The following is a 131,202-nucleotide window of genomic DNA, read 5'->3' as shown; positions in this document are numbered from 1 at the left end:
AATTTAAGATTAACAAAAGTAGAAGGTAGGATAGTTTTAAATTGATTCAATTACAACATCTCTTTAGGAATTATTTTACAGATATTTTCCAATAAAAATAATGGATAGTTAATTTTTAGATTAAATTTTATTTTGATCTTTCTACATTTAACTTTCGTTTATTTTAGCTCTTTTGCTTTCAAAACGTCTATTTTGGTTCCCGTACTTTCAACTTTGTTCATTTTGGTCCTTATACTTTTAAAACATTTATTTTCGTCTTTTCATTTTAATTTTCATCTAACTTATTTAGACCATGAGACTTTACTTACTAAATTTCTTAAAATGTAGTTATAAATTTGTTTTAAAGAGTTTCCATTGTGTATAAATTTTTTTTTTTAAATTTTACAAATAGGAACTAAATTGATCATCTTTTTTTAAAGTAAAAAGACCAAAATAGTTATTTTGAAAATAAATAAATAAAATGTAAAAATAGAATGACAAGAATAAACATAAATCAAAATAAACCAAATTCGGAAGTAGAGCGAGGAAAATAAGAATTGAACCTTAATTTTCCAAAGGAGAAAGTAATCCAAAATTATGTATGTGCAATTTAATTTAAATTTAGGATTATTTTGAAATTCATCCATTTTTATGATTTTCTTAAAAAAATTAAATTATGTCAGTAAGGAAGAAAAAGAAAAATCCCCCCATTCCACTGATTACTTCGATAGAAAACAAAGCATACGCTATACATATCTTGAAAGGATATAAAGCTTAATTTTTTACAAAAAACTTTTGAGTAAAGGGAAAATATCATATAAAAATTAATTAAAAAAACCCACTTATTTTAAATATTAAAAATAAATAGCTATATTTCAACCAACTTGCAGGTTATATATAAGAGAACACTTTATTGAGTGAGTCAACACACACTAACCTTTTGAAACCAAATGCACCACTCCAATTCAACTTATCTATTTGTTTTCTCACAAATTATATTAAAAGATATAAAGTAAAAAAAAAAAAAACAAAGAATTAAATCAGAATGATTATTTACATATGAGTTGTGACAGTGAACCTAAACATGGTAATGGATTAAGACATATATTCATACTTTTTAGTTTTAATTAATTTAATCCCTATACTTTTAAAATATGACCTTTTTTTCAATTTATTTTAATTTTTATATACTTTATTTCGATAATAATTTTAACCTAATACTTCATTAATTTTTTTAAATATAACTGTTTGTGTGTTAAAATTTTGTAATTAAGAACTAAATTGGTCCCTTCTTTTTTAAAATTACAGAAAGCAAAAATAAGTATTTTAAAACTACAGAGAGTAAAAGTTGAAATTCTCTTGACCAAGGTAAAAATTTAGGTATATATCAAAATGGACCAAACCAGAATTACTGATGGCAAAATTTATATGTATTATTTTGTTTCTTTCATCCACACACTTCATGGTGATTTCACACTGACATTATTTATCCTTTTCAAACTCACCTTTTAACTACCACCACCTACATAGGTTAAAATGACTCAATTAAATAAATAAAACCCTTGGATAAATAATAAATACCTAGAAGAAATTAATTTTCAGAATCTTCAAAATTAAAGAGCTTAAAGGGATAATACAGTTTAATATTAATTCAAAAAAAATATATATATATATATTTTAAGTCAGTTTGATACCCTTAATTTAAATTAAGCTTACAACCACTCCTTTTACCTTTATATTTCTTTATCTTCTTATCAACTTTTTAAAAAGATTTAAAAGGATTTTCAATATCTAAATCAAAATTTAGAAACTAAAACCAATAATTTTCAAAAACTTATTTTTGTTTCTTAAATTTAGTTCAAAATTCAAGACCGAGCTAAAACATGCATGTAAAAGAAAGTTGAATACAAACTACAAAGATCAAAACAGAACCAACAAAATTCTAAAAAATAGGAATACTTTTTTTTCCCCAAAGGTAAACTGTGTTTTCCTTTGGTCATAAAACTAAAATGTAGTGTTCAAAATTCAGAGAGAGATTGGGAGAGAAAAGAGAGAAAAAATTGAAGAGAGGAGAGAGAGAGAGAGAGAGGAGAGAGAGAGAGAGAGAGAGAGAGAGAGAGAGGGGGGGGGGGGGGGTAGGTGTAAGATTTGACCGAGCCTACCACAGAGAGAAGAACAAGAAGAAAAAAGGCAGCCAATTCCATCCATTCTCTGAAACTTCCTAACACTTCACCCTCAATTCTCCAATTCCCAACATATATACCCACCCACCCCCTCCTTCCCATTTCAGCTCCAAGCTCCAATTCTACAGACAAACAATCGCCGCCGCCACCTACCACCGGCAGCCGTCGCCACAACCACCGCCACCCGAAACATCAGTCACCACAATCCCAACCATGCAGTCCCTCACGCCCCCTGCTTCTGCTCCGGCCAATTACCTCAACTCCCACAAATTCCCCACTCGCCCTCCCTCCGCCGCCCGCCTCCCCCACTCCCGAGGCTTCTCCGTTCAATGTGCTTACCGGTATGACCCTGTTAGCTTCCCCAACGGCGTTGGCTCCAGCCGTGCTGACTGGCAGAGCTCCTGCGCCATCCTCTCCAGCCAGGTCGTCTCCCAAGAACAGCCCACCGAGCAATCCAGCGCCGATCATATAGCCTCTGTCAACGGTCACAACACCAGCGTTGAGAATCTGAACCTTGTCCCCATCGGAAACCTCGCCGACAGCAACGGGTTGAAGCCGCAACCCAAGCCGCTCACGATTACTGACCTGGCTCCGGCTCCGATGCACGGCTCCAAGCTCCGCGTCGCCTACCAAGGCGTTCCCGGAGCGTATTCTGAGGCGGCGGCCGGAAAAGCGTACCCTAACTGTGAGGCGATCCCCTGCGACCAATTCGAGGTGGCTTTCCAATCGGTGGAGCTCTGGATCGCGGATCGAGCGGTTCTTCCTGTTGAGAACTCTCTCGGCGGTTCGATCCACAGGAACTACGATCTCTTGCTCCGCCATAGGCTTCACATCGTCGGAGAGGTCCAATTACCAGTCCACCACTGTTTATTGGCGTTGCCAGGGGTGCGAAAAGAGTACCTGACTCGCGTAATTTCCCATCCCCAAGCCCTAGCTCAGTGCGAACACACTCTCACCAAACTCGGCCTAAACGTCACACGCGAGGCCGTCGACGACACCGCCGGCGCCGCCGAGTTCGTGGCGATGAACAACCTCCGCGACACGGCCGCAATCGCCAGCGCGCGGGCGGCGGATCTATACGGCCTCGACATCGTGGCGAACGGAATCCAGGACGATTCCGGGAACGTAACGCGATTCGTGATGCTGGCGAGAGAGCCGATCATTCCACGCACAGATCGGCCGTTCAAAACCAGCATCGTGTTCGCTCACGAGAAAGGAACGTCGGTTCTGTTCAAGGTGCTGTCGGCGTTCGCGTTCAGAAACATCAGCCTGACGAAGATCGAGTCGCGGCCGCACCGGAGCCACCCGATCAGAGTGGTGGACGGCGCCGACGCCGGCACGGCGAAGCATTTCGAGTACCTGTTCTACGTCGATTTCGAGGCGTCCATGGCGGAGCCTAGGGCTCAGAACGCCTTGGCGGAGGTTCAAGAATTCACTTCCTTCCTCAGGGTATTGGGCAGTTATCCTATGGACATGACCCCATGGAGTCCTTCCCGTGAGGATTAGCAATTTTTATTTTTCCTTTTTTTTCTTCTTTAAGATTGTTTAATCATCCGCCGTTGATTCCCCTTCTTATTTTTTGGACCACCAAAACAAGATTGATAAAATTGTAATAATTCAATTTCCATAATTTTTCTTTCCTTCTCATAATTTATTATTATTGTTTGTTATCTACTATTTTAATTTTCACCCACCGCTCGTGACGTTGTCGAATCCATGAAAATATAGATATGTGGATGAAAATGTCGACATGTCGACCGTTATTTAGAACCATGGGCATAATACTATTATTTGAATAACCTGAGGACAAATAAATGTTTCTCCTGTGAAATCTTGTCACTTTTTTTTTAATATAAAATGGGAACGAATAAAATAGGTGGGAACGAAATCTAATCTCTGTAAAATTGTGTGGTTTAGGTTTGAACTTGAAGTGAGATCTTTTTAAGTAAAGTTTTGAATTAAAATCGTGTTGGTTCGCGTCTTGCTAAAGAAGAGATAAAGTTGAGTGTGGCTTTCATGATCTCAATTTAATTAATTATTTCCATAAATATAGAAAGAGACTTCAACTTTTGTTAAAAATTATAAATTAATCTTTAGGAATATTTTGAGTAATATTTTAAAGTGACACTCTTGTATATGCTCCTCTATATTTGAACTTGTTAAAAGCATTGTATTAAACATTCCGACACGTTGATATTTCCACCAACATGTCCATGTATTTATAGATTTGGTATTGACACAAGGAGTAAATCGACATTTATAAAAAAAAATCGACAAAATAAGAAGATATCAGCAAAATGTCACTAATATATACCTAATCTTAATATTAATAATTTTTAACTTATTTAGAAATGGAAAAATATTTATTTGTTAATTTAATATCTTTTACGATTTTTTTTTATTTCTCTAACTCTTATAGAAATATTCATCGATATCGATATTTCAATCAATAATTTTATGAAATTGTGACCTCGATATCAACATTTAAAACTTGGTTTAAAAGAATGGATCACAACAACAAAAAAAACTTTGCAGGTAAAAAATAGGTTTGTGACGTAAAAATAACTATAAACATGGGAGGATTGTTTTGTAATTAATAAAAAATATAAATTATAGTAAGTAAAGTTAAAAATAAAATTAATAATGATTTGTAATAAAGAGATATTTGATGGGATGATAACAAATCACCTTCATAGAACCCACAAATATATGATTATAATCTTTATAATTGTTCTTTAATATTATTTATGTATAAATATATTTTCTTTTAAAAAGTGGAAAATGACTAGATTTCTCAAACAGGCTCTCTTACCAATCAAATCCTAAAATCATAATTTCTGTTTGGGAAAATGGAAATGAAAGCAGACAGAAAATTTTCCTTTTTTTTTGAAAAAATTTTACTAACATTTGAAAACTACTTTTAGATGGTAAATAAAATAAAAATTATTATAAACAAATAAATTAAATTAAAAAAGAAACTTTTATACCAATTTAGTTCACATCACAATCTTCCAACAATAATTTATGATTTGGTTTTAAAATTAGGTTTGGGGGCAGTGTTTGGTGAATTGATTGATTTCCTATTTTGTGGGTTTCAATATAATTTCAAAACTTTAATATTAGCCATATGAATGGACATAAAATGTCTACCAACTTGTATGTCATTTTGAAACCAAATTGAATAGAAACCTTGCTACTAATATTTGAGAATTTATTTTAAATTTATTGTACGATGGCGAGATGAAAGATTTTGAATACAATATAGAAAATACGATATTGCTTTCGTAATATAAGTAAAAGTCGTAAGATTTCTTGATACTCTAAGAGAAGTCAAAAATCAAAATTGATCCTAATTTTTTTTATATGAAGAAAAAGACGAAGTTGATTCTTTTATTGTTAAATTAGCAATTCAAATATATGCAGATATAAATTTGAACATATAAAACCTTTAAAGAGTTACATTCATGTCACGATGAATATTAGTTAAGAGAGGTAATGATAAGTTAGATATACATTTTAATGGTGAGTTAAGTATACATTCTAATTTAAATAAATTTTTAAATAAAAAATAGTTTTAATTAAAATTCTTGTATATTTGGTTATATTTATTTAAATGTGTTTTTAGTTGCTTTGTAATTCTACAAATACCATTTTTAATTCATTAAATCAACTTTAAAGTAATTCTTCAAAAAATGATTTTAACTCATTTGATTAATTTCAAAAGCGAGTTTTATTTATCACAAAAAGATATTAATTAGTTTTAAAAAGAATACTATACGTTCTTTAAAATTAATAATTGAGAGATGAAATTTATGATAGTAAAATTAAGCATCTATTAAATTTTGGTAAATTATACTTTTCTTTCTACTTTTGTGTCAGTATTTTGAGAACATCCCATGTAAATCCAAGTTTTGTGAAATAGTTCTATTAAGTCTATTCCTTATTTTACCATTAGTTTATGAAGATAAAAAAAAAAAAAAAAAAAGCATTAGATAGATACTTTGGGCCCTTGGTAATGTTATCAATTTTTTTGTGTTTTCTTCTTTTAATAAATAAAAAATGGAGTGTATAGCCTCCAATACCGCATGAATTAAAAAAATGATAAAACAATATTTCTATTATATTTTGAAACAAATTGGAAACGAGAATAAGAAATTAGAAACTTGGGACGCATCTACTAACGTTCTCATTTCCTGCTTTTTGTTTATGATTGTTTTAGAAAAAGAAATAGAAATACATTTTGTGTTTATTGTTTCTTGAAAAGAAAAAGAAAACAATTATTTGATAGTACAACTTATTGACAATGAAATCTACAACTATTGATCAAGAATATAGTATTATTTTTTTTAGTTAAAATAAAAGTAAGTAAATATAGTACAAAAAGATATAATACATGTGCTCGAATAATATAATTTATTAAAAAAAATATATATTTACTATATAAATTTATTTCATAAAAAATGTAAACTATTAGCTTTAAATAAAGAATATACTTCTATGTGTATATATATATTTTTAAAATGAATTTTCAAAATATTTTTTATTTAAAAAATAAAAGATTTTATTAAAAGTAGGAAATAAATTAAATGAAAAAAAAAAAGATACGCTGTTTTACTATTAAAAAGACTTAATCAGTTAATTGCAAGACTGAAGATTGATTATTATGACGCAAATAATTGTAACTATTCTAAAGCCAATAAATAGAAACAGAAAAAAAAAAAAAAAAGAAAAGTAAAACTATTTTGGTAGTTTCCTAATTTAGTCACTTTTCTTGACACGTTTCTCAGAAATATAAAATTAAAATTTTAATACAAAATCAGCTCTGTTAATATTTAAACTACTTCAGTTTTAAACGTGGATGTCATGTCCCAATTTTGTGGAAATAGATGAATATTTATAAAAAAATTAAAGAAATTAATAAATAAATATTCATCTATTTCTAAGTAAGTTAAAATAAATAAATATTAATATTAGGTATAATTTTGTTGATATTTTTCATATTTTGTCTATTTTTTTTGTAATATGATGATATGTCGATTGATCTCTCATATCGATGTTGAACTATGAATACTTGAAAATGCAAATAGAAATGTTATTGACGTGTCGATGAGTATTATTATTACTATTATTATTATTTAGTACAACATGTGGGGGATGGGGGATCGACAACCTCTTGATTGAAGATATATGTCAATTACTGTTAAGCTTTTGACATGTCGATAAAATATTTAATATCATTGAAAATTCAGAAGATGAAAACAAAAGGTAAAAGTAATTAAGAACCTATAGTATTAATTTTCATGTTTTCTTCTTATATCCAATAGAGATACAATTGTTGGATTTAGTCTGGCCACCATTTAGTAATAGGTCCCTTGCAATTTAAACATACTAATAATCCTACCTACTCTTTTTTTTTTTTTAAGAATAATCGTACCTACTTTAATATACTTATATAATATTCTACTAGTATATTATAACTATATAACATTTAATATTCATCTACCGTAGCTGTGTTATTAGTCATGTGCTATTTTATTTTTATTTTTTTATCACTTAAAATGGGAATAATTGGCCTTTTTTTAGTACAATAAAGGTAAGGACGGGAGATTGAATCTCCAACTTACAAGTAAAAAGCATATGTCCTAACCATTGAACTATGCTCGCTTTGGTCGAGAATAACTGGCTTTTTTATGTAAATTCTCTTCTCCCTATGTAATATATCTGTGTCTCATATCTGTATTGAGACGATAAAACTAATATATATATAGAAACATATATTTTAGTTGTCCAAGGCATATGTCCTCGGTGAGATCATTTAGCACTTTGATTGATGTTGGATTTGAGGTTATGATGACTCCAAGGTAATGACTTGCACAGAGACCTCTCGCATGTGGAATGCGTTTGGTTCTACATGTGGTGGAGAATATATCTTATCTTCACCCACCCGCAACGTGACTCATTCACTTTAGAGCGACCTACCATATAAGTGATTAAGATTTGTTTGTTTATACTTAAAATATAATATTTTTAAAATTTTTATTTTTAAAGAGACTTAAGATTTTATCTGTTGTTTAATTGGAAGCGTGAATTTACTATAATATTTGAGTGATTTGGTGAGGAGGTTAAGAGAAAAGTAACTAACTTTTATTATTTTTTTGTGAGTAAAACAAAACAAATAAGGAGGATGATTTGAAATGTGTCCACTTTTCCAAACTTTTTAAGTTTTCTATATTTTTCTTATGTCATCCATATGTGAAATTACGCTTCCCTCCTCCGCTCATCCGTAGAGGACGTCAGAGAGGCGTTTGACTAAAGCGAGATCGAGATTGAGGGAGGGAGAGAGAGAGACTGAGAACTAGATTTTTTTTTATTATCTATTTTTTTTATAAAAGAAAACAGAGAAAAGAAACACGAATAGAGTTCCAAATGAAGAAGGTTTAACAACCACGATGGTGGATCTCCTTCTTCACCATGCTTCCATCGAACAAAATCGTCTCCATCTCTGGCTCTCTTTGCAAGCTCATGAGCTACCAGATTCAAAATCTCTCGATACATGTTGGATCGAAACAATATTACAGTCGAAGGCAACTGAACTCCTTCTTCAATGATCCAATTTATCTCCGTAAAGTCAGACTCTTTATCATTCAGAAGATTTATGATTTGAAAGCAATCATATCCCACATAAATCGATAAATTCTTCTTCTTTCATTGATATTGCTCTTAATCCTTCGCAAATAGCCATGGCTTCATGGATTTTGATTATTTGATTACATTTAAAAATGAGATATTATTATTATCTGGTTACGTTTTATCCCATCTCATTTGAATCTTCTGATTTTTTTTAAATAATGCAATTTTAATAGAAATATTAAAAAATACATAACAAGTTATCCAACCCATTATTGCAAACAAATTCTAATTCTTTAAATAAAAAATAAATATAGTTGTAGACTTATTTTTTTTTTTAATTAAATTTAATCAGACTCATATAACAATGAAACGAGAAAATAATAACAAAATAAAAAAAAAGATTTGAGAAGAGAAACATTAATAGAGAGTAAAAAAGATTTAGAAACACATAGTCATCCAGATTCCATAATAAGAGTTTATAATAGACATCAACTACTCCTCCTGTTGTTAATTGGTTTTGAGATGGAAATTATAATCTCAATTATCATTAGAATTTATAAAAGAGATATATATAATATCATATTTTTTAAAATATAATTCGTTATTTAAAATATAATTCATTATTATTCATTATTATAATAATAAAATTTAATAATAATATTATTAAATATATTATAATAAAATTAAAAAATTTAACATTAAATGATGATGGTTCTAATAAAATAGTATTTTGGTGGATGCAAATATATTTTAATTATTTATTATTTATAATATTAATATTAATAAATTATTATGTACTATCAATAATATAGTAATAAAATAAATTAAAATATATTATTATCGTAATTAAAAAAATTAGTGTCATAAATTTGTAATGAATTGGAAAGAAGAAATGAGAAATATGTGGAAGAGAAATTGTCAGGAGCGGATTAATTTTCAATACTATCGCCATTATTGCACCATATTTTGTTTATGATGGATAGCATATAAACTCGGAATTTTTTTTAATATTGTTTAAAATTAAACTTATTTTAAAAATAATGCTGATTTATTAGAAAAAACAGAAAAATGCAGTTTGGAAACTTATTAAAAAAAATATAGCAGTTTGAAAAAAACGGGGCTTGGTCTGACGACCATGTTGTAGAGAGAGAAAAAAAATATTCTTCTTCCTCAAACTCGTCGGAGCTTTCTTTTTCCGTTGAGTTCTGATGCTTTGTCCATCAGAAATTGATAGTGCAAAGACAATTTGAATTCCCATATGAAATCCGCCGACGCGGTGCTCCGAAATAGTTGGTTGACTCCGGCCAATCTGCAAATCTCCGGCGAGTCCAAATGCATCAGAACTAGAGCCACAAAAATCTCTTTTCTTACATTATTTGGAACTTCTTTTGCCCCCAATTAGCCTCTAGGTTCTTAAATTATCAGGAACTTCTTCAGTTCTCTCTCTCGATTTTTGGGTCATGTAGTTCTTGGTGGCTTGAAAGTGGTGTTCATCTCGAAAACGTTTTCGGGAGTTCCATATTCTCGAATTTTTGCTTCTGGGAAATAAATGAGTTTGGCTTTGGTTTGGGGTGGGGTGTTGTCCTCTTCGCGTTCCTCCTCTTGAATCTCGTGGATCTTCTGCTCTGGTTCTGATGCATTTGGACCCGTCGGAGATTTGCAAATTGGCCGGAGTCAACGGCTGTTTCGCGGCGTCGAGTCGGTGGATTTCATATGGGTATCCAAATTGTCTTTGAACTATTAATTTCTGATGGACAAAGCATCGGAGTCCGACGGAAAAAGAAAGCTCTGGCGAGTTTGAGAGAGAAGGATATTTTTTTTCTCTCTCTACTATATGTCGTCTCTTGAGATGACTAAGCCCGATTTTTTCAAACTCCTATATTTTTGGAATAAGTTTCCAAAACTATATTTTTTCTGTTTTTTCTAATAAATCAGTATTTTTAAAATAAGTTTAATTTTAAACCATATTAAAAAAATCCTATTAAACTCAATTAACTTTTGAATGCCACGAAATATGAAGAGAATAATATTTAGGTGTCAGATTAGTACTATCGATCATTATTATATTTTTGACAATCAATAAGGCTGGAGTGCATAAAAGAAGATAAGAGAGATTTTGGTAACTATTTTTATTGTTTCTCGTCCCAAAAAATCAAATTAAATAAGGTAAAAAATTTATATGAAATTAATTTTAAAAAGTATTTTTTTAAAATATTTTAATTTTTTATGTTATATTATTTTAGATATATTTATTATGCATTTATAAGTGAATGATGACAAAATAAATAATGCTTTTATTTACATTTTGAGAAAGAAAACGGAATCATGACAAAAAAATAAAAAAAAAAAACTTGATTTTATTGTTTCTAAATTTGTAGACAATTTGAAAAAAAAAATTTAATAATGAGAAACAAAAATAGGAACAAGTATGAATACTTATGATTTTCAAAAATAAAAACTAAGAAACAAAAATGGTGAGATTATCGAATAGAATGAGCTGGCATAAAAAATAATAATAATAATAACGACAAAGTCTAAAATAATCTTTTATGCAAGTATTAAGATGTCAAAACTCTCAATAGAATAGGTCATGGAGTTAACATATATATAAAAATTGAATTTAACTCTAAAATGTAAAAATAAAAGCAAAAAAAAAAACCATTTTGAAATAAGGGCAAGTTTTTTCTTCTAGACTAGAGGTTGTTAGATAATATTATTTGAATTAGATTTAATTTTTATTATATATTTGAATTAGATTTTCTATTCCTAGATTAGGAATTGTAGTATTATAAATAGGTAGCTTTGTATGAAACAATTCAAAATTGTATGAAATTACATTCTCTCTAAGAGTTTTCTCTCTCCTCCAAACCTAAAAGTAAAAATATATTATACTTGATATACACGATCCAAAACAAGCTTAAATTAAAATACATACATAATAATATATACATACATACACACATATATTAATTATATCTAATATTTTGTTTTTTTATTTAATTTGGTCCCTAATCTTTAAAACATTTAAATTTAATCTCTAATATATTAATTATCAATTAAGTACTTACCATCACTAAATGTTAAAAGAAAGACAATACATAAATTAAAATATACTAACACTTTAATCAGCCAATTTGGTACCTGAAGAAAAACAATCAATTTTGCAAAAAAAAAAAAAAAAAAAAAACCGGGTCAAGTAAATTTACTACGACCTAATAATATAGAGTGAGTATATATATTTTTAATATGGGAGTAATATGTCATTTTATCAAATTAAAACATAGAATGTAATTTCAACCAAATCAAACAGAGTACATTTGACATTTTATCAAATATTTTTAACGTTTTGTGATAATAATAACTTATTGAAAATGAAATATTTGAAAGACTAAGAATCAGGTATTTTAAAAAAAAAAAACTTACAAAATTATGATTTTGTAAAAACTCAACGAGGTCGGATCAAGCTATTCACTTTTAAAATGGTAAAATCACTTATTCATCGTTTCATATTTGAATAAGCCAAACATTAAGAACCAAAAATATATTTCACAGTGAAAATAGCTCAAACTAATCCAAATATATATTTGGACAAAAAAAATATCGCTAATCTTCCCACATAGTGCTATAAATAAAGGAAGAAAAATAAAAAAAAAGACATAGTTTGTAATTTGTATGTAATTATCGGTTAAATTAATTTTAAAAATGGTCAAATATGGATGACCGGATCAGCCGCACTATGAGTCAGTCACCGCCGCCCACTAGTGGCGGCGGTGTTAAGAATTTCGCACTAAAACTTTGACGCTCTCTTAAGTAGGTGTAGTCTTTTTCTTTTTATTATTATTTTTATTCATTTTATTTTATGAACGTTTAATTTTATTTTTAACTCATTTCATAACGTGTTTGGTTTTATGGTTATTATATTCCAACTTTTAAAGACTTTTTAATAATCAAATTAATATTATACTTTTGACTTGACTTGACGTATTAATTATTTAAAGAAAATATACACAGAAAAAAAAACATTCTTAGTTTCCTATTTTTTATTTGCTAAGATTTAAAGAAATGCGGATAATTAGTTCAAATGATTTATTCTCTCATTAGTAGAAGATATTTTTCCAAGGTTTTGAAGACATGAAAAGTGATCAATATAGTGTTTTTTTAGTATTTTTTAATTACTCCGGGCGACCCTTTGGCTGTTATACTCCTATACCTTGGGTATGTACATTATCTCCGCTTCAACCAAAACTTCAAGGTTACATCGAGCTAAAATACGATGTTTGATGTCAAATTGAGACCATTTATTTATAGGTTGACGATCCAACAGGACTTCCTGACTGTAATTACGTTTGTCGGAGAGCCCGTTATTGAAGGTCAACCTATCGGGTGCCTGAGGTCGAAGTCAACGACACCTTCTACTAAGTGGGGGTTTATCGAATGTGGGTTGTGGTTAAGTACGAAAGTCATCCACTCCCTCCAAACTTATGGGGAAGACCTGGCTTTTCAAGTTTTTGTTGTTCTCCATGTTGCCAGACTTGTTTTTCAACTCCCAACATCTCAATTACAATGACTCTTAACTATTCAACCATTATATTTTTCAAAATATAACAAACTAAATTATTTTATATATAATATTAGGACAAAAATATACAAATCAAAATATAGGGACTAAAAATGATATAGTTGACCGACTCTTAAATATATACCAGGCAAAACATTAAGTATATATAAAAATGAAAAAGAAGGATAACTTATTGACGATCCTCTTGTGCATGATCTCAATAAAAAGAGTAAATTATTACGATCATGGAGAGTCAATCATAATACATGGTGGATGTACCGTATAAATTTCTACATCAATAAGTCGTTGTGAAAAGAGCTGCAACCGATCTAAAATAACTATACTACCATCCGCAATTAAAAATAATTACAGATTGTCAACCTTGAGCATAATTAAATTGATGAAGATATTAGTGACTTCTTTTAGGTTCAAAACCGGACTTCTATACCTTTTTTTTTTTAATTCAACAAAGGAGGGGAAGGATTTGGAGCTTTGACCATATATATGGACTAACAGAACTTACTTACATCCAATACATTTGTAAGGTTATTACTCTAAAAGAATTTAATTATAAATTGTAAATGAGAGTTTTGAAAACCTTCTCCATCTTAAACAATGCATTATTTTCAAACCATGGCTATGTTGAATTGAATAGTTATATATTAATTAAAATTTCAACATATAGTTATTAAGTTAAATAAAATAATAAAAAATCAATTTCAAATGTAAACTTGAACCATTCAAATTAAAATTGAAATTACTAATAAAAAAAAATATTTATGAAGCATGGTCATTGCAAGATTATCAGCTCACCAACCCATCATTGAAACAAATATTAGTTTGGTTTCAACCAATTCCTTTGCCTGACAAGTGTGAACTCTAAATTCAAATCCTTTTCCCTTTCCTCTTTTACTTCTCCTAATTTCCTAACTAATATTATTTTTAATTTTGTAAGAAAATTTAGAGGTCAAAGTTCAAACAACCCATGATGTTTATTTTCTCCCACCTACTTTTACAAAACGAATAAAAAAATAAGAAAAGTAAAATATTTCTTTCCGTCTAACTATTTGAAAAATACTTGATATACGATAAATCATCAATATTTATAATGATAAATTATACGTGTCTTATCAGTCACTAGAACTATGATCATATTAACTACGACATGCTGCTTTTTATTAGTTATTTGGTATGTATATTTTTTAAGATATGTCTTTATCTCGAGTCAGTATCAAATTTCACTTATACACGACGATAAACATATTTATATCTTATTACCGACATTTCTTTACTCGAATCATACAACGTCTTATTGAAAAGTTCGAGAGTGTAATGGAAATAAGTGATTTTTTATGTTTTCTTTTCGTTAATTTCAATTATGATATCACTTGGTCTAAATTTAAATCATTTTTTAGAGGAGCATTAAAATAATAATAGGGCGTGGCGGCAGAGGGAGTTTGGTGAAGGAAATGGAGGAGGTATTGCCGAAGGTTGGGTAAATGTGTCTTTTTTCATCCCCTATTTTATTTTTTTATTTTTATTATTATTTTATTAAAGGTTGTGGTTTAGATTTGACACGTCACTGTTTCATCTGGCTTTTTTGTGCTGACGTATTTCACACGTGTGTCTGTTGAGTGGCCGTTTTGTCTTTTCCATACGTGGGTAACTTTGATAAAGGGGACGAAAAGTATCGGTTGTTGTTCAATTCATTTTTAGAATTGTTGATTAAAAAATAATTATTTTTCAACTTTTAAGTATTTTAGGAAAAAATCAATTTTTAATCCCTAAACTTAGTTAGTTGTATTAATTTTCCTCCGAAATTTTCAATTTGATTTAGATCAAATTGAATTCATAAAAGTTCAATTTTTATTCTTTTTTATTTAATTTCCACTAATTTTGATTAAAAAAATTTATCTAAAACACTCTAAAAACTCATTAATTTAATTAAAAATTAAATTTTGATCCAGACACAAAATCTGCTCTTGAACACTCTACCAAAACTTACCAAGTTTAACCATTCTAATGTCTTTTTTTTTCCTATATTATTTTATTATATATATATGTATTTTTTTTAGAATTATTCTATGAATTTCAAACCAAATATAATTCACGACACACGTGAGAATACTTTTTTTAACAATTATTCAAATGAAAATTTATTGGAATGTAAATTGCAACACTTTTTAAAGTTTAAGTGAATTTTACAACACTTATGAAAGATTAAGGTGCAATTTGATAAAATTGAAGCCAACGTGAGCTTAGCTCAACGGTAATTAACACCAATTTTTGACTAAAATGTTATGAGTTCGAATCTTTACACCACCACTTGTTGTACTAAAAGAAATGATAAAATTGGAAATTTAGGGTAGACCAGTAACTTTCCACTCAATTGCGGCGTCTATATTAATAATTTAAATTTAATACCAAAGCGAACATGGTTGGTAATTTACATATATCTTCACCCCACATATACTCAGAAAGGAAAAAAAATTCTAATCTAGCGAGGGTCTACTTCTCGGAGATTGAACCAATCCAATCCAAATATAATCCGCTTTTTAAATCCCTTAAACTTGAATTTGAATATGTATCTTTTAAGATTGAGAGAATGGATGAGAATGAAATTTGTACTTGTTGGTATTTATCAAACAATACCTATACATACTTATTTATTTGTACCATCACTCATGTATACTCCAATTTGTTTTAAGTTAATTTCTTCAAGGAACACCAATCGGTGTGTGTATATATATATATATATATATATATATATATATATATATATATATATATATATAACTTAGCATAGTTCCATTAGTTAAGAGATACATTATCAATAAAAAAAAATTGGAGGTTCGAATTCCCACCCCCTATATTGCTGAATTCAGGAAAATATTTATTCATTTTTTAACCACAAAAAGAAAGGGAAAAAGAAAGAAGAATCTAATGGTTATCATGTTTATATTTAAATTGTATAACAGAGACAAATAGATTACAATGTGTAACCATGTAAACGAAATTCCATATAGATCAGACAGATGACCTTTACTCCTGGCAAGAAATGATCTATTTAACAAAGGAATGAGTGGCTTTCTCCCATCTAACAGATCAACGACACCGAGCATGGGATACACAAGCAAGAGAGCTGATTTGACCGAACAAACTAGATGAGCGGGATTGATTTAAAGCAAAAGCATTATGCCAACTTGCGTACAAGATTGATATATGGATTTAATACTCTAGTTAACTCCTATTCAACAGTTTTTTCATATAGAATGTTCAAGATCTATTGGTTTCTAGTTTCTTGTTAACTAGCTCCAAACAATTACAACAATACAAATCTAACTAAATATGTGTATATGTCAGCAGAAATACATAGAATTAAAATGAACTAGTGGAGAAATACAGAAGTGGAAACGACCGTGGATAATGGAATGACAGCAACAATGAAGCGATGATAACATCAAATTGAACTCGATAAACTTTGCCTTTTTTTTTTTTTGCTCATTTTTTTTTCACCATTTTTCTTCTTTTCAACTTTCAACCACCTTTTTTGCTTTTAGGTTTGCCCCATGTACTCAATATGAGCATCTCAGACTACCTAATCCTTTCCTTGCACATAAATGTCAAAGCAACAAAAAGGAAAATGTTACATCTAAGTTTATTCAAAGTTTTTAGATTGAATTGTAAACTTATTGAAACCTTAAAAATTAAAATATAATTTTTTTTTTAACTTTACCAACCCAAACAAACACAAAAATTTAAAGACAAGAATTACATTTTAAACTATTAAATATTTTATTGAGATGCTTAGGAAGATTAATGCACATTTTGTTTTACAAATTTCATTAATTAAGTATTTATGAATAACAAAAAAAAATTATACCAGCGCTATAAAAAAATTTATTTAATAGGCATGTCACGTCAATTTTTTTTATTTTTTTTGTTAAAACTAAATAAAAACATAATCTAAACGACTCTAAAGCCTCTCTGTTTCTTTCCTTCTTTTTTGTCAAACTTTTATTTAATCTTACCAACTTTCTTTCTAGGAAAACATCACTTTCTTTACTTAAAGAGGATCTTTGGAAAACTTGTGAATTCAAAAGAGGCAGAATTGGAAATGTCCCAATGTTTTCCCATTTGATTCTATTTCCCACTTGCTTCATAAAAAATTCCCAAGCTAACATGTTCTTTGAAAACAATAGAGAGATGTAAATTCTCCTACCTACCCCTTTTTCAAATCAAATAAATATAGCCTTCAAATTGAAAATTCCAAGAATTTTGCTGGTTTGCGAGTTGGGACTCATTTCATTCTTTGAATAGCATCAAGAAATTTCTCAAATAAAATATATTTTTTTCATTTTCTCTTAAAATAAAGAATTAATTGTTAATATAGCTCAACGAATCTTGTCACTCCTCCTCCGTGTTGTATTAAAAAAATAATGAATAAACAACTAATTCTATTGAATTTTCCAAAACATTAATAGTTATATAATTAATTTAAAAACCTCAATTTTCCAAGATTGCTTTTATTATAACTTCCTTTTTAGGCTATATATGTACGTATACATATATATTTACTATTATATATAAATATCATTTTTGTTAAACTTTACTACTATATATTTTTACCATATTTTCTTTTATGGATAGGCATAAACTCTGTATTTTGTGACTCGATAAGTCATATTTACTTTAAAGAATTATGTTTATAAAGTATCTATAATATTAAAGAAGAATGAAATCTAATATACTATTATATTTTTTAATTAGTAAATTTTAATTTATCTCAACTGTAATTGACATAATTGACATATCTAAGGTTACGAGTTGGATCCATGTATTAAAAATTTATAGTTACTTAGCTCAGCTGGGCAGATTAATTTTTAAAATGTATAGTTTTAATCGTAACAACCATCTCAGATAATGAATGTGATTTAGCCATAAAAAATAATAATAAATTAACCGTATTAAACAAAATTTTACCTTAAATTAAATGGTTCGGTAATTTCCCTGAATAAAAAGAGCCATCTCTGTGACTGTTCTTCCCTGCCAAACCAGGTTGTATCCCAAGAGCAGCAAATCGAGCGCTCCGCCGTCGCCTCCGTCGTCATTTTCTGGCCGCCGCCGTGAACAGAAACCCTCGCACACAGAGCTTGACCACTCTCCCGCTCCAATGGACGGTCCGAAGCCTCACGTCGCTTACCAAGGCGTTCCCGGCGCCTATTCCGAAGCCGCCGCCGGCAAAGCCTATCCTAACTGCGAAACCGTCCCCTGCGCTGAATTCGAGGCGGCGTTTGAATCGGTGGAGGATCACATCGCCGATCGAGCAGTTCTCCCCGTCGAAAACTCCCTCGGCGGATCGATTCATCGGAACTACGATCTCCTCCTCCGCCATAACCTCCACATAATCGGCGAGGTGCAAATACCGGTTCACCATTGCCTCTTGGCCTTACCAGGCGTCCGCCAAGAATCGGTAACCCGAGTCATCTCTCATCCCCAAGCCCTAGCTCAGTGCGAGCAATCGCTCACCAAACTCGGCCTCAACGCCGCGCGTGAGGCCGTCAGCGACACCGCCGGCGCGGCGGAGCAAATAGCCCTCAACAAGCTCCGCGACACGGCCGCGATCGCGAGCGCACGCGCCGCCGAGCTCTACGGCCTCGAGATCCTCGCGGACGAATCCAGGACGATTCGAGAAACGTGACGCGATTCGTGGTGCTGGCGCGAGATCCATATCCAGATCTGGTCGATCCAGATCGGGCGTTCAAGACGAGCATCGCGTTCGCGCTGGAGAAAGGCACGACGGCGCTGTTCGAGGTGCTGGCGGCGTTCGCGGCGAGGAACATTAGGTTGACGAAGATCGAGACGAGGCCGCACCGGAGCTGTCCGATCCGTCTGGTGGCGGCGGTGAAGCGGTTTGAGTACATGTTCTACGCGGACTTCGAGGCGTCAATGGCGGATTTGAGAGCTCAAGAGGCCATGGCGGAGTTGCAGGAATGCACTTCCTTTTTCAGGGTTTTGGGCAGCTATCCTATGGACATTCCGCCATCCTCTCCAAACTAAAACCATAACTTATTTTTTTAATAAATGTTGTGTGGATTTGAATTACGATCTCATATGATTTGAATGGCTTCCTTCTTGTTCAAATTCATTGAATTACAAATATTTTCACATGTAAAATACTTTGTCCTTAAATGTTTGATAAATTTGTAGTATTTTTTTAAGATTAATTTGTCTTTAATAAATTTCAAAAAATACTTAAACTCTTTTAAGTGTAAGGACCAACCTTATTATAATGAGTTGTAAAATTGATAAGGGATAAAGCTTATAAATTTAACCATCCATTATTTTATAAAAGATATTTTTGTTTTTGCATTTCTCTCTTATGGTAAGGATAATGTTCCTTCTTGCTAGCGAGGAACCAAGTTTTATCCATTTTCAAAGGTGATGAGGACAAAATTTGGTTTCACATCGAGGAATTAGTCTTTCCTTATTTTTTGAAAAAATATTTATTTTTTCATTTATTTATCTTATTGTTAAATATTTAATGGTGATGGGTACGAGATGCTTATTATAGTTAATGAGTCTAAGTATTTTTTTTTTATTTGATATCTAATAGGTCATTCCTTTAAAAAGCTTTGTTGATTTTGTCTAATAGAAAGTAATTCTACATCAATTATTTCTTCGTTCAACTTGCTATATCTTTTCTTCTTCTTTCTTTTCTTTTTTTTCTTCCGTTCAAAGTGAAGGTGGGAGATTTGAACTCATGACCTTTTGTTCAAAAGCAAGTACTAATTATCGTAGTTAACTGTTAATTCATGTTGGCGATCAACCCCTATCGATTAACTTGATGTAGCCTTCTTTGTTTGACAAGAATCATTCCTCCCACGGAGTAATTTAACGGGCAATGAGAAAATTTTCATTTTCCCTTGGATTGTAATCCAAAACTGAAAAACGGCTATTTTTGTGAAAGTAGGTATGTAGCATCAAATGTACTAAAAAAAACGTATGTAGCATAAAATGTGACTTATAGGCATAAATTTGTATAATATGAGTTTACGTCTTGATGTTCATACAAATTTAGATATTAAAGTTTGTAAAAGTAGGCAAATAAATAATATTAATAAAAACGAACATAGTTTAGTAATTAAGATATTTCTATTCTAATGATAGGTTATAATTTCCAATCCCTAAACAACCCCTCCAATTATTCTCGGAAAGCCCAGTAATATTCTCTATATATATTCCATAAAATTATAAAAAGTAACTTAGATTTATTGTTTTAAAATGAAATAAAATACCCAAGTGTTTTTTTTAATGTAGAACCGATTAGGGTTATTTCTCAAAATTTAAAACTAAAGAAAAATGTTCATCTCATTAAAAATGTTAAAATATTTTAGCTTTGTTTGTCCTACTTTTAAAATGTTCATTTTAGTTCATTTGTTTTCAATTTTTGTTCATTTTAATTATTTCATTTGTTTTCAATTTTTATCTATTTTAATTAGTCCCTATAATTTTTAAATATTCATTTCGGTCCTTGTACTTTAAAAAAGTAGCTATTGTAGTCTTTATTTTCAAACTTTTCACACAAATTATACACAACAAAAATCACTTAAATATAGAGTCATGATTACATTTCAATAAATACACTCATTATTGAGGTAGTATACGTTGAAATTGTTAGAGGGATCAAAACAAATATTTTAAAAATACAGAGACTAAAATCAACTAAAATTCAAAATATAGAGACCAAGATTAATCTTTTAAAAATAAATAGATCAAAATAAACTAAAAATACATCAACCAAAATAGTTTTAACCTTTGAAAAAACATAATCATTAGCTTGGGTCCTTGGTTTACAGTGCGTGGAAAATTATTTGAGAAAATATATATTTATCTCTGAAAATATACAAATCAATTATTTCCGTTTCAATTTCTTATTTTTTAAGTAAAATTAAAAATGTGTTTAACAACTTTTTCTTGCTTCTTAAATTTTTTTAAGAAACATAAACATAATTAATAATTATTTCTTGTTTTTCAGTCTCTAAAATTCTAAGTTAAAATGTAAATTTTTTATATGAAAATTTATTCTTTTAAGTTAAATATTCAAATTTTTTTATGTTATATTTATTTTTTATATTTATTATGAGTTTGATAAGTCAACAATGGTAAGATAATATTTTTATGTTTTCAAAAAAAAAAATTGAAAATTAGAACAAGAAATATAAAACTTTGATCCGCTGTTATAAAAATTTCTACACAATTTTAAAAATACAAAATGGGAAGGTCTCCCTTGGAAATTTCCTTGAGCTTTTAGGACAACCTTCCAAAGAGGTTTGGTTTACATTTTTTTAAGTCATATCTTCTACTAATCAATGGTTGTAAAATAATAATAATAATAATAAATATCAAAATAGTTACTTTTCGAAAGTTGAATAATCGAAATAGATTTTAAAATTTATGAATCATAATAAAATTATTTTAAATATTGAGAGACCAAAATAAAACATCTTTACCAGTTAAGAGATCAAAATGAGATTTTAAATTAAAAAAATAATTATAAATATAATAAAAAGTAAAATGCTCAGGTTTCAGTTTTCCTACCTTAATAATACTAGTTTTAATTTAATCTTTATTCTTTTAAAATCTTAATTATCGTCCTTATCCTTCGTTTTCTTTTTTTTTCCGATCATTTTCGTTCCTAATTTAATTAGAGTTTATAGACATCCATGCCGTTAGTAAAGTGTAACAATAATTCAAAAAATTTATTTATAACAGTGACATATCAACTCAACATTTTATTCCAGTAACATCTGAATTTCGATCAGGTGAGACTTGAGAGGAGGGTTACAGTATGAGAAGTGCAATTCTGATGCTCAAGTGAGTAAATGTTTGAGCTATTTGTGTGATGACGAACAATCAAATTCGCGTTCATGTGCATGCAATTTATCTCTTAATTTATAGGCATAGATAGGTTAGTCCCATTTGTTGACCACTTACCACAACCGCAAGATTCAAGGCATCATACATTATGAATTATATATATATATATATATATATCATTTACAGAACAATGAATAAATCCAATAATAGTTTTTGTGGGAAAACAAACATAGTGATTCTTTCCGGAAAAAAGGTATATAAAATATAGAATCCAAAAAGAATGATATTTGTCCACAAACTAAATGGAAAGAAAATGGGTTAATAGAGAGAAATTCATGGCATCAATTCTTTATTTTATTAAGAAAATATATTATCTTAATTAAAAAAATTTTGAAATTTGAAGTTACAAAAAAAAATTATTTGAAACTTTTAAATTTTAATTATTAATAATATATTTACCTTAATGAAAATCAAATTATTAAGAAAGTATAAACTAAAATCTCAATAAATAGGGTAGGAGAATCATAAATGATGATATTTGGTAATAAAAATTCCTTTTAAAACTTGAAATCTAAAAGTATAAATAATGTCTGTTAAAAAAAAATTATAAATAATGACAAATTTAGACATTTATGAAACATGAATTCTAAAAAAAATACTCTTTTAAGGAGAATTTTTGTAAGAGAGTTTTAATCAATATCTCTCGTATTTAAATTGCAATCTTGATAAATAAAATTTCAAAAGAAAAATTTTATCTTGATAAATAAAATTTGAAAATAAAAAATTTTTTTTTTCGAAGATTTAAACTCACAACCTTTAAATCGAAACATTGTAAACAATATTAATCAGATGGGCTATACTCAAATTGATATAAAAAAAAAGTAAAAATTAAATAACAAGGATCATATAATGATATCTTGAATATGATAAATAGTAAGGGTTTTACGCCACATATTTTATTTACATTATTAACTAGCCCTCTATTCTTATTTTGTTAATATGGTTACAAATAATAACTATGAGTTTCAATCTTGAACTATATAGGTCTATCAGGCCTCAACTATTAAATTATGTTCGAGTTCCTAATAATAAATATTTGAGCAAAATACATTTTTAGTTCATGAGGTTTGAGGTAGGTGTCTACTTAGTTCCTGAAGTTTCAAAATGTATACTTTTGGTCCCTCAGATTTGAGGTAAGTGTCTAATTTAGTCCCTGAAGTTTTAAACTGAACACTTTTGGTCCCTGAAGTTTGAGAAATAATTATAAATGATCCCTAATTTTTTTTACTGTTATTAACCAATATTAAAATGACGTGGCAAATTGCAATTAAATTGTTTATTGTAGTTCCTGATGTGACAAATTATATTATTAAATAATATATGTCCGCTATGAATGACGGACGGTGACAGTAAAGACGTGGTGGTCGCCGGAAAAGGGTAGGAGAAGAGGGAGAAAGAGATGAGGAGAAGAGAGAGTACCATCACCTACACATATATTATTTAATTAATATAATTTGACACGTCATTTTAATATGAGTTAATTAACAGTAAAAAAAATTGGGATCATTTAGAACTATTTCTCAAATTTCAGGGACCAACAGTATTCATTTGAAAACTTCAGGGACCAAGTTGACACCTAATTTAAATCTTAAAGACCAAGTTCATTTTGAAACTTTAGGGACCAAGTAGACAACTACAAAAATTATTCATTTTGAAACTTCAGGGACCAAATAGACACCTCTCAGTGACCAAAAATGTATTTTGCCCTAAATATTTTTTTTATACTACAAATGTTGTAAAATATCTTCTAGTCTAATAAATAATACTGCTTAATTTTAAAATGAAATAATAGCAGAAATAATAGTGAAAAAAGAAATAATAATAAAAATTAGATGTTTTTATTAATGGTGAAGTTTCATAACTCGTAAGTACCCCATAATTCTATTTTCTTGTTAAATTATCTTTATATGTAAATAGTTTAATATATTCCCCCTTATAACAAATAGTAAACAAAATAAATTATTGATTTTTATGTTCATATCTTTTATGTTATTAAACTATTTTCATTTGAAAAACTTCTAAAATTTTAGAATTTTGATCATTCGATAGTAAACAAAACAAAAAAAAAAATTATATTAAAAAATATATAAAATTTAAAATAAAGGAAATTTATATAATAATGAAAAGTATTTGAAAATAAAAATAAATAAATATAATCAAGTTTTTAGAACGAAAATGGGCCGTACAAAGTACATGGGCCATTGGGCCTTCAACCCAATAGGAAGAGATGGAAATTACTAAACCAATAAAGAAAATAGAAATTGAAAAAATTAATATGTTGAGAGTGGGATTTGAACCCACGCCCTTTCGGACCAGAACCTTAATCTGGCGCCTTAGACCAACTCGGCCATCTCAACTTTGTTTTATAAATTAATTATTATTATTTATATATAAAATTAAAATTAAAAATTTTTAGTGCTTTTTATTTTATTTTTATTTTAGTGTTAAAAATAGGATTTCAACCATACTCTCGATCAAAACATTAAAACATTAATGTAACATCTTAAACCAATTCAATCATCTCAACTTTGATATTATGAATACATATTAAAATAGTAAAATATATACAACGGGTATGTATATTTGAGATTATTATTATTTTTAGATAACAATAATTACTAACTTATTGATAGATATGGTAAGTTACTCTATGATATGATGAATTACTAAGTTTCTTTATCAAAATTTTTTTTATTTTGATAACAATTTATTTTTCAAAAATTAAATCATAAACTTTCTAGATGTGTAATCTCATACATATTTAAGTTAAAAATTAAAGAAAATTGACTTCATAGATTATTCATTATTTTTAACCATCAATTTTACATTAATACGATCATATTTTTATATATTTATAAATACAAAATTTTTACTTTTATCTTTTATTTTGAGTTATTCTCTTTTATCTTTAATAAATATGCGGATTGTAATTGGTTAATGTTGGCGCACAGGCTTAAACAGGGAGGAGAAACTGGGGGCATTAGGGTCCAGAAACTTTTTCCTTTGCCCCAGAAGGCCGTTACTGAGCAGGAGACGACGTCGTTTTTACCGTGTTGTAAGCTAATTTGATGATAATTAGCATAGCGGAGACTGTATAGCAGAGGGGATGATTTATTAATTTTCATTTTTCAATTTTTCTTAGTAATAGAAATCCTTCCATTGTTGGGGGTAAAAATATGACCTACTACGTGATGAGATAAGAATATATCATATTATATGATCGGATAGTCAAACATATATTAAATTCATCACCGTCCATAGGTAAAAGTGAATGTAGGTCGTTCTAGTGGTCGGTCTATCAAGTTCGATCAGAGTGGTACCAAATAGGTCGGCCAAACTGAAGATAGCTTCTAGATATAATTAATTAGAAACCACTCAACAACCTTAGTAATCAACTAATGACTGTCTCATAATAGAAAGATTTGCTCTCCTGACCCCTCTACATACATCATGACTCCACTGAGTCATGTATGCGCAATTCTATCTGAAATTGACTTAGATATTTGGACATTGGACTAACCTCAACGTCTAGTAGCTATATTTCAAAAAAGCATCTAGCCTTAAAAATAAAAATAAAAAGATAACATTTTCTAATAGAGCTATCTTTTTATTTTTGTACAACATGTGGGGATGGGGATCGAACTCACAATTTTTTAGTTTGAGATATATGTCAATTATTGTTGAGCTATGCCCGCTGTGACCTAATAGAGTTATCTTTATCCACTTGCTACTCTCATGACGCTAATATTCGGTCATAGCCATGTTTGAGAAATCCTAGTTTTTTTCTTGGAAAATAAATTATATTGTTCGAAAAATTGTCGTATTTACTTAAGAACTTTGTTCTTTTATCATAAGAATCGTGATAACAATACTACTTTTCAATGTCTTTGATATATTTATTCACTCAAAATGAAAGAGGAGAGTCATCTGTGTAAAGTGAGAACCAAATAAATGCTTATTAGAGAGTTGGTCTTTAAAAAGTTTTTTATGAATTATTAATAGGAAATAATATGTAATTAAATGCTTCAGCAAACCTAGTTATTTTATCAAGACAAAAATCTTCAACAAGTTTAGTTATTTATTTAGTTAAGCAAGGCTGCTTTTCAAACTCGTTTTTATAGGTAGGTATGTACTGATTCGCTCGTATTTTCACTTAAAATAGGAGTGTTATATATATAAAGTAAGAAACCATGCTACATTTGATTGTCGAAAAAACAAATAAGATATCAATTCCTAGGTTGATGGCTACGGCGTGTATTTTATTTACAATATCAATCTTCTCATTTTTCTTCTTGCTTAATAAATATTATTCTATGTAAGCTTGCTTGATCATAGTTCAGTTGGTTTAGGTATATATTCCCGATAAAAGGTTGTGGAGTCGAATAAAGGTACTAATAATCATCAATTGTAGGTTTGAATTTAAATCTTTTATTTTCATTTGAAACTTTTAAATTCTTTATATTTTGACAATTGGATAGTGTATAAAAAAATATTATAAATATATATCTATAAATTTAAAATAAATAAATATGGTATATAATGAAAAATATTTTAAATAAAAAGAAAATATGACCTTTTTTAGAATGAAATGGGCCGTCAACCCAATAGGAAGGAGATGGGAATTTTATTAAATAAATAAAGAAAATGCAAAAAGTTCTTTTATTTTGACAATTGGATAGTGTATAAAAAATATTATAAATATATATCTATAAATTTAAAATAAATAAATATGGTATAATAATGAAAAATATTTAAAATAAAAAGAAAAATATGACCAATTTTTTAGAATGAAAATGGGCCGTCAACCCAATAGGAAGGAGATGGGAATTTTATTAAATAAATAAAGAAAATGCAAAAAGTTCTTTATATTTTGACAATTGGATAGTGTATAAAAAAATATTATAAATATATATCTATAAATTTAAAATAAATAAATATGGTATAATAATGAAAATATTTTTAAAATAAAAAGAAAAATATGACCAATTTTTTAGAATGAAAATGGGCCGTCAACCCAATAGGAAGGAGATGGGAATTTTATTAAATAAATAAAGAAAATGCAAATTGGAAAAATTGATATGATATGTTGAGAGTGGGATTTGAACCCACGCCCTTTCGGACCAGAACCTTAATCTGGCGCCTTAGACCAACTCGGCCATCTCAACTTCATATTACAAGTTAGATATTGAATTTAAAACATTACATATAGTATACATGTATGTCAGCATATATATATTTTGATATCTCTATTCTTCATCAAATGATATAGTAATGATTTACTTTAGTAATGCTACTTTTCAAACATGATTTTGATATATATATTTTGATTCACTCATATATTCACTCAAAATAGGAGTGTCATCTATATAAAACGAGAATCACAAACTTGTTAAATGGATAAGTGGAGAAAATGGAGCAATTTTAGAGGGACAATGACGAGCCGATAGGGCGAATAGTATAGGTTTAAAATCTTTTATAATCCGAAAAAATTGATCAACCTAATCCAACCCGATTGAGTTACACACCTAACAACTCAGAAGAGTAACTGGATCGAAGCAATTTAAAAATTTTGTTGTTTCTACTCTTAAAGAGCTAAAGAAAAGGCCAAGAAAAGTCTGGAAAACAACTAAGACGTTTGGATATGAGTAATACTGAAATTTTAATTAATGAAATGCAAGTCCTCCAACAGAAGCCTATGTAGTAGCAAACAAAAGAAACCATACCTGAATAAAAGTTTTAGTAAACAGATCAGAAACGGCTGCTGCTGCTGCTCATAGCTACAAGTCTGACTTGCATTCATCCTAACTGGTCTAATTAATGACTACTTTTACTTCCATCAAAATTGGCATTGTTATGATTTGCTTGCTGTCCTCCTTCCCTGTTCCACTGCTCAAATCTAGCTCGCCTCTCTCCGCTCCCTTCTCTAACTGGACTTCGGTTCCTCCTTCCCCGCAGACTACGACTTCTGCTTCTTCTACGACCTGGGCTTGTACTACTCCTACTCCTCCTGCTCCGGCTTTCATGATAAGCATCTCGGTCATCATACCTCCGACTATGACCATGTCTACCATAAGAGCGTTGTTCATAATTCCGATGCCTATCGAGGCTGTGGCTCCTGGTCCTAAACAGTCTGCTCCTCAGCTCCCCAAAATGAAGTGCACGTAGCAGAAGTAGCAATTCAGAGTCAATATAAAGACACTACATAAAAGGGAAAGTGAAGGAAATATGCATACCAACTTATCCTCTTCAGATGCATGAAATTACAATAGGGACCAAAATTACACATGTTCTCTTCGTATCGTCTACAAGCGGCTACTATAAAGTCTGTCACTGTAGAGAAGTCGACTCTAATTAGAAGTCCTGCAGAAATTACGCATCCAAATTCAAGATTGAAAGCTGTATAAAAATTATGCAAACATGGTAAAAGCAGATCATATTATACATAAAAGAAAACGGAACTCCAACTAACCACCATAATATCTGTCCCTAAGATTCTGAAGAGCATTTGCGGCTTGCCCCTCCTCTCGATATTGAACATAAACATTACCCACCTAACCAAATGAAATAACATATAACAAATGCAAAAATATGGAACATAAACAGAGGGAGAAGACAGTTTTTACCATGTGGTCACCTAGGTTGTCACAGACATTCAAACTCTCAATCTCACCGTACTTGCTCATTTCCTCGAATATATCTTCATAGAACTCCTAAAATGTGCACAAATCAACAATTAGGCGACAATTTTTCTACCAGCAAAAAGAATCAAAACACAAGATCAAGAACCAAAGCCCTCCAAAAGAAATAATGGGAACACTTTTCATTTTGGTTCTTGTAATATTTGGAGAACATTTTTCTATACAAGAATTCATTACCACACCACGAACATGCCGCAACAGGGTAACAGAGGAGAGTATTATCTAGCTCTATTCAAAATTACACGATCGCTTAAATATCAACCAAATTAGACAATCTCTAACACTAGGGCAAAATAAAATTGAGTCCGAATCAAGATTGGCCCCCAAAATGTCAAGATTCATAACAAAAATTTATACTTCCGAACACATTAAAAGATCGAAAAGGAAAATAAATCACCTCAAAATGGCGCTGGATCTTACGAGGGTCGATCGGATTTCCGCGCGCGTCGACACCAGGGCTAATCGTATCAAGTCTCTGGTACATATTAGAAAGCAAGAGTGTGGGGCTTATGAGAGGCTTGGGGTGCAACCGGGAACACTGATCGCCATGGCGGCAGGCCCCGACCTTGGAGTAGAAGGGACAGTTAGCCCTGCCCATCTGCGTCCCGGAAATGGAGGCCATTACAGCACCTCTGAGGACGACGGAGAAATTGCAGAATCCAAATTCGAAGTGCAACAATTGCCAACGATTATGAACAGAGAAAAAAAGTTGGCGGGAACAGGGCCTATTTATGCTCTCTATTAATATCTAGTGAATAATATATTTAAAATTATTCAATAACAATAAATTGGCTGGTTTGCCCGAGAGGTTAAGGGGGAAGACTTAAGATCTTCTGCACATAAGTGCGCGTGGGTTCGAACCCCACAGCCAGCAGTTTTTTGCTTTATTTGTTTATTATCTATAATATTTCAATGGGAAGATTTTAAATTACCCCTAAATTTGGGAAGTTTAATCAATTTTTATTCTAAATGGACTCAAATTTGAATAATACTTTCAAGTTTTATCTTGCTTAAATTTTTTTCTTAAAATTAATGAGTTTTTCAATATATATATACTCGTTAATTTTAAGAAAGAAGTTTACCAAAAATCAATTTCCTCCAAAAATAAAGTTTTACGCACAAAAATAACTATCAAGTAAATTTCACCAACGAAGCTCGGTCAATTTCATAATTCATACCAAGTTTCTTTTTAGAATATTTTGGTTTTTTTTAACAATTTATGTAATTATTAAGTCAAAGGTCCAATTTAACATAATAAAAAGGTTATGGTAAAAGTTAAACTCATTTATCAACGTTTTTTTATTTAACTATATATTTATCTCTATTTTCGATAAGTAAATAGCGACTTCTTCAATTACAAATTGAACCACCATACAAAAAATTAGGTATTTTCTTTTTCTGCTTTGAACTTTTTAATTTATATATTTATGTTTGACTTATATCACATATAATTACCATGTTGCTATTGAAAGATTTGTGATTGTCTTATGTTTTAGAAGTGGCTCAATTTTTTAATCTATTTTATTGGAAATGCAGATCAAACATAATTGTAAGATTTTAAAAATTATGCAAGAAATTTATTTTGATCAATATGATAATCACATCTTATTCTATACTTAACCGTCATGAAAGTAATAATTCCTTTGTGGTGGCTACATCGAATAATTCCTCTACAAAAACTGTTCTCGGAAAAAAAAAAAAAAACTAATGACGAAGACCGCCCGTGCCCGTGTTGGGCGAGATAATCACTTGTGTCCTGAAGAAATAATGGATGGAAAACTTGAGGAATTCAAGAGAGGATGATGAATAATAGAATAGAAGCACATAGAATTTGTTTTCATTCCATTTCATCTAAATGCCCAAAAAGTTGTTTCCAATGTGATGATGATTCTTCTGGGGTTCGAAAAGTCCAGATGTGAGATTTCGCTTTCTCTCGGCTTTCAAGAATTTCCTGCATTTATTTTTTTATAGGAAACGTTAGATCTATATTGGAAACGAGAAAAAAGGAACAGCCTAGAGGCCGGGAGATGAGCAAGCCCCCGCCAAACAAAAGCCTAGTGAAGGAATAGTAAAAAAATTTCCTGCATTTCAATACATCTTTTTACTTATAGAGCAATAATAAAAAGTAATATAGGTGAGGACTGAGGAGACCCTTAAAAACAAGCTACCATATTCTACATTGATCTCAACCAGTGTGTGGAAACAAGATCTTTGTTTTTCCTTTAGATAAGAAACATTTGAGTAAATATAGAGAAAATAGGGTATTCAAACCCACACCTACTAGAAGACATTATCCCAAAAAAACTTTTCTTGTTTGAAATACAAAAGATGAATAGTTACAAATTCCTTGCCAAGAGTTTGGTTTCAGTAAAAGTTATATATCGTTAATTTTTTTTATATCCGTGCATGTTTGAATCATCTTGTGTGCACCTAAATTATTCTCATGGAACGATTGTCCGACCCAACTAAATTTGGTTGCTAAAGTAACTCGTACGATATTGAATTCTAGATAGATGACTACCATGATTTGAACTCATTCTTTCAAAGACCTTTTATTTTCATTGGTCCTTACTGACCACCAGACTAACCCAGAGTGATTTAGATTCATAATGTTAATTATATACCAAAGTGTCTGCTGGAAATAAAACAGAACAAACGACGGAACTGAACTTCATTACTAAGCTTACAGAGAGCACTACCAACTATGATAAATAATTTAACAGTATTGCTCTCAAGGATTGTCAGAACTACTGATCTTGTCGAGTACAAGGACCAAACAAAAGAGAATTCACTATTATTTAGCATTTTCAAACTCCTCATAGTTGAATAAGAGGTTTGGGCAGATTCAAAATAGGAGGCATATTGAGGTGCAATAGCCCTCTAAAGTCTAAACATCAGTTACAAAAATTTGTGAGCTTGAAATAATTGAAGTGCTTAATGTATAAATAAATAATAAATAATAAAAAAATTAATGTTATGTAGTATGAGATAAATAAAACTTAATTTCTCATATAGAAAATGCTAGTAGTTCCTTTAAATTATTAATGAGAAGTTTATTGCTCATATAAAAAGTGCTAGTAGGTAGGCCATCCAAAGGACTCGAGGAGACACACCTAAAAGCTAGAAATGGTATCTATATTAAGCTTTTGGCTCACTTGAAATGTCCATTACCATCTATGTCTAAGGCATATATCCTCGACCAAAAATCGGAGGTTCGAATCCTCACCCCACATGTTGTTGACCTTAAAAAAGAAATATATATCTACATTTTATGCACCGGCAAGTATTTTGTATCAGATATATACCTGAACCTCAGAAGCTCGTTTTGTCTTGAGACTTAAACAGTCGACAAGAGCTGTCCATTTGTCAGAACAGTTATCGAAAACCCCAAGCCTGTAGTATTGCTGCATTTGATGAACTGGAGCTGCCAGTAAATAGAACCATTAGATTTACAAGTTGACAATAGGGTGTAAAGATGAGAATTATACAGCTTCAACAAAAAGGAACTAGTTAAATATATATGTGTGTGTGCTCGCGCATTAAAACTATTGGTTTGAAGAATAAGAAACATGCGAATGTGAAAACAATTTTAACCAAATGATGAGGAAAATAGTTGGTGTTGGGAGAATAAAGAACGTATAAACAATTCAGGTAAAAAAAATTAAATGATTCATAATCGTGTATATCTTACATTGGTTCCGGTCTGGTTCAAATACAACAAACCATGGAACTGATTGGTTTCATTCCTTGACCAACTGAACTATTAGATGCTAAAAAGTTTAACAAACAGAACCTTCATTCAATTTGGTTCTTTGCATCCTTGGTAATTTTTTTATTTCAGTGATCCCAAAAATCCATTTTTCGTCATAGTTACTTATAAAACCAAAGTATATGAATACAGTTGAAAAAGTAAGCAGATATTAGTGTAACTATATCAATTGAAGGTTGGTTTTGTTCGGTTCCATAAATTTTATGCAATTGAATGAAATTAGAAAATCAAACAAATGAAACCAATCAAAAGTAAATTTTAAAAACAAAAACAGAACAAATCATTTTGGTTCATTTTGGGATTGGTTTGGTTTTGTACAGCCTAATTAATATGGAACTTTATAAACCTCTGTCCAATTCACCTAATGGTAAAGAGACACTACAAATAAATATCTTTAGTTTGTAGGTTTATTCCTGCAAAATCCAATTATCACAATCTTAGGAATGATCCAGCAATAGTGTGCAGATAATAAGGCCAGCTCTTTAAAATAGAATTTGTGCAAGCCCAAAAAAATATGCCATTTAATGATCAAAACAATACATTAGTTTCCAATAGATTAGATGGATCATGGAGAAATAATTCCAAAATACAAGTAAATTTGTTCATGGTTTGGTTTTCTTGAGCTATTCTATTATACCGAGGAGCTTATCAATCAAAAGTAAGGAATAGTGTCACACACTCTAATTTAAACAACAAGAAGAGGGCAAAAAACACAAATATGCTTGTGAATAGGGATAAGGTGTGAAAGTAAAAAACAAAATAAAATGATGAAAATTGTGTTCATTTTAAGGTTACTTACAATAACAGAACCACAGAGCATCAAAGCAGGTGGTGCAGGACAACCGCCCCCTCAATCCCGTAGGCTTATCCTCCTTCTCTGGCGTCAATTTCTCAACTCCTTCCATGCCTCCCAGTTCAAAAAGTATGACCTATCTAAAAATTTCAGATTCAAGAAATCAGAATCCATTACACACAACAAACGTGCAGGAATTCTATGCACAATAAGGATGGTATAAAATTAGCATAACATGTAATTAACAAGTACTTTTACATAAAAATTCAGAAAACAATTGGACCCATTGACCTGCTTTTATCACCACTGATCGGTATCACAGTAACAATAAAAATATTGCCAAATCCAATCTTTTTAGTACACCTCCTTTAAAGTCCAAATTAATCTCAAAGAAAGTAATCAGTATCCGAACTAACATTTAAGTGAACTTATCTCTTCAAAGGCCATGTAATCAACAAATATGGAGTGAACTTTCAAAGTCAAATCAGCAGATAGACGATTATGTATGCTTCTGGAACTGATTTAGGCAGAGATTATAAAATCGCAAGAACCACTCATATCCTCCCCTCTGTAGTGTAATTTAGGAAATGTTGGTGAAATTAGAGGTGTTGATGGGGTGAAGGAGAGAAAAGAACTGCTCTGAGATTCGCACAAAACAAACTACACTAGCCATGGGAATTTTTCCGCCATTTACACGTCAATAAACTTAAAACTATCACCATTTCCAACAGCAGTATCAATTTTGAATCAGCGAAAACTGGGGGAAGAGAAAAAGAGATCGGGAGAGTGAGAGTGAGACGCACCGGAGAAGATGGAAAGAGGAGTGGAGGGCGGCGAACGGCGGCAACGAGCGGCGGTGGGTCTGTTGAACGCAGAGGTAGTAGCAGAAGGTGAGAGGAGAAGAAGATGGGAGGGCTTTGCTTCTTTCTTCTTCCTCCTCTCAATCACAGCAGAATCCTTTTTCTTTTTTAAAAGAAAAAATAAAATTAAATAAACAAAGTAAAATGATATGATACAAAATAGAATGACTTAATCTATTATTCTATTTTTTTATTATTATTATTATTATTATTATTATTATTATTATTATTATTATTATATATATATATATATTTCAACATGCCACTTTACTTTGTCATTTTTTTAATTCAACTTTATTTGTTATTTTTTCATTTGTCAGTCCTAAGTTATAATAAAAAAATTTAAATGCCAATATTACAAAGTCTTAATTTTATGAAAATATCAATATAGATTAATATTTTGAAAAAAAGAATGACAATTATTTAAATTCACAAATAAACGTACATAAGAAAAATTATTAATATTAATGTATATCCATATCAGTGATATTTTATTTATATTTATATTTTATCAATTTTTTGGTATAATACTCTAAAAATGTTGATATGTCACCTACATATGTTCGATCCGGTAAACATAAAAATATCGTCCACCAGTGTCAAACCTAACAACATAAAAATATCAGAGCCAAACCAAGTATAGCTCAAATGGTTAAGGCAGCTACCTTTGACCAAAAGGTCAAGAGTTCAAACCTCCCCCCAAAGAATGTTGTACTACAAAAAAACATAAAAATATCAGAAATATAATAGCTTTTTAAAGTATTAATCACATAATAATGGTTTGTAAACAATGCTCGTTTCCCCCTTCTGTAAGATTTCAAAGCCTTCACCCAATAAACACATCATTGTTCTGTGTTCTAACCCACTAATAAACCCAACTTTTAATCTCCATGACCTGTACAGAATTCGTTCAGATAATTTTATTTAATTTACAGTAAGCTCTCCACTTCTACTCTAAAACCCATAAAAAAAAAACAATAACAATAACAATACTGTAACCAAATCAGATCTCAGACAACAAAATCTGTCGGCTTTGCATAAAAATGGCCTTGAGCCGACTAATTTCTGAGGTCATTAACCATGTGATTTGCCATTGCCATTGCCATCCAAGAGCTTCATGGGCATTAGGAAATCTTTGTGATTCATTTACTGCATCAACTTCCAGTAAAAAGCATCTTCAACTCTTCAATTCGCGCAGTTCGAACCTCTTGATCGGTTAAGGCACCGGAAATTAACCGTTGTTTTCTTGCTTGTACTGCCTCCATTCTTTCCTCCACAGTACCCTGACAAGCAATGTTTTCAATCATACAACATTGTCACATTCAAATGTCAGGTAACAAACCAGTTGACAAGTCTAAGTAGTTCTAAACTATTCTAATTCAAACATCAACACTTAAAATGCTTCCTTGCATTTAGAGATGTTCCAAGACGTGTGATACTAAATCAAGTTGGAAAAGAGATTGCACCTTCACGATAAAACGCTTTATTTTAACACTCTTAGTTTGCCCGATGCGATGAATCCGCATAACTGCTTGTTCTTCAACTGCTGGATTCCACCATGGGTCCTATAAAGATTGTTTAACCATTGACAATCAATTATGCCATCGAGATTACTGTTCAAAAATTATATAATCATCTGCTTTGAACGAGTGAAGAATGAAATAACCAAGCATATATGAACGCAGCCATCACTATTACAATCACGTAACACATATCTATGAAAATTATGAACCATTATGAGAGGACTTCTTCAAATGCAGTTTTTGTGCTGATATTCCAATTCCTACAGCTTGTGACCAAGTGAATGGATTTTTTTAAAAAATGAAATAGCAATATATTGGAGGACCAAGAGATGTGAATCAAATACGGGTCTTATCCAAAATAAGGAGTTACAAGAATCCTCAATCAAAATGGTTTGAGAGAAATTAAAGGATTTTCGAGAGCAAGAGCAGATCTTCGCTTCAGCCTAGCTAAGTTTAAAGCATTCTATAAAGAAGCAATCAGCATATTAGTTATTCTATAGAACATTCGGCTTGTTCATAAAACCATGACAAAGGAGCATTGTAGCATAAAGCATCTGTAAAGAATCAATCAACCTATTAGTTAGTTTATGGTTTGATCCATTAAGCATACCAGTACGAAGGCATTTGAAGCAGCTGTCAAATTTATTCCAACTCCACCAGCCTTTAGTGACATCAACAACACCTAACATCACAACCAATCCCCAACTTTTACCATCAAACAGCCTCCCACACCAAACTGCAGAAAGTAAAATCGCATACCAGAATTCCATTATCCTCTGAAAACTCTTTAATTACTTTTTCTCTCTGCAGCTGATTTAAAGTCCCATCCAGACGAAGAAAAGGAATGTTACTCCTAAGATGGAAATAAAAATAATTACAAAAACCTTACATGCAAGAAATTATAGAGAATGGAATATTATAAGTTGCCACAGAATGTGATAAAGAAATATGAGAAACAAGTAACGACTGGATGACAACTCTGATGCATGACTAGTACAATTCACTAAGAGTATCGGTATACTTGTTCAAATCCCCACATTACCACAGCTAAATTTTTTTAAACGAAATAAATTGATCATGATATCACACAATAATCATTGCTTCTATCAACATTTACATCGTTCTGTATCTAACGGCAATATATAGATGTTGTCACATGTTTTGTTAGACATTTTCGTAACAAATCCAGGCAACTTAAACTTGCATGGACCTTATCGTAGAAGAATTGAGGCATAAAAATAACAAGTATTCTTGGACATTTCCTCTTAACTTTGTCATATATATTCCATTTTGTAATCCTTTTACAAAGAGGATGCCCCATCCTCTAACTTTCTTTGTACAGTAATGTTTTCAATTAGCACCAAATAAAAAGCAATGAATTACGGGCATGTATCAGCTCATCACAAAAGAAACTTTAAGATGGCATACCGAGAAAGAGGAACTTGTAAAAGATCAAGAAAGGCAGTCCACTGGCTGAATAAAATACTCTTTGACCCGGACAAACGAATAATTTCAAGTTCATTCATCAGAGTCACAACTTTGGACGATTCAATCCAATTTTTCTCAATATCAATCTGGAAACGGCTCTCAGTTGGAGCAGTTATAAGATCCTGTCTATTGATGATTTTCCTATAGAGTAATCATATAGTTAATACTTGAGGGAGTCTGAGGTGGAGACACATGCAAATCAAAAGAGCCCCAAAATAGAAAATACTAAAATAGGATTAAGTACCTACAAACTGGACATAAACCAGAACTAGAGTTTCTCCAACTTGCCAAAAGGCACTCCCGGCACAAACGGTGAGCACATGGTGTCAATACTGCATCTTCAAATACTTCAAGACATATTGGACATTCTCCGTGTTCACCAGCTCGAAGCTCTTCCATGACTTCTTGGACATAAGCACGAGAAGGCACGTCTCTACCTTCTCCTTCCTGTATGTTTAGACTGCCTTTAAGAAAACGCTTTGCTAGCTTATTTAGATCAGAATATTCCTGAGTATCACCTCGACTGCATAGAGCAAAACCACCAATTAGTCTTCATTCAAATAATAGGCAACAAGAAAAGCAAGCTATGGTCTGGAGTATACTACTTTAATAGAAAGAATTTATTTTCATTTTCCTGAGCTATAATATATTTGCGTTCAAATAATTTCCTTCCAGCCACAAAAATTAGTGCATACAAAATGATGCTCGTGAATATGTTACAAATAATACAGTGAGAAAATCAATGTAAAGGAAAAGATCAATGTAGATTTACCAAGCTCAATAGAACTAAGGAACTTCCTCCAGAAATAACTTTATTGAAGACCTTTCCTCAGAAACCACCCACTAAATAAACAACTTTATTACTGGTTCCTGCCCAAAAACTATTTTATTCCGTGTTTTCGAGGCGCACACGGGCGCTCGCCTCAGGCGAGAGGCGAGGCGTTTTCGCCTAGGTGCGCCTCGCAAGGTGCCCAGGTGAGCGCCTTCAATCGGGCACTCGCCTTTGGGCGCCTTGGCTCGCCTGTCGCCTGAGGCAAGGCGATCGCCTCCTTCAAGAGGCAATCTGCCTTATTTTTTTATTTTTTATGTGTTTTTTTTTAAAACACCCTCCCCTAAGCGACCCAAACCCTATCTCTGCCTCCCCTCCCTCTCGACATTCACCTTCACGAGCTTCAAGCCTTCACCACCATCAATCTCCGCCGTTGCTTGTCTTTATTTGGAACTAAACTTATAGAATTTGGTTGTTTTATGTATCCTGTTGACATTTACTATTTTGGTATTAATTTTTTTAAGGTAATTTATGCACTATATATATAATTTTTACTTATTTATTAAGGTGCACCTTACTTCAATCGGATGTCGCCTTTGTATCGCCTCTCATCTCAAGGCCATCAAAGGGCTTGTTGCCTTGCGGTGCATCTTGCACTTCGAAAACACTGATTTTATTGTGAACCATGGCCCTTAAGCAGCCTCAACACGATGGGTCCAGAAAATCAATCTCTCCATGGTTCTCAATATTTCCTTTTTTCTAATGAGAAACCAAGCTTTCATTTGAGAAAAGAATGAAAGAGAACAGAAGAGCAAGTCAGTGAACTACCAAAAAAAACAGCCCAAGACCAGGGGAGCCCCACAGCTTGAAGAAAAATATATGTTCTGCTCATGTGTGTCTACGGTACACTCTGGTTCTGGTTTAGGCTGATGAACGAGTTAATTATGGATTGGGTTTAGTGTAATTCAGCAAATTCTTTTGTTTACAAGTCACCAATGATCAGAAGTTTAGTTAGCAGAACAAGGTGTTTCGGACATTGATGAGGAGAGGACAAAGGAACGACTTCGGGATGATGTGGTTTTTTCCTTGGCTTTTTGGGCTCTCAAATCTAGATATTTTTGTAATTGGCTTCACTAATTGGCTCCACAGTTGTTTGTATATCTTTTCTTAGTGAAATTCAGTTTCTTATATATATACTTTTATTATACAAAAAAACACTAAATATACAACTTTCGTACAAACCATTAATTCAAATGGCCTATGAAATTTCCACTTTCTAGATACCTCAGCATCATTGCAATCCTAACTCCGAGGGCAGGACTGAAACAAAAAGCAAGTAATAAAGATAGGAAAAAAAGCACCTCATCACAAGAAAGGGATGATCACAGCATTGCCGAAGACGTAAAAGTAGCTCCAGTATTGATGCATAATTGTGAAGGACACGTCCTTGCTCAACAAATTGATCAAATTTCACCTATTTTTGAATAACATGTCAAGCACGGCAATGGCTCAAACCCAAAATAAACATGAAGCATATGGGCGAGCAGTCCTAGGTTACCTTGGATTTTTTGAAGAGTGCCTCATAAAAGTCTTTTTCAGCATCTGTAAGTTCACAGTAAACCACCTGAACGTCAGCTGGAGGAAGAATTAAAATTGGCCTGCAGCACCCACCTGTTACGATCAGAATGTGCATTGGCAAATATCAAATGACAAGTCTCAGCTAGTCACTAACCTGCCTTCTCGATCTTTACTATATTTGGTCCTCCTCAGCATGATTGGTTTTAAGATGGTTTGAACCAATTTTATCCCTCTCTCATCACCCTCCTCAAATGGCTTTTGAACAATTTTATTCCACCTAAATTAGAAAGGAAATTTGTTCAATGCAAAAACAATTATGGTACATCAAAGCATGCAGAAAAGTGCCTTCAATACCACACACTGAAGAGAACAAGAATTTGAAATTACACTATATATGTAGAAGTTACTAACCATGCCCAATTTCCCCAAGGTTCAATCCGCAAAAACCGAAGAAGACTGAAGATATCCTCCAGGTTGTTCTGAATCAGTTACATTTAAAAGGAGACAACCATAAATGAGATTTAGCATTAATAATTCAAATCAAGAAGTAACCTGGAAGGAAAACACAGCATTGTTCTGCAAATAGTTGAGCCCAAAAGTCCATACATACTAGGTATTAGATAACAACAAACTATACAAAGTTGACAAGTTTAATGCAAGCTACCATATGAGCTCTATGAGAAGCTTTAGTTGTTGATCCCAGTGCTATAAACCAATCATTTTTAGGGTAAAAATCAATTTATGTCCCTAAACTATGCAGGTTGAATCAATTAAAACCCTAAACTAATAATTGTATCAATTAAAATCCTAAATTTTCATAAGTGAATCAGTTTGCACCCACCACTATGGTTTCTATTTGAAAATCATTAATAAACAATTCTAACAAGTGCGTAGACTTTTTTAAACGCAAGATTAATGCAATATTAGACAAAAATATTGGAATTAAGTGGGTTATAGCGGTTTTCATCAAAAGAAATATAGACGAATAAGAGAAGACTACACTACCATATTGATAGACGAATAAGAAATATAGACGGATTAAAAACCAACCATATTGATGAAAGCTACTACTACCTACTTGATTCTATCATTTCTCTCTAATATTTCATTAATCTTGCATTTAAAGAAGACTACACACGTGTGAGAATTATTTATTAACCATTTTCAAATATAAATCATAACGGATGGTGAAAATTGATTCACTTATGAAAGTTTTCGATTTTAATTGAAACAATTATTAGTTGAGGGTTTTAATTGATTCAACCTACTTAGTTTTGGGATATAAATTGATTTTTTCCTTAATTTTTAAAGCATGCAATATTACTAATAGAATTATGGTTCTAACTTTAATAAATTAATAATTATAACTACTGCTTGTCTTACACATTCTGACCACACCAAACATCCCTGTGTTGACATAAAAGAAAAGGTATAAAATAAACCATTATTTTTAATGCCCAAAAAATGGTTTTTCATAGTTTCGGCTGTCAAAACAAAAATTCCAAAATAGACATTTTGTTGGGATTGCAACCCCCCACCCCCCAAAAAAAAAATTAAAAAGCAAAAAACTGAAAAGAACTGATCCAGAGATCAAACTACAAAGAACTTCACATAAATGCTTTACCTGGATAGGAGTGCCAGTAAGACACCAGCGACGGTCAGCAGCTAGTGCAGTAGCAGCAGCAGATATTTGGCTTTTAGAGGACTTAATAGTGTGAGCCTCATCAAGAACAACCCTAAACCACCTAACTGAATATATTCCACTTTCTTCAGCATTCTACAAGCAGATTAATAAAAATTATATAATATTTAAAATAAATAAATAAACATAACTCAGTAAATGTGAATTTAGAAATTACAGGCTTAGAATGAAGTTGGAAACTACCTCTGCACCAAATTCTGAAGCTAAAACCCCATAGGTAGTGATTACAACATCGCTCTGTGCCAGAGCTCTTGCATCCTTTGATCTAGTTTGACCATAATGAATGTACAGAGACAGAGATCCAGGCCGCACATGAGCTTCAATCTCTGCCTGAAAAACAATGTAACCATTCAAAAGTATTTCTCAAATATGATAGACCATTTTCCTAAGCATAATACACGGAACAGATTGAAGTCTTGAGGTTTGAGCGAGCAATTTGTTACAGCTGAATGATAGTGAAATAAGTACCTTCCATTGTCCTAGAAGGGTCATGGGACAAATAATCAAATTGCCACCACTTGCTAGGGTATTCCTCTGCTGCAACAACTTCTCAAAACCTGTAATCTTTGCCTTCTTCGAAGGATTCGAAGATTGGTTCATACTGCCATCACCACCTTCAACGGAGGTAGGTGTCAGCTGACTACTGGATGTCCCACCTCTTTCTGAATGAGCAAGAAGAAGGGATATGGTCATGATGGTCTTCCCAAGGCCCATGGCATCGGCCAGAATCTTTCAATAGTAATAATAAACCAACTAGTCAATAAAAAAAGAAATAGAACAGATAACACAAGCAGAAATGTGTTTATAACCATGATTCATTATTTAAGATTTTACCCCTCCTCTGGCCATTTGGAGAGTGCTTGGGAACTCGGTCGTTGCATCACCAGAAAAAGCATTTAAATAGATGACAAGCTCCCTCCTGCAAGATAAGAACATAGTCAAACAACAAATTACAACTGTAACTCACGAAACCCAAAATAATCCTGCATACTTACTTGTCTGCAAGGCGATAGGCCTCCCAACATGGATGAAGAGTTGTTGCAGCCTCATCTATGCACTTTCCTTTCTCCAGATATATCATCCAATGAAGAGCCTGCTTTTGGTATGGCCGAAGTTCACATTGGAGGGCATTAGGTGGATCCATTTCCTATAGACAACATTATTCTAAATATTACAGTCTGAACTGCACTCCACCAATGAACAATATTCTTACAAAAATAATAGTACCTCCAGCTCTGAAGTGTCTCCAACACCAACAATATTCTCAATCTCAGCATCTGAGATTGACTCTCCATTTTCAGTCTCATTATCATTTTGAGAACAACTCTTCAAGGTACGGGCTAATGAGGACGGCAGACTATAACTAACCTGTCGTATAAAATGTCTTTAGAGTACAGGCCTAACTTGTGTAATCAGCTATGAGTCATATGACAAAGTTACTCTGCTCAGACCTTCGAGTCCAATGGTCGCTTTCGTCCGCTCAAGTCTTCTGGAGTAAATTCAGCCTGATTTCATTCAAGTTGCATCATTTCAATTATATACATAAATAGATTTATGCAATTGCATATATTCACAGGACACACATGATCCAACCCTCTAATTCAACCTATCTCTTAAAATCACAGAAAAACAGATTGAATTTACTAAACTGATTATTGCAGCAAATAATAAATACTACCTTCTTCAAAGGTGTCAAGCCAAGAAGCCGGAACAAAGTTGGGAGAGGATGAATAACTGATTCCGCAGCTGCATTGCTAGCTGCCTTAAGAGAGGTCTGCTGGTGTTTACGAAGCAAGGAGCTGTTAATGTATACACTGCATTGCGATAACACATATCTTCATTAGTTAATAGAAGCTCCACATCATGGACAAGAACCTTTTTACCTCGTAGGAAATCAGAACATACTTGATATGTCAATGTTGTACCATGATCAATCAGAAAAAGTATAACTTAAAAAATCAAGACAACAAATGAGAGAGAGCAAATATATATGTATGACACTGATAATATAGGTAACGTACCTTACAGATAAAATTACCGTATCCATTAGGGCCAGCAGTTCCGGAGCAGATTTACATAAACCCTCTACCCTGACCTTTCTATCCCTCACCAACGGCAACAGGCATCGAGCCCATTCATTGGGTATTCGACCAATCTGCCAAAATCCCATAAATTCGTATGCTATAAGAACAGGAGATTATCATTGACGAAAGAAGGGGGGAAAATAGGCTTCTAATAGTAGGCCACTTAGAAATAAATTCCCTTTTGTTTAAATGAATAAAATCAAAACATAAACTGAAATGGCAGAATTCCACACACACAAGACAGATTACCTCCCCAGAATCTTTTGTAGAAAACCTCACAATCTCCGAAAAATTGGCCATGTGCCTTCCCTTCCCGAAAACCTTAGCCGGTAATGGCGTTTTAGACCCATTCCTCGAAGGAAACATGAACACCACTCCATCGCCAGGCTTCACCTTCCTCCCTTTAGACGTAGACAGCCCAGCCACTTCAGCACAGCCAACGAGCCACCACTCACTCCCAATCGAACTCGAACATGGAGTGGAGGTTTCCATAACAGCATCCTTGTCCCCAACAATACACGGACTTCGACTACAAGTAACCTCGTCAGGCGACGGGGAGTTCATGCCCTCATTGCGAATTTTCCTCTTCGACGTAGAGGCTACAGGCTTGCTCTCATTAGCAACATCAGAATTTTCCTGAATTCGCGGTTTATCCCTCGTACTGAAACTAGAGGGCGTATCGTAGATAATGTTAATGGCGGCGGTGGCGTCGTTCTTGGCCAGGTGGAGAGCCCTGATGATGTCCATATGGGAGAAGTCGGGACCAACGATGGACCGTACCGTGGATACGAGTTCATCGCTGATCTTGCTCCCCATTTGGGAATTGAAGGATTAAAACCCTAAACCTCGCAGAAAATTTTGACGAAGCTCTACTGATTCTTGAGACGGAATCGCGGCCAAGGAGAATTTGAAACGAAGGGAATCAAAGGGGCGGAAAAATGGCGGGGACTGGGAGTTCTATTGAAGGAGAAGCAGAGCAGTGGAGAGGCGCGTGAGACAACATTGGCCGTGGCCTTTTCCCGCCATGCGAGGCTGAAAGTTGAAACTAAACTACTGTGCTAATTGCCACCCCAGTATTGAATATGTGACCAAAATTTTTTGTTTCTTAATTTTTTTAATTTCGACAACATGTGACACGTGGAAGTAGGGTTTGTCCTCCTTTTTTTTTCTGTCTCTTTTCTAATTTTATTAAAAAATTTATAATTTTTTATTTATAGTTTCACTTCTAATTTGTTCTACATAAATAATGATTTTGTTTTACCATTCTTAAATTTATAGATGTTGAGATCATGCAAAACGTTATCAAACGGACTCTAAAAATTCAATTGATGATATATGTTTTGACCAATTAGATAGCTAAAAATTTTTAATATAGTATTTGTAAACGATAAAAAATATCTAATTTAAAAAGTATTGTATATCTAATTTAAAAAGTATTGTTGAATAAATTATTTACCTTGGTTTGATTGAACCGAAGAAAGAAAAAATAAAACAAAATTAAAAATTTAGAGAGTATTGGAAACATAATTCTATATTTTCAACTAAACTAGTAATTTAGACTACATTTATAACCATTGAATATTTTAACCAAATTTTAAAACACATTTATTTTTTTTAACCAAATTTAAAAAGAAAAAACAATATTAAATGAAGAAAAACATTCACTAGTATAATACTTTGATATGGAGGAGGATACAAAGAGATGTTGAGATATATATATATCTTACAACGATGCATGATGAACAGCAAACGAGTTCAGCTGTCTCAGAAATTTGTTTTCATGAGGAGAAAAGGAAGGAAAGTGCCCCCAAGAAGAAACAATACCAAGCACCTTCCTTTCTTTCTCCTCCATACAAAGCCCACGTTTGCCGACGCATCGACTTCCCCGTGCCTCAAAATAGAGAGAAGCTTTTCCTGTGTCGAGAATGACGAGCTGGACGTCGCAGCTCAACTGAAGCTCGTGGACTGGGACCGACGCTTTCAACGATATCTGATTGAGCATCCGACGTGCGAGGGAGAAGCTTGCACCCGATGCTCCTAGCAACCGTGCGAGGAGAAGTGGTGGAGTTATGTGATTTTTTAACCTTTTTCATCTCTTCCTTCATTTTGTTGAACTCTTGCTCCAGTTCTCCAACTCTAGACCTCATGTTATCCAGATCCACCTTCAAAACTTGATTCTCCCGCACAACGGTCACCCACCCGTCTCTCTGTACGATCTGACCTGTCATGTCGAGCGGGGCTGCAACGGGACCTGCCAGAGCACTTTCAGTGTCCAAGACATTGAGACAGCCAGCTAAAGCTGTTCTCAACTGCATCTGCTCAAAGAACAGCACTTGAAGGACAACTCTAAGTGGCAACCTCTCGTTCTGGGATGCATGAGCACAAGCATCAATCGATAACTTCCGATAGTCGATCACGTTGCAAAGTTCTTCCCGCTCCCTGGCAGAGAGAAAAGGGTGAGCCTGCACAAATGGCAATATTAGCTGCAATTCAAACATCGATATAAAATAAACTTATCACAAAATCAGAAGCAAACAGTCCATCGATATCAACCTTGAAATATATGTCAAGTGCTCTATATAGCCCGTCATGGAAAGATCTTGACGCATCTGGTATGGCCTCTGCAAGGGATCTGATTTTTAGCGGTTTCAAGTTTACATCTGAAGCAACTTCTGCCAGATAGCTATCTATCAGTCTTGCTACCTTTTTCAGTTGTCCAGATCCTGGTGATGCTTCAAGATCAAGTGATGCTGGAGAGAATGCGGTCACCATTGACTGCAAAGATGTAAAATGATGGATGATTCTTTCAATGCAGTCGGTGTCATACAACGTATCGGAATCCGAGTACGAGGGAATTAGGAGACCATCTAGAGTTGCCAACTCAAGTTGCATTCCGATTCTCCTCTCTAACGAGTCCATACATGGTCTATCCACACCCAATATCAAAGCAACTCGAAGAAGACCGAGTAAGAAGCGGCAAAATGATTTTCCCTTCTTCGAGGGAAGAAGTTTTTCAATAGTTTCCAAAAGAATTCTTTGATCAACGGCAGCAGGTGTCAAGCTAAAACTTGTAACTGTCATAGGCTTTCCAATTTGTCTACCGTGCCAGCGGCTCAAACCTGGCAAGTACTTTCTAGCATAATATATTATAGCACCCACCAAATTTTCAGGCCTTAAACCTCTTGCTTGCATTGCCTTGATAAGTTTCTCAAATAAATTCACACTCAGATAAGAAACATCTTCAAACCACCAGTCTGATTCTGAGCTTCGAATTTGAGCGCCAGTGTTAATTCCATTCCACAGAATGCTTCCACCAGGGCTCTGTAAACTACCATACATCATCATAGGCCATCCGAACAAGCTAGGATCCGTGCAAGCCATCACAGAAAGAGCATCCAAACATTTTCTTACTATCTGGAGCTTATCGGCCCTTTCCAGAACAGATTCTGCATTTTGAAGAGCCACTATACAATCTTTCCAGTGGCGAAGTATGCTGTTGTGAAGATAACTCTCAGATTTGGAGATCAAGTTATCTTCCCCAAACACATCTGTCATTTCAAGATAGTCTGCAGCACAATACACGGTTATAACATTTTTCGGTGTCAGTTCGACCCGGCCACTGTAGCAAAATTTTGCCACAATGTAGAAGGTATCAGGGCCACCAGGGAAATCTTCTAACGCTGCTTGGAAAATCTTCCTTGGGGTATACTGAGATTCTTCATATATTTGAGCTATCTTCCCACTTTTTGATATCAAAGGAAACTGCATTACACAGCATTCAAATTTCTTGATTTAAAAACCGTTCTATAACTTCGAAAATACTCGCCACAATAACTTCATTTTTTGAAACAGGTAAGACTAGAAGTCTAGAATTAAAATATTTAAGGTCCCAGTATTTTATTTTAGTTTTTAAAAATTAATCTTATAATAACTACTTATACATATGCAAATAACAAATTTGTGGTAAAATTACATTTTTCAGTTTCAAAATTTGGCTAGATTCAAAAACGGTTTTAGTAGATTAGAAAGCAGAAAAAAATATTAGTAAACGCGAGTGATCTTTTAAAAACGGAAAACAATCACAAAAACATTATCAGACCAACAATAAATTAACCATGGTTGATCAGAAAATGTCCAGTTTCAATGTCGATGCAGGTAAAAAATTGAAGTTCTAGTAAAGAACCCCGCTGAAGAGAATGGAAAGTGAGGGAAGCAAGGGGTTGGCTTTACCTTATGAAGATGAAAGTGTACGCCTTCAACAGAAACAGTGATGTCACTGGGCAATCCAGCGCTGCAAAACCTGCAAAATTAATAACAAAAAAACGTGTCTCGGTTATGCAGAACAAATTGTTCGTGATTTCTTAGCCCCATAGACAAAGACAACTTCTTTGTTGGGTTCAGATTATTTGACTTCATAAACTTAGTATCTTCTACAAAATCACTACAGACTGATGAACCAGACCTAAATTGAGACTTAAGAGCACCTACCAATCATTCCCTTCTCTGTAGAAATTGGAAACCTTCCCAGCAGGAGCCATAGTGATTTTCACCAGTAGAAGAACAACCCCCTGCTCTCTAAGAAGCAGAATTCATCTGGTAAGGATCAGACCCACATAATTTCCAACAAGCAAATCCGCAAAAAATATTCAAACTCCCAAAAGAACCAACGGGCAGAAGAGCAAAAGCCCCACAGAGGTTGGCAATCCCAATTCCCTTTTGAGCAAAAAGCCTCGAATGGTCAAACCCGTATCCAAACATCACAACCCATTACAGAAAAAAGCAATTCCAATCAAAAAGGCCAAAAGGGACAGAAGCCCAGAAGTTCATCTCGAAATCCCACAAAGAAACGAATGAAAACAGCGACAAAAAACCAGGTAAAAAGAAAAAGGGGAAAAGAACAACTCGCTAAGTGAAACTGCGGGGAAAGGTTGTGGCTTAAGGAGGAGGAGGAGACAGAAATAATGGTGGGCGGTGAGGAGAAAGGGGGAGAAATGAAGTGGGTTTTTTGGTTCACGCTTTTTGTCGAACATGTTGGCTGCTTGCCAGAGGCGAAAGCATTATTGGTGACCATTGACGCGTGGGAAGGCGTAATTTTAATTTGGGAGTGAAAGTGAAGTGAAGCAGAGGATTTAGTGAGTTTTGGAGAGAGAGTTTGATTTTGATTTTTGTGGATGATGATAGAGTGGTTGGGGAGCGGTGGGGCCGATGAACACTGCTGTGAATGATCAGCGGGCGATGCGATCCTGAGGAAGAAACTCCACAATTCTCTGCAATTCAAAATCAACGAACAGGCTGCAGCAGCAGTCCCCCCTTTTCAAAATTTGTCTAAAGATCGTTTGACGACTCCATCTTCCAATGTCTGCCTTCCTCGTTACTCTTTTCATTTTTCTTAAATCGCAAGTTTAATCTCCATGTTCTTAATTTGTTTCTTAATTTGTAATTTTGTATTTTACGAGATATTTTTTATTTACTAGACAACAAAATTAATTTCTTTTTAGGATAACATCCGATAGTTTTTTATCAGAAAAATGTATCAATTTTTTTTTTAGAATAGAAAAAAAAATGTATCAATTAGCGCTCCCTTTGACAACGGTTTGAGCTCGAAATCGTTAAGCTCAGATTAGGTGTAGGTCGGAGTGGACTAGACGATCTTCTCTCAACTGCCAAACACCCTCCCAAAGCACTCGAAGAACCTGCAAAACAAAGTTAGCACTTCGAATAGCAAGTTAATATCAGTCGACCTAACTTGCTGATTCTATCTAGGATTGCGTACTTTGCATTTAAGACATGAGTTTCTATTTATAGAACTTAGGTCCGACAAGAACCCTGACACACCCTAAAAATACGTTGTTGGGTTCGGAAGAGACAATTTTACGGACTTTACTGAAGGTCGGCTCGGCTTCTTAGGTCATACCCCAACTGCCAACCTCGACGTTTTAAGGTTAATTTCTATGTTTTGCACAAATGCCGATTTTCCTACTATTTCGATCCTGACACGTGGCACGTTAAAATTCTCATCCGACCGCAACAAAATTAAATTATTTATCTAGTACAATTTTATCTTTTAATTTCTGTCTAATAAACCATGTGAAATTTTAAAATTTTGAATAAAATTTTATAAGGCACTAACAAAATTTAAGTACTTTTTAATACAACAAATGTGGAATAGTTGGTTCAACATCACCTCTCTATTTAGCTAAGATACATGAACGTTCACGTATTAGATAAAATTTAGGGACTTATTAGATGTAAAATTGAAAGTTTACTGATTTATTATGTGATTTGTATTTTTCAAATTTGAATGCAAAAGGTTTAGAAAATCCATTTAAAATTTGGGACGAGTATATCTCAGCGTTAGTTGGAATATACCTTTAACTATGAGATTGTGAGTTCGATCATCCACCCCATATATTGAAAAAAGTTTTCATTGGTTTAGTATATTAATATTGATTTATTTCACACGACGTCTTGTATAGAATATTAGACTTTGTTCTTGGTTCCACTCAAAAGGTATTATGGAGGTTACCATCATTCCTTCATGCCATGGATCACTTCCTTCCTTAATACTTTGTTTGCACTCCTTACAAATCCAAATCCAACAATTCGAATACACGAAGTTTTTATTTATTTATTTATTTTTGTTGAAAATACATGCCTTAATCAATTCAACTAACACTTGTTTTTTTCGTTATTTTATTATTAAGTTCAAACTTTAATCTAATACAACCAATATGAGCTGCTCAACAGTAATTGATATCTATTTATCAAGAGGTTATAAGTTCGAATCTCTACCCATACTCGTTGTATTTAAAATATATATATATATATATATATATATATAATTTCAATGCATGAATTGTTCGTGATATAATAAATGTTTATGAAATAGAGGTTTGCTTGTAATGTGAGAAAAGTAATTAGTCTTCATAGTAACTTGTGATGATTAATTTGGGTGTATGATTGACATTCACTGTCACGGTTTTCTAATTAAATCTTCAACGTCTTTCAAAAATCAATAACAATTAATGTAACTTTTTATCATTTATTTTTCAATTCTAACATAGTCAAGCTTGAATTTTTTTTTTTATTTTTTATATAGGAGTTAAGTTTGGTTTTAAAATATCTAGTTTTGCACCTCACATTTTTCGTACTTAAAAAATAACGAAAAAATAGAGGAAAAAATAACGAAAAAATAGAGGTACGTTTAGTGGGTGATCTCAAAATGAGATACACAATTATATTTTATATTTTCAATGTTTTGAAATGTGTTTAACAACATATTTAGAAATTAAATATCAATTTAAAAAATATTATGTACTAGGCTACTAGTATTAGTTTACCAATTAAATATTCGGTTCAATCTAGAATATTATCTATTGACTAAATATTATCTCTTAATTTTTGGGTTCGTACAATCTCTAATATTTATCCTCTAATTCTTGTTGATCTTGATCGGCCTATCGACAGCTGTTGATCTTGATCGGTCTATCGATGGTTTGTTGATCTTGATCGGTCTATCGGAAGCTTGTTGATCTTGATCGATCTATCGGAAGCTTGTTAATCTTGACCCCTCTATTTCATGGGCTTAGGTGGGCTTGGACTCATCTGATTCTAAGTCAATTGCCACGGCACAATCCCATTGGGTCAGCTTATGTCAATGACATGACACAAATTTTGATTGAACCAATTTATATGTCACATGTGACGCAATCTTATTAAATCAACTTATGTCATCATATGGTTATAACATAATTTGATTTGTCGAATTCAAATGCCCAAAAATAATATGTTACATTATTTAATTGGCCTCAATTTAATGACATAAAATTTTGTCATTATAATTACGTGAAATTTGTGATTCACCCATATTCTAAATTTTGTAGAATTATTATTTTACGATATTATATAATTTATAATATATTATATTTTATATGTTATAGTTTTAACAAATTAAAATGATATTTTTAAAATTGGGATGACTTTTGTAGTACAAATTGAAATGACTGTTGTAAAGTATTTAGTCGTTCAGTTTCAAGAAGAGTCATGCTGCAATAAGACGAACCATTTGCTCCAACTGACCGACTTTTTATTAGCATCAAAAAGTGCCGTCCAATGTCGAATATATATATAATATAATATAGGAAAAAATATATTTTCAGTTTCTCATATTTTAAATAAATATCTATTTAATCCTTAAAATTTCAAAATGGATAGAAGATTTAGATAGATTTAGATTTGATATCTATGTGATTCCTGAAGTTTTAAAATGAACATCTTTATTCATAAAGTGAGAAATCATTTTAAATTATTCGTGAGCTAACTTTTGACTCACTAATATTAATATTAAAACGAAGTGGTATTTAAAATATCGACTGAAATAAATATATTAATTTAATAATATATTTTTCATGATCGAACTCTCTCTATTTCTTTTTTTCCTGTAAATTATCTCTCTTTTCACCTATTCCTTCCCGCTCTCGAGTGAAACTCATCTACGCTATTGAAATTGACTCATGATTCAAACCAACGATCCCTAGCTACTATAATATAAGTATAGCTTTCCATAAAAAAATATATTTTAAACATCTTTATTGATATTTAATTACTTTTGAAATATTATTACATTTTATAAATTAATTAAAATAAATATAAAACTATTGTTTTTTTTAATTATTTTTTTGTGTAATTTGTTTAATTATTAGCCAAATTTCATAGACAAACACAAATTTTGGTTACAAAGCCAAACTGGTGTCAGATCATTTCTGTTATATCTACTACCAGAATCAGTTTTAATCCAAACATTCTCACTATTTTGTTTCAGGCCTCAGCTGAAAAAATAGCTTTTTCTGAAGACAACAGGAAAGATCCAGAAAAATTAAATTGCTACATTTGTAATCCTATATTCTAAAATATTATTTTTATACAAACATTTTGCACATTATATTATAACGGAAAAATGTTATACCCACGTTTTGTTGGTACGTTCGTCTTGATTTATTACACGCGAGCTTATTAAAGATGAGTTGTTACGTATGTATTTAGATTGCGCGTAAAATATATTTGTCAAAGTCTCCATTTGTTAAAGTTGTGTTTAGATGATATAGCTCATATATTAATGATTTGATTGAAATCATTAAAATTATTTAAAAATTTTGTTTTTAGATGAAATTAGGAAATAGATTTTCAGTATAAATAAAAAATAATAATACATTTGTTCGTCCATTTTTTAATAATTATTTTATAAAACTGATATTTAATTATTTTATATTAATTTATCTAATGTATAATTTACCAAATGTTATCAATAGTTTCTTTAATTATTCGTTATTTTTTACTATGCTAACTAAAATTATTTATTAATTATCACAAAATAATACCATTCTAACTTAACTTTTTTTTTGCCTTTTTTTTACTTAATCAATACATTTGATTCAAAAGTTTAACATATTTTAAATAATTATTATTTAAAAATTATTAACTTCAACACAAACTAATCAAAATAGTTAAATTAATTAATTATATATTTCTTTAACTAATTATACTAATATGACTTTTACACTGCACTCTTAAAACGAGGTTGACAAAACTACAAATTTAGAGAAATGAAGTGGTTAGATTGTATAGCTTGCTTGGACTTGAAATTTAAAATAAAACGTTTAAACTGTTTATATATGTGTGATTAAAATGTATTAATATTTTAAGCCTGCACAATTTATTTTAATATAATTATTAATCTAAATTATTTTTAATAATTATTTTGTGAAATAAACATTTAATTAGTTTTTGAATTTAACTTAAAAAAAAATTGAAGTGTGAACAATGTATACATAAATTAGTATATATTAATTTATCATTATAATTGCTCTAAAATATGAAGTTTATAACGAGTATAAATGAAATTTACACTAGGTTAGTTTTTGTAAAATTTGACATATAAGTTTAAAATTGAACTAAATGATCGTTGTGGTTCCAACCGATTGTAGAGGCATTCATGGGTTGTGTTGGGTTGAGGTACTTTTTAGACCCAATCCAATTGTTCGAATTGTAAATCTATTCAACACAAACAACTCTTAGCTTACCAAATAAAATATTTGGGTTAGGGTTCGTTGTCAGTTATATTCAAAGTATTTTGTAACAAAAAAAATGATAACATTTAAATATTTGTTTATATATTGTTAAACATTGCATCAAAATTTGTAATTTGATTTTATTTATATGGAGAAAGTAACACTCCAAATTTAAAATAAGCTGTAGAATAAATAACTCATAAAAAACATTGATTGAAATAAAATTAAAATAAATATAACTTTATGGAGAGTAAAAAAAAATAGTTTGAAAATTAATAACAAATTCGATTTGGTTCAGTTTACGTGAACCTTTGAACCAATCCAACCCATATAATTTTCATTTATTTGATCACAACCCACCCAAAAAAAAAAAAAAATTTATAACCCAACCCAATCCTGGGTTGATATGTTTGTTTGGGTCATTCGATTTTTTAACGCCCCTAACCTATTGAACCAACTTGATTGGGCTAATTTATTAGCTTTTCAATTTTAGCTTTCACTTTGCAAATTAAGAAAAAATATCAATATATAAATTAATTATTTATTACTTGCAAATTTAATTAAATTCACTTGCTCATTTATTATTGAAATTACAATTAATTAATTTTCTTATTTAACTAATATGTTTCATTAAAAAGTTAAATTCATTTTAAAAGATAAGACTAAAGATAAAATTTGCACCGTAACAATTCCAAAGAATAAAGAAAAAATATTGTTGCAACCTAAGGGTATAATAATATTTGCTGTAGCAAATCTTAATTTATAAACCTGTAAAATAAATATGAGTTTAGCTTACCTAACCCTACCTCATAGAAGTATTTTACTATTTTGTTAACTCACTTCAAAGTTCAAGAGCATTTTACATAATTTAACCATAAAAGTATTGTCAAATTCAGATATAATTTTTTCGGATATCTTATTAATTGATTATTGTATACCACTTATCCCTTAGGGATTTAACTTTGATACTTTATCATTAATTAACTCGAATTGACCTTTATATTCATATCTTAATAGACTAATGTTTGCTCCCAAGTTGTAAACTTTACACAAAAGTTACTTAAACATCAAAAGAGAGCCTAATAGAAACTTCTTGATCCCAAAGGAAGACTAAATATATGAATTTATCTGTAATGTTTGGATTAATTGAAATAATTTACTTTATTTTATCTCGGCCTAGCTTTCAAAATAGTAATAGCTCTAGTCATCATTGTCATTTTGTTGTTAATTATTCAACTGATAGATAAGTTTTTTACATGCACAAGTTGAAATTGTAATGGCTCTAGCAACTAAAGAATCACTCAATTGTGGGATTTACCCATATTGAAAAAAAATAATAATAATTTGATTCTTCAAGAGTCAAATACACAAAAGCCATTTTAATTAACGTGGGTAAAATCTTAACACAAATATTACATCAAACGAAAATCTTTTAATATAAAGTTGTGACTGCATTTAAAAAAATATATATGAAATATGGTATCGTCTTGAAATATTAAAAGAGATCAAAACGAACCTTTTTAAAATACTAGAAATTAAAATGAATAAAATTTGTAAGCACAACTAGGGATGGCAACTAGGCGGGACAGAACCGGGGTATCCTCATCTTCGCCCCATTGAGCATTTATAAGTTTATAACCCCATCCCCTGTCCCTGAAAATTTTGCGGTGGGGACCGGTCCTCACATATCTTTAATTTTTTTATTGTTTTTATTAATATTTTAATTCTTTAAAAAGTTATGAACTTTTTATTTTATTTGGTAGAATAGTGTAAATGTTAATTAAATATAATTACAATGTTTTTTCAATTCAACACATCTTTAATTAAGGATGAAAATTAATCTAACCATTCAAACCTCAAAGTTTTGAAGTTATACGATCTAAAATATAAAAAGAAAAATCAAGAAAATAAACATAATATTACAATAGTTCTATCTCCAAAAGTCATAATAAAAATTTATTAAAAAAATACAACAATGACAGTCACGACCCTGAATCCCCTAAAATGACACCAAAATATGTAGCAATATTGTATATAATAATAAAGATTATTAATTAGTATAATACAAGTTGAGATAAGAAATTGAAAGAGATAAATTTGGGGACAGAGCAAAAAAAAGTGGCTAGGATAGGATAAGAAATTAGAGTTAGAAGTTTAAAAGAAATAAAAAAGAGAATTTATGATGAGGTTTGATTTTGAAAAATGGCCCAATGATATTTGATAATTAAAAATGTCCATATCTTTCTAACTATTTTGAAGGTTTGATTTTGACACTTCTACCCTTTTTTTTTTTTAAATTTGGTTATTATTTTTAAAATCAAATATCCTAACTTCCATTATATTTCCTATATTCTATTCCTCATTGATTCTACCATTATGTAGGTAGAGTGCTTTATGTTCCTCCTTTGTTCCTCTATTCACCATGTTTGTTCTGTAGACATTTTCTCCTTGTTGATTGAGAATCGTGGTTACTGCAGTTTTACCGGTCTGCCTGTCCCCAATAATTAATTCTCGCTGACCACGTCCGATAGGAATCATTGAATCAATAGCAATAAGTCATGTTTGAAGAGGCTCATATACGGAACGTCTCGAAATAATACCAGGAACGAGGGATTCAATTAACCGAGATTCAGAAGCTGAAACTTCACCTCGGCCATCAATAGGTTTAGCCAGGGCATTTATAACACAACCTAAATAAACCTCTATTTGTTCGTCTGTTCACCGTATTTATTTCTCTGTTCGCCGTATTTGTTATTTGTTCTCTGTTCGCCATATTTATTTGTTATTTGTCCCTCTATTCACCATGTCTTAGTATTTCTGTTTCTAACCACATTGTTTTGAGTTTTAATATCTGTGTTTCTAATTACATTTTGTTTATTAACGTTTATTATATATTTAAAGATTTTTAGTATCATTCTCGAAAATGATTTTATTGTTTAATGAATATTTTTTTTTAAGATTTGTTACCTACAAATTTATTGGAAAAATATTTGAATTAGATAAGATTTTAAAAATATTTGAATTAGTAGGATTCTCCTATAAAAATGGAAAAATAATATATTTATTTTAAAATTATTTGTGAGAGGGTAATTTCGTAACTAAAAAATTAATAGAGATTTTCCTATTTTTACGTTGTCCATTGTTGAAAACTTAAAAGGTTGTTTGGCATCTTTTGAAATTGCCTATTTTAAATGTTGTTATCCCAATAAAAAAATGACTAAATGGGCTTTTTTTTATTGGGCTTGAGCTGTTGGGCTTCTTTTTAAACAAATTAAATTAAAAGTATTATTAAAAAAATAATATATATTATTATTATTAATTTATTATATATAAAAATATAAATACTAATAATATATTAGAGGGAACATGGTCGAAACTGTCTCGAAGTGAATGAAAGGAAGTTAAGGGTGACGGTATTCTGCCTAAATAGTAGACACCGGCATCAAATTTCAGGGCTCAACTCTAGATAAGTGTGGAAACTATCAAGCTGGTCGGACGTCTGGTGTGACGTCGGACACATTATATATCCTACTCGAAACGTTTCTGTTGAGAAACTTGATTGGGATCTCCGAATCATCTTCAATCAAATTATTCTCAACCTAATCTAAAGAGATTGGATCCCACAGGTATTTTTGTCAACCTTAATATAACTACTAAAATTGATATTTTGAAAGAACGATAAAATAAAAAAGAATTGAAAGTATCAAATTATAGACTACTTTAATCCTAATAAAAATATATTCATAACTTTGACGGTAAGTCAACGGCAACATTTGACAGCTTACCCACTTTTTAACTTTTATTTTATTTTCCGCCACTCCCTCCAGTCTTCCCTAATTCTAACTTTTCACCAAATATTTTGTACTGCAACCCCACGCGACAGTGACACGGATCACTTGACTTTCAGTCAAACTAATAATAATTCCAAAAAAAAAAATTAAAAAGAACAAAAAAAAAAGTCAGACTTCACCTTTTTTTTTTTTTCCTTTTTACTATTTAAATATGGTTAGCTTTGTATTTATTTTTCTCTCAATTGTATTTTTGTCCGCTCGTACAGTGGTCCTCAATCTTCCCTCACACTCAAAAACATTTACAAATTTTAATTACTTTCTATTTTTTTGGACATTAATTAATTACTTTCTACTGTCAACGAGGATGCCTTTAAAAAGTTTTTTTTTCTTTTTTGCATTTTTCTCTATTTGTCAAAAGTTTAATGATGATTCGATCACGTCTAATTATCATTGTCGAGAGAATAGATGGATTCGAAGATTCCACTATAGAATAAATGATTGTTTATATTGATGTAGTTTAATATTTTAATTCACCCACCAAAATATGTAAGAGATATATAGGATACTTTGATGAATCAAAAAGTTAATTTTAGGTTACACAATGGAATCCATAAGATAGATTAATTATTTTTTAGATTATGTGTTCAATGTAATAGGAGGTTCTTATGGATCTTCTTCATTCTACAATTCCAAAAAAGTTTTGGCGAAATATTTAACGTATATTCACCGCTTCGAACCTTACTAAAGTAACGCAAGTCAAGAATCCGACTTCAAAACAGGGCCTAACTTAGGAAAATTAGTTAAGAATCTTGTTGATTATTTAAAGATGGTTAAAAAATCAATTAGTATTGATAATCATATTATGCACCTTTTTATACGGGTTATGTTCATAAATATATTTTTCATAAAGTTGATGTAGAATAGACTCAATAACATTCATCAATAAATTATGATATATCCATTTTGTTCAACATATTCAATTTTTTATTTTCATAGTACAATCAATATGGAGATTTGAGATTGAACAAAACGAGTAAGATGCTTTGATTTTTGAACTACGGTCAACTATTTAATGTTCAAATCAACAATAAATTTGTTAATGATTAGTAGATGTTCAAAACAAGGGTTATAGTAGAAAAATGCACGTATTCAATTGTATTGGGGTGTGGTATCTCACTCTCAGAGATTCAAGCATATTTCTTTATCACGATGCAGCAAGTATTCTTCGGAACATTGGATAGCTCAAACTACTATTCAACTAGGTTTGAGCTCAAAATTTCACGACAAAAAACATCTATATTTTGGTCAATTGCTCTTAAAATAGCAAAATAGAGAAAATAGATAAAATAGAGAATTTGTGTGCGTTGTGTTTTGAGAGTGTCGTTGGCTTACAAAATACGTTTGCATCACAATTTAGTAATAAAAACCTCTCAAAACTTGAATGGATTTTAAATTAAATAAAAAGAAACTTATGATTATTAATAAATAATAAAATGTTACAACACAAACATTTTAGATAAAATTGTCAACGTCCATGTTTCCATAATCACTGTCATTACCTTAAAAATTTAAATTCTATTGAGAGTTAAAAAACAAATCATTATAGATACATAATAATAATAATTGTATTTATAAATATAGCAACAAATTTAAATTTTACCGATATCATAATCTGATTTGAATAATTAAAAAAACCCCATACCATGATAAAAACAAAAGTAAAATTCATGATGTTTCAAACAAAGTAATGGTATTTTTTAAATATATATAATATTTTGCCACCCAATATAATTTACTTAAAAATAAATTTTCTAGGTACGAGGACGAATTATTGAACCAACAACTTCGAATAAGTGCCTTAATCGTTGAACTCAACAAAAATTGTAAACGAGCCATTAACTTAAGTATCTCATAAATTTTTAAAATATACCTTTTATTCGACTCTTCAAATCAAGACTAAAATCAATGAATTCGATTCATAATATCAATTGAAATCATGGATTTGAACTCCTATGTTTAATAAATATACATATTTAAACAAAGATAATTTTCTAAAATTAATTTTAAAATAAATATATGCATTTCATTTCAGTTGAGGTGGTGTCAGACTCCCTTAATTAAATAGATTTACCTTAATTAAATAGATTTATTTTAGTAGATTTGGTTTTTAAATTTGTTTTTTTAGATCATAAACCAAGCTACTTTTGAAATTGATTTTCAAATTTGGTATGCAGTTGAGCTAAGATGGTGTGTTTTGTTTTTGTTAGATTCACTTAATTAATTAAATAGATTCATTTTTTTAAAATTTATTGGATTATGTCATCCAAATCGTATAAATTCTAAAAACATTCTGAATAATTTTAAATTTTAAAATTGAAACTTTAATACACAAAATAAACTAATTTATTTCATATATGCATAATATAATATCTAATAAATTATATAATATTGTAAAATAATAAATATACAAAATTTATAACTTATATATTAATGAATTAATTAATAACATTTTGAATTGAATTAAATATTCAGTCAATATCTATTACTGGTAACACAAATTAAACAATTTAAAAAAATGTGATTCCATTTTTAAATAACACCTCTTTATTTTCAGATTGCCAAACCAACCGCACTACTTATTTTTGAAAATTATTCCCATTAAAAAATATATATATAAAAATCTCATTCAACAATTTTCCATCGTTTTTTTCTCCTTTAGGTCATGAAGATTTTTTTTTTCACCAGCCTAAAAAAACACCATAAATATCAGAATCTCCCTCCTCCTCCATCCCCATTCCATTTTCTTCCCCCAATATTATTTCACCTTTTTTTTCTCTGCAACTTCCTCATCGCTTACTTCATTCTCTACGGGCAAAAAAAAAAAAAGAAAAAAGAAAAACTCGATTGACTCGGAAATCTCGGCATGGAGACGCGATTTCGTCTTCTTCTGCTCCTTCTTCTTTGTTTCCTTCTCTTCTCCGCTCCTCTGATCCACGGTCGAACCGCCAGAGCCGTCCGGTCAGACGATGGATCTGAGGAATGGGGATACGTCCGAGTCCGAGCCAGTAAGCAGAAATTAATTTCGTTTGATTTCCTCTAATTCCTCGAAGTATTATATTCATTCTGAAACTTGAATCGATTTTCAGTGAGCAGAAATTAATTTCGTTTGGTTTTCTCGAATTCCTCGAAGTGTCATATTCATTCTGAAACTTGAATCGATTTTCAGTGAGCAGAAATTAATTTCGTTTGATTTCCTCTAATTGCTCGAAGTATCATATTCATTCTGAAACCTGAATCGATTTTCAGTGAGCAGAAATTAATTTCGTTTGATTTTCTCTAATTCCTCGAAGTATTATATCCATTCTGAAATCTGAATCGATTTTTGTTTTTTTGTTCTGCAGAAGCTCATATGTTCTGGTGGCTTTACAGAAGTCCGTACAGAGTTCAGGATCCGTCGAAGCCATGGCCAATCATTCTCTGGTTGCAGGGTGGCCCCGTGAGCACGCTCAAACAAATCAAAAACTGCCCTATTTCTTCTTCTTCTTTTTTTTGTTATTTTCTGATTTTTTTTTGAATAATTTTCCTTTTTGTTTTTGCCGTTTTCCAATTGGGAGTTGGAATTCAGGGCGCTTCAGGAGTTGGAATTGGGAATTTTAATGAAGTGGGCCCACTGGACTCCTCACTCAAGCCCAGAAACTCAACTTGGCTGCACAAAGCTGACCTTTTATTTGTGGTAAAATCGAATCAATTCCCTTTTTCTGTTTTTGGCTTACCCCCAAATTTCCAAGATAAAAACAAGTTTTTAAAATGCATTTTTTTAGGCTCTTCTGATTTTTGTTTTTTAAAATTAGTTTTCAAATCTGATGCTTAATTTTGAAAAGATTGGAAATTAGGAATGAAAAATGAGTATCGTTTTTTTATAACCGTGTTTTGTTTGGCGAAGGATAATCCTGTGGGGACGGGGTACAGTTTCGTGGAGGACACGAGATTGCTTGTGAAATCGGATTTAGAAGCCGCGATTGATTTGACGACGCTGCTGCAGAGCATTTTCAACAGAGATGAGAGGCTTCAGAAGAGTCCACTTTACATCGTGGCGGAATCGTACGGTGGAAAATATGCCGTCACGCTTGGACTGTCGGTCGTCAAAGCCATTGAAGCTGGGAGGTTGAAGCTTACACTTGGAGGTAGGTGATTTGGCTTTGACGCAGAAACTGGAACCGGCAGGTGAGCGAATTTTAACCTTCAATGTATCTCCTTTTGCAGGGGTGGCTTTGGGTGATAGTTGGATCTCCCCTCAAGACTACACGGTAATGATTTGTTTGGAAAAATGTCCCCTTTTCTTGAGCGTGTTGTCTATTTATTTAGTATAATATAATTTTTATAAAAAAGAAAAGAAATACTTCTCTACTTAATTTTTGTGAAATTCCATAGGTTTTCATGTCTATCAAATAAATGTTGATTGATTAGTGTTGAAGCAAACTAATTTAGTTTAATATAACGTTGGTGGTTGTCCATTTAGTATTCCCACCTATTCATTTGTGTCTCTAGTCAATGGATTTATCATAACATGGACCGAAACCATGTGTGGTCAAGAATCTCGATCTTTTGAACTCTTAGCTACTCGAGCTGTTGATATTGGCCACTTAATCATTTAAGTGGAAAGATACAAAAATACTGTAATTTTAAGCTCGGACTATCCATTGATAAGTTTTATTACATAAATCTAACTTATAATTTAATAAAACATTTATTGGACGAGTGAATTTTCTATTTCTAAGAAAAACCATCCCAAAAGTTTGAGCAAAATTTGTGTGGTTTGACTTTGATTGTCATTGGGAAAACAAAAGTAGTGATTAAGCGATGATGGTTGATGATATTTTGGAGAGTGCAGTTCTCATGGGGTCCTCTTCTGAAAGATCTGTCGAGACTTGACGACAATGGGCTGCAGAGATCAAACAGGTCAGTGCTGAGGGTTTCCTTTCTTCCACTCCACATTCTAATTTCAACCAAACCAAAGCAGTGACGTAATAATATAATAATTTAGGGGAAAAACTATTTCAATTCGTGTGTTTAAATTACAGTATTGCCCAGAGGATTGAGGAGCAGATTCAGAGGGGTGAATTCGCGGCAGCCACGTCGTCGTGGAGTGAACTGGAAGATGTGATTAGCTCCAGCAGTAATGGTGTGGTATTATTGCACTTTCCCTGCCCCTTTTCCCTTTTCCTATAATTTATTATAATTTTCTGCACATGCTCCCATGTTAATAATGTAGTCTCCTCTATCCATTATAAATCTATGATTGGACTTAAATTATACCATCAATTCCTTGTTCGACCCCCTTTTTCAATAAAAAATATATAAATACTATTTTAATCTTTTAATTTTTTTAATTTTAATTATTTTAGTCACGTAGTTTCAAGTTTTGGTTTCTATATTTTAAAAAATAACTATACGTAAAATTTTAACACAAATCTTCCTTAGCTTCAACAGTGTTCGAGATGAACCAATCTTAGTCAAGTCTGTTGAGTCCCGTGTTTAATGTAACCTCATGCGGCCCTGGAGGCCAGAGAGTCTGTAATCGTGAAGTGTTCCATGATCATTTTGGTTCCTACATTTTCATTTTCAACTCCAGTATTCCGCTCTATTTTTTTAAATGTAATCATAAATTTATATTAAATAATTTCTATTGTTTTTAAAATTTTATAAATAAGGCCGGTACTTTTTTAAAATATAGGAAATGAAAGTTTAAGTACTGAAAGTCAAAATTACATAGATAACATAGTGTTTAAACAGGAAAATAAAGAATCTGTCATTTAGTTAAAATCCTAACATAATTGAATTGAACCTTAGGGAGAAACTTTATCACTTGATTTTGTTCTTTTTAATGGTTTACTTTTAAATTTATTAAATTAGTTTTGATTGAAAATTGATAGTGACATTAGTTATTTGAAATTACCAAATATTCGTATTTTTTATATTTCTCTTTTTATTTCTTCTCACTTTTAATATTGTAATGTTTTATTATAAATATTGTAACAAATAATAACATGCTTCATTAAAAAATGAACTGGTTTTCATTTATGTAAAGTTAATGATTCTTTCTGTTTCCTTTAATTTTTCTTTTTGATATCTTTAGGATTTCTACAATTTTTTGCTGGACTCGGGAGAGGATTCAGCATCGTCGGTAACAGCCATGGATATATCAAACGGCGTCGCTTCGATGAAAAGATATTCAAGATACCTCAGTTCATTGAGGCCCACGCTGGGAGGAGACGGTGTAAACTTATATGTTTTGATGAACGGTGATATAAGGAAGAAGCTAAAAATCATCCCAGATAATGTGACGTCGGTCCCTTTTCTTTTCTCTTTTAAAATATAAAATATAAATAACTCGTAGAAAGTTAAAAAAAAATAGTGAATTACAAATTACAGTATCGTATTTTGTATTTATTTACAGATGGGGAGGGCAGTCGGAATACGTTTTCCAAAGTCTTCAAGAAGACTTCATGAAGCCGAGGATTAATGAGGTAAAAAACATTATAGATTAAATTTCAGCCTCCAATATTAAAAAAAAAAACTTATGTTCTTAGCACACTTTTTATTATTATTATTATTATTTATTTATTTTTAATTTTAGGTCGATGAGTTGCTTGGTAAAGGAGTGGAGGTGACAATATACAATGGCCAGGTTAAAAAAAATTCCTTTCTCGGTTGTTTTATTTTTTAATTATTATTATAATTCTTTTTTTAAACCTAATTAAAATTAATAATTTAGAAAGTAATAACAAAAGTCAGATAGTTTCGTAGTATACATAATTTTGAAGCAAATCATGTGTACTAAACTAATCGTAGGTGTTAGTAAAATCACTAAAATTGTGTCTAATACACATAGTTATTAAAAATTGTGTCTAGAACACTAACACAACACAACTTACTAATCTTGTTTAAGAAACACAATTATGGACTTGATAAAAACTTGTTTAGCTTTGTCATTATTTTTTAAACAACATTATTTTAACCATTAATTTTCTGGGCATCCTTATCTTACAAGTATGTTTTTAGTATAAGTTTTGTTTAAATATTATTTTGATCTTGTATTTTTGTTATTTGGTTCATTTTGATATGTACTCCCAAAACGTTAATTCTGGTACCTATACTTTTGATAAGCAACTATTTTAATTCATTTATTTTTATTTTTATCTTATTCATTTTAATCATAATTTTATCATGTCATTATGTCCACTAAACTTTTTAAAGTAAATAGATCCAAATTAACAGTAAAAAAGTACAATAACAAAAATAGTATTTAAAAAAATAAATTATTTTTTTAAAAGTGAAAGGGATTTGACATAGAAGAGATATTCTATTCCTTTTAAATACTTGAATGGAGTCTTTGGGAGCACTTAAATATTTCATTTTGAGCTTTTTTTTTTCCCTCCTAATTTTGGAAAATTATTATCTAAAAGTATATAATTTGTTTTTATTCACAGGTGGACCTCATATGCTCAACCAAGGGAACTGAAGCATGGGTTCATAAGCTCAAGTCTCTCTCTCTCTCTTTCTAAAAATAACTTAGCATCGTTATTGACAATTATGCCCTGGAACAGAAGGGTATAATTGACAAATTGTTTGGGTTTTTTTAATTTTCTATTTATAGGTGGGATGGGCTCCAAGCTTTTATGAGGACAGGGAGAACCCCTCTTTACTGTGGAAATGACAGAGATAAAACCAAAGGATTTACAAAGTCTTACAAAAATCTTCACTTCTATTGGATTCTTGGAGCTGGCCACTTCGTAAGTTGACATTTTCTTTCTTATTTTTACCCTTCCATCTAAATTTTAATCTCATTGCACACATTTATATATATATATATATATATATATATTATTTTTTTTTTTTTTGGTTTGATAACGATTACTTTTTTTAAAAAATTATGTTTGTTTTGATACAATTTATTTGGTATATCAATATATTTATTACGTATTAAAAATACCTTTGGACTGTTATTTGAATTTAAAAAATTAAATTTATCAAAGAAAAAAGTTACGTAAACATTAATTTCACCAGTGTTTCTTTGTTTTGTTTTGCACTTACTTTTTAAGAAAGAAAATTCAATTTTTAGCCCAACTTTTGAAAACTAAAGAAATCATTTTTATTTTTGAATTTTGGCTAAAAGTTGTAATGTTTTTTTTTTTGAGACAAGGTGAAAAGATAAAAAAAAAAGAGCAAATCAGTTTATAATTTAAAATAATAGAAAACGAAAAATGAAATAGTTACTGCATCTACATTTATTTAGTTTTCAGAAGTTTAACTTATATTTTGAAAATATTTTTAAAAAACAAATAAACAAGATAGAGATTTATATTGTTAAAAAAAAGTGGATAGAGATTTATGGACTTAATTTTTAAAAATCAAATGATTATCAGACTTTAGATATTAGATTTTATATATTTTCAGCATTAACGCTCATACTTTTTATCTTATATATATATATGTATTTTTTTTTGTGAAAGGTATGCCTATTTATTAATATAGTACTCTTTCTAAAATCATGACCAAATTTAAAAAATTACAAAAAGTAAAGATTATTTCGTGGTATGTTTATTTTTTTAGTTAACATTTTTAGTTGTTTATCATTAGTTAAGAAAAAAACTTTTGATTTTTTATAATAATATTTCCATTTCCTTTGCAAAACAATAATAATATATAGTTTTTTTTAGTACAAAACAATAATAATACTAATACTTAATAGTAGTAGTGTTCTCATTTATTTCTGTCCCAAATCAAATTAGTAATGTTGCTTCTCTTTACAATTACAAAGAACGGCCTCTTATTGTGACTTTATGACAACTGACAGGTGCCGGTTGACCAGCCGTGCGTAGCGTTGGATATGGTGGGAGCGATCACGCGGTCACCGGCTGCAATTGAATACAAGTGAATGAATTAGCAGCAGACGCGTGGCAAATAGTAGCATGCCTTTCGGTTCTTATTTATTTACCATTTAAATTACATCAACTGCAGTACAGTCAAAATAATTGAGCTAGCAATTTACGTCTTCCTTCTTTTTTGAAGGAACAGTTTAATTTCAATCTGTATACAAATTTCAATAACATTTCTAGAAATTATTGCAAATAATAGAATATTTAGATCCATTTGAAAACAAAACTATTTTATTTGTTGTTTTCTGTTTATTAAAATTAAACTGTGTAAATTACTTTCATTTAGGTATATTTTCAAAATCTAGACTAAATGTAAAAAGAAAAAAAGAAAAGAAAGTTTTCAAAATATTTTTTTTATTGTTTTTAAAATTTAAGAATTTAAATACATTTCCAATAAAGCCGAAAAACTTACCAACAAAATTGTACAAATATAAACGGTGGTGGATCCATAATTTTCATTAAGGGGCACGCTACATATTAAAATCATGCTTGGCAATAAAGCAAGGTTTGTTGAGAGGTGAAATTCCACTCAAACACCATTGACTGTACTGAGTCAATCGTTTGAATATTAATGATATAAAGCGTTATGTCTACGGTAGCTATGGTAGTAGGTAAAATCAATAACATCTATTTTAGACCTATCATAATTACTATTACAACTCTTCTTTTTTGGGATCATTTGTTTTATCTTTTATAATATTTATCCATATTAAGTTAAATCTATGCAAAAGTGTGTATTAATAGTAAAATATTCAAGAATTAAAATATAAATTTAATAGTCTAAAAATAATTATAATCTTACCTGATATATTTTGACTCAAAACTAGTCCCTAGCTCTAAAATCAATAAAATAAAAAATGTGAATAGAAAACAAAAAAATTAGTTTTATTTATTCATATTTTATGTAAATAAAAGATAAATGATACGCTTTCTAGAATGTTGGAGATTAATATATTTTATTATTTTTTATTTTATGCATTCTTTGAAGGTAAAAGAAGAAAAAAGAAATAACAGTTCAATCGTAACTTTTCTTGCCAAACTACTTTATACAAAGTAAACTTAAAAATATTAAATTTTAGGTAAGAAAAGATAAAATTAAATTTAAAAAATTAAATTTTTCTCATCTCATGACAGTTGAAAAAAGGTTTAAAATAACCTGAAATACCCGGGATTGATGGGGTTGTGAGATCGGGATACTCAAGACTTTTAATTCGAACAATAATTTTTTTATTTGAAGAGTAAACTTTTTGTTTTCTCAAATCATTTAATTATTTATTTATCTGTATTCTTTTTTAAGTCAAATATAATCATAAAAATCAACAAATGTTTATTCATGCAAATTGGAGTCCAAATAAATGTAGTTTAAGTTTAGGAATGTTCGACTTTAGCTAAGAGCATTTCACACTCGTTGTGATTGAGAGTGATATACAAGTTTTTTTGAGAAAAAAAAAAACAACACTATGGTCAATTTGGTGACATTATTTATTGTTTCCAACATTTGGCAACTATTTATATTAATTTTATCGCTTTTTAGAAACATTCTTAAAATTATATATTCGGAGTCCTGTAAATATCGATAACTTTGAATTGTTTTATGGTGTTGTACGATTGTCTTATTCAAATTCTCTTATGATATAAGATCCTTTAACTCATTTTATTCTCCCAGAGAAGTTTCCTCCTCTTCTTATGTGCAATTGACTACTCCATTAGATACTATACTCGTCTATTGTAACTTCTTTGAATAAAGCTCAATTTCGTCCAAATGGAAACTCTTCATTTCCTGTACACCGTTACAACAATTACATCGAAGAATCTAAAAGGAATAATAGTTAAAAGCATCTTAAAAGTCAAACAACGAATTTAAATATGATAAAACAATGCAGACAAATATCACACAAGAACACTTAAAGTTTAAATTTTATATATAAAAAAACCAATGCAAAATATATAATCCAATATTTTAGGTATGTTTGATAACTATTTTTTTTATTGTTTGTTTTATAATGGAAGCTCGGGTTTACTACTTGTACTCATGTATTTCTTTGTATTTAATTTATTGAAAACATTTTAAAAAAATAATTTTTTATTTTTAAAATTTAAATATGAGTCAACTGAGAACATAGTAAATTGTGAGCAAACAAATATTTTTAAAAAATGGATACCAGCACACTTATATTTGGTTTTTTGTTTTTGTTTTTGTTTTTAATATGGTTCACGATATTAGTCTAACCCAATGCCAACAAATAATTTGTGTTTGAATCAATTCCTATGATTTTACCCAACATTGTAACTATTAATCTTATTAGGGAATGGTGTGCATTTCGTCAAATTATTAATTTTATTAGAGAATGGTGTGTATCTGTCTAAAATAATAATAAAATAATATTAATAAAAGAAAAAGTGTATCTTCCCACGGTCTTATTATTAATTTTAAGGGCAGTTTATTATCAAGAACGAAGATCTCTGACATTTACAGATGCTTGAAATTTCAAATGTCCAAAATTTTATATGTCTTTAGATAGTAACATTTATTTTGTAATAAAATTTATAAAGATGTCCGAAAATATTTGGAGGGTCAAAATTTTTCTTATAAATGTGTTAAATTTAAAAAATAACTTACGAATATTTATATAACACATTCATTTAATATAATACTATATTTTTATATTAATATTTATATGTTATTTTATACCACAAATTAACTCATATTAATTTTATTTTTTAAACAATAATAATTTTATTTTTAAATTTAATATTTTTCTAAAAAGAAAATTATATAATTGGTATTATGTAGGGTGAAATTTATTTATCTTATTATCACATTATATTTAAAATAAAAATAAAAATATCACACCTTAGTCTTAAAAAGAAGTTGATTTGAAAATATCTATTTATGATAATAAATATTAATAATAATATAATTCATCCAAAATATTAAAAATAAATAATGACATTATATAATTTAATTTCGATCTATATATATGAACATATAAAGTACAAATATACGTAATTTCATAAAGCTCTTTATTAAACAATGTGTATATTATTTTATTTAAATTATAAATTATAAATTTTAAAATAAAAAATATATAATATCTTTTAGAAAATATAGAGAAATTTGATGAAATTTATATATGAAAGAAAATGAAAAGAAACAATGTTAATAATTGATGTCCTCAACGCTGAAATTTTAAAAATTTATGTTTAAAAAGACATTCAAAACATGTTAGATGCCTCCCGTCTGGACATCTCGAGACAAACAGACTCCTTATTATTTTGCGACGATAAATACTTTATTGAAAAACCTAATGCACAAATAATAAAATCAAAACTTAACAAAAAAAAAGAGAGAGATAAAGTTGGGAAAATAATTAAAATATTAGATACTAAATTATTATAAGTTTGATCTCTAAACTTTATAATGTTTTAAAAACCTTAAAAATTCGAGCATTGTGTTTAACATGACTAAATATTGTTTAATAGGCACATGAAGTTTCAAATGTTATCTTCGATATATCTCTAAATTGTTATTTTTATGTCTAGTAGATAGATGATTTATGATACAAATCTTGAAGTTTGTCGATATATTGGATATAAAATTTGAAGTTTAGATATCTATTAGACAGTTTTTGAAGTCAAGAGATTTATTAGACATAATATTTAAACTTTAGAAATTATAGATTAAACAATTTTAAAGCTTAGAAAATTATTAGACGAGTAGCTAAAGTGAGCATAACTTAACGGTAATTGATATATATCTCAAATCAAGAGGTAGTGAATTCGATCCCTCACATCACATATTGTACTAAAAAAAGAATTATTAGACGATAGTTTATCTGAACATGGTTAAGTGAATAAAGACATTTTGATGGTTCGATCATTATCACTATCATTTTTAATTGGTTAAAATGCCATTTTGTGCGCTCAGACACTCACGAATATATATAAAAATTAGAACAATATAGAAATTAACATGAATTAAAATTGACACTACAAAATATCCCGGATGAAAAAAGAAATTTAAATTTAATTAAAAAAGGGAAAAAAAGGTATAAAATAAAAAAATGGTTGCTCAAACTCAAAGCCGTCGCCGACTCGCGCCGCTGAAGTCAGCCAAGAGACTGGAGAGTTCCCAAAGTCTACGACGAAGTAACGAATAAACACAACAAATTAATAACAAAATTAACAAAAATTTTACATCACACGCGCGCGCGATCGAACCACGCGCATCGTCTTCCTCCCGAGCACTCCTTGAGATTTTCTGGGATTCACTTGTCGATTAACACAGATTAATTGGGAGTTGGAACCTGATCTATGTAGATTCACCGGATCAAATTTCGGAGGAGTCGTATCGCATCAAATGTGCGGCACAGGGCGGCTCAAACTTGTAAACCTGATGTGAAATGCAGCCAAATCTGTTTCCATTTGGCAGTGTTCTCGGAAACCCTTTGGCGTTTGATGGTGATTTGAGCGAAGGATTCCCGACTTCCAGGTTTCTCTTCTTTGTTCCCTTCTTTTTGCTGCAAGGTGGTGGGATGGACTTGTCCAGGGTCGGGGAGAAGATTTTGAGCTCGGTCAGGTCAGCTAGATCGCTTGGACTTCTTCCTGCCACTTCTGATCGTCCGGAGGTAAGTGATTGTACTATTGCCTCTCGTTTTGGCTGATGTTAGGTAGCAGCAGTTGAGTTGGGTTTGATTGAATTGATGGTTATAGGTTCTGAGGCGTGCTTTTAAATTAAATTGAAGCACCCTTTAGCTACAATATTCTGCTCCACTGGTTAATGTCACTGGTTGGTCATAGAGACAATCAACTGGTTATGTATGCAACTTGATGATTTGGGTTGCAGAACACGTAATTTGATGAATCCACTTACCACCAGACACCCTTTTATTGAAGGTTGACAAATTGTGGATCGTATTCTTATTGCAAATGACGTTTTGGAAGACCGGGAAAAGAAAAAGGTCAGAGGGTGAATTTTTCAAATAGATCTTGAAAAAGCATATGATATGGGGGATTGAGATTTTCTCTAGGCTATTTTGGAGAAAAAGGTCCGGTAGTAAGTGGATAAGCTGTATAAGAAGGTGCACTTTGGGAGGACCTTACTTTAAGAAGGTGCACTTTGAGAACCATGTTTTCCTTAATGAAACACTAAGGGGGAGGGTGAAGGTTTCAAGATGTCTTAGGCAAAGGAGACCAATATTATTCTTTTCTATTTGTGTTTGCTGGGGGATGTTTTAAGACGATTGATAATTGAGGGTGAATGAGCTGGTACATTGTGTTCTTCTTTCAATGGATTTTTTGGCATTTTCTATTCAGATTCTTCAACTCAGTTGGTTTTGGACCATGATTCTAAAGAAGAATTATTCAGCTGCTACATGGACCTTTATTGCAATCTCAAACTCGAGGATTTGGGTCAATGCTATCATTTATGAGGTTTGGTTTGGTTTGAACATCTGCAAAGGATTTTTGAAGATAAGCATTTAACTTGTAGGAATGGTTTGATCTAGTTAAGATTAAATCTTCTTATTGGTGTTTTCTTTCTCTTTTATTTGAAAATCACTCTCGTAACGATATTTGTATGAATTTGAGGGCTTTTATCTGGTGTAAACCAGATGAGATGAATTGTAGTAATGATTAGACTGTCCCTTTTATAGAAGAAGGCTACTGACTACACTGCACCTCTTATAGAAGAGGACTACTGACATTTAACAAAATACTCATTAGGCATGGTTGACAGCTGACCAACTAACTTAAGCTTTTAACTAATAAACTCGTCCTCGAGTTTTAAATCCGTGGAGTTAGAAGGCTATGAACAATTATTCAAAATGGAAACTCGTTTCTTCTTGTGGTTCAAAAATACTCCCATTGAAAATGTCTTTTTTAACTCATCAAAAAAAAAAAAAAAAAACTCCTCATATCTACATTCTTGAAGCTGTGAAGGAAAGACTTTCTGGTATTTTCCTGTATAGCCAATGTTAAGTCCAACTGGAGAATAAACACTCTGTTGTTGGTATCTCCTTGCTGGTGGATTATATAGTTTTTGTCTTTCAAGATTGTCGTTGTCATTACCCTTTATTGCTTCCTCTAGACAGTCTTGAATGGGTTGGTTTAGTCCCAGTACTATTTTGTCTCTAAAAACAAAATCTCCATCCAATACGTTCAAACTCGTCTGGAGTATTTCTTGGATTAAGAAATTGTTTGGTTTAGTTAATACCTTACCATTTATAATAAGCTTATTGATGTGGAAGAAATCTTCATCTCCTTCCATCTTTGCACTCATAGGGGAATATTCTTCAGTATCATCAAAATAATCTACAAACCCATCGAAAAATCTTTCTTCTTTGCTGGAAAAATTAGAATCTTGAAATATAACATTCTTAAATTCAATTGGGTAAACTTCATTCGGACGGTGAGAAATTGATTTGGTTGAATGAGTTTGTTCCTCATCTTTCTCATTCTCAATTTCTTGTTTGTATCTGAGCCTTTTGTTTCATCTGAAATTTACGTTAGTCTTTTGCAATCTTTTGAAGTGTCTTCACTTTCTTGCTGGCAAAATCTACCCATCTTGGTTAAGGTATTAGTTGAATATTTTTCTTTGGATGTTGTTCAGAGTTTTGTACAAGAAGAAAGAAAAATTTCACGGCTAGTGTTTGGAGTTCCAGTGGATTCTCCAAAAAAATTATGGAGGTTTCTCTTGGTACTGCTGAAAGTTAAAGATGAAAATCCCTTCTGCCTTCCACTAACTAAGACAGCTTATCCTCTTCACTAGAAGAATATACTTGGGTTTCATGTCTTCTTTGAAACGTAGGGTTCCGATTTGCATTAAGTTAAAAGATTTGTGGTTCTTGCATTCTTCTTGAATCCAAGATTGGTTCTTGAAGCCTTCTTGGTTCAAAATATTACTGATCTTGAGCTATTTTATCACCCTGTTCTCTTATTTCTTCCGTTTGTTCGATGCTTGTTTAATTTTGTTGGAGGTTTAAAGCCTCAAGTTGTCTCATGATAGTTTCCATGAGTTGATGCACCTCACCCACATTCTTTTCAATGTCAATGATAGCTTCTTCAACTGACAATAAGCGTCTGGTTGTGGTTCATGGTGAGAGGGCGATGGTTTGATCTGTCACTTTTCTCGTGAGGGAAGAATCCCCGGTGGGATTGAAAGCCTTCTTGCCCCCCATTTGGAGCCCAAGAATCTTGGTGCTTTGATACCAATTTGTTGTAAACCAAATGAGGAGAATTGTATTAATGAAGATCTAAACACATCAGGGAGTTCACTGCCCCTTTAATAGAAGAGGGCTACTGACATTTAACAAAAATACTTATTAGGCATGGTTAACAGCTAAACAACTAACTTAAGCCTTTAATCATTTATCTATTAAAACCAACGTGTTGGTAGTTACATCATTATCTCTCCTCTCCAGGTTGTTTATTGGTTTTTCTTTTACTTTTGTATCCTTGACAACTTTTATTTTTTTTCATCAATCATTGAAAAACTTGTTTCTTGTTCAAAAGAGAGTAGGAATAGGGAAACACTATTTTTTGGTAGAACTTTCGGTTGGGTCACTAATCTCTTATTCTTCTAATTTTTTTTTCCCTAGAATTTTTGAAGTAGTACAAAGGAAAGATTGTTTAGTTAAAGAAGCATAGGACGAAGATCTTATTGCTGAAATGTTATTATGGTGCTCGGAGTGGGTTCCCTTAAACAGAGAAGTAAGGCTCTTCTCATAAAGTGGCTTTAGAGATTTGCCCTCGAGGAAACAAGTCTTTGGAGAAAGGTCATCGCCACCATTTATTGGGTGGATTCAAACGGGTGGTTAACAAGAAGTACCAAAGGTTCATCGATAGGAAGATCGTGGATTAACATAGACAACAACCGAAAGTCTTTCATTACTTTCATGCTCTTCAAGGTTTTCGATGGTCGAAGAGTGAGGTTTTGGGAAGACGCTTGGGCGGATTCGAAACCTCTTTCCATCTATTTTTCAAACTTTTATGGTCTCTCCTCCATGAAGGGGAAGCCGATAGCTAAGTGTTGGGGTGAAGAGGCCTTGGCGTTGGATCTTGGGTTTCGTAGAAGCCTTTTTGAAAGAGAGATAAATAGATGGGCATCTTTTACTAAGAAGCTGAATGGTTTGTTGATAGGGCCGAGTAAAGATAGAATCTGGTGGACAGCAGATAGTTGTGGCTCCTTTACAGCCAAGTCGACTATTTTGGCCCTTACGTTTCCCTCACTTAAGCTGAAGGCTCCATCAACTAACTTAATTTGGAATTTTAGAGTGCCTAAAAACGTCAAGGTCTTCCTTTGGACTTTGTTTTATACAGGGGTAAGTACGACAGAGAGACTTCAGAAGAAATTTCCCCACTGGGCCCTCTCTCCTTCTATGTGTGGCATGTGTCAGTGCAATATTGAAACGGTAGATCATCTTTTTCTTTGTTACTCTTTAGCTTCAAAGGCATGGTCTTATGTGTCAACAGGATTGGGTATTTCCCATTGCTTCCCTAGGAAAATGGATGATTTTATCTTGGAAGGTTTAGGTGGAACTTCTCTCAAAGGTAATGCCTTTGCCCTTTGGAATTGTGCGGCTAGGTGCTTTGGCTTCCTTGGAAAGAAAGGAACTACTTTTTGAAGATAAAAAGTCCCCGGAGGATTCTTTTTGTATGAATTTACAACATCTTGCTTCTTGTGGGCCACTAACTACAAGAAGTTCTTTTGTAATTTCAGTTTACATTTGCAGATGATACTCTCCTTTTTACCAGTAAGGATCCTACGAGATTTAAAGAACCTCCATAGAATCATCAAGTCTTTCGAGTTGGCCTCGGGTCTCAACATTAATTACAACAAATCTGGAGTTCATGGCATCTCCATTGAGCCACAGATCACTTCCAAAATCGCTAAAGCCTGGGGATGTAAAGTTGGATCTTGGCAATGTAGCTACTTGGGTTTCCCAGTGAATAATAACCCGAGTAAGGAGTCTTTTTGGCGACCTATCATTGAAAAACTACGGAACCAACTTTGTAAGTGGAGCAACCTTTTTATCTATAAAGGGGGGAGACACACCATTCTTCAATCGATCCTATCCAACCTACCCAGCTATTACCTATCCATTTTCAAGCTATCAAGGAAGGGCCCTTGCATAACCATCCTCTCTCAATCTCATGTCATCAATGACTTTGCAATTTGCCAGGCGGGAGATAGTAGCCACTGCAGTTTTTGGGAAGATAGGTGGTTATTGGAGGGGACTTTAGCCAGACTCTACCCAATGCTTTATGCCATAGCAACAAATAAGGAGGCCACTATAGCAGGCCTATGGTCCAAGCCCATCTCTTCTTGGGACTATAGATTCCAAAGACCATTGAAGGATGAGGAGTTTGATGAATGGCTGAGGCTTTCCCACATCCTAAGTGAGTATGTTCCTCCACTCTTAGATGACAAATGGATATGGCCCCTTGACCCGACTAAAGCTTTCTCCATAAGCTCTGTCTTCTGGCACCTGACTTCGGCTGAGCTCCACAATCCCTCCACCCTTTTTCCCATCCTTTGGCAGGGGAAAATGCCCAAAAAGGTAAAGTTCTTTTGCTGGGAGCTCAGCCATGGTGCACTGAACACTTACGATCACATACAGAAAAAGCTCCCCCAACTGCTGCCACCTCTGCTACAGGGCCTCGGAAACTCAATGACACCTATTCATCAGGCATCAGCTGCAATTTTTCCACTAGGTTCTGGGAGCGGGTCCTTTTTGATTTTGGGTGGAAGATAGTGCTACGCAACCACCCCTTTACCTTCCTTGATTATCTCTTGGCAGGCCATCCCTTCAAAAAACATATAGCAATGGAACAGTAAGAAACAAATTTTACATTGATATATAAAAAGGAACAGTAATTGTTCAAAGATCAAACGTCCGGAGGGGTTATAAGAGTAAAAGAAATGAAAAGAAATTAAAGGTACAACCATGATACCCAATAAAACTAATTCAGGTGTTATTTGTAAGAAACGTTCTGAATTGTTTCTTCAATTTTGCTAGGAGGGTAGAGTAATGTAGAAAGGGAAGCCATTTTTGTAACCTACCGTGGATGTTGATCTTTTCAGGGTTTTTTTATAAAAAAACTGCCTAGGCTTTCAGTTAGTTTTTGAGAGTAGATTAGAAAACGAAGAAAAGTATTAATAAATAAGCATAATTTTTAAAATTGAAAATCAAACAAAATACATTATTATCATAAGAGCTCTTAACAAATACCTTTTTCGATTTATTAGAATCCAGTTTATAATACCTTTTTCCATTTTTCTTTATTAGAAGAAAAAATTACTGATTGAGAGTTCAATCTTTTGTTTTTGACCTTCTTGAGCAGGTTCCCGCACGTGCTGTAGCTGCAGCAGCTGTTGCTCGTGCGCTTGCAGGACTACCTCCTCATCAGAGATTTAGTCTCTCATCAAGCTCTGAAGAACTGAGCTCAATATATGGCAGTAGAAATCATGGTCAAGAAGTAGAGGAACTAGAGGAAGTTTTCTACGAAGAGGTGCTACTTGCTATTGTTACTATAGTTACTTTAGTGGTTATTTATTTACTGGCGTGGTTCTTGTAAATATTATCTTACATTTTTTTTTTGAGAAACGTAAATATTGAATTACATTGCGAATGCTTATTAACCATCTTTACTTCAAGGTTAAACGAGGGCATATTCATTCTTATTAATCCTCATATTCATTCCCATCCCTTTCACTTTGTCAGTTTTCTTTTGCATGTCTTGCTGATCATTGTCGGATGGAAGATTTAAACTTTCATTGTCAATTGTATCCAGCTTCTTCAAGGTTAAATGAGGGCCACTCCTAACTCTTGGCATCTTGGATGGATGACCCCTTCCATGAGAATTAGCAATGCCTAAAAAGAGATAGGGCTCCTATTTTTACTTGGAAGTCAGGAAGTTAATAAAATCCCATTTTTGTCCCTTTCCAATAACCTTGTTTGGTGAAGGATATTTTTGAATTCTTCTTTTTTAGTTATAATTTAAAGATATGCTTGGTTAAAATCATCACATGTAGTTACTAATTTTACTAAATTTTAAATGATTATAATTTTTTGTTTTTTTTTTAACAAGAAACAAACTTTTCATTGATAATATGAAAAGTAAGAAAATGTTCAAGGATATAAACTCCTAATGGGAGCGAAAAAAGATAAAAAAACACCCAACAAAGAACCACCATGAAAAAGATACAAGAGAATACAACAAAATGCCAAAACTGCATGCTACAAACTGCAAAAGCAGCCCCACTAAACCTAAAGCCAAAGTTGGAATGAGCCGACTTGAGGCAAAAACTTCTTCAGGGCTTGCAAAATAATAATGAACGCCTGCTAAAGAGAAGCCAAAACAATCACTAAACGAACCATCAAACAACTGAGGGGCCGAATAGAAAAGAGAGATCTTCAATAATGTCTAAGAAGTTGACAGAATCTTCTGAAATAGAGGAAGAACGAAAGGAAGAAAAATCTCCGAAGTTGCTTCCTGCTTCTAAAATTGACTCTATGCTAATAAGACTGACTTCCTGATCCTCCGAATAATTTAAAAAGTAATCTTCCAGAGCATCTTTGACAATGCCTTTGTTAGTTGAATGGATAACCCGTTGAGATAGTTGGAACTTCATTGAAAAATCTTGAGATTCTTCTTTTTGAACCTCAAAATCGAGGGGGGAAGCTTCCGACAAACAAACAACTTTCAGATCCTTGCTATGGTCAGGCACCATTGAACCTCCTTTCGAAATAATTAGTGTCAATGATTGATTTCTACAAGGGTGATCCCAAGTTTCTCAAAAAAGTGAAAAAAATCTTCTTGATTGTTGCAGAAGGAATCTCTCGAAGGGATAATATAATTTTTGGTTTGTTTAATCTCTAAGTTCCTTTAGCACAGTTTTTGTTACTAGAAAATTAATCTCCGACGAACTTTTTGATGTTCTTATGATTAGCAAGGGTAACATTCTTTTTTATGAGGCCAACGCGAGCTTTGCTCACTGGTAATTGACATATATCTCCAACCAAGAAGTTGTGAGTTTGATCCCCCACCCCCACGTGTTGTACTAATAAAAAAGGGTCTGTTTCCTTGAACTCTAATTTAAAAAGGAAACATTTTTTTTTTGAAGAGAAACATTGAATTATTTCATTGATGAGATGAAATATACTCAAAAAAAAGAAAAAGAAAAAGGAAAATGGAGAAAACTGTCCCATGCCGAAGAAGGCTACAAAAAGGACATCTTGTTGGCCAAGAATGTAGAAAAACTATAATTTTGAAAGTATGCTTAAATTTTACACCAATATATAGCCAAATAAGTTAAATTATCCATGCACAACTTATCGAAAGACTTCCCATTTTCTTTGAAGATGTTGTTCCTTTCTAACCATATTGACCAAAGTAGTTTGCTGGAGAAAGGAGTTAGTGGAGGCTGCTTGAAAGGCTTAACAGTGGGGTTCCATGTTAACACATCCAATTTGCAGATGATACACTTTTCTTTTTTTAGATTGGAAACTTTGATATATTCCATAAACAACAAAAGGGAACAGCCTAAGGGCTGGGTAGAGAGAACCCCACTCAAAGAAAACTAGACAATCTCTTTCCAACCCTTCACGACCGTGGAAGGGTTATAATTACAAAAGAATTTCCTATAATTGATGCACCACCAAGAGGCGGTGTGCTGTACATTCCTACAAAAAATGTCAAAAGAGGAAGTCTTATCTTTAAAAACATGAGAATTTCTTTCCAACCACAAATGCCACAAAAGAGATCTCGAAGTACAATTCCATAAGAACTTTGCCTTCTTAGAAAGGTTCCACCCGTAAAGAGCTTCAGAGAGCCATGTATCTACTTATCTTCTCAGTTGATGAGACACTTATCTTCTCTGTTGATGATGATGATATGCTTAAGAATCTGAAGGAAATGGTATGCTGTTTGAAGCTCTCTCAGGTCTGAAGATCAGCATGGCGAAGTCTATCATGGTTGGCTTGGATGTTATGGAGGAGGTGATGTCCACTGCTAAGTTGTGGGGCTATGAGGTAGGGTCTTGGTCTCTTTTGTACTTGGGAATGCCATTGGTGGCATGAATGTGACAGAGGAGGACGTGATATCCACTGCTGAGTTGTGGGGCTGTGAGGTAGGGTCTAGATCTCTTTCGTACTTGGGAATGCCGCTGGGAGGTAAAACAAATAAGCTGGCCTATTGAGAGTCCATTGAAGATAAGGTGGCTAGGAAATCGGCTAATTGGATAACTTTTTTCTTACCAAGAGGAGGTAGATTAACGTTGGAGAGGTCTGTTATTTCTCGCATTCCTTTGTATTATCTCTCAATCTTCAAATACCCAAAACAATCCATAAAAATGCTGGAAAGATTGATTAGTAATTTCTTCTGGAAAGGAGATAAAGAGGAAGGGGCTCTAACTTAATTAGATGTTATATTACTGCACTCCCTACAGCTCTGGGAAGAGCTGGTTTAGGTAGTTTGGTGGCAAAAAACTCTACTCTGTTAGCTAAACAGGGGTGCCATTTTATCATTGAAAAGGACGCTCTTTGGAGGTCTGTGATAGCCAACAAATACCATTTGTTAACCAGTATGTGGTGGCCGGCTTTAAAAGGTGCAACCAAGTACAAAATCTGATGGGTTAACATCTTAAAATGATGCTCTAAAGCGGATGAATTATACATCATTTTTTTAGACGAAAAGTCGAGCTTTCATTAAGAAAAATGAAAAGAAAAAATGGAATTAAAGAACGGGCTCGAATCAAAATAAAACCTAAGGAGTAATTACAAAAAACTTTGGACATTTGAAGCTCAAAGTGAGACATTAAACCGAATAAGGGCTCACACCTCTCTAGATCTCTCTACCCCACTAAAAATCCTATTACAAAAAACTTCCATTGTTGTCTAGTTGGTTAGGGTGAATGAAACAGAATTAAGGTGAGTAAGGGGGATAAAGTGTTTTTTTGGGAAGACCCATGGCTCTTGAATGCACCTTTTCAACATATCTAGCAAATTCAAAAGAGCTTGTGATTTCTCAATGCTGGTTTGAAAGTCAAAGGGGTTAGGATTAAAATTTAGAAGGAACTTATCATACATGGAGGTGGAAGAGTGGACCTTACTTTCAAATTCCTTGGCTGACTTCGCCCTAACCAACATTGAAGATGTGAAAGTGTGGGACTTCAAAACCGATGGAATGTTCTCGGGGAAATCTCTTTTGCCTAAGCTCGTTAACCAGCCAACGATTTTGAGTTCTCTCTATGGGAATTTGATTTGGCCAGGTGAAGTTTTGAAGAAGGTGAATGTTTTCTTGTGGATTTTCGTGTATGAGAGGCTGAATACTTGCTGCAGACTCTAGAAGATGTTGCCTATGATGTTTCTCTACCCTAATTGTTGGTGTGTTCTGTGCAGAAAGAGTGGAGAAGTTGTGATGCATCTTTTCTTCACTTGCCCTTTTGCAGGTGCTTGTTGGGAGGAGTTGTTCATGGTGTTTTCCCAACAAAGCACCGGAGGCGTTTCTCCAGCTAATTTGTGGAATGTGTTTTAAAGGCCAGACAAGAGTTTTTTGGTCCAATGGTGCGATAGGGATTCTTTGGAGATTGTGGTTTGAAAGAAACAAAAGAACTTTTCATGGAGAATACTTTAATAGGGCGGTTTTTTGTGAGCTTGTTAAAATCTTTGCTCTTCTTAATTTCATAACTCAAATATTTTCCAATTGATAGTTTTTTTTGTAACCTTTTCTGCTTGTGGGGATATCTCAACTCCCCTTCTATGTATTCCTCCTTCGATAATGACAGTTTCATTTCTTATTGAAAAAGGGAAAAAAAGAACTATATTGACCAAAGAAAAGCTCTTATGAAGTTGACCAAAGTTGCTTCTTCTCCCTATGGAAAGGCATCTAGCATGCCACAGGGATCCCCTGACATGGCGGGGAGCCACCAAAGGACGATAACAACTTCTCTCTAAAGAGATTAGCGTAGATGCAATTGATAAATAAGTGGCTTTGAGTTTGGGGACCATTTGAGCAAATAGGGCAGTAGTGTGGAGAGAGTGTAAGCCATGTAACCCTTCGCTGCAATCTGTTAAGGGTGTTGATGCAAGAGTGAGAAAGCTCCCATATAAAAAACTTGACCTTCTTTGGATATTTGCCCTTCCAAATATTATTTTAAAGATGGTGGCAGTGACTGGGATCTTTGACAGCAAGATCATGGGTGAGGGATTTAGTAGAAAAGGTGCCCTTAGATTCAAGCTGGTCTATGTGGTGGCTGAGATTAATAGAGGACATACTGTTGAAGGATCATAAAGATATTTCACGGTTGGATATTGAGTTGCTTTTCTTTCCCAATAAATAAAATATTAAAAGTTCATATTTTTTAGTCAATGAAAAAAAGAGCCTCCTGATGATCGTTAAGGATTGGAAGGTCTTTCTTCTTTAGATTTTTTGGGGGTGTTTCCTCAACCACGGCCTTTAGGCGGCCTTTTGAATATATTCACAAAGTTTCTTATCAAAAAGAAAAGAAACTTTGACTGATCTCCTCACTACTAAGCACCGACAATAATGCTCTCTTTGGTTTGCTTTGCTTGACTGTAATTATTATTTTTTGGCTGCTGCTAGTGTTTCCAATTCTGTTTCTTTTAAGTGTATTCTTTTCTACATTTACCTACATTCTATTCTGATTTTGGAGCTTAGATCTGTATTCTTTCCTACCTTGTTCCCGCCTTGGGAAGGTGGAGGGGGGGGGGGGTGGTCAAGACTGCTGAATCATTCTTAATTCTTACTGCAGGACTTTGACCCAGTTAGACATGTATTAGAGCATGTTCCATCAGAAGAAAATGATCTGGAATATTTGGAGAAACAGGTAGCTTTCCACTTACTCAATCCCTCCAAGTATACATGATATCTGCCTTATTTCTTATATAAAGCCATAGTTCATTTTTTGAATTGCACCTGTAAGTAGGCTTTCTTTTTTCTAGATCTTAGGGGAATTTACTAGTAAAACTATGGAGGTATTGTCATGACTTAGTTTTATGAAGGATCATGATATAAAACAACCATACTTCAAATTCATAAGTAAATTAAAAGTCCATCTTATTGATTATGAATAATATCAACTTCAACATAGTCTAGTCCATGTACGCAAAGGAAACATGTAATAACCAACTAAATAAGCTACCTCAAAATAATACAATATATCACTTGAAGAACAATTTTCTAACTTACTATAAATAGCATAATCTTTCATAAAGACATGGCTCACTTGGTTACAAAAGAGTGAGGGAGTAAATATGAAAGTATTCAGTTTTGTGAGGCCAACAAGAGTTAGAAGGGGTCAAAAGCTCCCAGCATTTTCCGACAAAAATATATATATTTTTTGGATAAGAGACTTCCATATATAATAAAAAGGAAGTACAAGCTAAGAGTTGGGGGAGAGGAAAACCCCACCCAAAGGAAACTAAACGACCGCTTTTCAATTGTTCATGGACAAGTAAAGGTTGTGATTACAAAATAGTTTCTTGTAATTAATACACCTCCAAGAAGCAGTGTGTTGTACATTTCTACAAAAAAATGTCAAAAGAAGTAGATCTGTCCTCAAACACCCGAGAACTCCTTTCTAACCGAAGGTGCCATAGAAGAGCTCTTGATGCACATTTCCATAAAAAAATTACTTTTTTAAGGAGCCACCAGCCTTGTATAACTTCAGAAAGCGAATCGTCTATTTGCTTGGGGAAGCATATCGAAAGCCCGAAGAGATCTAAAAGAGAATACCATCTTCGAGCCGCAAGAGGGCAGTGAGTGAATAAGTGGTCTATGTTCTCACCATTGTTTGTGCAAAGACTACAAACTGAGGGGGAAATCATCCAGTTGCCACACTTCTTTTTTTTTTAACAAGAAACCAATTTTTCATTGATGATATGAAAAGGAAGATAAAATTCAAGGATACAAGCTCCCAAAGGAAGCGAAAAAGGAATAAGAAAAATAATCAAAACATAGAAACTAAAAACCCATGAAATAGATGAGATCTACAGCCCAAGAACAAATGCTGAAAAACTGTCAAGCCCAAGAACAAATGCTGAAAAACTGTCATCAATAAAGCTTGCCAATCTAAAGGACTGACTGCTGAGAGGAAACCAAAACAATCACTTAACACAAATTGATTGCCAAAATGAAGAAATAAAGAATCTGAAACCTCCCTCTACCAAGAGAAGACACGAAAACTATAATATCCAATTCCCAATCAAAGAGGCCTCTACGAAAGCCTAAATCCCAATCATTTTCAATACTGTTCCAATATGCAGCAAACATGGCTTCTTTCTTTATGGAGATGCTGTGCAAATCAGGGATCTAAATTTGAAGAGGACTCTCCCCAATCCAAGTGTCCGATGTGATTCCCCTTTTGCAAACTAGAAACTTGGAAAAGAAGGAACCTTTTTTAGGAATATCAAACCAAGGTCTTCCTCGGGCATGCCCTTTAGTTGGGAGAGTACCGCAACCGTTGCTGTTTTCTCCATAAATAATGGTTATCACCTTTCTCCAAAGGGAATTGGGTTCTTGAGTGAATCTCCAAAGCCACTTGAGAAGTAAGCTATTGTTCTTCCGTTGTAATGCCACTATTCGAAGCCTTCCAAACTGCAAAGGAAGAGCTGTCTTCCCCCAATTCACTAGGTGATTGCACGCCCCTTTCAAAATCCCCCCATTCCAGAAGTTCCTTGTCAGCTTCTTTATTTCTTTTATCACCCTCGTCAGGGCTTTTAGGACCGAGAAGAAATAAAAAAGAAGGCTAGTGATCACTGATTGCGCTAGAGTAAGCCAACCACCTTTCAAGAGGAAGAGATTCTTCCACTTGTCAAACTTTTTCCTCACTTTGTCAATTAACAGGTCCCAAAAAGATTCTTCTTATAATTTCCTCCCAACGGTATTCCCAAATAGGAAAAAGGAAGCATCTCTACCTTGCATCCCACTTGTTGGCCATGGTCTGCAGCAGAACTTCCTCCACATGTAACCATATAAGAGTTCTTCGTAAGTTCAAAGTCAGCCCTGAAGCTTTAAGAAAAATGTCTAGAAACATCCACCATCTATCGATCATACCTGGTTCGTTCGGGCAGAAAATTATTGTGTCATCCGCATACTGCAAATGAGATACCTCTACCTTCTGTCTACCAACCCCGAAACCTTTTATCAGCCTTCTTTGACTACAATAGTGGATCATTCGGCTAAAGGAGTCGCCAATTAATGTGAAGAGGAAAGGAGAAAGAGGATTCCCTTGCCTCAACCCTCTTTTCGCCAAGATTTTTCCCCACGGTCTACTATTTATGACAATGGAAAAATTCACTGTAGATAAGCATCCTTTTATCCACCTTCTCCATTGAGGGCCAAAGCCCTTTTGTTCCATCATCACATCAAGGTACAACCAATCCACTTTATCATAGGCCTTCTCATAATCTAGATTGAGGGCAAAACCAGACTTGTTCCTTACCTCCGAGTCTCCCACCGTCTCGGAAGCTATTAGAATAACATAAAGCTGACTGAGCATCCTGAATAATAGAAGGAAAAACTTTCTTAAGTTTTTCTGCTAGCACCTTTGATAAGATCTTATACAAAGAAGTCACAAGACTAATCGGCCTGTACTCCCCCACCTTTATCGCCTTCGCTTTTTTCGGAATCAAGCAAACATATTCTCATTTGTACGCCGGTTTATGATACCGTTTCTAAAACGGTCTTGGAACACCCCTAATAAATCATGCTTGAGGATGTTCCAAGACTTATTGAAGAATTCATTTGTGAAGCCATCCGGTCCAGGGGACTTCAAATTCCCAAGGCTAAACACCGCTTTTTGACTCTCTTCTAGATCAAAGGATCTCTCAAGCCAAACTTTCCAATTCTCTTCTAGGCTAACCCATTGAACGTTTTCTACGAGGAACCAATGCCCTGAAGTTTCACCATATAAGCATTTGTAGAACCCAACTATTTCTTGCTCAATCTCTTCTTCTGAGGTTAGCAAGTCCTGTTGTTTGTTTCCAGCATAGATATTATAGACTTGGACTTTCTAGCCGAAGACCATTTGTGGAAGAAGTTGGAATTTTCATCTCCTTTCAGCCACACCAGCTTACATTTTTGTGCCCACTTTCTTTGTTCACTGATGATTAGGTCTAAATAGGCCTTTTTTTTCCTCCCTTTCCCTTCTTTCTGTCTCAGTCATCAATCCAACCACTTCTAAATTATCTAGCTTTTAGCTTTCCCACAAAAGAGTATCCCAGCCATTGGATTTCCACCAAGATTCTACCTTTTCCTTGAACGAGGGATTATCTAACCACATATTCCCAAAACTAAAAGGGGAAGGACCCCATTTATGATTGCCTAACTTCAAAAGAAGGGGGAATTCATCCGAAGTCGTTCCTCAACTTCTTTAAAAGCAACAACCCATCTTTTAGAGAGAAGGAACCGATCCGATCGATGCGAGTAGCTACCGGCCTTTCTCTTAAATCAGACCATGTGAAAGAACCATTCTTCATGGGTACATCAAACAAGTTCAGATCATCAATCAGCAAATTAAACTTCATATTTCTAGTGAATCTACCCCGATTGGAATTTTCTTCTAATCTTCTTACCACATTGAAATCACCCCGAGTGGTTCGCGCACAGGTCATTCAAGTAAAAAATTTCTTGCCAGAAGTCATCTCTAGAGCTCCAGATGGCCTTCACTAGACTTCTATCAAACGATTGAATTTTCGTTTCTTGTATGACGACCACGTCCGAATTTGCTTTAACCAAAAGGGATTTGACGAGTGCTCTTTTGGAGGGAGCACCCAGGCCTCAAACGTTCCACGAGACTAGTTTCATTTAGAAACCAGCAGTCCCTCTTCTACATGAGCATCTTCTGCTTCTATTTCTTTCTCCGTCGATCTCAACAAGTTGGTAAGTTATCTAGATTTTTTGTTTGCTGAAACACTCCCCTAGTTAGAGATAGGCTTGATGCACATTTTGCATTTCCATAAATTACGGACCAGCTTTTTAGAAAAAGGAAAGTGATCAATATCCTCTTCGCTATCTTCTGAGTCTTCCTCCTCGATATCTTGTATCAGGCCTTGTTATAGACTCACTAATGAGTTGTTTCCATCATTTTCCTTTTCCTTTTCTCTATCGCAGTCTGTAGAGCAAATCACTCCTTTTTTTTTAAACAAACGGGTTTGGTTGCTTTTTGAAAAAGACACTACCTTCTCCTTGTCTTTTGTCCTTTTCTTTTCACCTCGAGAAGAGGGAAAAGTCGGTTTGAAGGGCTCTATGCTCCCCGTATAGTTAGGCAAAGGTAGTTTGTCCTTTTGCTTTTCTATGTCAGTTGTGGGGCCCATCGCTTCTTTCTCTTCTTTTTGCAAATCCGTGTAACTTTCTTCTTGCTGTAAAAAGGTTCTACTCAGAGTCCCCATTTCCAGCCGTCTCGAAGGGGTGAGGGGAGTACCTAGTGTTGACCATCGGGTAATTGCACCCATCTTCTATCCTCCATCGGTCAACAGAGCTGAAATCGTTTCCTTCTCTCTCCTGGTAAAAGAATTTCGCCGCCTCCCGTGAGAAACCTCCATGAACCGCTACATGTGTTTCGGCTAGCCACTTGCTATCTTCAAAGGAAACCACCTTTGCCTGAAAACAATGGAAGCCATCGACCAAACTAATTTCACTTCCGACAAAAATAAGAGAGATGATTATCCTTCTAGGCTCTTCTGCACAAGGAGCTCCAATTTAGATTGATGACTATAGAGGGAGTTCTTTCTATCTTACCATCCATATTTTTTGAGCCCACTAAGGGATTTCTCCTTTGTCCTACATGATATGAAAACTTCTGTATCATTAGATTTATAAGGAGGGGGATGTCTCTTCCCTTGCGCTTAGGTTATTTGCTCCTTTTTTGTGATTAGTTCTTGTGATTAATTCCATTCGCTCATTATTTTTGTAATTAACTCCACTCTCAAGTTATTTATAAAAAAATAAAATAAAATAAAGAGCTCTATGAGGGTGTAAGACCACATAAAAACCTTACACTTTTTGGATAGATCTAGCTTCCAAAGGGTCTTACAAAATTTAGGAGGGACAGCTGGCATTCCTTCTATGAGGGAGGAAAAAAGCAATTTGATGCTATAGTGAAAAACCAATTCTTCTTAAGCTCTAAGGCTCTTCGGTCCTCTAACCCTGGGGGGATTTTACTGTTAAACATGAAAGGAATCTTGAAAGAACTCCAACTAGAGTTTATTAATAATAAAAACGATTAACCCACTATTTATATAAGATTAAAGTCTACTAATCCAACTATACTAACTGGCACAATTAGCAATTTCAAACAAAATTACAAAATAACCGCTAATTACTCTCCACGCTCTTAAATTGTTTGAGATGGTTGTGAGGTGCCTCAAGGCTTATGCCTATGCTGCATAAGAAAAACCTTATGTCTTTGAGGCTTGAACGGAGTACCCTTAAATTCCAAGACCAATAAGAAGGAAGAATGCCTCTAAATATGATCTTTAGTGTTGAATTTCCCATATAAGACTTGCTAAGCAAAAAATTTGACCTTCATACAAATTTTGAGCTTCCACAGAGGAAAGTAAAGGGTTTTAGTAGTATGATGGCTACCTAAAATTATAAGGGGAGAACAACAAGAGTTAGAAGGAGTAGTTATGGGAAAGTAACTTTTACCAGAAGCTCAAAGTTATTTGTGGTTATGGGGAAGGATAAACAGGAAGGACATAGGCAGTTCAAGAGGTGATCAACCTATCCAGGACAACCAAACGAGTTATTCTTAAGTTCTCTGGGTTATAGTTTTTTTTGGACTTATAGGTAGGCCTTATAATTGAAGAACAAATATCATAATCTCAAACCACTTGTTGGGATGCGGTTCAATCCATAATAATAAATTCACTGCCAAATAGAACTTTAATAAAATGGACAACTGAAAGCTCTATTATAGGAAAATACATTAGAAAAAGATCTAATAAGATATATAATTCACACTCTGGTTGAAGCGATCTAATCATGAAACCTAGTTGATTTCCTAAATGATAGAGATTCGTAAAGTAGTTGTTCTCATGAGACCCATGCTGCGTAATTTCGAGATGCCCTCTTTAAATGCTAAAGACCCTTCTCCCTATAAACAAAATGTTAAAGTTGCTACTTGGGATTTTTATGGATCTGTAGATCCTTTACTCTTTCTTTTCTTCAGTTTCCTAGGCATTGGCTTTCCATTGGTATCTGAAGTTGAAGTTCATGGCTGAATGATTTTTTTGTTTGATGTATATTGTATATCATATGGGAAACTAGTCTTCTTCCTGCGTCCCTCTGTTAATTTGGAGCATCAGGGTAGATACATATACAAGACATATGGGAAAAACGAACTGTATATTGTATTGATTAGGAATTTTTGGTTAATGATCTCACATTCTTTTCTTCTGCATCCTTTTTATTATTTACCGTCTGTGTTGAGTTTCTGTCCTTTTTCGTTTCTCTTTCCTAATTTCTATCTAAACTATTCTGTAAATTGTCCTTATCCATGTCCCCAATTTAAGTGCACTATATGGGAATACCAGTCATCTACTACTTTAATGCTTATACAGTTATTATAGTCATTTATTCATATCCAATAATCTGAGATAGTTTGGTTTTTTTTCATCCGATTTTATTATTCAAATTTGACTTTCATCTCTCTTCCCATTGAGTAATTCTTGAAAAACTTTATTTTAAGGCTACCAAGAGATTAGCTCAACTTGATAAAGTGGCTGAGCGTTTATCTCGCCATGTAATGGAGCATCATGAAGTGATGGGTATGGCTGTCTCTCTCTTTCTACTCCCTACTCCCCTACCCCTTTCTTGTCCTCTAGGGGTGTAGTTTTGGTTTTATTCTTGTGTTTGGCTTGATTGGAGAGTTGATGTTTCTCTTTGGTGATATTTAGGTTGCTGCTCTCTCATCAATCTTTGGTTTAGGAGTCTCTATATGTAGTGGATCTCAATTTTTGCTGCAAAATTTTATGTTTTTAGTGTATCAATTAGGTGGTTGGTGTAAACCAATTGAGAAAATATTATTGATTAGCTTCTGACTTTACAATAGGAGAAGGTTGGCATTTTATAGGCAGTCAATTGAACCTTCAACAGAAGATATTAACAAACTAACGGCTAATTATTGCTATAAACTGAACTAACAGCTACTAAAACAAAACAGACGGTAACTAATTTACATCAAATTACCTCTTGTCCAGGAAAAATTCGTCCTCGAGTTTAAGCTGCTAGTGTAAAAGCATCCTCTGCTTGGTACTCATATATATCCTCAATATTGAATACTGGGTGTATTTTAAGATCTGCCGGTAAGTTGACTCGAAATGCATTGTTTCCGTACTTCTTTAGGATCTCAAACAGTCCAATTTTCTTGTTCTGCAGCTTGTTATATGTGCCTTTTGGGACTTCTTTACATAGACCATTACTAGATCTCCTTCAGAAAAAGACTTTGCTCGGCAATGGCTGTCTGCACTAGCCTTATAGGTTGCTGTGGCTTGCATAAGGTTGTCTGTTACTTCTTTGTGCAACTCCACATTCCGCTTAGCCATGTGTTCTGCTTCTTGATTAAAATCAAAGCGGAAGGAATATTAGCAAGGTCCACGGTTAGTCTAGGAAGTTCAGTATATACAATCTTGGAGGGGGACTTCCCTATAGATCTGTTCTTCATATGATTGTAGGCAAATTCAGCCTGGGCAAGTGTAAGGTCCCACTGCTTCAGTTTATTGGTCCCCAAGCACCTTATGAGGTTTCATAAGGTTCTGTTAGACCTCCGTCTGGCCGTCCGTTTGAGGATGGCTGGTTGTGTTGAATTTTAATTCTTTATCAAATTTCTTCCACAATGTTTTCCAGAAGTGACTCAAGAATTTGACGTCCCGATCAGAGACTATGGTTTTCGGAATGCCATGTAAGCGGACAATCTCACGGAAAAAAAGGTTTGCCACATAAATTGCATATGATGTCTTTTTACATGGAAGAAAGTGTGTCATCTTGCTAAATCGGTCAACGACAACCAAAATCGAGTCATAACCCTACTGAGTTTTGGGAAGACCAAGAACAAAGTCCATGGATAAATCTTCCCAAATTGATTTAGGAATTGGAAGGAGGAGTATAGCTGGTGGGGGGGGCCTCCTTGGCCCTCGCCTCTAGGCTGTTCTCCTTTTTTGTGATTAATACATGCTTTGTTTCTTTTCAAAAAAAAGAAGGGGGAGTATAGTCCGGTATTATGAGATTGTCCTTTGGCCGTTTGTCAAGTAAGACATTGATTAAAAAAGTTATTGACATCTTTTCGTAATTGTGGCCAAAAAAAAAAACGTGCTGCCACTAGATCCAAAGTCTTATCACGACGTAGGTGGTCAGCCAAACCACCACTATGCATATCTTGGATTAAGGTTTCACGAAGGGAAGTATGTGGAATGCATAAACGGTCTCCTTTAAAAAGATATCCATCAGAATATGGAATCTTGACTATTGACATGTTGGTTGCGTTGAACCCAGTTGCTGTGAAAGTCACTGTCATTCTCGTAGGAAGTAGGTAGATGGTCAAAAGCAATGACTTGACTTGAAAGAAGAGTTAAAAGACTAGTTTTTCTGCTTAACGCATCAGCCACCTTATTAGTAATTCCAGCTTCATGCTTAATAACAAATCAAATTTCTATATGAATGAGATCCAACGGGCATGCATCCTATTGATAGTTTTATATGTTTGTATATACTTAAGAGATAAATGATCCATAAAAAGGATAAATTCCTTGCAAAGATAATGTTCTCATTGTTTAAGTGCCCTAATCAATGCATACAACTTTTGTTCATATGTGCACCATTTTTGTCTCAGTGGTGTAAGTTTTTTACTCACCTAAAATATTTGATAGGGTGACCCTTTTGTGATAAAATTGCACCTATACCTATGTGAGAGGTGTCTACAGCCACTTCAAAGGGTAGGGAGAAATCTGGTAAGCCAGAACAGGTGTAGAACTTAACCGGTCTTTGAGAGTGTGGAAGCTACTTGTTTGCTTGGTACCCCAAGAGAACTTGCCCTTTTTAAAGTCTCGGTTAAAGGTGCTGCTATAGTACTAAAACGACGGATGAATTTTCTATAAAAAGAGGCTCATCCTAGAAAGCGTTGGATATCCCTAATTGAGGTAGGTGTAGGACATTGTTGGATGGCAGCTATTTTAGAAGGATCCATCGATATGCCATATTTAGTATAAAACCCAAGGAATGTATCTCAGATCCAATGGATTTGAAGAATCAATGTTGCGTCCACACAACTGTGTCGACAGCACGTGCAAGTATACACGATTCGTCAGTGGTAGTACGTAACAAGGTCGTATCCACAAGGATTTTTGGTTGATATTTTAACGATACAAGCAGATACCAACAAATAAAATATGTGCAGAGTTTGGGTATGTATTTTATCTAGGAGAATTAAAATAAAGTAATAATAGGACGATAGAACTTTGCAAAAGACAAAAGTTTCGAAGCTATCAACACAAGAAAGTAGCAGCACAGAAAGCGATAACGGAGGATTAACATATATGGAAAAAGTGGGGGAGATTTAGCATGCTTTCACAAGTTATCAACCTACCCTCTAGCGTATCTAACATTTACTAGTGCCCAGTTCGACTCGGTTCCCTCCCGAGATACCCCAAACATGAGTGAATACAACTCCCGTTGCTAGTTACCCAAGCAATAAACTCAAACTATTGGCATGATTAGGGGACCCCATTCCTGAGTATCCCTGTAGCCATAGAAAAGTGCTAACCACAAGCAAAACAAATCAGCACCTACAAGCCCTATTGGATCAATATTGAAGCTAGCATACACGAAACAACGACCAACAGTAATGCAAAGATTGAAGAAATGAATTCAGATTTGCTTAAAAATAAATATAGCAGCTAGAGGTTCGGTCGCAAGTCAGTTACAACATGTAAACCTCCCCCAAAATAGGGTTTAGCTCCTAATGGGTGAAGAAAACAAAATGGAAGAAGAAGAAATACAACCCATAGCAGAACAATGGCTAAATGGCGAACTTCCCCTCTTTGGCTTCAGCTCTCCTCCCAAAAATGGGTATATTCCGTTCCTTGGTCTTTTCAACTCTCAATTTTTGTCTTCCTTGGGATCTGCGTGTCTGTCGGCTAGGGCAACATTCCCTTTAAATATCGGGTCCCGTTTTTAGGGCACCCGACTGGGGATTGTACAGACATATGTAAATCCCGTATTTTTGAATTAACTGTACGGACACTCATGCTCTGGCATCGCTATGCTCCAGCTTTTATATGCTCTGACTTGAAAATGCTTTGACTTTTCTTCTCTGGTTCAACACTTCCTTCTCTTCTTAGCTCTTCTTTAAAAACCTGTGCAAATGAATCACAAATACGAGAGTTTATGCTGTTTTTGGCTAAAGTTCTCAAGACTAAGGACATTTAGCTAAGAATTTGCAATTAAACACTATTCATGCTAGTTATGACCTAAAACCGACACAGTTTGACATTTTAATGTACATTTTCACCCAAATAATCACCAGAATAACTCTCTTTTGGAGAGTTATCAATCAGCAATAGACGAAGTCTTTGAAAGCTGAACGGATGGAAATGGTGACTTGGTAGCTTCCTTTATGGCAGCCACTTTTACCACAAACACTCCATATTTTGTAGTTATCTCAATAGAAGCTGGAATAAAGTCGCAAACATTCTTCTCTATTTGAATGAAGGCTGCTGAATAGTCTACTAGGTTGTGTTGTTGAAGAGATTTTCTTCAAACCTCCGAGATGGGTTCCAATGGCCTTGAAGCAATTTGTGTTCCAAAGCTCTAAAGGTAAGTTGTAAATTTTCACCCAGCCACCAAAACACACCGTCATTTCGTTCCTGCCATGTTTTTCAAGATCCCACTTCTCCATTTTCACGTGAAATCCATCTAACTTGCGCCATTTGCCATTGAGCCAATCATAGTTTAAAGGACTTCCACTTTTGAATCTAAATAAAGTCTCATCTGTCAAGAAGGGGTTGACTTGGCAATTTTGAGGGAGACAACAACTGCCTTCCAACTATCTTGAACACTAAACCTTGAAATAACCATGACGCTATCCCAATCTGTTTCCAGAACTTCGGATTCCTTTTGAACCCAATATGAGTTGCTTCCTTTTCTTCTCTCAAAAACCTCGTCCTCCACGATAGGGGATGCCATCATGCTATCTATTTTCTTAACCTCTCTGCAAATGAAGAGCTGGAGGCCCCCTTCAAAAGCTTTCTATTGGAGTTCACCAAGGAGTTTTTTATCATGTCCCAAAAGGTTACCCAGCCGTTCTTTCTAGACCCTGCAGGTACAGTTATGAATTTTCTTCCACCCGATGCGGGCCAAACAATGCATTCCAAAAACCAGCCGTGCAAGAATCTCTTTCTTTGGAGTCGACAAGTTCCATTCCCATCCCTAACTTAGCATAAGAAATCTCGAATGCAATGGAAAATGTAGTAGTTCCACCAAAGTCTTTTCTAACCACTGAAGTTGGGAAATTTGAAGAGAAATCTGAACATTCTCCCTAAAGTTTTTTACAGTCACACGAATCCAATAATAGTTGTTTTCAATGCTACAACTTCTCAAATCCATGACCCACTACTGAATCCAATAATAGTTGTTTTCAATGCTGCAACTTCTCAATGACCCACACCTGAAAGTAATCTGGTGGTTACAGAGACGTCGGAAAACGGGCAATTTGGTGGTTTCAGAGACGTCGGAAAACGGGTTGGGGGCGTCTGAGGAAGACGAAAGGTGCGACTGCGTCGGAGGAAGACCCAGAATTCGGCGACTACGTCGGAGAAAAACGGACGGAGGAGATTGGATGAGAAAACGGCCACAAAGAGAAACCCTAGCGGCGCGGATGTGGCAACGGTGTTAATAGGAACAACGGCGATGGCAAAGGTGAGGGCGGGTAGTGACGACGAAGGACGACAAAGTAGGGGGCGGCGGCTAGGATTAGGGTTAGGATTAGAGAGGGGGTTAGTGTTAGGGTTAGGATTAGAGGGGCGGCGGCGATTGGAAGAACGGTTAGGTCGACGACAAGGGCTAGGGTTAGGGATAGAGTGGTGGCTAGGGTTAAGGTTGGCGAGCAGTGGCGACGGCGAATGGCACGGCGGCATCTAAAAGAATGGCTGGGGCAGCGGCGGCTAAGGTTAGGGTTGGGAGGGGGAAAGACCCTAAGTTCTACAGTATTACAAAAACTAGTAAGATTAGAGCTATCCTAAAAAGCTTGTTGAATCCTCTAAAAGCTCTCTGGTTTCTTTCCAGCCAAAGACTACAAAGAATTTTAGCTTTCCACCCTAGGTTCCATCCTCGAAGAGATTCCAAAAGCCAGTCTTCGACCTGCCATGAGAGCCATGAAGGTGTTTTGGAGCGTTTTTTAATTATTATTATTTTTTTAATACTGTTTTCTAGGTGTTTAGTAAATATCATATTTCAGTGAAGTTATTTCTTATCAAAAAGGGAAAAAGAAAAAGCTCAATAACATAGTGAGACAATAACAAAACCTTGATTCTCCTGGGGAAACTATTCCTGATTCAGTGAATTGAAGAAAATTGGAAGCAAGTAATGAGAAAACAAGAAAAATCATTGACGTAGAACAACAATGTGAATATCGTACAGGATATCTTGTGTGGACTAACTACTAGTTTTCTGCTGTACCTCAAGCAGCATACGGTTAAGTTTTTGAATAATGGTCTCAAATGGATGTAGTATTTTTTGTAATTGTGGTGGTTGTTCCAAAATGATGTTTGACACGGAAGTCTGTTTTCTTGTATGCTTCATCTATAGTAAGGGTTATGTAGATGGCAAAAGGCTTAATTTTGGAATTGAATGTAAGTTAAATGAGCTGTTGGTTCTTACTTTTGGCCAGTAAAGGGGATGCATTTGGTCAGGGAGTTGGAGAAAGACTTGAAAATTGCGAATGTCATCTGCAGGGTAAGTCTTATGTAGAATTTTGTGTTCGTTTAGCAAATAGCACATGGTCTATTTACTCACATTTTGTTATTCCGCACCATTATAGTTTCCTGCTAGGTTGTTCTGGTATAACATTAGTTCTGGTGTTTGTAGAACGGGAAGAGACACCTGACTTCGTCAATGCTTGAAGTTTCTAGAGATCTCATCGTAAACTCTAATTCCAAGAAGAAACAAGCACTACTGGTATATCTTTTTTATTACAAGAAAAGTTTCAATATGATGAACTGCAGCCTTTGTTATTTATTTCTTCTCATGGTTGGGAATCCCAAGATATTTAACACTATGTTTTGTATTTTGTAAGCCATTTTCTTAATTTTTTTCCCCCAGTTATCTCATGTTTCCAGAAAATATGTTTGCTGTCCTATGGAAAATGAGAGAGGTTTGGGAGAAAACACTAAATATGTCATTCACTCGAGTCATATATATAGATGGGACATAACTACTAATAGGTTTCTATAACTAAGATTCTTACATGATTATACAACAATATATATGCTATAATATTCCTCTCCACGCTGGAACAAATATGTTAATTATGCCTAACTTGTTGAAAATATAGTCTATCCATGCTCTTTTTCGTACCTTTGTGGAGATATCTTCTATTTAAACTCCAAACTTCACATATCGCATAGATACCAAATTTTGTTTTATCTTCTCGCATACAAATGACAAGCTGCAAAATATATTATATTAGGCACAATATGAAGGGTAACTTATTTGTTACACACGATTGTAACCAATTTCTGCGGCGAAGTGAAGGATGCATGCACCTCCCTTGAAGCCCAGAAGCGCAAAGCCCTCGCGCTTTGTGGGCTTCAGTTTAAAATAATAATAACAAAAAGCGTAATGACCCTAGTGTAAAATTTCAATAAAGGACTAGCTAAAATGTACATAATTATATAATAGTATACCTATTATAACAATGTTGACATACTTTGTCAAAATTAAAAAAAATGTCAACATTGGGATTGTGTATTCTTTCTGCCATCAATTAGAATAAAATGTACATAATTATTCTTTTTTCTTTCCCTTCTTTTTCTTTTTGAGTAATCAACTTCTCATCGACAAAATTGACATATAATAGGATATGCTTCCGGTATTGAGTGAGCTTCGTCATGTTGTGGACATGCAATCAATGCTCGAATCTCTTGTTGAAGAGGGAAATTATTACAAGGTGGGTTTCAGAACTTGCTTCTTATTATACCTTTTCTAGTTGAGCTGTGAGTGTCTGACTTAGATGTACATTTCTGGAGTAATGATGTCTGCTTATTAACTTTTCTAGCTGTGCTGCCGAACATGCCTGCTATACAGGCTTTTCAGGTCCTGTCTGAGTATTTGCAGCTATTGGATAGCATTTCAGAGCTTTCAGTAATTCAAGACATGAGCCGTGGCGTAGAAGTGAGTATTTTCTATGATAGGGAGCATTGGCAGTTGCAAGAATCATCTGTATATAGTGTTCTCCCATGGAAACCTTTTGGTATAATGTCTGGTTTATGATGCATTTATACATCTGTTTTTACAAAATATTGTAGGTTTGGCTGGGAAGAGCCCTGCAAAAGTTGGATTCACTATTGATAGAAGTCTGCCAGGAGTTCAAGAAGGAGGGTTATTTAACCGTGAGGACTCTTTTCCTGTGATAGAAATTTTTTTTTCCTACTTCCTCCCCTTTCCGAAATTGTTCATTCTTGAAGCATTCGATCTTGATTTGTATGCTTTTTAAACTGGATTATATAAAAAATCATGGTAGATATTACTGGATACTTCTCTGTATTTCTAGTGCATTGAAAAATACTTTCACATTTTTTTTTCCTACATCTAGAGAGTTGTGGATGAACTTTTTTGTGTTAAGAAATGGCTCGAAAGGTTCTCTTAGCTATGTCTTTGGCTGCAGTCTATCTCATTTTTGCTGCAAAGTTGAAGTCATAGCAATTTTTGGCAGTGAGGATATTACTATTTTTTCTGAAGGAAAAAAAAATCATTAATTAATGAAAAGAAGCAATAAATATTCAAGGGTACAATATATATATATATTTTAATACGAAACAACGCTTTCATTGAGAAAATGAAAAGAAGAACAAGGACGTACAAAAAACAACCCTATAAGAGAACGGCCACGGAAGAAAATGGCTCCAATCCAAACGAATAACACTTAATTGATAGTTACAAAAGGCCTTACAGAATCCCACAAGGAAGTATGAAACCTAATAAGATCCTAAACAAACTTCACTGATCTCTCTACCCCCTAAAAATTCTATTGTTCCTCTCCAGCCAAATCCGCCACAATGTGGCCAAAAAGCAAGTTTGCCACAAAAAACGACCCCTATCTTGAAATGGAGAAAATAACACCACCTCCTCCAACATCGCCCTACAATCCCTACCGTGGGCCAAAGACATCCCAAAACATCCAAAGAACCGAAGCCATAAATTCTGCGAAATTGACAAGACCACAACAGGTAATCAAGATCCTCCGAGCTCCTATGCAAAGCAGACACCATTGCTGGCCCAGACATAAAGAAGACTACCTCTGAATACAATCCTTTGGGAGTGAAAAAAGAAACAAACTAGATACGGAATATGAATGCCCCCAATTCGTACAAATATCATTAAAAGAATAATTTGTGAATAAAGGAGAAATAAAACACTAATGAGAAGATTTAATCTAGACTAAATCAAACCGTTCTTGCCAAGCTAAATGGTTATCTTAAAAAATCTTCACATTTCGTTCAAACTGAACTTTGGAAATGATGGCCTTGATAGCATTAGCCTAAATCAATTTAGCTTTAGGTTGCAATTAAGGTCCATATAACAGCTGATTGATGTTTTCTCTAGAGTCACAGTCAAATGACAGAAGTCTTCTCCTATCAGAAACAAATAGAAAATAATTGGGTTGAGGTGTCATTATGAGGGAAGAGTTGAGGAGTCTTTACTGTCAATTTTGTTAATACCAATGGTAAGAATAGTAAGAACAACAATAAGATGGTGCAGCGGAAGGGTGACGGTCCTGTAAACCATAGGTTGAGGATAGGGCAGTAAATAAATAAGTTGTGATGCTAAAGCTCTTCCCAAGACTATTTCTAAGTTCCAAAGACTTGATGTGAGTCTCATCGCTAATAAATTGAAAACTCCCAGAGGAAAAATAAGAAAGGCATTATGTTATAGTCGGATCTCCGCTTGTATCTCATCCACGAGCTTCTCCATAATCATTATTGGCAATCAAAGAGGCAAATTCAAAGCTTCTAAGAATATCCTTCTATTTCCTATTCTTTTTATTCTAATGGTGGACCAACTTAGTAGGTTGCTAACACAAGGATCCTCTGTAGGCTTTATCAATGGTTTCTCCATTGTTAATGGATCTATGAGTATCGACTATCTTTATTTGTGAATTTGAGAGAGTAAAAAATATTATGATATATTCAAACATGTAACTTAGGTCTTCTTATATAGGAGAATGACCTACTACAGACAAGGAAAACAATAAATACCATAAAGACTAAATATCAACAATAAAGACTAAATATTAACAACTAATATTGACAACTAATATTTACACAAATATTGATAAATCCAACACTTCCCCTCAAGCTGGTTTGAAGATGTCGTCCATTGCCAGCTTGCTGATTAAATTGTCGAATTGTTTCTTTGGAAGTCCCTTAGTTAAAACATCGGCAATTTGCTTTGTTGTCGGAAGACAAGGGATACATATTGTACCTGCATCAATCTTCTCTTTAATAAAATGTTTGTCAACCTCGATATGTTTGGTTCGGTCATGTAGCACAAGGTTATGAGCTATAGATATGACAGACTTATTGTCACAATAAATCCGTATAGGTGTCGGCTGAGGAACCTTCAATTCTTCAAGCATCCTTTTAATCCATATACCTTCACAAATTCCATGAGCCAATGCTCTAAACTCTGCTTCAGCACTACTCCTGGCCACTACGTTTTGTTTTTTGCTCCTCCATGTAACTAGATTTCCTCCAACAAAGGAACAATAACCAGAAGTAGATCTTCTATCGGTAGTACTTCCAGCCTAATTTGCATCAGTATAAACTTCTACTTGAAAGTTGTTATTCTTTTCGAATAAAATACCTTTTTCAGGAGTTCCCTTCAAATATCTCAAGATTCTGTAGACAGCTTCAAAATGAATTGGTCCAGGTGCATGCATGAATTGACTTACCATACTTACAGCAAATGCAATATTTGGTCGTGTATGTGACAGATAAATTAATCTTCCCACGAGTCTATGGTATTGTTCCCTATCCTTTATTTCTTCTGCGTTTGCTGCTTGTAATTTCAAATTAGGTTCAATAGGAGTTTCTGCGATCCTGAAACCAAGCAATCCTGTTTCTCCATGTAAGTCAAGAACATATTTTCTTTGATCAACGAATATACCTTTCTTCGATCTTGCGAATTCCACTCTTAGAAAATATTTTAATGTTCCCAAGTCCTTGATTTGAAACTCATTTGCCAGATTTTTCTTAAGACCAACTAGTCCTGCTCCATCATCACCAGTGAGAATAATATCATCTACATAGACATCTTAGAGTGTTTATAAAATATAGTATGGTTAGCTTGAATCTGAAGAAATCCATAACTCGATATGACTTTTTCGAATCGTTCGAACCAAGCTCTAGGAGACTGTTTGAGGCCATAGAGAGATTTCTTTAACCTGCAGATTTTATTCCATTCGAGTTCTTTTTCAAAACCTGGTGGCAAATCCATAAAAACTTCTTCCTCAAGGTTGCCATTAAGAAAAGCATTTTTCACATCAAACTGGTAGAGAGGCCAATTTGAATTAACTGCAAGAGACAAAAGAACTCTAATAAAGTTAATTTTTGCAACAGGAGCAAATGTTTCCTGATAATCTATCCCGTAGGGTTGAGTGAAGTTTTTAGCTACCAATCTAGCCTTGTATCTCTCGATGCTACCATCTGCATTACATTTTATGGTAAACACCCATTTACATCCCACTGGTTTCTTATCCTTTGGCAACTCTACTATCTCCCAAGTTCTGATTTGGTTTAGAGCATTAATCTCCTCCATGACAGCTAGTTTCCAATTTGGATCTTCTAAAGCTTCATGTATATTCCTTGGACAAACAAATTAGTTATCCTAGATTTGAAGGCCTTATGACTATTTGATAGTTTTTCATATGAAATGTAGTCGAAATAGGATATTTGGTACAACTTCGAACGCCTTTTCTAATGGCTATGGGAACATCAAGGGCGGAGACAACAAGAGAATTATTTTGAAAATTTGAAGAAGAGGGATTACCAGACAAAGTTGAAGAGGGAGGATTATCAGACAGTTCAGTTTCATTTATCGGAGTCTCATATTGGCTTTGTGTAGGAGTAACTTTCCTCTAATTGAATTTCCTTCTAGTATAAAACTTTAACTCAGAACTAGGATTCGCAGAATCGTTTTTTAGTATTTCTCCCCTTGATTGGACAGTTTCTATACTTGGCATCAAAGGACTAGTAAAATCCGAACCGATAGGACTAGGAAGAGGAACAGAAATATTCCAAAAATTATCTTCCAAATTCATTTTCTCCCCCTGAAGAGAATTTTGGGTAAAATATGGTTGATTTTCTAAAACACAACTTTCACAACGAACAATCTTCCCTTAAATAACTTTGGAAATAGATATTTTAAATGAAACAAACTGAGATGTCCTAGTCTACGATGCCAAAGCATAATTTGTTCCCTAACCGAAAGAGAACTAATACTACTAAGACCCTGAGTTATTTTATCACTAAAGGTACCTTCATCAAAGTGGTAGAGACCATCAAGCATCCTACCGCGGCCAATTATCCTCTTCGAGTTCTGATTCCGAAAAATACAATGGGATTCAAAGAAAGTAACACGACAGTTAGAATCTTTAGAAAATTGGTTGACAGATAAAAGCTAATTGTGGAACATGGAGGACAGATTGTAACGAAATGGTCTTAGTCAATTTAATGGTTCCTTTTCCTGCAACAGAAGAAAAACTACCATATGCCATTCTAACTTTTTCATTGGAATATGAAGGAAGGTATGATCCAAAGAGATTAGAAGAACTTGTCATATAATCAGAAGCTTCAGAATCTATAATCCATGAGATGAGTTACTACACGAGAAAGCCTTAGAATAAATACCTGTTTGTGTCAAGGATACACCTGAGTTATTAGAAGGTAAATTGGAGGATAGCAATTTAGGATGTGATGAATTTGCTCTATACTTGAGTTACCACGACTATCACCAAACATTTCTCTACCATTGTCAGTTGAGAATTGGACCATTTTAAATAAACAACTTTTCCTGATCAAAAGCTGACAACAGAACCACACCAGAAAATAATTAACCAAACCAAATCAGGCCACAAATTGATATTAGAAAGAAGATAACCATAACCAAGAGAGTTAAACCAAGGCAGAATAAGTTAAGCTGGATGAACCAACTCGAACCAGTTTGAACCAAAGTACTTTCCTGGACTGATTTGTGAGCCAGACTGGCCTAGGGTTTGAAAAACCCAAAAAACTTGAATCCGAATGGGGTGGCAACGAAGTATAGCGGAGAGATCGGCGGCGACTGTAGACGGCAGCGAGACCAGCGATTGGGTTGCTGCGAACGGGTCTGAGATTTGTTACGAACGAATCTGAGTAGGTGAACGGTGGATATGCGACGATGAAGATGGTCAAAAAAAAATGCAGAGATGAGCGGAGACGGCCGACAATGATGGACGGCAATGACGGTCGTCGGTTGACTGTGCGATTGACGATCGGCGGAGATATGCAATTGACGGATGGCGATTGGATCTGCGATGACGGGTGAAGGAGATATGCGATTGATGGCCACAGAGATGCGATTGATGGACGACTGGGCTAACTTGCGAACGACGGCAGATCTGCGATGATGGACGGCAAATCTGCGCGTTTGGATGGCGATAGCGGAGTTGCCGTGAAGAGATTGCTGACGGCGAGGAGAGACATCGTGAGTTGTTTGTGACGGCTAGCGTTTTTGATAACGGCTAGGGTTTTTGATGATGGCTAGGGTTTTTAGAATTAGGGCTTTATTTCCTAAATCTCTGATACCATGTGAATTTGAGAAAGTAAAAAATATTCTGATATATTCAAACATGTAACTTAGGTCTTCTTATATAGGAGAATGACCTACTACAGCCAAGGAAAGCAATAGATAGCATAAAGACTAAATATCAACAATAAAGACTAAATATTAACAACTAATATTGACGACATACAAATATTGATAAATCCAACACTATTATGTGGATAGGACACTCAGATTATAGTTTTGTAAAAGTTACTTTTTGATGATTGCCTAAGTCTAAGGTAGGGATGCTATCCTAGTGGTAATTGGTAAATTGATGAGTGATGACGTATGGTCACTTTCTAGCACTTGAGCACCATTTTAATGCTCCATCCACTGATACCCTATGATAATGAGATCATTGAGTTGATCTACATGGCATACCAAAATTGTTTTTTTTTTTCAATACATATAGGGATGAGATGTTCATGAGCATATTCTTGCAAGAATTGTTTAAGCTCTGAGAAGCCACTCTCAAGCGTAGCATTGCCTACCATTCACTAGCTAATGGCAAACCTGAGTGCTTAGTTATCTTCGCTGTTTTGCATTAGACAACTTCGTTCTTGTTATATTGCAAAGCACCCCCTCTTTTAGTTTCCTCTGTTCTAGCATTTTCACATCTATCGATCGATTGTTACAAGAGAGATATGCCATCTTAATAATCCTAGGGTCCAACTTTCCTGGGATCGAAGTCTTTTGTTGACAAGCATAGGTGGGATGTGGAGTTTAGGTGGGGATTTGGTTTTTTGTAGGCTCTAGTCGTATTAGGCACTAAACTCTTTTGGCTAAGCATTTTAAAAAGATAGGTCACATCGGAAGCATATAGTTGGGTGTGAGAGTAGATTCCTACCTTGAGTGAAAAGGTAAATCTTTGGGAGGGTGGCATTGATGAAAATTATAAGCCTTCAATTTGCTTCACATGTCCTCGAAGAAGGTTGCCCTACAAGCTTAACAAAAAACGAGCGAGTTAAGGTGTCATCATAAGGAAAAGTCCTGTGAGGGCCCTACAAGCATAACAATAAATGAGTGAGTTAAGGTGTCATCATAAGGGACAGGGCTTATGAGTCTTTTTGTGTAAATTTTGTTAGCATTATAATGATGAGGAATATGGGAAGGGTGTAATAACATCTCCTCAGGTTTGATCAACAACTTTGAAAAGCTAAAGTCTCTAAGAAAGTGAAAGAATTTCTTTGGATTGACATCCAAGAGAACCTGTATGCATGTGATAATATTCAAAAGAAGTGGCCTAGCATGATGATTTATCCAGATTGGTGTGTGATGTGTAAAGCAGCTTCAGAAAGTCATACTCATTTGTTTTCGCATTGTGAGTTTGCCAATGTTGTGTGGTCCAAAATGTTCAAGATTTTCGGCTTAAGTTGGTGCTTCCCTAAAGGTTGTAAGGATGCTTTGTTGCAGCTTGTTGTTGGTTCTCCTTTCAAAAGAAAAGTCTTGGTTCTCTGGCGCAATATGGTTTCAGATACCTTATGGAGACTTTGGTTTGAAAGAACTCAGAGAGTTTTCAAAGACATTGAAGCAATATTTGAGGGCTCTTTAAAGAGTTTTGTAATTACAGCTTTGTGAATATTACTGCCAATTAAAATTCTTTTTTGAAACCATTGGCTTCTAGGGGATTGTTCTTTCTTCTTGTTTGTAATAGCTGCTTTTGACAATGAAATCCTTCTCAGTTTCTTATTAAAAAAAAAATAATAAATAAGGAATACGGGTAGGGTAGTAAGAATTAAAATTGTGACATGGGGTGGGGGTTAGGCAGGTAGAAAGTTAATAAGGAGCTAGGGAATTCTAAATTTCCTTTGGAAAGAACCAAGCGTTCTTGAAAATCTAGGAGTTTTGTAACTTTCCCCATGTAATTCAATATGGAAGTCCTTTTCCCTCCTTTCGCTATCATAATAATAATTTCCCTTAACACTAAAGCTTGAATTTATTTTATGGTTCATTTAAACTGGGCACGTATCCATAGCCAGAGTTTTTCCAAAGCTTAGCTAGATAATGAAACCTCATTTTAGCCCATGTAATTATTCCTAAATAATTGATGTTCCGTAACTTCTTATTTTGTAGAAAATATAGTATGTCTGGGTTTGAGTTGATTTTGGTAAATATCACCAACTTGCAACTCACATTTCTTATCTTATGAGTATAATAGATACTCACAGAGCCAATTATCTCAATTTACCGATTCTGAGATTTTGAATTCTTCTCCTTGCCAATTATCTCAATTATCTATTTGCTTGGCCAAAATGCATCTCATTACACGTTTAATTGTCGATCAATTCAAAATTGATTATGTTTTATGAATGTCCAAGGTTGGTTAAGTCTTATCTATTACTTTGGGTTACTGAGCCCACAACTTATTTTTCTCCCGTATCTGTAAAGTTTGAATTATTATACTCACTGCTGTATGTAACACTAGCACCATGACTAGAATGGATCAGGATGTGGAACATTTGCAAATCAACATTTTCTCCTCTCTCTAATTGTGGAACTATTGCAAGTGATTTAATCATTGGACTCTTTTCTCTCCCTAATGGAGTTTTATTTAAAATCACTCCGCTGTTGTCATTATGAACAGGTGGTTGATGCCTATGCATTAATAGGGGATGTCTCTGGCCTTGCTGAAAAGATACAAAGCTTTTTTATGCAGGAAGTTATATCAGAAACCCATTCTGCCTTGAGAGACATCGTGCAAGAGGTGTGCTTGTGTAATTCATATTAAGGAGCTGTTTTATGTGGAGAGAACAAGATTGCTTTCTACCTGGCAGACTGGCACCATCTAAAGTTGATTATGATTGAAATATAAGTTCAATATTCCCATTCACGCACTAAGATATACGGGAAAGATATTTATTTGATGGATGACATTTAGTTTGAAACACAACTGGTGGACTTGAGGCTTCTTTTCTCACATGTCATATATACCTTTTTAAGTCATTGACATACGGAGAACTAAATGAATGCAAGGACTCTGTTAACATACAGTGATCGGGCCTTATAGATATTAAATATAGATTGGAACGAAAAGATCATTTTGAGCTTTCTTTTATGTTTCTCAATTTAGATTCTACATCATTTACTTGATTAATATCTTAAGAAATATTCAAATGATGGTTTTTCTATCTTTGCAGGATCAAGATGTACATATACAAAATAGTAGGTAAAGTTCTTGAAGTTACTGAGTCTCATATTCAGTATGTCAAATGAGAACTTTTAACTTATTTTAACCAATTTTCAGGCTTACATACAGTGATCTATGCACTTGGATACCTGAATCAAAGTTTAGGCAGTGTTCGTTAAAAACACTAGCTGTCCTATTTACCTTGATGTGTTCATATTATCAAATCTTGAGCTTCCAACTGGATACCAAGGTCTGCTTCCATTTTTACTTTTGCTTATTCATTCCACTTGAATCATATTTATTTTCTGCTTATAAAATAGTTTCTTTGTTTTCTAGCTCTGGTTAATGAGTCTCATGTTAAAGTATCATTCTATTACAATGGATGATTGTGCTACTTGTCATCTGTGTCGCATTGAAAATAATTCTTTTAAAAAATTTCTGTTGCATTCAATATGTTTCTATCGCATTTAATATATATTTTTATAAATAAGTTTTCATAGAGAAAAAATTTGGAGGTCACAGAATTCTCATTGCAGAAGTTGGTAGATACAAGACTCAAGTCTATTTTTAAGAAACCTCATTGTGGTACTCTTAAAACTATGACGTTGCTTAGAAAATCAACTTTAGATGAGTATGTGTTGTCTTGTGGGTAGAGAAATCTACAAAGAAACTTGGAGAGTATTACATATACTGTCAATTTTCTTTTTGAAGTAAAGGAGAAGAAAGTTATAGGCCTGATAACTAAGGTAAGAAGAAATGTATTGTTGTTTCAGAAGGCTATGACAAAACTAGGTGAACTAGCTTTCCAAGCTTATCAATAATTTTTTCAAGCATTGGTGGATTGCCTTGTAAATTAAGCTCACCTTTGCTTATACCATCCTCCCTTTGAAGGAGATTTTATTGGCCTTTTTCTAGAGGACTTTTCTATGAAGAAAATTTTGGCAAGCGCGTGGTTCAACTTCTAATAAAGTTGTTGGATCCCCTGAAGGAACCTTAAATGATTTTTTTGAAGGAGATGATGTTAGGCCAGTTGAGGTAGAACATCTTATTTTTTGAACAAGATACTAACTTTTCATTGGAGATGTGAAAAGGAACAAAATGTTCAAAGATACAAACTCTCAAAGGAGTGAAAAGAAATGCAGAAAACTAAAAAATAATTACAAAGGGCTAATAAACAATTATTAAAAATAAGAACAGGGAATAATTCGAAAAGGAATCCATAAGAGAACACCTTCCTCTTTCTTTGCTTCCTTGAATGGTTTCTCTTGTTCAATTGCTGGTGGTGTGTCTGGTTTGGCATACATACCTTGTCGCGCAGGAGCCTTTTGATCTTAGTGGCCTTTTCTCTCCCACTTGGTTACTTGAGATTTTCTTTATGTAGGGTCTCATATATTGAGATTTTCATGGTTCTTTAAGTCAAACGTTTTGGGTAAATGTAGGGAGAGTGGATTAACCTGTATCTCAAATGTCTCTAAAGAGCCTGTATATTTGTGTCTCTTATCCAAAAAGAAAATATAAAATCTTTTGTACTTCTCCTTGGTTCTCAAATCTTAGCTTTTTGTAACTATTATTGTTGTTATTATTATTTTAATAATGTGAACCAATTTGAGATTCTCTATACAATTCTTTTGTCCCCTTTGTTGTAATAGGATAGCTATCGAATCCAACGAATAATAATTCCAGCTTGTGAGTCATTAATATTCAATTTCTCTTTTTTGATGGACACGTCCAATCAATTCTATCTGTAAAAATTATTTTTCTGTTAAAGTTCTCTTGTCTTGGTCTTCTTTTTTATCCATAGGAGTGACAAGTATGGTTGAATCTACAAGGATTGGTTTAATTTATTTATTAGAAACTAAAAAAATATAAAAAACAATTTTTAATTTATCTATATCTTCAACTCAATTGTGGAATATTGAAAATCATGTTCAAATTCAAACAATTAAATACAATTTATCAGTAAAATGTAAAGATATATATATTCAAATTATAAATTATAAGTGTATTTGAATGTTATCAACTACAAGACACTTAAATTCATGTTGGAGTTGGAATCTATGTTAAGTAAAAATGTGCTTTCCAACTTTTAGTTCATTGATTAGCAGCTGTTAGATTGGTATGCATGGTTCATGGTGGCGACGTTGCACATTAACTGATCAGTTTGCCACTTATTTTGACTTGGGTGTGGTAGGAGCTACTCATCAGGTTGGTATTTACATAGATGAGTATTTCTAGCTACTGTCCTATGTGATTTTCTTATAGTAAGTAGTAATAACTCCAGGATGTGGAATCGTCATGATTGCTATTGTTTATTTATTTATTTGTACTTTTCATATTTATTTTGTTTGAATCTTCTAGTAGTTAGAACCAGATTTTATTGTTAGCTCTCCTTCGTCAGGAGGCTTTTCTGTTGGGCAGTTAAATTTGTATCTCACGAGTCATATATCTTTGATCCAGGATTCTGACCAAACTCCTAATATGAAGCAACAAGATGATAGTTATGTCCTGAATTTAGGAGATACAGAGGAATTGACGACCAATGTCTCTTCAATGGGGACTACAGGGATTATGAATTCTGTGTATATGGATGATGATGATCCCGATAGAGAGTCCCGGATGGATAGCAGTACAGCATCAACTAGTGGTTCTCCCTGGTATCATCTGAGAAAAGATGCTATAAGTTTTGTTTCCCAAACCCTTCAAAGAGGCCGTAAGAACCTTTGGCAACTAACTACTAGTCGTGTGTCAGTACTGCTTTCTTCTGCTGCTGTCTGTTCAACCAGCATTCACCAATTCTTGAAAAACTATGAAGATCTCAATGTCTTTATTTTGGCTGGAGAAGCCTTCTGTGGAGTTGAAGCAGTTGAGTTTAGGCAAAAGTTGAAGAGTGTTTGTGAAAACTATTATGTGGCTTTTCATAAGCAGAGTATGCATGTAAGTTAACCCTCTTGCATAATATTGCCCTAGTTATGGTTTACAATCGTTTATATGTTTGGGGTCATGGTTATCATGGAAGCTAAATGCTGCACTATGTTTAACTGTCAGTAATTTTTCTGTGCCAGCCTACTTCAACAAAGCAATGAAACTTTCAATTATCTCATCATAAGTGATTAATATAGAAAGAAACTACCATTTTTCTTGCATAACTTATTATTTCCCTTCTTGCTGTTTCTTTTGATTTTGTAGTTATTCTGTTAGAGTTTTGACTTCATCTTCTCCGACACAGTTTTCTCTTTGGTTCAGAAACCAGAGTTCTTTGACTATTTGAAAAAGCTTCAATTCAGATGTTATTTATGTAAAGTTTCTTATGTCTTAACCAGCATATTATTAATTGTGAGCATTAATTAAAACCTTTAATTTGTTTAATTAGGTAGATTGTCTACGACATTTCATTACAATGTCAAACTTTAACAATTTCTAAGTTTGAATGTGAAAACTCACAAGCACTTCTTGCGTTGGTTTTGCTCTATTCATGTTTTTAGGCGCTAAAGATGGTTATGGAAAAAGAGAATTGGCTTACACTGCCACCAGATACAGTTCAAGTTGTTAGTTTTGCTGGACTGATTGGTGATGGGGCACCTTTGTTTGTTTCATCTGATGGTAGCTCATCAAACGCCAAGGTCTCTCGTAAAGACAAATCATCAAGCTTAGTTAATACAGGCATGGATAGAAGTGGTTTTTTGCAATGGCTCAAAGGTGGAAATCCATTTTTACTTAAACTCATGCATACTTATAAAGAAGGTACACCAAATGGGGCTTCTTATGGAGAATTAGATGGAAGTGTTGGTGAAAGTTTTTGTAGGAATAGTGTCTCTCCAACTAAGGGTACAGACAATCTTGCAAATGGTGCGAATACTGTTTCTGAAGATGAAGACGAAGATCTTCTTGCTGACTTTATTGATGAAGATAGTCAACTCCCAAGCAGACTTTCAAAACCCAAACTTCCACGAAACCACTCTTCTAATCATATTAATGATGAATTTACAGCTCAAACAGGATCATCTCTATGCCTTCTAAGGTGAAGTTATCTGTAGTGATATAGGAAGTGTGAGAAACTATCATATATTTTTTTTTGTAATGTTGATTTTTTTGAACTAAATTCCAGGTCCATGGACAAATATGCAAGGCTTATGCAGAAACTAGAGATAGTGAATGTTGAGTTTTTTAAGGTATCCTGTATTTGATGGTTGACTTGCTATATATCATTCTCCTTTAAACTGCCTGAAATATTTCTCTGATTAGTTTCTTTTGAGCAGGGGATATGCCAGTTGTTTGGAGTGTTCTTCTATTTTGTATACGAGACTTTTGGTCAGCTTAACACTACTTCTGGTGGAAAAGGCTTCCCTGACTCCCTCAATTGTACTCACCCTTCTTTCTTCCTTTTTCCATTTTGTTCCCTGACCAGTCCTTGAAACTCTTATGTTTTCTTATTCTCAAAGGTCAATATTCAAGAACATAACAACATTATTTTACTTTCTTGAATTTTGGCTTACATGATTTATGTCTTACTGAGATAATCAGATAAGTTGAAGACAGCCTTGTCCCGTGCTGCTCAGGATTGTGATCAGTGGATCAGACCCCATTCATCTTCCCCATCAGCTTCAAATACGACATTTTCTTTCAGCGAAGTTACCCCAAGTCCTCCTGGCACTAGTTTAGGTTACTTGCATGGAACATCTTTTGGTCTCAAGGTGCTAGTTTATTTATAATTACATTTAAAATGTTCATTTTTAGTTGACTTTGATTACATTTATTTTTTGTCGGTTTTTTTTTTAATTTTTGGAAAATAGGTACTAGTTGCAATTTTTTAATTTTAAGCATTATAATTACTGTTACACATATAAAATTTCTATTTCTTCTCAAAAATTAAAAAAAAATGCCATTAATGGGTATAATCGTGGGTTGGTATTCTTGTTATATTGAATTTGATAATTATGTACAAGGGAAGAAATATACAACATAGAAAGAAAGACTTTACTACCTTATTATGCCTGATTCCCACAAATTGGTATAATATGCATTTTCTACAGTGTCATTGCGTATCAGAAGGAATGATTTTTTTCCCTCCCTGAAAAGATCGATATACTTCTGTTTGAAACATATGACTAGTTAATTAAATAATAGGATGTATCATGTGTGTTTTTCTCTAAACTGTGATCATTAAACTGCAGGAAAGGAGTGCAGGTGCTGACTCATTATTACTTGTGGCAAGAATAATGCAAAGGTCTAAAGCTCACATTCAATCTATGCTTCTGCAAACAAACGCGGCTGTAATTGAAGACTTTTACGTACATCTGGTATGATGCATTTAGTCATTCTTGGTATGTCATGGACCATAATGTTTGAACTCAGAGAGAGGAAAGTGGTGTGCTCAATTTAATCTTACTTCAGCTTAAGATGGTCTGAGTCAGCTTGACATTCAGCCTAATAGCTACTATTTATTTTATTTTAATTTTTTGTCACAACTGTGATCCGGTGTTGCAGCCTAACCTAAGGTTTAGAATTCTAATGAACTCTTTATACGAGGGAAAGATATAGGTGCTGCTTACCATCTAACGAACATAGTATAATACTTAACAACGGGCCAACAAACTAAAATTAATTAACAAGGTAATAACTAATGTCCTAGCAATAACCTGCACCTGCAAGGGAACTAACCAAACAACACGCCAAATAAAATATCAGCCTGGACCACATTACGTCAATTCTGTCCATCTTAAAAGAGGAACTTGTTTTTCCAACATGCAATGGAAAATATTCAAAACCAAAAAAATCAGCCTGGTAACCGTCAAATGTTATTGAATTATTTTTTGTGGCGTAGATAGACGCCCGTTAGAAAATCTGTTTTCTCTTTGTCACAGCACGAACATATCAGGCTTAAAATTCATAAAACTGAACTTGGGGACTGCAGCACGTACAAATGTCCTCATCTCCCGCTTGTTTCTTTGTCTGAAGATAAAACTGAACTTGGGACTTGTGGGTTACTGAAAAGCAAAATTCTCAAGCTTTTAAGTGGCACCACACTCACCAATTAAACATTTATTTTGAAAATTTTAAGTTTGCACGAGGTAAAATTTCTAATAAGCAAAATGTACAAGTCTTCCCAACTCTTCAACCCACTTATTTAGCTTCTGAAATTACCTCTAGGATAATTTTATTCGAATCTCTTCCCCTAAATAAATATCACGTAAGCTTTGAATTGTTTCTTCATATGAAGTGGTGGAATTTCTAGAAGGCTTTCAAGGTTGGTGGTGCACTGACTAATATATCTAGCTTGAGAGAACAATAGGAGGGTTGTTAGTGATAAGGGAGAAGGAAAGGTCTTAGTTAGGTTTAATGTTTTCTTTCAGGCTTCTATAACTAAGAACTTTAGTGATTATCCTTTTTTAAAACACCAAATGAATTTATCACTGAAACAAGGAAAATAAATTGTTCAAAGGAAACAAACTCTAGAAAGGAGCGAATAACAAAGCTCTGAGTGGACTAACACAATTAGAAATACAATCAATGACATTTGAGCTGCAGAACCATGAACCAAGAATAGCCCTCCAAACAAGATCACTGGTCGAAAGACTTCAAACTGCAAAAAACTTCTCCAGAAAAGGTAATGAAACTAAAATTGAGCCACTCCAAGATAACCTTTCTGCAAAAGTCAGCCACTTCAACATCAGTCAAACCTCTGCAAGGTTGAAACAATGAGAAAGATCTTAAGAATTTCTAAATTATGTGATACTACTAAGACTTTAGCGATTATCCTTTATCTCATTCTTTCGAGTTGGAGCCCTTTTGTAACGTTTATCTAGTTTTTTGTTAGTTTTTTTGGCTCCTTTTGGCATGAGTTATCCTTCTTATGTATTGCTCTCGTGTATTCGTTCATTCATTCTCATCTCAATAAAAGTTGTTCTCTTCATAAGAAAAAAACGATATAGGTCTTTTTTCAGCTTCTATGGTGAGAACAATAGTTCAGAAGAGGACATCATTTGATTCCAAACGATGTAGCCTACGGATTAAAAATATCCAATAATGTTATAGAAATTTATATTCAATATCAAGCTTGAGATCGACAAAGGTAAATGCCATATTTTTTGGTGCTACAACCCAGCAAACTAACTAAAAATCATTAAAGCTGGAGACTAATTGACTAATAACAATTGGCTGGAAGGTAACTTACCTAACACTTAACAGCGGGTAAAATACATTGATCCTACTGCATAATGGTACATAATATATCATGTATTTGATGGAGTTACTTTGGGGAATAAGACTCTTTTTTTCCCTGGGAATAATTGCTGGTTGTAATTAAATTTGGTTAGTTTTTTACTGTTTTATAATCAATATGTATGTATGTCTTTAGTTTTCAATTTTGATTTGTTTCCCTAATTAATGTTAGTTTATTTATTTCTATATTTACAGGAATTATACTATTGCATCAATAAATTATTATTCGGCTGAGTATAATAGAAGTCCTACCTTCATTATCCATTTATCTCTCGACCTCGTTTCTTTCTCTTCTCTTTACTTCTGTTCTCCTTCTCTCTGTCCTACATCAATGGTTGCGGTGGGCTTTTTTTTTTTTTTTTAAATATCCGTGAGTGTTCGGGCATGCACCTCGATTAATCTCATGAGACAACTACGTGACCCTTACATTTGATTGTCAAGGTAACTCGTAGGATATTAAATCCTAGGTAGGTGACCACCATGGTTGGAGCCCATTCCCTCTAAGCCCTTTGCTATTTACATTGCCCTTTTTGACCACTAGACCACACCATGATGGTTGGTTGCGGTGGGTTTATTATACTTCATGGTCATATAGCGTGCTTTAGAGGTCTACGCTATCAGGAAGGATATAACCAAGATAAATACGAACCGTTGAGTGATAATTATTTTTATTTATTATTATTTTTTTTTACAAGAAACGATCTTTTCATTGAAAAATTAAAAGGAACAAAAATTTTTCAAAGATACAAAGCCCCTGAGAGGGAGGAAGCTTAAACATTACACTATTTGAAGTTATTCTCTTAATTATCGTGGACAGAAAGACTCAAATAATTTGTTGTTCTAAATACCTTTGTTTAAAAATCTCTGCAACTATCATTCAAATCATTCTCTCATTGATAGCGTAATAAAACTTCTCTTAATTTAATTTATATGGTACGTGGTTGCTTATAACAGTCTTTTACTATTTTTGTTTGTTGGAATTTCTTGTTTATTTTTGTTTTTTAGGCCTTCAGTTTACACTGAATTTACCTGCTTTTGATCAGTTGGATGCCGTCCCGAATCTCATTGAGCATATTCATAAGAACACTGCAAGACTGCTTCTTCATGTCAATGGGTAAGGAGATTTGAAAATGGGCGTTATGTAGAATTTATTAGAGCTTTAGGTGTTGGAGTATTTTGTGTGAGCTGGAGCTGGAGATGTTATGTGAATCTAAAATATTTAAGTGTACATAGTCAACCAGTGATAAATGTTAGTATCATTCCAACAAGGATTGATAATTGATATAGGTGAGCATTTGTTCAAACAGTAATTGCTAATTTGAGGTCGGTTAGTCGATAGATAGGTACCTAACTTGACAAAATATACCTTCTATTTAATGGCAAAGTTGAAAATGCAACGAGATTGATCAAACAAGTTCAATCAACAAGATAAACTGTTCAATTCTCCTTATTCTGCAAAACTGCTTAAATGCCTAGTGTCACGATACATCATAGTATTTTCAAGCAAGGAGACTTCCAAACAAAACTGCTTACAAGTGTCTAATCTAATGTGTTTTGGAACACATTCCTACATGAATTGAACTCTCATTAAGAACCATGATAATAGCCCATATTCTTCAACTTTATCAGGCAAACATACATTTCTATACATTTGCATATAGCTAACACAACAATAGTTAGTCTTGCATCATCCAAGTAGTTTCTGCTAGCTTCACTTTCCAGTTTCCAGTACTGAAAATAAGCTTGGTATCTTATTATTTTTTTTTATAAGAAACTTAATAGATAGAAAAAAGCATAGACAAAAGACAGCCTAAGGGCAAGGGGGAAGAGGGCTCCCCCTCCCAAAAAACTAATGAAGTAAAGCACTCCAATCTTGCATAATCGATGAGAGGCTGTAATTACAAAAGAATTTTCTATGCCTAGAACACCACCAAGAAGTGTGTAACTGTACTATATTACAAAAAATTTCTAACGTAGAGGACTTATCTTCAAAAATTCTATTGTTTCTTCCCATCCAGAGGTTCCAAATGCCACCCCCGAAGAATTTTTGCTTTCCTTTAAAATGCCACCCCCGAAGAGCTTCATTCATCCACCCATCAATATTCTGAGGCAAAGCAAGTGGAATACCCAAAGATTTATTAATGCTGGCCAATCACAAATAAGAAAAAGTAATCTAAGCATACTTCAAAGAACTGGAATAAACTCTGCTACAGCAGTAGCACTTTCGAAACTTAGAATTAATAGAAAATATAAGTTTTATTCTACAATTCCAGCCCAAAAATTTAGATCATACTTAAACCGAGAAAATGGAAATAACTTTAATAAAGTCATAAACGTTCTTATTGTAGTAGAAGAAACAGACTATCATGTGAAGACAAGAAGAACAAATATGGAAAGAAAGAGGTTAGAGCTGTTTTCTGTCTTCGGTCTCTTCTTCCTCTCTTTCTTCCTCTCTTTCTTCTACAGCTGAAACCCACAATCCTAAGAAGTTTGCCTTAATTTTTTGTTGCCTTCCCCGAAATTTTTCATGGGCTTTTGAAGCCTACTTGTAGGACTGCAGCTAATTTGTATGTCTAATAATTAAAAATTTCAGAAATTAAGATATTAGAGAGATTAATGCTCAAAAACGACAAAAAGACCCACGATTCAAGTCCAAAGAGAGTTACAGGTAAAGTAACTCTATCTCTTCAAGCCATCAGATATGATTGAAACTAAGATTGGTTTGATTTAGCATCTTTAGTCTATCTGTTTACATCTCTCTTTTATTGAGATCTAAAGGTAAAATATGGCAGATAATTTATTTCTGCTTGTCACTCAGCGTCCGCCCTCAGTATTTTGAGCTTAGATATGCTTATAAAGGACTCCCAGTTATCCACTTGAGCTGTTTAATGTTAATAAATAAAAAGTAGCCTTGCGAGTCATATCTTTTAGTCCCTGACAAAGCTTCAAAGTTTGTCATTCATTGTTTGTCAATCCTTTGGAATTAGATGAACTTCTCTATTCATTAATATCACATGTTGTTGGATGCCCCTATTGGTGTCCTCTTTGCAAGCTGCAAAGCGAATCCATTGGGCACACTCTCCTTACATGCCCCTTCTCTACTGCCCTTTGGAACATAATTTTATCCATCTTTGATTGGTCGGTTGCCCTCCCGACAGATATGTCTCAATTGCTCGCATTAACTCTTGTTGAACATCCCTTCAAAAAACGAAAAGTTAGTGTTTGGAGCCACTTCATACGGGCGCTTCTGTGGACTATTTGGACTGAAAGGAACCATCGAATTTTCCAAGCTATGGAGTGCACTTTACATGCCACTTTTGAATCCATTGTTTTTTTGGTCATTACTTGGTGTAAATGCTCCCCTCTCTTTCACTCCTATAGCTTTGCCTCCATGTTAGCTAATTGGAGAGCCTTTTTGTAACCCGCCTGTGGGTCTTCCTTCTTTTTGTACTCTTCTCTTGCCTCTCTTTTTCATTTTATCAATGAAATCGTTTCAGTTACAAAAAAAAATTAATATCACATGTTGTGGTTCACTTAATGGTATTGAAGTGGCTGCACTAAGGGTGCGGTACATGGCCAAGGCGAAAGTAAATTGAAAACATTAAACATTTTAGAGAGATGTGGATAGGAATTCAACCTACTTGCAAAGTTAAAGAAATTGATAGTTGTCAAGATGTTATGTGTCCTCTATTTGTTCACAGTAAGGTGGAAGGAAAATTAAATATTGGCTTATCATGAATTTCAGTATTTCTTAGGGTGCATCTTATGATTTTAATAGTGTTTGGTAGCATCCAAGATCAAGTTTAATGCTAGGTTAGAACATCTTGGATAAGCCAATTATTATTTTTTTAATAGATAGTAATTCTCTTCTCATCTTTGAAACTTCTCTCCATGATTATATTTAGTATATTGTATTTGAAAGCTATAAGTCAACGTCATTAGTAGAAGTTCATTTTTCACAGGCTAAAAGTGTGAAAATATTTTTTACTTCTGTAACTACAATTTTCAAAGATGGCAATGTTTTTTTACGATGAACCTCTCCTTTTTACAGTTATGTTGATCGGATAGCCAATGCGAAATGGGAAGTAAAAGAGCTTGGACTGGAGCATAATGGGTTTGTTCTCTCAGGATACCCACTTTACTACCTATTACTGTTCTATGATAATCTTATATATGCATATGCATACAGACACAGACATACATGCATGCATGCATATATATATATCCCAAACTTCTGGTTGAAGGTTGCTACCTGCTATTTTTCTGTCAAGGGAAAGAGCTTTAGATGAGAGCTACTTCATCTGCAACCTACTAAATTTAATCCGTGTTCTGTTGAAATAATGGATGAATCACATTGTATGTATCCATATGTTTTAAGACTCCTTAAGGTGAAAAGATGACCAGTGGCAAGAGTGAAATGTATTTTGTCATGATAGAAAATCATTTTGTTTGTACTGTTTATTCCATAGTGTTGTCTTTCATCCCATTTTGCTTGTAATTTCTGAATATCAACCTGATCATACCTGTCTGAATATTGGAGTGGAATTTTTGGCTACTCACATTATTGATTCTACATGTTGTAACGAACTTGTAATCATTTTAAATAATACATGTGGACAAGCAAATGCGCTTTCAAACTGTGAAGAAATTTCTGGGATTCCTTATTTTGCATTATTTTAGCATATGCAGATCATACAAGTTTGTTATTGTTCTTATTATCCTACGAGTTCATGACTACAATCTGAACAGTTTTGTAACTGAACTGTATGAATAGGTACGTTGATTTGTTATTGGGAGAATTCAAGCATTACAAAACAAGGCTCGCTCATAGTGGAGTTCGCAAGGAGGTAATCTATCAGGGAAAATTATATTAAATCGTAAAAGTTACAGGTGGCAGAACTACAACAGGTTAAATTGTGGAGTTCTTTTCCCATCCTTGTGCTTTGTACGTATCAGAGATACGCTGTTGTCATCATTTTTATAGCCTCAAGTTACTTATATGTCTTACTATAATATATAAATATTAAAAAAAGTATTTTTTATTTCTTTTTTAATTTACTATATAAATATACTTCTAAATTCTATGTATAATAGGTTAAAGGTCGACATTCATTCTTGGAATAATTGACCCTTTTTTATGAAAAACCAAAATTTCATTAAGAAATATGAAAGCAAAAACAAAGACGTACAAAAATCAGACTCCAATCCAAAAGAATAAGACCTAACTCATAATTACAAAGCAACTTAGATATAGATGTCCAAAGGAAATAGTTGAACCTAACCAGATCCCCCACCTCTTCCCAAGACCTTTCAACCCCTCTAAAAATTCTACCATTTATCTCAAGCCTGACACCCCAAAAAACACAAATGCCGAAGGATTATATGATGTATATCCAATCCAAATAATTGATAGGTTGAGTTTTGGACCAGGTTTCTAATTGATCTCAGCCAGCCTTTGAGCCTCAGGCTTCTTGATAATGCTATTGTTTGTTTCACAATCATAGTTGACTATAAAATTGAAGACGGTTAAATTAAATATATCAAGTAGTTTGATTATTTGGTTCTGTAGTAAAACAAGAGAGAACTCGTCTTCTTGAAGTTCAAGTTCCCCAATCGATTTTTTCTTGTCAAGAGGATGCCATGGAAACATTTTGAGTAAGCTTATATTGTTCGGGTTAAAGGGATATATAGCCTTTCCGTTGAGACCATATGTTATACCTTTTTTCCTTCCATTGCTGTAATTGCATGGCTTGAAACTTGGTATTTTGTAACATTTCTAGGTTCAAGACCACCTCTTGGAATATGGACTGGATATTGTTGCAGAAACCCTTATTGAAGGTATATCGCGAATAAAGAGATGTTCCGATGAAGGACGGGCTCTCATGTCATTGGATCTTCAGGTATATAAGGGCCATGCTGCAGATTGCTTGTTACTTACTCCATTATTTATGCTACAAAATGAAATTTCTCTTTTAATAATGGACTGAAATATCAATGTCATTCCTTTTCAGGTTTTAATCAATGGCTTGCAACATTTTGTTTCGGCAAATGTGAAGCCTAAGTTGCAAATGGTTGAAACCTTCATTAAGGTAAGTACGAGCTTGAAATTGTGAGAATTGAAAAGAATGAACTGTTGTGGGCCATTTCAAACTCGATTAACAATCATCTACTGTTTAGTACTGTTTACCAAGTGTGTTATTGATTACTAATGATGCATCATCAAACAGGCGTACTACCTTCCAGAAACCGAATTTGTACACTGGTCACGGGCTCACCCGGTAAGAAACTTGCCTTGAACCCAGAAAAGTTGGAATATTTATTGACATTTGCAGAAAATTAAATAACTCCCTTGAATTTGTTGTTGATATGAGACTAAATTGATATGTTCTTTATACCTTAAAAAGATTGATGAAATACATGAAATGTTTGTTTATTAACTCATAGTTTTTATGAATTCCTAGAATTAGCTTGACATTTCGATATTTCATCAAATGTTTGTTTATTAACTCATATAGTTTTTATGAATTCCTAGAATGAGCTTGACATTTCTATCATCATCGAGACTTAGATCTTTTCGTCGATATCAATATTTAAATGACCATATTTGTTCATGGTTTGGAAAATTGTCCTTGCAGGAATATAGTAAGAGCCAAATTGTAGGTCTAGTTAACCTTGTCGCGTCGATGAAAGGGTGGAAGAGAAAAACCCGATTGGAAGTATTGGAGAAGATCGAGTGAGCCAATCACAATTTTGGTTATCATGTACGTATCAAGCCTCCAAATTACGCTGTTTTTATTTTCTCCCATTAAAGTTTATCATATGCTTGGTTCTTTGTAGGAATAATGTATGTTCATTGTTCAATATTAATGTCAACCATCTTAGTTCTCTTGCATTTTAAGGTTAAAAAGTTTGTATATTTATTAGTATCTCATTTTTTAAAATCATAATTCTGCAATCAAGGATTGAAAATGTAGCTCTGAAGATAAATGCATTACACGAGTTGTTTATGTTGGTAAAATGAGGAAATTTTATTTTTGATTTGTTACTTCAAATGGTGTTTGGTGGAATACAAAATGGATTCATTGTCTTGTGCTTTACGTGTAATCTTCATCTACTTTTTTTTACTTATTTTTTCATTCACTTATTATAATGCATTAGTTCGGGATGATTCAATCTTTTGCACGATTTGACATGACGTGAGTCATGATTCAATAAGTTGGTAAGGTGTCTATTACGTTTTTTTAAAGTTGTAGGTTGGATCTCTATTTGATTTTAAAATAAAAAATAAAAAGATAAACATTACTAAATTGTGCACGTTAATGTGACTGTCTTACTTTAAACAATTAGCCTAGCATTCTTTATAACCTACTTACTTTAAACAACTAGCCTAGCATTCTTTATAACAAAATAAAGAAACATAGAGGTGGTAAAAATAGTGTTTATAAACTTAATTTTAAGAAGTAAAAAATAAAAATAAAATAGTTATTAAATGAATTGCAGTCCAAGTTTTTTAAAAACTATTTTGGCAAATATTATAGTTTTAATGAGTTGTAATTTGAGACAATTTGAAGATATTTACAAAGTGCTACCTCCCATCCAGCAAATATTGAATGAGAAGGAAAAAAATGAGTTGGCATTTAATGCATCTCTCTTAATGAAGTGGGATTTGAGGCACCTCTTTCTTGTAGTTTCTTAATATTTTGTTTCCTTTTTTTTTTTTTTTGAGGCATAATATTTTGCTTCTTTATATTTTACGAAGATAGTAGTTAAGATTTGTTGCAAACTTATATTTGTGCAATTTTTTTTTAATTTTTCATTACCTCTTTCTTGGTGGCTCAAGACAAGATTTCTGCATGATATAAATACACAACTAGTCTATTTGGGGATTCCTTAACTATTAACAATTTAGATTGTGGTCTAAAAATTGGCCCATAATGAATGGTTGAGTTTCAGAGGTAAATGGGGAAAGACTTGGGAACCCGATCCCCACAAATTCCTTGCAGTGAATTTCCACCTCGATCTCCACAAAATTTCGTGGAGAGTTATATGGGAGGGAGAATTTAAAGACTTTCCCGTCCTCGCCACACTCTGAACATCCCTTGTTAAGACACCTAATCTATAATTAGATCGTGAGGTCGAATTCTCACCTTCACATGTTTTACTCAAAAAAATAATTGCAACAAAAAGAAAAAAAAGTAAAAATCTCTCACTAACTTATTAATTTTAACAAAAGTTAAGATTTTTATTTTGCTTAAAATGTATGGTCTATGTATATAATTGATCATTTAATAAATCTCCAAAAATTCATAAAGTTTTTTTGAAATTTATCTCTATCGTCGCCTTTTTCTAAAAATCTTGTCAATCTCGTACTAAACCAAGAAAGTATATATCTTTTCTAACAAATTTTCAAACAGAGAGTCTATAATAATGAAAAACGTGTAATACTTGTTTAACAGCTGTGGTTAAAGGAGGAAAAATAACTCGAACAAAACACCATAGTACTTTCAAATATCCAAATGTATTCATACTTTTAATAAATCTGCTAGTTTGAAGTTAATTTTTGTATAATTTGGCAAAATAATAACCATGCTTTTTATTCAAGAACAAATACCATGTGAATATGTTTCCTAAATTTTTAGAAGAAATGCTGATGCAGACTAAAATTAGGAAAAAATAACCATAAACTAAGAATGGAGGCTAATTTTGAATATAAATTACAGAAACCAAAATAATATTTTACCTTATTATATTTTAACAGATGATGTGTGAGTGTCACCAATAACCCCCACAAGAGCAAACTCCTCCTTTGAAGTGGTGGAATCGGTTTGAATCTCTAACAATCAGAACTCTCTCTTCAATCAACGATATTAACTCAATCACATTGTGACAATCTCCACAGATTCTTAGATTTTTCACAATCTGAATATCAGCTCCTGGCGGCAGCGCAATCAATCCATAAGCAACTGCAAGTCTCTCACTGTGTTGAGACAAAATGGCTTCCTTATGTTCGTCTTCTACATCATGAAGAACATAATTCGTATCTGGCTGATAACCCATATCTTTTAGCTTGATTCTTAGTTCATCGAGCTTTGCGTAAACAAGATCGGAAAATGGATGTGAAACATCACCAGCCAAGAATGAGTAGATCCTGTTTTTCACTTCAATCCAGCTGCACCCGGCTTCCTTTTTTACCTTCCTCTCATCCATGAGTTTTCTCACTTTGGCTCTCTCTTGCCAATTGCCGGCCACAGCATGGATGTTGGATAAGAGGACATATGCGGCAGAGTCGTTCGGTTGAAGAGAGATAAGCTTCTCTGCAGAGAGTTTTCCGAGCTCTAGATTGCGATGAACACGACAGGCGGCCAACAGAGTCCGCCACATTGTTGTACTAGCAAGGAATGGCATTCCTTTCATGATGTCTGTGGCTTTCTCGAACATTCCAGCTCGGCTGTAGAGATCTACCATGCATGAATAATGCTCTATTGTTGGATCGATATGGTAATCCTTAATCATAATGTTGAAGTACTTTTCACCTTCTTCTACTAAACCTGCATGAGTACAAGCAGTAAGCACTCCGATGAAGCTGACATCATCCATTGGCAGTTCGTGCTTTTGCATAACTTGAAACACCTCAAGAGCCTTCTTGCCATCACCGTGTTGGGCATATCCAGTGATCATGGAGTTCCATGAAACTATATCTTTCTCCTCTTGTCTGTTGAAAACCTTATTTGCACTCTCAATATTGCCTCTTTTGGAGTACATTGTGACCAAAGCACTACTTACACATAAAGCATTACTCTTTCCTGATTTGATTGCACTCGCATGAATTTGTCTACCACGTTCTACTGTTGCAGCAGGGGACGAACAAGCATTAATGACACTGGAAAAGGTAAACTCATTTGGTTTCACTCCCTCTTTCACCAACTGAATGAATACTTCCATTGCCTTCTCTGAGTCTCCTATTTGAGCTAAACCAGCTAGCATGGCTGACCATGCTACAATATCCTTTTCAGTGATAGAATCGAAAACTCGTGCACTCTCAATGGTGTTTCCTGTCTTAACATATGCGTCTAAAAGTGCAGTAGCTACTGAAGGTACTTTGTCATAATCAGCTTTAATAATTTGTGCGTGTAGTTGGCAAAGTAATGAAGAAGGTTTGCTTGCAAGGACCGTGGAGTAGGTGAAATGATTTGGTCTCACACCTTCCCGATTCATTCGACAAAACAAATCAACTGCCTCTTTGTTGTCGTCATTCTGCACGAACCCGCCAATCATGGCTGTCCAGGTAACAACACTCTGAACCCCATTTGCCGTGGAGAACAACTTGAAAGCTTCATCCACTGTGCCGCACTTGCTGTAAGTGACCATGAAAGCTGTTCTGACGTTCTGATCCAATTCATAGCCATTCTTCACCACCCCACAATGAAGCTGTTTGGTGAAATTCAATTCCCTTTGGCGAGAGCATAGCTTTAAACCAGAACAAAATACCATTTGGGTCATCATCACACCTGCAAGTCTCATCTTATGGAACATCTCGAATCCCTGCAAATCAAACCCCATCGCAGCATAACCAGCAATCATAATGTTCCAAGTGACTGAATCTCTAACCATCATACTATCAAAAACAGCTTCGGCATCCCCAACCATCTCAGATTTCAGATACATACAAATCAAAGAATTGCATACAGATGTAGTTGATTCAAACCCATTTTTTACTATCATAGCATGAACTTGAACCCCTTCCTCAATCATACTCTCATCAGCCAAAGCCCCAAGAACAGTAGCAATAGTAAAGTCGTTTGGCTTCACTCCCTCCATCTGCATTTGGTTAATCAAATGCACCACTCCCTCTTTCAACCCGTTACGTGCATATCCAGCTAGTAACGAAGTCCATGACACCACATTTTTATGACCCATTTCATAAAAAATTCCTCTCCCATCCTCAAAATCTTCCGTTTTCATATACATATCAACAAGGGCAGTCCCAACACTGACATCCCCCAAAAACCCAGATTTCAATGATTGACATTGCACCTGTCTTCCCACAACTTGGTCAAACAAGACTCCGCAGACCTTCAAAGCACAAGACAGAGTCGACCCATCAACGGCCAACCCCGCCGAGTGAAGACCCTTGAAGAGATACAAAGCTTCTCGATTACGATCGTTGCGAGAGAAGTCGAAGAGCAGACGATTGTAGTGTAAGATGTCTCTATGGGGAATTTCGTCGAACAGTTGGTGTGCATAATATGGCTGCGACGGTTGAAAATCCACTGGAAGAGATTCATGATAAAGGGCGTCATGGGGATGGAGCAGATGTTTGATCTGATGAATGGAACTCTGTAATCTGCCATTTCCAACAGTGATTTTCGCCTTGTTTTGAAGGGTCCTCAAAGAGGAGCCAAAATTCATGCTCTCTCCGCATTTATGGAGTCTTTAGCCTCTGGCGCGCGGCTTAGTTGAAGCGAATCAAATTAACCTATTATTATTTTATTTATTTTTATCATTATTATTTTTATTATTATTTTGACAAATAAATGAAAACAGAAACGAAACGAGGCAACGTCGGGGAAATAAAATAAACAAAACAATTCAAAAATAAAGAAAATTCAAAATTCAAAATAGCATTTCCCACCAATTTTCAAATTTGATTTCCCACCAAATTTCTAAATCAAATTTCTCACTAATTTCTCACAAATTCTCACCACTAATTTCTCACAAATTTTAACTCCTAAATGAGCACCACATTGACCTTATTTATAGGTCATGGATAAGCATGTGGTGTGATTTGCATAACACTAATAATGTCTAAAATTGAGACACATGAGACATTTATGGTTTCAACACATGATGAATGGATAATGGAACATATGGGGTTTTGAATAAAAGACACATAGAGGACATATGGAACATGGATTTGGAGACACCTCAAAATTGGACACTAAGCAAGGGTTAGTGGGCATCTATTTAATTAAAAATTCATAATACTCCCCCTTAGATGCCCACTGTATATATGAAATATGCCTCGTTAAAACCTTACTAGGGAAAAACCCAGTGGGAAAAAATCCTAGTGAAGAAAATAGAGTACGTATTTCATATAATCTAATAAACCCAAAATAATACAATATATTTAACTCCCCCTCATGGAAACATCACTTGAGATCTCTGAGTCGTCGTATTCCAATGTCGCGCACCAATGTTTCAAAAGGTTTTGTAGGTAATGCCTTTGTGAATATATCTGCCAAGTTATCTTTCGAACAAATTTGTTGAACAGTGATAGTACCATTCTTTTCAAGATCATGAGTATAGAAAAGTTTTGGCGAAATATGTTTTGTTCTATCTCCTTTAATATATCCTCCTTTGATTTGAGTTATACATGCTGTGTTATCTTCGTAAAGTATCGTTGGAAGATTTTTACTAGATGATAGACCACATGTTTCACGAATGTGTTGAGTCATTGATCTTAACCATACAGATTCTCGACTAGCTTCATGAATTGCAAGAATTTCAGCATGATTTGAGGAGGTGACTGTTATGGTTTGTTTTACTGATCGCCATGATATAGCAGTTCCTCCACATGTGAATAAATAACCGGTTTGAGATCTAGCTTTGTGTGGATCAGATAAATATCCAGAATCTGCGTATCCAACTAGATCAAAATTTGATTTGTTTGAATGAAACAAACCCATATCAGTCGTTCCTCGAAGATAGCGAAATATATGCTTAATCCCATTCCAATGTCTTTTTGTAGGATAAGCACTATATCTAGCTAATAAATTAACTGAAAATGCTATATCTCGTCTTGTGTTATTAGCCAGATACATAAGTGTACCAATTGCACTAAGATATGGTACTTCAGGACCAAGAAGCTCTTCATTATCTTCTCGAGGTCTAAATATATCTTTTTTCACATCAAGTGAGCGAACTTTCATTGGAATATTTAATGGGTGCGCTTTATCTATATAAAATCTTTTCAAAATTTTCTCTGTATAAGTTGACCGATGTACAAATATCCCATCTGCTAAATGCTAAATTTGTAGGCCAAGACAAAATTTTGTTTTCCCGAGATCTTTCATCTCAAATTCTTTCTTAAGATACTCTATTGCCTTTGAAAGTTCTTCAGGAGTTCCGATTAGATTCAAATCATCAACATATACAGTTATAATGACAAATCCCGACTGTGATTTCTTTACAAAAATACAAGAACATATTGGATTATTCTTATATCCTTCTTCCAACAAATATCTACTTAGACGATTGTACCACATCCGTCCTGATTGTTTTAATCCATATAATGATCTCTGTAACTTTATGGAATACAATTCCCGAGCATTAGAATTGGGTACTTTAAATCCTTCAGGAATTTTCATATAAATATCATTATCAAGAGATCCATATAAATATGCAGTGACTACATCCATAAGATGCATGTCAAGACTTTCAAACACAGTCATGCCAATTAAATATCTCAGTGTAATCGCATCCACCACAGGAGAATATGTCTCCTCATAATCAATATCGGGTCTTTGTGAAAAACCTTGTGCAACCAATCTTGTCTTATATCTTGTGATTTCATTGTTTTCATTTCTTTTCCTTACGAATACCCATTTGTATCCCACATGCTTAACATTTTCCGGTGTTCGGACTACTGGTCCAAAAACTTGACGTTTTGAAAGTGAGTTAAGTTCTGCCTGGATTGCTTCTTTCCATTTAAGCCAATCTTTTCTCTGTTGACATTCTTTCATAGATTTTGGTTCACAATCGTCACTTTAAGATAAAATGTCAATAGCAACATTATAAGCAAAAATATCATCAATAACTACATTAGTTCGGTTCCATCTTTTTCCAGTCATAACGTAATTAATTGAAATCTCATTATTATCTTCAGGTACTTGACTCTCCTCAATATCTTTATGAGTAGTCATGTTTAGGATGGAATATCCTCATTCTCAATTGTGTCATTTTGATTATTGACTATTTTTCTTTTCCGAGGATTTTTATCTTTGGAATCCATTGGTCTACCACGCTTATGGCGTGTTGCAGATTCATTAATGACAACTTTCTGCATTGGGATGTCAATTTTCGATGGAACATTCGCAGCTGGTATATGTGACTTGGTCACTTTCTTGGCATCAATAAATGCATCTGGTAATTGATTTGCTATATTTTGCAAATGAATTATTTTCTGAATTTCAAGTTCACATTGATCTGTACGGGGATCAAAATGAGACAATAACGATGCATTCCATGTAATTTCTTTTTCCAACTTCATTATTCCTCCCCCTAATGTTGGAAAATTTGTCTCATTAAAATGACAATCAGCAAATCGTGCAGTAAATACATCACCCGTCAAGGGTTCAAGATATTTAATAATTGATGGGGAATCAAATCCAACATATATTCCTAGCCTCCTTTGAGGACCCATCTTAGTACGTTGTGGTGGAGCAATTGGAACATATACTGCACATCCAAAAATTCTCAGATGGGAAATATTTGGCTCTTGGCCATAAGCTAATTGTAACGGGGAATATTTATGATAAGATGTTGGTCTAATGCGTACGAGCGACGCTGCATGTAAAATAGCATGTCCCCATACAGATGTAGGGAGCTTGACTCTCATAAGTAATGGTCTAGCAATTAACAATCGTTTTATGAATGATTCTGCTAAACCATTTTGTGTATGAACATGAGCTACAGGATGTTCAACATTTATCCCAATTGCCATACAGTAATTATTAAATGATTGGGATGTAAATTCACCAGCATTATCAAGACGAATACTTTTAATTGTATAATCAAGAAATTGTGCTCGTAACTTTATTATTTGAGCAAGTAGTCTTGCAAATGCAAGGTTTCAACTTGATAATAAGCATACATGTGACCATCTACTTGGTGCGTCTATTAACACCATAAAATATCTGAAAGGACCGCTTGGTGGATTAATAGGTCCACATATATCACCATGAATTCGTTCCAAAAATGTAGGTGATTCAGTCCCTACTTTAAATGGTGATGGTCTAATGATCAATTTGCCTTGAGAGCAAGCATCACATGATAATTCATTAGATTGAAGAATCTTTTGGTTCTTTAATGGATGTCCATGTGAATTTTCAATGATTCTTCTCATCATTATGGACCCAGGATGACCTAATCGGTCATGCCAAATGGTAAATATATCTGGATTTATGAACTTCAAGTTCGTAGTTGCATATGTTTCCATTACTCGTATATGAGTATAATATAATCCAGAAGATAAAGCAGGCAACTTTTCAAGTATACGTTTGTTATGTGAGACAATAGATATAATATAGAGATATTCTATATTATTCTTGTTATTAGTTTCAATATGATAACCATTGCAATGTAGATCTTTAAAGCTCAGTAGATTTCTCTTTGATTAACTAGAGAAAATGCATTGTTAATTGTAAATTTTGTTCCTCTAGGCAAAATTATGTCTGCTTTTCCAAAACCTTCAATCAAGTTTGCAGAACCTGATATAGTATTGACTTTTGCTTTCAGCATTGTCAATTTATAAAAATATTGTCTACTTTTCAGTATTGTGTGCGTAGTCGCACTGTCTGCCAGACATAGATCACCATTGCTCATTTTCGAGTTATCCAATATATGAAAACTGTCCATGCTTCTTCATTGAACAAAATAATTACAATAAGAAGAAGGAAGAAGAAGGAAAAAAAAACTTGAAATACAAAACATACATAAAAGATATAAAAAACATTAGTTCTGAACATTCTCAAAATCAAAAGAAGCACTTGCTGTTCCATCCATTGTGCTCAATGTGCCAATTTGTTCTCCAGGAGATTCAAGAAAGTCAGCCACATCCAAACTTGTAATGTTGGCAGCGTCAAAGATATCACCATCGTGGTAGGCAAGATTTGCTTTCACATTTTTTCCTTTTTCTTTCAAGGAAGCTTGATAAAGATCCACTAAGTATTTCGACGTACGACAAATATATGCCCAATGCCCAGTCATACCGCATCGGAAACACTTATTTTCAACACTTCTGGAATTCTGATCTTGTGGAGCTTTTTCTTTATGATCAACATTTCGTGTGGTTCTTTTAAAATTTGGACGATTATAACGCCCACCACGAAATGAAAAATTATTTCTTCCTCTGCCACGGTTACGCCCTCGACCACGACCTCGACCTCGACCACGATTATTGAAATTTACAGCATTCGCCTCTGGGAATGGCGTTGCTCCCGTTGGTCGAGATTCATGATTTTTCATCAATAGCTCATTATTTTGCTCAGCAACCAGAAGGCATGATATGAGCTCAGAATATTTCTTAAAACCTTTCTCTCGATATTGTTGTTGCAAGAGTATATTCGAGACATGAAAGGTTGAGTATGTCTTTTCTAGCGTATCACTATCAGTAATTTTTTCTCCACATAACTTCAATTTCGAACTGATTTTGAATAGTGCAGAATTATAATCACTTACTGATTTGAAGTCTTAGAGCCTCAAATGCATCCATTCATAACGAGCTTTAGGAAGAATAACTGTTTTTTGATGATCATATCTTTCTTTCAAATTTTGCCACAAGGCAAGGGGGTCTTTTATTGTCAGATACTCCATTTTCAACTCCTCGTGAAGATGGTGACGAAGGAAAATCATGGCTTTTGCCTTTTCCTGACTTGTGGTTGTATTTACTTCTTTGATGGTTTCTCCCAGGTTCATGGCATCAAGATGGATTTCAGCATCTAGTACCCATGACAAATAATTATTACCATTGATATCAAGAGCGGCAAATTCTAATTTGGTCAAATTTGTCATGGTGACACTATCACAAAAAAAAAAATACTCAAATTAGGGATTTAACATATGAAAATAACATATTACTTGAAAAATAAAAATTAAATTACCTACCTTCGGAACCTACCTTCAACAGGGGAAATGACAGAGGTTCGTGCTGATAACGTGTTGTAAAATTGAGGAACGAAACGAGGCAACGTCGGGGAAATAAAATAAACAAAACAATTCAAAAATAAAGAAAATTCAAAATTCAAAATAGCATTTCCCACCAATTTTCAAATTTGATTTCCCACCAAATTTCTAAATCAAATTTCTCACTAATTTCTCACAAATTCTCACCACTAATTTCTCACAAATTTTAACTCCTAAATGAGCACCACATTGACCTTATTTATAGGTCATGGATAAGCATGTGGTGTGATTTGCATAACACTAATAATTTCTAAAATTGAGACACATGAGACATTTAGGGTTTCAACACATTGTGCATGGATAATGGAACATATGAGATTTTGAATAAAAGACACATAGAGGACATATGGAGCATGGATTTTGAGATACCTCAAAATTGGACACTAAACAAGGGTTAGTGGACATCTATTTAATTAAAAATTCATAATAGCTTTTCAATTTTCTAATTTGATCTCTCTAACTTTCCTTTAGGCTCCAAAATTCAGATGAGAAATTATTTCAAATGATTTCAAAACTTATAATAAATATATTTTTTAAAATTTACTATGTAGGGGTGAAAGCATGGTTCTAAATATCCATCACCACGTCGACATTTCTATCGACATATACATGTTTCCATAGGTCCAACATCGACATGAAAGGTGAATCAATATTTCCATCATAGTATAAGAAAATCGACAAAATATGAAAAAATATCAACAAAATGTCACTAATATATATAATATTATATTTTTAACTAATTTAGAAATGAGAAAATGTTTATTTAATTTAAATTTTTTTACGATTTTTAAAATTTTTAACTTTTACAGAAATATCCATCGACATCGACATTTTATCGATATTTTTATGAAATTGTGACCTCGATCGACATCGACATTTAAAACCTTGGAAAGAAAACTTTTTTTTCAACTTAATTGATGATGCATAATCTATTTTTTAGTAACTTAACCAATTCAATTGATGCATTATCTACCAATAATATATTAACTTAAATAAACGTATATTGATGGGGTAAAAAATAATATAATTATAAAATTTTAGGTAAATAAATTATAATAATTAGCGGTAATGACTGAAGTATTTTTTTATATAAAATTTAAGAATTAAGATAAAATATTTGAAATTTAAAATACCAAAATAGTATAATTATAAAATTTACACATGTTTGCTTTTAATTAAAATTTAGGTCTCGTCTTAATAGTTAAAGTTAGTTTATTATGTTTTGATATTTGAATCATTAAAATATATTTTAGTCCTTAAACTTTTCGGTTCATTTTGATTTTTGAATTTTTCAAATGTCATACTTTTTAGTTCTTCAATTTTGAAATATATTCATTATAGTTTTAAAACTTTAAAAAATAAGAATAGGTAACTCAAGTGACTTGAAATATATGTATAAATGTATGATTAAGGATGTTTCTTTTGCATGCGAGAATGGAGACCGA

General features: G+C 33.4%; 8 protein-coding genes, 4 non-coding genes and 2 pseudogenes across 18 annotated transcripts; 6 read left to right on the top strand and 8 right to left on the bottom strand.

Moving 5' to 3' along the window:
- Positions 1 to 2,240: 2,240 nt before the first annotated feature.
- LOC148212465 (arogenate dehydratase/prephenate dehydratase 6, chloroplastic-like) lies at positions 2,241 to 3,738 on the top strand. The gene has a single exon (XM_088121317.1). The coding sequence runs from the start codon at positions 2,376 to 2,378 to the stop codon at positions 3,666 to 3,668; it is 1,293 nt and encodes a 430-aa protein (XP_087977443.1). The 5' UTR covers positions 2,241 to 2,375; the 3' UTR covers positions 3,669 to 3,738.
- A 14,599-nt stretch (positions 3,739 to 18,337) lies between these two features.
- LOC148212464 (arogenate dehydratase 3 pseudogene) lies at positions 18,338 to 19,571 on the top strand (annotated as a pseudogene).
- Positions 19,572 to 24,566: 4,995 nt separating this feature from the next.
- TRNAL-AAG (transfer RNA leucine (anticodon AAG)) lies at positions 24,567 to 24,647 on the bottom strand. Its single transcript has one exon. It is a non-coding gene; the product is annotated as a tRNA-Leu (tRNA).
- A 2,727-nt stretch (positions 24,648 to 27,374) lies between these two features.
- On the bottom strand, positions 27,375 to 27,455 carry TRNAL-AAG (transfer RNA leucine (anticodon AAG)). Its single transcript has one exon. It is a non-coding gene; the product is annotated as a tRNA-Leu (tRNA).
- A 621-nt stretch (positions 27,456 to 28,076) lies between these two features.
- On the bottom strand, positions 28,077 to 29,610 carry LOC111020554 (splicing factor U2af small subunit B-like). Its single transcript, XM_088121936.1, has 5 exons — positions 29,386 to 29,610; positions 28,914 to 29,000; positions 28,760 to 28,841; positions 28,522 to 28,650; positions 28,077 to 28,460 (listed from the first exon to the last, which is right to left on the bottom strand). Exons 1-5 carry the CDS (start codon positions 29,608 to 29,610, stop codon positions 28,105 to 28,107), a joined length of 879 nt encoding a protein of 292 aa, XP_087978062.1. The 3' UTR covers positions 28,077 to 28,104.
- Positions 29,611 to 29,779: 169 nt separating this feature from the next.
- Positions 29,780 to 29,862, top strand: TRNAL-UAA (transfer RNA leucine (anticodon UAA)). Its single transcript has one exon. It is a non-coding gene; the product is annotated as a tRNA-Leu (tRNA).
- Positions 29,863 to 30,543: 681 nt separating this feature from the next.
- LOC111020523 (uncharacterized protein C227.17c) lies at positions 30,544 to 34,504 on the bottom strand. 2 transcript variants are annotated; one of them, XM_022297213.2, is made up of 4 exons: positions 34,354 to 34,504; positions 33,557 to 33,690; positions 32,294 to 32,412; positions 30,544 to 30,939 (listed from the first exon to the last, which is right to left on the bottom strand). In XM_022297213.2, the coding sequence occupies exons 2-4, from the start codon at positions 33,660 to 33,662 to the stop codon at positions 30,826 to 30,828; spliced, it is 339 nt and encodes a 112-aa protein (XP_022152905.2). In that variant the 5' UTR covers positions 33,663 to 33,690; positions 34,354 to 34,504; the 3' UTR covers positions 30,544 to 30,825. The 2 variants fall into 2 exon arrangements, with proteins under 2 accessions (XP_022152905.2, XP_022152907.2); XM_022297215.2 differs by having other exon boundaries at positions 33,557 to 33,686; positions 34,354 to 34,486.
- A 633-nt stretch (positions 34,505 to 35,137) lies between these two features.
- On the bottom strand, positions 35,138 to 44,618 carry RAD5 (DNA/RNA helicase protein). 3 transcript variants are annotated; one of them, XM_022297212.2, is made up of 20 exons: positions 43,804 to 44,617; positions 43,492 to 43,625; positions 43,149 to 43,284; positions 42,922 to 42,975; positions 42,698 to 42,838; positions 42,466 to 42,617; positions 42,305 to 42,389; positions 41,939 to 42,199; positions 41,654 to 41,800; positions 41,393 to 41,545; positions 40,180 to 40,247; positions 39,923 to 40,045; positions 39,749 to 39,848; positions 39,552 to 39,664; positions 37,666 to 37,944; positions 37,362 to 37,562; positions 36,693 to 36,786; positions 36,544 to 36,615; positions 35,877 to 35,975; positions 35,138 to 35,693 (listed from the first exon to the last, which is right to left on the bottom strand). In XM_022297212.2, exons 1-20 carry the CDS (start codon positions 44,368 to 44,370, stop codon positions 35,565 to 35,567), a joined length of 3,108 nt encoding a protein of 1,035 aa, XP_022152904.2. In that variant the 5' UTR covers positions 44,371 to 44,617; the 3' UTR covers positions 35,138 to 35,564. The 3 variants fall into 3 exon arrangements, 2 of the variants coding, with proteins under 2 accessions (XP_022152904.2, XP_087977822.1); XM_088121696.1 differs by lacking the exon at positions 37,362 to 37,562 and having other exon boundaries at positions 43,804 to 44,618; XR_015789732.1 differs by lacking the exon at positions 35,138 to 35,693 and having other exon boundaries at positions 35,899 to 35,975; positions 36,544 to 36,638; positions 43,804 to 44,618.
- Positions 44,619 to 45,202: 584 nt separating this feature from the next.
- LOC111020544 (Phototropic-responsive NPH3 family protein) lies at positions 45,203 to 48,768 on the bottom strand. Of its 2 annotated transcripts, none has more exons than XM_088122120.1 (4): positions 48,043 to 48,768; positions 47,785 to 47,854; positions 46,108 to 47,296; positions 45,203 to 46,016 (listed from the first exon to the last, which is right to left on the bottom strand). In XM_088122120.1, the coding sequence occupies exons 1-4, from the start codon at positions 48,047 to 48,049 to the stop codon at positions 45,447 to 45,449; spliced, it is 1,836 nt and encodes a 611-aa protein (XP_087978246.1). In that variant the 5' UTR covers positions 48,050 to 48,768; the 3' UTR covers positions 45,203 to 45,446. The 2 variants fall into 2 exon arrangements, with proteins under 2 accessions (XP_087978246.1, XP_022152932.2); XM_022297240.2 differs by having other exon boundaries at positions 46,108 to 47,316; positions 48,043 to 48,760.
- An 11,423-nt stretch (positions 48,769 to 60,191) lies between these two features.
- On the top strand, positions 60,192 to 66,577 carry LOC111020504 (serine carboxypeptidase-like 51). Its single transcript, XM_022297186.2, has 13 exons — positions 60,192 to 60,477; positions 60,814 to 60,908; positions 61,038 to 61,145; positions 61,356 to 61,596; positions 61,676 to 61,719; positions 62,304 to 62,371; positions 62,494 to 62,599; positions 63,549 to 63,757; positions 63,870 to 63,939; positions 64,050 to 64,100; positions 64,903 to 64,955; positions 65,070 to 65,205; positions 66,270 to 66,577. Exons 1-13 carry the CDS (start codon positions 60,336 to 60,338, stop codon positions 66,348 to 66,350), a joined length of 1,404 nt encoding a protein of 467 aa, XP_022152878.2. The 5' UTR covers positions 60,192 to 60,335; the 3' UTR covers positions 66,351 to 66,577.
- Positions 66,578 to 70,475: 3,898 nt separating this feature from the next.
- LOC111020518 (coiled-coil protein) lies at positions 70,476 to 119,840 on the top strand. Of its 3 annotated transcripts, XM_088122127.1 has the most exons (26): positions 70,476 to 70,979; positions 71,668 to 71,784; positions 76,696 to 76,863; positions 82,127 to 82,201; positions 89,066 to 89,144; positions 95,258 to 95,322; positions 95,455 to 95,544; positions 96,446 to 96,535; positions 96,673 to 96,759; positions 96,894 to 96,977; positions 105,035 to 105,154; positions 105,588 to 105,616; positions 105,695 to 105,827; positions 108,035 to 108,511; positions 109,060 to 109,595; positions 109,683 to 109,746; positions 109,834 to 109,936; positions 110,099 to 110,268; positions 110,749 to 110,874; positions 113,839 to 113,909; positions 116,847 to 116,909; positions 117,570 to 117,642; positions 118,576 to 118,695; positions 118,807 to 118,884; positions 119,023 to 119,073; positions 119,431 to 119,840. In XM_088122127.1, the coding sequence occupies exons 1-26, from the start codon at positions 70,755 to 70,757 to the stop codon at positions 119,530 to 119,532; spliced, it is 3,396 nt and encodes a 1,131-aa protein (XP_087978253.1). In that variant the 5' UTR covers positions 70,476 to 70,754; the 3' UTR covers positions 119,533 to 119,840. The 3 variants fall into 3 exon arrangements, with proteins under 3 accessions (XP_087978253.1, XP_022152900.1, XP_087978255.1); XM_022297208.2 differs by lacking the exon at positions 71,668 to 71,784 and having other exon boundaries at positions 70,481 to 70,979; XM_088122129.1 differs by lacking the exons at positions 70,476 to 70,979; positions 71,668 to 71,784; positions 76,696 to 76,863; positions 89,066 to 89,144 and having other exon boundaries at positions 82,144 to 82,201.
- On the top strand, positions 77,029 to 77,119 carry LOC148212460 (small nucleolar RNA snoR99). Its single transcript, XR_015790017.1, has one exon. It is a non-coding gene; the product is annotated as a small nucleolar RNA snoR99 (small nucleolar RNA).
- Positions 119,841 to 121,291: 1,451 nt separating the features above from the next.
- Positions 121,292 to 124,279, bottom strand: LOC111020555 (Tetratricopeptide repeat (TPR)-like superfamily protein). The gene has a single exon (XM_022297251.2). It carries the CDS (start codon positions 124,202 to 124,204, stop codon positions 121,568 to 121,570), a length of 2,637 nt encoding a protein of 878 aa, XP_022152943.1. The 5' UTR covers positions 124,205 to 124,279; the 3' UTR covers positions 121,292 to 121,567.
- Positions 124,280 to 126,719: 2,440 nt separating this feature from the next.
- LOC148212459 (uncharacterized) lies at positions 126,720 to 129,586 on the bottom strand (annotated as a pseudogene).
- Positions 129,587 to 131,202: the final 1,616 nt, after the last annotated feature.

This window comes from Momordica charantia, assembly GCF_013281855.1.
Source record: "Momordica charantia cultivar OHB3-1 chromosome 3 unlocalized genomic scaffold, Mcharantia_2.0 BLBB01000003.1, whole genome shotgun sequence".
NCBI classification, from domain to species: domain Eukaryota; kingdom Viridiplantae; phylum Streptophyta; class Magnoliopsida; order Cucurbitales; family Cucurbitaceae; genus Momordica; species Momordica charantia.
Note: the sequence above shows the minus strand (reverse complement) of the source record. Positions and strands in the feature narration are given on the sequence as shown.

Excerpts from the sequence above, each read along its gene's own strand:
- LOC111020504 (XM_022297186.2), top strand. The coding sequence starts at position 60,336 with ATGGAGACGCGATTTCGTCTTCTTCTGCTCCTTCTTCTTTGTTTCCTT. Across the intron at positions 63,758-63,869 it reads ATCATCCCAGATAATGTGAC|ATGGGGAGGGCAGTCGGAAT; the intron begins GTCGGTCCCTTT and ends ATTTATTTACAG. Across the intron at positions 64,101-64,902 it reads TGACAATATACAATGGCCAG|GTGGACCTCATATGCTCAAC; the intron begins GTTAAAAAAAAT and ends TTTTATTCACAG.
- LOC111020555 (XM_022297251.2), bottom strand. The coding sequence starts at position 124,204 with ATGAATTTTGGCTCCTCTTTGAGGACCCTTCAAAACAAGGCGAAAATC.
- LOC148212465 (XM_088121317.1), top strand. The coding sequence starts at position 2,376 with ATGCAGTCCCTCACGCCCCCTGCTTCTGCTCCGGCCAATTACCTCAAC.
- LOC111020554 (XM_088121936.1), bottom strand. The coding sequence starts at position 29,610 with ATGGCCTCCATTTCCGGGACGCAGATGGGCAGGGCTAACTGTCCCTTC. Across the intron at positions 29,001-29,385 it reads AGATCCAGCGCCATTTTGAG|GAGTTCTATGAAGATATATT; the intron begins GTGATTTATTTT and ends TGCACATTTTAG. Across the intron at positions 28,461-28,521 it reads TCTGAAGAGGATAAGTTGGT|TTCTGCTACGTGCACTTCAT; the intron begins ATGCATATTTCC and ends CTGAATTGCTAC.
- RAD5 (XM_022297212.2), bottom strand. The coding sequence starts at position 44,370 with ATGGGGAGCAAGATCAGCGATGAACTCGTATCCACGGTACGGTCCATC. Across the intron at positions 42,200-42,304 it reads TCCAAATGGCCAGAGGAGGG|ATTCTGGCCGATGCCATGGG; the intron begins GTAAAATCTTAA and ends TACTATTGAAAG. Across the intron at positions 41,546-41,653 it reads CTTCAGAATTTGGTGCAGAG|AATGCTGAAGAAAGTGGAAT; the intron begins GTAGTTTCCAAC and ends ATCTGCTTGTAG.
- LOC111020518 (XM_088122127.1), top strand. The coding sequence starts at position 70,755 with ATGCAGCCAAATCTGTTTCCATTTGGCAGTGTTCTCGGAAACCCTTTG. Across the intron at positions 96,536-96,672 it reads AAGAGGGAAATTATTACAAG|GCTTTTCAGGTCCTGTCTGA; the intron begins GTGGGTTTCAGA and ends CCTGCTATACAG. Across the intron at positions 109,747-109,833 it reads TGAATGTTGAGTTTTTTAAG|GGGATATGCCAGTTGTTTGG; the intron begins GTATCCTGTATT and ends TCTTTTGAGCAG.
- LOC111020544 (XM_022297240.2), bottom strand. The coding sequence starts at position 48,092 with ATGGCTCCTGCTGGGAAGGTTTCCAATTTCTACAGAGAAGGGAATGAT. Across the intron at positions 47,855-48,042 it reads TACAGAGAAGGGAATGATTG|GTTTTGCAGCGCTGGATTGC; the intron begins GTAGGTGCTCTT and ends TTAATTTTGCAG. Across the intron at positions 46,017-46,107 it reads CACTTGACATATATTTCAAG|GCTCACCCTTTTCTCTCTGC; the intron begins GTTGATATCGAT and ends CCATTTGTGCAG.
- LOC111020523 (XM_022297213.2), bottom strand. The coding sequence starts at position 33,662 with ATGGAAGGAGTTGAGAAATTGACGCCAGAGAAGGAGGATAAGCCTACG. Across the intron at positions 32,413-33,556 it reads TGCTCTGTGGTTCTGTTATT|CTCCAGTTCATCAAATGCAG; the intron begins GTAAGTAACCTT and ends ATTTACTGGCAG. Across the intron at positions 30,940-32,293 it reads AACGAGCTTCTGAGGTTCAG|GAAATTCTTGAAAGCCGAGA; the intron begins GTATATATCTGA and ends AAATAAATGCAG.